The 144,179-nt window shown below is 38.5% G+C and overlaps 1 protein-coding gene across 4 annotated transcripts; it reads left to right on the top strand.

Annotated features, from left to right (window-relative positions):
- The first annotated feature begins 26,724 nt into the window (after positions 1 to 26,724).
- ahi1 (Abelson helper integration site 1) lies at positions 26,725 to 131,246 on the top strand. Of its 4 annotated transcripts, none has more exons than XM_034919071.2 (27): positions 26,726 to 27,138; positions 29,020 to 29,092; positions 30,126 to 30,238; positions 31,809 to 32,419; positions 32,621 to 32,802; positions 32,917 to 33,115; positions 33,619 to 33,811; positions 34,697 to 34,792; positions 36,267 to 36,452; positions 36,824 to 36,979; positions 37,711 to 37,843; positions 38,281 to 38,404; positions 47,190 to 47,419; positions 48,734 to 48,840; positions 55,563 to 55,681; positions 56,045 to 56,175; positions 57,575 to 57,715; positions 67,296 to 67,498; positions 70,683 to 70,734; positions 73,200 to 73,279; positions 77,666 to 77,777; positions 99,884 to 99,942; positions 115,283 to 115,351; positions 116,554 to 116,716; positions 116,814 to 116,911; positions 128,502 to 128,581; positions 129,603 to 131,246. In XM_034919071.2, exons 2-27 carry the CDS (start codon positions 29,083 to 29,085, stop codon positions 129,799 to 129,801), a joined length of 3,846 nt encoding a protein of 1,281 aa, XP_034774962.1. In that variant the 5' UTR covers positions 26,726 to 27,138; positions 29,020 to 29,082; the 3' UTR covers positions 129,802 to 131,246. The 4 variants fall into 4 exon arrangements, with proteins under 4 accessions (XP_058880163.1, XP_034774962.1, XP_033861136.3 ...); XM_034005245.3 differs by having other exon boundaries at positions 32,911 to 33,115; XM_034005244.3 differs by having other exon boundaries at positions 32,908 to 33,115.
- Positions 131,247 to 144,179: the final 12,933 nt, after the last annotated feature.

The following is a 144,179-nucleotide window of genomic DNA, read 5'->3' as shown; positions in this document are numbered from 1 at the left end:
CTTAAAGTCATACCTTTGAAGTCATAATGCATTGCAAGTGTTATTAGGGAATGTTGTGCTGTGTTTTCAAGCGCTTCAATGTGCTGCTCTGCAAGGTTTGGAGACAGCGGGTGCGTTCACGGAGATCATGAGCAGCCGGAGATCAAGAGCAGCCGCCGCAGGGGAGGGATACCATGGTAAATAGGTTACCTATTTACCATGGTATCTCTCCCCTGGGTGCGTTGTGTTTTCGTGAGCAATAATGCAGGAAAGCAGCGGGCGGGATGGCGAGCTTGTCCTGCTGCTCCAACACAAGCTACCTTAAGAGCCGGTACGATGCGGGCAATGGGTGAAGTTCGTCAGGAGTACTGCATAAAAAAACGAGTGTGTTGTCGTGGCAGTTGGTGATCAAAGAAATAAAACAAAATAAAATCAATAAATAATAATGTCATAGACTTAAAGTCATACCTTTGAAGTCATAATGCATTGCAAGTGTTATTAGGGAATGTTGTGCTGTGTTTTCAAGCGCTTCAATGTGCTGCTCTGCAAGGTTTGGAGACAGCGGGTGCGTTCACGGAGATCATGAGCAGCCGGAGATCAAGAGCAGCCGCCGCAGGGGAGGGATACCATGGTAAAAAGGTTACCTATTTACCATGGTATCTCTCCCCTGGGTGCGTTGTGTTTTCGTGAGCAATAATGCAGGAAAGCAGCGGGCGGGATGGCGAGCTTGTCCTGCTGCTCCAACACAAGCTACCTTAAGAGCCGGTACGATGCGGGCAATGGGTGAAGTTCGTCAGGAGTACTGCATAAAAAAACGAGTGTGTTGTCGTGGCAGTTGGTGATCAAAGAAATAAAACAAAATAAAATCAATAAATAATAATGTCATAGACTTAAAGTCATACCTTTGAAGTCATAATGCATTGCAAGTGTTATTAGGGAATGTTGTGCTGTGTTTTCAAGCGCTTCAATGTGCTGCTCTGCAAGGTTTGGAGACAGCGCGTGCGTTCACGGAGATCAAGAGCAGCCGGAGATCAAGAGCAGCCGCCGCAGGGGAGGGTTACCATGGTAAATAGGTTACTTATTTACCATGGTATCTCTCCCCTGGGTGCGTTGTGTTTTGGTGAGCAATAATGCAGGAAAGCAGCGGGCGGGATGGCGAGCTTGTCCTGCTGCTCCAACACAAGCTGCCTTAAGAGCCGGTACGATGCGGGCAATGGGTGAAGTTCGTCAGGAGTACTGCATAAAAAAACGAGTGTGTTGTCGTGGCAGTTGGTGATCAAAGAAATAAAACAAAATAAAATCAATAAATAATAATGTCATAGACTTAAAGTCATACCTTTGAAGTCATAATGCATTACAAGTGTTATTAGGGAATGTTGTGCTGTGTTTTCAAGCGCTTCAATGTGCTGCTCTGCAAGGTTTGGAGACAGCGCGTGCGTTCACGGAGATCAAGAGCAGCCGGAGATCAAGAGCAGCCGCCGCAGGGGAGGGATACCATGGTAAATAGGTTACCTATTTACCATGGTATCTCTCCCCTGGGTGCGTTGTGTTTTGGTGAGCAGTAATGCAGGAAAGCAGCGGGCGGGATGGCGAGCTTGTCCTGCTGCTCCATCACAAGCTACCTTAAGAGCCGGTACGATGCGGGCAATGGGTGAAGTTCGTCAGGAGTACTGCATAAAAAAACGAGTGTGTTGTCGTGGCAGTTGGTGATCAAAGAAATAAAACAAAACAAAATAAAATCAATAAATAATAATGTCATAGACTTAAAGTCATACCTTTGAAGTCATAATGCATTATAAGTGTTATTAGGGAATGTTGTGCTGTGTTTTCAAGCGCTTCAATGTGCTGCTCTGCAAGGTTTGGAGACAGCGGGTGCGTTCACGGAGATCATGAGCAGCCGGAGATCAAGAGCAGCCGCCGCAGGGGAGGGATACCATGGTAAATAGGTTACCTATTTACCATGGTATCTCTCCCCTGGGTGCGTTGTGTTTTCGTGAGCAATAAAGCAGGAAAGCAGCGGGCGTGATGGCGAGCTTGTCCTGCTGCTCCAACACAAGCTACCTTAAGAGCCGGTACGATGCGGGCAATGGGTGAAGTTCGTCAGGAGTACTGCATAAAAAAACGAGTGTGTTGTCGTGGCAGTTGGTGATCAAAGAAATAAAACAAAATAAAATCAATAAATAATAATGTCATAGACTTAAAGTCATACCTTTGAAGTCATAATGCATTGCAAGTGTTATTAGGGAATGTTGTGCTGTGTTTTCAAGCGCTTCAATGTGCTGCTCTGCAAGGTTTGGAGACAGCGGGTGCGTTCACGGAGATCAAGAGCAGCCGGAGATCAAGAGCAGCCGCCGCAGGGGAGGGATACCATGGTAAATAGGTTACCTATTTACCATGGTATCTCTCCCCTGGGTGCGTTGTGTTTTCGTGAGCAATAATGCAGGAAAGCAGCGGGCGGGATGGCGAGCTTGTCCTGCTGCTCCAACACAAGCTACCTTAAGAGCCGGTACGATGCGGGCAATGGGTGAAGTTCGTCAGGAGTACTGCATAAAAAAAACGAGTGTGTTGTCGTGGCAGTTGGTGATCAAAGAAATAAAACAAAATAAAATCAATAAATAATAATGTCATAGACTTAAAGTCATACCTTTGAAGTCATAATGCATTGCAAGTGTTATTAGGGAATGTTGTGCTGTGTTTTCAAGCGCTTCAATGTGCTGCTCTGCAAGGTTTGGAGACAGCGGGTGCGTTCACGGAGATCATGAGCAGCCGGAGATCAAGAGCAGCCGCCGCAGGGGAGGGATACCATGGTAAATAGGTTACCTATTTACCATGGTATCTCTCCCCTGGGTGCGTTCTGTTTTCGTGAGCAATAAAGCAGGAAAGCAGCGGGCGTGATGGCGAGCTTGTCCTGCTGCTCCAACACAAGCTACCTTAAGAGCCGGTACGATGCGGGCAATGGGTGAAGTTCGTCAGGAGTACTGCATAAAAAAACGAGTGTGTTGTCGTGGCAGTTGGTGATCAAAGAAATAAAACAAAACAAAATAAAATCAATAAATAATAATGTCATAGACTTAAAGTCATACCTTTGAAGTCATAATGCATTATAAGTGTTATTAGGGAATGTTGTGCTGTGTTTTCAAGCGCTTCAATGTGCTGCTCTGCAAGGTTTGGAGACAGCGGGTGCGTTCACGGAGATCAATAGCAGCCGGAGATCAAGAGCAGCCGCCGCAGGGGAGGGATACCATGGTAAATAGGTTACCTATTTACCATGGTATCTCTCCCCTGGGTGTGTTGTGTTTTGGTGAGCAATAATGCAGGAAAGCAGCGGGCGGGATGGCGAGCTTGTCCTGCTGCTCCATCACAAGCTACCTTAAGAGCCGGTACGATGCGGGCAATGGGTGAAGTTCGTCAGGAGTACTGCATAAAAAAACGAGTGTGTTGTCGTGGCAGTTGGTGATCAAAGAAATAAAACAAAACAAAATAAAATCAATAAATAATAATGTCATAGACTTAAAGTCATACCTTTGAAGTCATAATGCATTATAAGTGTTATTAGGGAATGTTGTGCTGTGTTTTCAAGCGCTTCAATGTGCTGCTCTGCAAGGTTTGGAGACAGCGGGTGCGTTCACGGAGATCAAGAGCAGCCGGCGCAAAACACAAGGCGCCCAGGGGAGAGATACCATGGTAAATAGGTTACCTATTTAGCTATTTTTGTTTCGGCGAACGGTTTTGGTGAGCCGTAATGCAGGAAAGCAGCGGGCGGGATGGCGAGCTTGTCCTGCTGCTCCAACACAAGCTACCTTAAGAGCCGATACGATGCGGGCAATGGGTGAAGTTCGTCAGGAGTACTGCATAAAAAAACGAGTGTGTTGTCGTGGCAGTTGGTGATCAAAGAAATAAAACAAAATAAAATCAATAAATAATAATGTCATAGACTTAAAGTCATACCTTTGAAGTCATAATGCATTGCAAGTGTTATTAGGGAATGTTGTGCTGTGTTTTCAAGCGCTTCAATGTGCTGCTCTGCAAGGTTTGGAGACAGCGGGTGCGTTCACGGAGATCATGAGCAGCCGGAGATCAAGAGCAGCCGCCGCAGGGGAGGGATACCATGGTAAATAGGTTACCTATTTACCATGGTATCTCTCCCCTGGGTGCGTTGTGTTTTCGTGAGCAATAATGCAGGAAAGCAGCGGGCGGGATGGCGAGCTTGTCCTGCTGCTCCAACACAAGCTACCTTAAGAGCCGGTACGATGCGGGCAATGGGTGAAGTTCGTCAGGAGTACTGCATAAAAAAACGAGTGTGTTGTCGTGGCAGTTGGTGATCAAAGAAATAAAACAAAACAAAATAAAATCAATAAATAATAATGTCATAGACTTAAAGTCATACCTTTGAAGTCATAATGCATTATAAGTGTTATTAGGGAATGTTGTGCTGTGTTTTCAAGCGCTTCAATGTGCTGCTCTGCAAGGTTTGGAGACAGCGGGTGCGTTCACGGAGATCATGAGCAGCCGGAGATCAAGAGCAGCCGCCGCAGGGGAGGGATACCATGGTAAATAGGTTACCTATTTACCTATTTTTGTTTCGGCGAACGGTTTTGGTGAGCAGTAATGCAGGAAAGCAGCGGGCGGGATGGCGAGCTTGTCCTGCTGCTCCAACACAAGCTACCTTAAGAGCCGGTACGATGCGGGCAATGGGTGAAGTTCGTCAGGAGTACTGCATAAAAAAACGAGTGTGTTGTCGTGGCAGTTGGTGATCAAAGAAATAAAACAAAATAAAATCAATAAATAATAATGTCATAGACTTAAAGTCATACCTTTGAAGTCATAATGCATTGCAAGTGTTATTAGGGAATGTTGTGCTGTGTTTTCAAGCGCTTCAATGTGCTGCTCTGCAAGGTTTGGAGACAGCGCGTGCGTTCACGGAGATCATGAGCAGCCGGAGATCAAGAGCAGCCGCCGCAGGGGAGGGATACCATGGTAAATAGGTTACCTATTTACCATGGTATCTCTCCCCTGGGTGCGTTGTGTTTTCGTGAGCAATAATGCAGGAAAGCAGCGGGCGGGATGGCGAGCTTGTCCTGCTGCTCCAACACAAGCTACCTTAAGAGCCGGTACGATGCGGGCAATGGGTGAAGTTCGTCAGGAGTACTGCATAAAAAAAACGAGTGTGTTGTCGTGGCAGTTGGTGATCAAAGAAATAAAACAAAATAAAATCAATAAATAATAATGTCATAGACTTAAAGTCATACCTTTGAAGTCATAATGCATTGCAAGTGTTATTAGGGAATGTTGTGCTGTGTTTTCAAGCGCTTCAATGTGCTGCTCTGCAAGGTTTGGAGACAGCGGGTGCGTTCACGGAGATCATGAGCAGCCGGAGATCAAGAGCAGCCGCCGCAGGGGAGGGATACCATGGTAAATAGGTATCTCTCCCCTGGGTGCGTTGTGTTTTCGTGAGCAATAATGCAGGAAAGCAGCGGGCGGGATGGCGAGCTTGTCCTGCTGCTCCAACACAAGCTACCTTAAGAGCCGGTACGATGCGGGCAATGGGTGAAGTTCGTCAGGAGTACTGCATAAAAAAAACGAGTGTGTTGTCGTGGCAGTTGGTGATCAAAGAAATAAAACAAAATAAAATCAATAAATAATAATGTCATAGACTTAAAGTCATACCTTTGAAGTCATAATGCATTGCAAGTGTTATTAGGGAATGTTGTGCTGTGTTTTCAAGCGCTTCAATGTGCTGCTCTGCAAGGTTTGGAGACAGCGGGTGCGTTCACGGAGATCAAGAGCCGCCGCAGGGGAGGGATACCATGGTAAATAGGTTACCTATTTACCATGGTATCTCTCCCCTGGGTGCGTTGTGTTTTGGTGAGCAGTAATGCAGGAAAGCAGCGGGCGGGATGGCGAGCTTGTCCTGCTGCTCCAACACAAGCTACCTTAAGAGCCGGTATACCGCTAGCTACGATATACCGCTAGATACGAATGCATAGTAGTATACTGGCCAAGGGCGTTGATTTTGCCCAGAGCCGTAACTAAGCTTTTAGCTACCGGGGCATGCAAATATATATATTGCATGCACCTCCGGAATGAAGCAACCGGAGGTGGATGGAAAGACTCCATATCGTAGCTATCGTAGGCATGCAATTATATATATTTATATATATATTGTTATTTTTTTTTATTTTTTCTTTGGATGTTAAAAGTTAGGATGGTATTTACTCGCGCATAGGTTTGAATGTTATTTCCGAATCTCTCCTTTAACATGTCTGAAGGGGACACTGTATTACTTAAAACGTGAATTAACGTCTTAAATCGTGTTAAAAGTGAGCAGTTACCTTGGGATTACAAACCAGGTTCAGACGCAATGATTGGACTTCTGTATCCGCAGGCGACCTGAGACTCACCGTTTCAACGGTGTCAGGAGTGGTCAACAGAAAAGAATGCATAGAGGAAAATATTGTATACTGGCCAAGGGCTTTGGTTTTGCCCAGAGGCCTTTATATATGTCGCGCCCCCGAAATAAATAGCCAGACTACGCCACCTTATGTTTAAAGAAAATAAGGAATTCTGTTCTATTATAATTACCTTCTACTTTCATTGACACAGGTTCATATTATCAACAAAGGGGGACCGCAACTAGCCCACATCAAAGAACACAGAGAAGTAGCAATATGCAATTCTTTATTAAAAACAGGAAATAGTCAAAACTTGGCATTAATATAGCACACCTCGTCACTAACAAGAAAAGTCAAAGTAATACAGTAAAATGTGCATGACCAGTCCTTATTCAATATTGCACTTGCCCTGGCTGGATTGTCAGTAGGGGACGTGGTTCCAATCTCCTGCCACCCCAAATTTCAAAACTGCTCAATTATCCCTTTCCCCAACAGGGGGCGCCACTCCACCACTGAGTCCAAGCCAACAGACTAATAACACCAAGCCTTCCCCAAAGTCAATTGAGTGGAGAAAGAATGTTTCAATCTGCAACCGAGCAGGGCCTCCAGTTTCGATCTAAAATAAGATATTGCACACGACACAGGTTTCCTAATAAAAATAAAGCAAAAGATCAGTGCACTTCAAGACATTTCAATTCATCTGCTAATTTATACAACAAATTAAAATAGTATAATAAAACAGAGAGATTACTATTAAGCAAATTACTAATTAAAATTAATCACAAACACATATCTATAACCATATATCAATACACATATCTAGATCTATGTATCAATACAGTATAATCTAGTAACAGATATAACCTAGCAGCATATACAACCTAGCAGCTTTATGTAGTTTAGCAACAGATACATTCTAGCAGCGTTATATAATTTTAGCAGCAGATACAATTTAGCAGCCAAGTATAATCTACCAGCATTTGTAGCAGTAAAATACAGCCCTGCATCAGTTTAATTCTGGCTGTAATGTAAAGCAGGGAACAGGGAAAAGACTCCGCTAATAAGTTATAATAAAAAGTAACAATAGCTCAATGAGAAGGTGTGTGACTACTGCAGTTCAAGCATAATGCACCACAACAAAACACTTAACTGGTGGATGACGACCCACAACTCCCAATCCAGCGTCTCGGGCTGCTCTCGCTCTCAAAGTGCTCGTGCTTTTCACTTCTCTCCAACCAACGCCGCTCAGCTGGTCGTCTTCAACTCCTCACGTCCCGATTTCTCTTTAGTCTCGTTCCCAGTACACCAAGTGTCCCGTGCTGCTACCTGCAACACTCCGATCTACTTGCTTTTAGTCTTATATTCGTGTTGTTCTATTCTCTATCCCCGCATTCTGCTTTCTCCCTATCTTGTTTCTTCCTCTTTCTTTTCGTTCCACCTTGTTCTAACTTCGTTTATTCACTTTGTTTTCTGAACTCATTTTCTGAACTGCGTCTCCCGAACTACGTCTCTCGAACTGCGTCTCTATCCTCTTTTTTACTCCCTCTTTATAGTGAACAGCTGATTAAATTATTGCCCACACCTGCGATCCAAACAGTGATTTCAAGCTATAGACACCGATGACGTTGCCATAGGAACAGGTAACACAGCGTGTGTACGAAAACGTAAAAAACAAAATAAATCAATACATCAATAACGTGCTTAAATTAAATCATTCCAACAACACAATGTGAAAAAAGGAAAAATAAATAAAACATTCTAAAAATCACAACAATATAATTCAATAAATCACATACACTTTTGTCACCCGTGACATATATATATATATATATATATATATATATATATATATATATTGCATGCACCTCCGGAATGAAGCAACCGGAGGTGGATGGAAAGACTCCATACCGTAGCTAGCGGGGCATACAAGACTCCATATCGTAGAAACCGGGGCATGCAAATATATATATATATATATATATATATATATATATATATATATATATATATATATATATATATATATATATATATATATTTTTTTTTTTTTTTTATTGTTATTTTTTTCTTTTTTCTTTTTTTTGGATGTTAGGAGTTAGGATGGTATTTACTCGCGCATAGGTTTGAATGTTATTTCCGAATCTCTCCTTTAACATGTTTGAAGGGGACACTGTATTACTTAAAACGTGAATTAACCCAGAGCCGTAACTAAGCTTTTAGCTACCGGGGCATGCAAATATATATATATATATATATATATATATATATATATATATATATATATATATATATATATATATATATATTGCATGCACCTCCGGAATGAAGCAACCAGAGGTGGATGGAAAGACTCCAAATCGTAGCTAGCGGGGCATGCAAGACTCTTATATATATATATATATATATATATATATATATATATATATATATATATATATATATATATTATTCTTATTTTTTTCTTTTTTCTTTTTTTTTTTGGACGTTAGGAGTTAGGATGGTATTTACTCGCGCATAGGTTTGAATGTTATTTCCGAATCTCTCCTTTAACATGTTTGAAGGGGACACTGTATTACTTAAAACGTGAATTAACGTCTTAAATCGTGTTAAAAGTGAGCAGTTACCTTGGGATTACACACCAGGTTCAGACGCAATGATTGGACTTATGTATCCGCAGGCGACCTGAGACTCACCGTTTCAACGGTGTCAGGAGTGCTCAACAGAAAAGAATGCATAGAGAAAAATATTGTATACTGGCCAAGGGCGTTGGTTTTGCCCAGAGCCGTAACTAAGCTTTTAGCTACCGGGGCATGCAAATATATATATATATATATATATATAAAAATATATATATATTATGCACCTCCGGAATGAAGCAACCGGAGGTGGATGGAAAGACTCCATATCGTAGCTAGCGGGGCATGCAAGACTCCATATCGGAGCTACCGGGGCATGCAATTATATATATATATATATATATTGTAACGGGCACGGCTGGACTGACTCGCCGTTGCCACCTGTCGGCGAATAAGGCGCTGTGCCCGGAGCCAGTCCCCTACATTTGGTTAATGTGCAGCAGAGGATGCTGGGAGTACGAACTATGGTAGGGGAGAAACTGAATTATTGTTGTTGTGTTTATTTGTTGTCCCTGTAAAAGTTCCAGTATTGTTTCATGCATTTCCCTGTAATTGTTATTACCCTTCCTGTGTTATTTGTTAAATATGTGAATGTCACCCTGAGAGGCAGAGTAGTGCTCTGGGGTGGGGAAGGGCTGTGTGTGTGTGTTCGAGGAGGGCGCTGACGTGCTGTTAGCTGCTTATTAAACTGCATTACCTAAAAGACCTATTGTGTGCGTGTCTCCGTTAATCCCTGTGCTCGCTACAATATATTATTGTTAATTTTTTCTTTTTTCTTTTTTTTTTGGACGTTAGGAGTTAGGATGGTATTTACTCGCGCATAGGTTTGAATGTTATTTCCGAATCTCTCCTTTAACATGTTTGAAGGGGACACTGTATTACTTAAAACGTGAATTAACGTCTTAAATCGTGTTAAAAGTGAGCAGTTACCTTGGGATTACACACCAGGTTCAGACGCAATGATTGGACTTATGTATCCGCAGGCGACCTGAGACTCACCGTTTCAACGGTGTCAGGAGTGCTCAACAGAAAAGAATGCATACAGAAAAATATTGTATACTGGCCAAGGGCGTTGGTTTTGCCCAGAGCCGTAACTAAGCTTTTAGCTACCGGGGCATGCAAATATATATATATATATATATATATAAAAATATATATATATTATGCACCTCCGGAATGAAGCAACCGGAGGTGGATGGAAAGACTCCATATCGTAGCTAGCGGGGCATGCAAGACTCCATATCGGAGCTACCGGGGCATGCAATTATATATATATATATATATATATATATATATATATATATATATATATATATATATATATATATATATATATTATTGTTATTTTTTTCTTTTTTCTTTTTTTTTTTTGGACGTTAGGAGTTAGGATGGTATTTACTCGCGCATAGGTTTGAATGTTATTTCCGAATCTCTCCGTTAACATGTTTGAAGGGGACACTGTATTACTTAAAACGTGAATTAACGTCTTAAATCGTGTTAAAAGTGAGCAGTTACCTTGGGATTACACACCAGGTTCAGACGCAATGATTGGACTTATGTATCCGCAGGCGACCTGAGACTAACCGTTTCAACGGTGTCAGGAGTGCTCAACAGAAAAGAATGCATAGAGAAAAATATTGTATACTGGCCAAGGGCGTTGGTTTTGGCCAGAGCCGTAACTAAGCTTTTAGCTACCGGGGCATGCAAATATATATATATATATATATATATATATATATTATGCACCTCCGGAATGAAGCAACCGGAGGTGGATGGAAAGACTCCATATCGTAGCTAGCGGGGCATGCAAGACTCCATATCGGAGCTACCGGGGCATGCAATTATATATATATATATATATATATATATATATATATATATATATATATATATATATATATATATATATATAGCATGCACCTCCGGAATGAAGCAACCGGAGGTGGATGGAAAGACTCCATATCGTAGCTAGCGGGGCATGCAAGACTCCATATCGGAGCTAACGGGGCATGCAATTATATATATATATATATATATATATATATATATATATATATATATATATATATATATATATATATATTATTGTAATTTTTTTCTTTTTTCTTTTTTTTTTTTGGGATGTTAGGAGTTAGGATGGTATTTACTCGCGCATAGGTTTGAATGTTATTTCCGAATCTCTCCTTTAACATGTTTGAAGGGGACACTGTATTACTTAAAACGTGAATTAACGTCTTAAATCGTGTTAAAAGTGAGCAGTTACCTTGGGATTACACACCAGGTTCAGACGCAATGATTGGACTTATGTATCCGCAGGCGACCTGAGACTCACCGTTTCAACGGTGTCAGGAGTGCTCAACAGAAAAGAATGCATAGAGAAAAATATTGTATACTGGCCAAGGGCGTTGGTTTTGCCCAGAGCAGTAACTAAGCTTTTAGCTACCGGGGCATGCAAATATATATATATATATATATATATATATATATATATATATATATATTGCATGCACCTCCGGAATGAAGCAACCGGAGGTGGATGGAAAGACTCCATATCGTAGCTAGCGGGGCATGCAAGACTCCATATCGGAGCTACCGGGGCATGCAATTATTGGACTTATGTATCCGCACTTATGTATGTATATATATATATATATATATATATATATATATATATATATTATTGTTATTTTTTTTCTTTTTTCTTTTTTTTTGAACGTTAGGAGTTAGGATGGTATTTACTCGCGTATAGGTTTGAATGTTATTTCCGAATCTCTCCTTTAACATATTTGAAGGGGACACTGTATTACTTAAAACGTGAATTAACGTCTTAATGAACAGTTTCCAAGCAGATTATTAAAGTTTTGAACAATTTAACTGGTAGGTCAATTGGCTGGTTTCACAGGCCCTGTTTAGCACTAATCCTGGACTACCTATTGTTATCTTAGGTAAGGTAGTCCAAAATTAGTGCTAATTGTAGTTTGTGAAACCAGCCGTTTAAGATACTATTAAAAACAGTATTTTCTTGCCATTAGGTCTTAGTAGTAAAAATAAGTTATCCTAACGATGAATAATTCCAAGGTTCTGTTGCCTTTTATTTACTGAAAACATTTATTTTCTGTTATACTGTAGTACGGAACTGGATCAATCAGTCTGCTTTCTCTTGATTTTCAGTGAAATAACTGGGATTATATGATAATAATTTGGCAGAGCTTTCTCACAATGACTGTAAAGCAGCAGAAATATGTTTCCATTTAGTTCTCAAAGCCTTTTCATTGGAATTATTGATCCAATCACCATGTTTCTCCTCTGTCCAGCCACTAAACCTGAAATACAAACACATTCATTTAGATGCAGCCATTCATGCTTCAGTATTAGACAAGAATCCAAGCAGTGCCGGCTGTGCAGAGACAGGGGGCCATTGACTGATTTGGACCACCTGAAGATTGATACACTGTAGAAGTTAATGGGTTCAATATCTAAACAATTATGTTATAAAATTAGCAAGTAACAACTTTGTATGTCAGACTTAAATTTTTTGTTCCTGTTTGAACTGTGTGAGGCTCCCGAGAGGCGCATCCAGTAAAGGCGCTCCACATGGAGTGCAGGATGTGCCCTATAGTCTGGACATCGCAAGTTCATGTCCAGGCTATTCCTTTGCCGACCGAGGACAGGAGCTTCCAGGTGGCGACACTCAATTGGCCGAGCGCCGCCCGGGGGGGAGGGAGGGTTAGGTCGGCCAGGGCGTCATCGGCTCACCGCGCACCAGCGACCCCTGTAGTCTGGCTGGGTGCCTGCAGGCTTGCCTGTTAGCTGCCCAAGAGCTGCGTTGTCCTCCGACGCTGTAGCTCTTGGGTGGCTGCATGGCGAGTCCGCAGTGTGAAAAAAAGGGGTCGGCTGACGGCACACGCTTCGGCCATTCCAAATTGGGGAGAAAATAATAAAAAATAATTGGCAATGACTAAATTAAAAAAAAACTGCATTGTTTCTCAAGTGTGTATGTTTGTCTTTTTGTGTCTTTTTATGAATTTAATTTTGGCAGGCCCATACTTTATTGTTTATTTATTTATTTGTGTATTTTTTGAAAGGGGGAAAAATGCAGAGTTCCCAGGTCCTTTAACTTTGCAGTTGTTTCATCAGTGGCATTTTGTTTTCTCTGTATCTTCTGTCTTTAGGAAACTAATGAACATAGCATTTAATGATATGAATCCCTTCCCTATGAAGCTGCTGAAGAACAGACGAGAGTTTCACATGGAGAGGCTGACAGCCGAGCTGCAGGAGCTGGAGAGGATACAGGAGGAGTTTGTGAAAGAACAACAAGTGGAGCACAAAGACAAGGACCTGGACACTGCTGTCAGCGAAGACGAAGAAGTAATACAGACTGCAGTTAGCTTGCATCACACGTCCTGAAGTTATTGAAAAATTACACATCACTGATACTATTTAAACTAATTTGTTTGCCTTATTATTCCCTGCTGTGGAATATAGTGGGGCTTACATATTGTGTATGTCACACATACATCTAACTGTTATCCTTTGTCTGTTGTTGAGTATATAGGTATGTCAGACTTACATTTTTACATGTACAGTTCGGCTCTTATTTTGTAATGGCGTGTGATGTACCGACATACTTGTTTTAGAGTCAACAAATTAAGTTTACCAAACCTGTCAAAATGCAGAATATTAATGGAAATAGGTGTGTTGGTAATACACACACACTACATCTCTGAATGCTTGACTTCAAATCCAGTTTAAGTCACACATGAAAGGAGTATGGTGGTCCTAAGCCCTCGGCTTCCACATCACAAAACCAACACACAGTGCAGCACAATTGGCACAATGGATAAACCTGTTTCTTATCTCATAAAACAGCCTTTTACTATAATTATCATCTGTCAGTCTCTGAATTTCTTCAATCAGCAGTTCCATTCCACTCAGATCAGTTCAGTAAATTAATTATGTTGTAGTTTCCCAAGAAAACAAAAACTCATTGGAGATCTTGAAAATTAATGTCTTGAAATGTGATTCATTTAGGCCAGGCTAATCTGAACAAGTACAGAGATTCCAGTTACTTTTCAGACCGGCAACCAGGTTCCAGATTTTCTAAACGAGACTATCTCTGAAATAAACTTATTTTTTATGCATTGGTTGTTTGTTTATATTCCTGTAAATTGCATAGTTCAGTTATTGCTAAGTTAAGAGGAAGACGTTGCTTTGTTTAATTATGTTAAATTGTATGGCAATCCTTCATGATTTGCATGAATTCACTTAGGTTTAGAGGTACAGTTTTAATTCATGTACCTCTGATAAACCTAAACTAAGTGATGAAAGCAAAAACACAAACGTTTTTTACTTGAGCTTGAAAAGGAAAAAATAGGATGAATACAGTGCTATATATACTGTGTGTGTGTGTGTATATATATATATATATATATATATATATATATATATATATAATTGATCGCTACATATAGATTTTTCAACGCTGGTAAAATGTTTAATTCAGTAATGATTTTAAAAATGTTTACTTTTTCATTTTTTAGGGATGCAAGACATGTAACAACTTCGTGTCTAAAGTTTTTAAATGCCAACTGTTAAATAAATAGAATTATGGATATTAATGTGTTGATAGTAGGGATAGCTTTTGTGACTGGAGCATGGCTGCATTGTCTATTGCGCTGAATTTTAACCAATTTTAACAAATTGTTCCCATTATTCTTATTTTTTATTTTAGCTTTTCTCTTCAAATATTTTTTAGAAAACAAAAAAGCACAAACAAAATCTCAGCGTGTTTCGTCTTACTCATGAGTAGACTTAATTTGATACAGAGGAACACCCCTTTTTTATACACTCAATTTTCCACAGGTGATTAATCACCTTTTAAGAGATGGCTCAGCTGACAAACAACTCTTGAGAAGGGAAACTTTTGTGATATATTTTTTAATTCTGTTCCACCACATGGCCTTAATGAAGACTTTAAATATGGGTATTTTTTGTGGAATGTATGTTTGTATGTATACAGTATATACCTCTGTTCATTATTCAAGTTGCAGAGTAAAAAGAAAAAAGTAACTTAGTAAAAGAATATTTAGTGGTATGAAAAGTTTTGTGTTGACGTACAGATTGAGTGTTTAAAATAATATAAAAAGTATGGTCTTCTGCCTTCTGTTGTCTTTTCTGTACCTAATTACTTATTAATTTTGGTTGTTTTTGATTGTTCTGATTGTCAATTGAAGGTTTGTGACGTAAAGGTGATTAATCGCCTGTGGAGAATTGAGTGTAAAAAAAAAAAGGGGTGTTACTCTGTATCAAATTAAGTTTACTCATGATTAAGACTCTGTCGAAACACGTTGAGATTTTGTTTGTGCTTTTTTTGTTTACTAAAAAATGTGAAGAGAAAAGCTAAAATAAAAAATAAGAATAATGGAAAAATGTGTTAAAATAAATTATTTTTGTGAAGAATGGGTTGTCTTTTTCACTCGAATCACTGTATAAGGGCCTGTTGGCAACCAATACAAGCTGCCTTTATTTTCTCAGGTGTTGCCAGGTTGATTACCTGGTCAAAGACTAAACACATACATGTAAAACATTTAGAACATATTTGTATTCTGTATTTGTATATTATGATATTTGATTGGATTTTTTATGTACGTATTATTGCACAATAGGGAGAATTAACAAGAACATTTCTAATATTTAGGAGTTCATTTTTGTATTGCTGTTTTATAATGTGATGGCAATCTGAACTATAGTCAAAGTCTCTCAAAGTGAATTATTATTTTAGGAAAGTATTACGGCACAAGCACTTATATATTACCAGTGTCACTCTCCTCACAAGGTTAAACTGTGAAACCCAGAACATACTTTAACTGGCTGAGATGAGCCCTTTTCAAGGCATTTTCTCTGCTGTATAATATAACAGAACTTGTTTTTTGATGAAATGGTGTGCATTTTTTGCATCCTTTGTGTAAGGTATTTGAACTGAAAAACATCAAATACTGGTATTATCATTGTGTTGTTTTAGATTTGTTGAACAAAATCTTATTCTACTGAAAATATTTCTCTTTTGTTTCTATAAAGGTTTATATAAATACAGTAATAACATTTGCTGACACTGCAGTGGAGAAACACTTCATTTATTAATTTGTCTCACAGCAAATTCAGAAAAGATTGTTCTACAACAGTGTTAATACCTCCCTTTAGTTTACTGATAATAAATGTTAATAAAAAACATTAACTAATATTAAACTGCTGAAACGTCTGTATTTCTTTTCCCCAATATATTTCTGTTTTACTCCATGACATTCCAGTTAATTATTCAACAGCCAAGCTTTTATGTTGTGTATCCTGATGCAGTCAACATTTTAAAATCATAATTTTTTCATCTATGTTTGGAAAAGGAGACCATATAGAAAAAAAGGTAGTCGAGGATCAAATGATGATATATGAGCCTCTAATACAATCACTAATAATATATATTGTAACAAAAGGCTGTCACTGGGACTTTGTGCATGCGTCAGTGCTTGAAGTGCTTTGCAGAGCAAAGTTGCATGGTCTGCGACCGTGCTTCCCATGCGTAGGACCGCTTACCCTGCTGCAGACACTGTTCCCCTATATTGGATTATTGGTGCAACCTTGCAGGATCATTATATGTACCTTGCAGGAGCCAGAGGGAGTGGGGCTGATAGTGGCCACTGATTGGTCGTGGTTAACCTGCAATGTTGTATGGGTTGTGGGCTGTAAGAGGCAGCTTGCATGCTAGACAGGAGTGGAGAGTTGGAGAAGTAACCTGTCTTGCTAAGAAGTATGTAGCCTGTTCTTTAATGCAAAATAAAAGTGATTGCTGCTTTTGAAGAACGCCTGTTTCACACTTCCATTCTTATCAAGTCATTACTATATATATATATATATATATATATATATATATATATATATATATATACAGACGTGCTCAAATTTGTTGGTACCCCTCCACAAAAAACGAAGAATGCACAATTTTCTCTGAAATAACTTGAAACTGACAAAAGTAATTGGCATCCACCATTGTTTATTCCATATTTAATAGAAATCAGACTTTGCTTTTGATTTTTTATTCAACATAATATTGTAAATAATAAAATAAATGAAAATGGCATGGACAAAAATGATGGGACCGCTAACCTAATATTTTGTTGCACAACCTTTAGAGGCAATCACTGCAATCAAACGTTTTCTGTAGCTCTCAATGAGACTTCTGCACCTGTTAACAGGTAGTTTGGCCCACTCTTCTTGAGCAAACTGCTCCAGCTGTCTCAGGTTTGATGGGTGCCTTCTCCAGACTGCAAGTTTCAGCTCTTTCCATAGATGTTCGATAGGATTCAGATCAGGACCCATAGAAGGCCACTTCAGAATAGTCCAATGTTTTGTTCTTATCCATTCTTGGGTGCTTTTAGCTGTGTGTTTTGGGTCATTATCCTGTTGGAGGACCCATGACCTGCGACTGAGACAGAGCTTTCTGACACTGGGCAGTACGTTTCGCTCCAGAATGCCTTGATAGTCTTGAGATTTAATTGTGCCCTGCACAGATTCAAGGCACCCTGTGCCAGGTGCAGCAAAGCAGCCCCAAAACATAACCGAGCCTCCTCCATGTTTCACTGTAGGTATGGTGTTCTTTTCTTTGAAAGCTTCATTTTTTCATCTGTGAACATACAGCTGATGTGACTTGCCAAAAAGCTCCAATTTTGACTCATCTGTCCAAAGGACATTCTCCCAGAAGGATTGTGGCTTGTCAATATGCATTTTAGCAAATTCCAGTCTGGCTTTTTTATGTTTTTCTTTCAAAAGTGGTGTCCTCCTGGGTCTTCTTCCATGGAGCCCACTTTCTCTCAAAAAGCGACGGATGGTGCGATCAGAAACTGACGTACCTTCACCTTGGAGTTCAGCTTGTATCTCTTTGGCAGTTATCCTTGGTTCTTTTTCTACCATTCGCACTATCCTTCTGTTCAATCTGGGGTCGATTTTCCTCTTGCGGCCGCGCCCAGGGAGGTTGGCTACAGTTCCATGGACCTTAAACTTCTTAATAATATTTGCAACTGTTGTCACAGGAACATCAAGCTGCTTGGAGATGGTCTTGTAGCCTTTACCTTTACCATGCTTGTCTATTATTTTCTTTCTGATCTCCTCAGACAACTCTGTCCTTTGCTTTCTCTGGTCCATGTTCAGTGTGGTGCACACAATGATACCAAACAGCACAGTGACTACTTTTCTCCATTTAAATAGGCTGAATGACTGATTACAAGATTGGAGACATGTGTGATACTAATTAAAGAAACTAATTAGTTTGAAATATCACTATAATCCAACTATTTATTATCTTTTCTAAGGGGTACCAACAAATGAGTCCAGGCCATTTTAGAATATCTTTGTAGAATAAGCAATAATTCATCTCTTTTCACAGCTTCTTTGCTTTATTCTATGACATACCAAAGGCATGCAAGTATACATGATAAAATAGCTTTTAATTTCATCACTTTTCAGGAGGAATGAAGCATTATTTCAAAGAGCTGTAAGGGTACCAACAAATTTGAGCACGTCTGTATATATATATATATATATATATATATATATATATATATATATATATATATATATGTGTGTGTGTGTGTGTTCTAGTGCACTGATGGTGAATTAGGATCACTAACCACATTGTCAAACAGGTTATACAGCAATAACGATCCATGATGTGGTACGGAACAGAAAAGCCAACGCTCTTCCTGCAGTGATTTAGAGGACAGATCTCAAACCCCAGTGCACAAGAGTGGCCATTTATAAAAATGCTTTGAAACAGACTTTAAAGTTATAAGTGTAAAAAGTTGTCAGGATGTTAACAATGAAAACAAAAATTAGAGGTACCTTATTTAAACAGTTGTAGCAACAAGTGGGGACATATTTTTTCGGAATACAGTTACTCTTTAAGATTGAGCTTTATGTTAATTAGCCATGAGGTTTTTGAATGCTCTGTACTCCCAACACAGAAGCACATGTGTGTGCAAATATATTTTTCTTATGTGTTTACTTTTCTACCGTAATAGAAAAGTGTGTAATGTATAAATGTGAAATGATCTTAAATGACCAATTGAAAGGTATTGTTTTTTCTGATATTCATTTATTATACCAGTATTTTTTTTTCTTTACATGGCCTCAGACATCGTTTAAATGGTGCAGTTGAGTTTACCGCAGGTTATATGCACCTTTACAAAAGAAAATGTAAAAGTAGCAGCCTTAATATAGAGATGAGTGTTCTCATTAATGGTTTAAGATTGAGTACTTAGTTTTGGTTTGTATAAACAGGGTGCACAACGTACAAAAAGATCTGAGATCTGGGTACCGATTTTGATACTTGTGAGGGAGATGGTATTCAGTTCTGGGCACATATTGTATCAAAGATCCCTTCTATGGGCCGTTTCTATTTTTATTCTCCACCCCCCCCCCTTGAGTCAACCAAGGTTCATCTAATTGGTACATGAACAAAGCACAATCTCGTTGGAGATAATTGCTTCAAATTACAGTCACAGAATCTAATAAGTAAATCACTCCCTACCCTAGTCTTAAACATTTGGTATAAAGAAAAGCTTCAAAATGAAATATGAATGCCTCACAGCCAAGGGCACTGTATATTGGTCCTAATTCAAATTCCTTTTGCCTCTCTTACTAAATGACATTCTTCATCACATGTGACATCTTGGCCACTCATTAATGAGGGCATTTAACAGCTCTTTCAAGAGAAGAATGGCCGAAGGGTTACCTACATAGTTTCAGAAACAAAGGTCAAACAAGGGTTAAAGGATTTTGCATTATAGCAAGGAAGTGGACCAATCTTACTTTCTAATAAGGAGATTTATTTTACTATACATTTTCCCAACATACAATTCCACTTCATAAACAGTGCTAATGTGGCACTTCTTTTCTTTCATAGCTTTCAAACAGGATGCAACTAATTGCAGAGTACCAAAATGTAAGGAGCCTCCACCCATGCCAGGTTTCTGTCTCCAGTGAATTGAGTATTGAAAAATTATGCAGTAGGTCTAAAGTATTATTCATTTCTGCCAAGGCCCCACCATATAGACTGCAGATCTCCCTAAAGTTTTTATTTTTTTATTTTGACTACAGCTACAGATTACAACTGCATCTACTTGTCCCGTTATGAAAAGATTCTTTAAGTATTTCAGTGAGTGACATCAAAATAGAGGCATCTCATATTACAATACTACATTTATAATTCTAAGTTCATTATGCAAAGCGCCATGATCAATGGGTAGGTATTCTATTGAAATGGACGGGTAGCTGGGAAAGTGTAGGGCATCAACAAATCTTCTTCACAGGCACCCGGAGAGCAATCGTGAATATGAATTACAGAATATGAATATGAATTACAGATTTTAATACTTCATTAATACTTAGAAACAACAGCCATCATAGAATCAATAAGGGACAGGGCCGCCATGGGCAGCCAGGATGACACTGGACCATCCACAATGATTAGTTGAAGTTCTTGAGGAAAGCTGGCGATGAAAATCTGCTGGTCCTGAATGACTCATCTTTTTTTTTTTTTTTTTTTCAGTTTAGTAGTCACCAATTGTTTTTATTATTTTCTCCCCAATTTGGAATAGCCAATTATTTTTAGGCTCAGCCCACCGCTACCTCCGCCGCGCTGACTCGGGAGCGGCGAAGACGAACACACGCTGTTCTCCGAAGCGTGTGCCATCAGCCGACCGCTTCTTTTACACACTGCAGGCCCACCATGCAGCCACCTCAGAACTACAGCGTCGGAGGACAATGCGGCTCTGGGCAGCTTACTGGCAAGCCCGCAGGCGCCCGGCCAGACCCATATATATAATTGCATGCCCCGGTACCTACGATATGGAGTCTTGCATGCCCCGGTAGCTACGATATGGAGTCTTTCCATCCACCTCCGGTTGCTTCAACCGGAGGTGCATGCAATTTATATATATATATATATATATATATATATATATATATATATATATATATATATATGCATGCCCCGGTACCGCGTCACCAAATTGATTCATTCAATCTACTTATTAGCTAATTAAGATTGTTAGCACTACAAATACCCTCTGCACTTACCTCTCATTTGTATTTTGATTTCATCGTACCTACACGCACCATGGAGAATATTCTTGACTATTCCGTCTCGTCGGATGATGACCTGTTTGCCGTTTCTCCCGATCCCTCGTCTTTCCTCCATCGCCCAGAACAACAACCGGCTCGCTCTCCTGCCCGCCACAGCTCCTGCTTGGCCACTCGTTCCTGGACAACTCCTGACATCAGAGATAACAATATCCCCTTCAGATCTGCAGCACGTAAGGAGAATTTGTTCAATATATTCCCTCCTCTCTGCAGCATCCTTCCCGTCACAGGCGATATGACGACAGCACAGATCGTCGCTTTCCAGCTTACCCGGCACCCACTGGCCCATCTCTACAAAGCTCAGCCCCTGCATCTGGGAAATGTCGGAGGTGGGACCTTCATAACACCAATCAATCCAAGGCTCATTCAGCAATTCCCAAGCATTGGGATCCAGAGACTGTTTCACAGTCAGGAGTGGCTGCTCTCACGGGGTTTCAGCACCAGTCACAGTCGTCCAACAAGCCCCCCCCGTACCTCCAACTATAACCTTTCAGGTTACCTCCCCCTAGGCCAGCAGGCCCCTGCAGTGACCTCTCTGGTCACTATGGGCATCCAGCAGGCCCCCATAGTTGTCTCTTCTCTGTCGAATGCTTTTAATCCTTCTGGCTTTTCAGCTGCAGGTTTTCAATAGGGTCCCGCAGCTCTTTCTATTCTATATCTCAAACGGCGGCCCAGCAGTCAACTCTTCCCTCCTTTCCAGCAGTTCAGCAAGTCCCTGCTTCCTGTTCTTTTCCAAACTTGCAGCAAACACCTGCTTTTCTTACCTCCGCTTTGGGTTCCCAGCAAGCCCCCTCAGTAGGTTCCATGTTCCCTCCTCAGCCGGGCCCAGCTCTCTTTTCATCTTCTTTCCCCATGGCCATAAGAACATAAGAAGAACATAAGAATATAAAAAAGTTTACAAACGAAGAGGCCATTCAGCCCATCTTGCTCGTTTGGTTGTTAGTAGCTTATTGATCCCAGAATCTCATCAAGCAGCTTCTTGAAGGATCACAGGGTGTCAGCTTCAACAACATTACTGGGGAGTTGGTTCCAGACCCTCACAATTCTCTGTGTAAAAAAGTGCCTCCTATTTTCTCTTCTGAATGCCCCTTTATCTAATCTCCATTTGTGACCCCTGGCCCTTGTTTCTTTTTTCAGGTCAAAAAAGTCCCCTGGGTCGACATTGTCTATACCTTTTAGGATTTTGAATGTTTGAATCAGTTCGCCGCATAGTCTTCTTTGTTCAAGACTGAATAGATTTAATTATTTTAGCCTGTGTGCATACGACATGCCTTTAAACCCAGGGTAATTCTGGTTGCTCTTCTTTGCACTCTTTCTAGAGCAGCAATATCCTTCTTGTAACGAGGTGACCAGAACTGAACACAATATTCTAGGTGAGGTCTTACTAATGCATTGTAAAATTTTAACATTACGTCCCTTGATTTAAATACAACACTTCTCACAATATATCCGAGCATCTTGTTGGCCTTTTTTATAGCTTCCCCACATTGTCTAGATGAAGACATTTCTGAGTCAACATAAACTCCTAGGTCTTTTTCATAGTTCCCTTCTTCAATTTCAGTATCGCCCATATGATATTTATAATGCACATTTTTATTGCCTGCATTCAATACTTTACACTTTTCTCTATTAAATGTCATTTGCCATGTGTCTGCCCAGTTCTGAATGCTGTCTAGATCATTTTGAATGACCTTTACTGCTGCAACAGTGTTTGCCACTCCTCCTATTTTGTGTCATCTGCAAATTTAACAAGTTTGCTTACTATAGCAGAATCTGAATCATTAATGTAGATTAGGAATAGCAGAGGACTTAATACTGATCCCTGTGGTACACCACTGGTTACCTCACTCCATCGCTCCATTTTGAGGTTTCTCCTCTAATCAGTACTTTCTGTTTTCTACATGTTAACCATTCCCTAATCCATGTGCATGCATTTCCTTGAATCCCTACTGCGTTCAGTTTGAGAATTAATCTTTTATGCGGGACTTTGTCAAAAGCTTTCTGGAAATCTAAATAAACCATGTCGTATGCTTAGCAATTATCCATTGTTGAAGTTGCATACCCTTTCCTTCCTTCTCAAAAGAAGAAAAACTGACCAGGAAGGAAATGATTCCCTAATCTATTTGTTTAAATTAAACTCCTATATTAGCCCCTACGAACCCCTTCTCTCTTTTCTCCATCTCAGGGCGCATCACCCTCAGACCCACTGTTTTATTAATGAAAACGGAGCAATCGTCACTTGCCATTGGTTCCTCTTTCACCTTCGCCAGATTCTTTCCAGGTCCGGATTCGCAGCTGAGCAGTTCTCCGGTCATTCCTTCAGGATCGAAGCAGCCTCTTCAGCTTCTCGCCACAGAGTTCCAGATTCCCTCATCAAACAGTTAGGTTGTTGGTCCTCCAGTGCTTACCAAGTTTACATCAGAACACATATTACAGATCTTAAAAATGCTTTTACTAAAATGTGCTCTTAAGTTAGTAGCCTGTCCGGAGGAAGGGCAATCAGATCAGCCATGGATTCCCAGTGGTTTTTATTCCCAACTGGAGTTTTCTTTTCCTCTCCTGCGCGCTGACAATCTTCGTTAAAGGTTGGCTAAACCTTCAAGTTGGCTTGTGGTAATGTGCCCCGCTCCTGTGTGCGTTTGTGTGTTATATGTTGTATGTTTCGTGTGCGTGCATTTAAAGTATTTAATATGTGAGCACGAGGTTGCACATAATTAATTCACATGCTGGGATTCAAGTGAATAATTAATTGGTAAATTGAATCCCTGCACAACAGTATATATAGATGCATGTTTTACTCACTCGGGGTTGGGTGTTCGGTGAGTAGTGAACTGGAGAGAGGAGGAGAAAGATAAAGTGAAATAACAATAACAATAACAACAACAACTGCTATTGCGTGCAAGAGGCACGATACTTGTTTGTTTATTCTTACTCACCGTGTTTGTGTGTCTGTCCGTCCACCGTTTGTTTAAGTGTTAATCCGTTTTGTTTGTCTATTTATTTTGGCGCAAGTGCCGTGTCCTGTCTTCTGTTTTGTTTAAACCTTTTTTATTTTGTTCAATTAAAACACTGATCGCTGCCGCGACTCAGTTTCAACACACTCCACTACTGTCTCTGTGTATTCCTTTCTGGTGACAGGGCTATATCCAGTACTACTGGCGGCATTGAGACCTGCTTGTTCTTTTGGGGGTTTCCGTCTTGTCCAGTCGGCCAGGCAGCGAGCCCTCAAACCAAGTTAGGTCTGATGCCAAATGAATGTGTATATATAACATACTTCTGTGTATTCTTGCATACTCCGCATTCTCCTCAATAAATATTTGTACCAAAACACGCTGTAATTGGTGTTTGTCCCGAACTACTGAAGTGTTGAATGCAATCAGATACATAATGCAAAACTTCAAGTTAGATAATATCTCCAGCGCTTGTGCGTGAGATTAAACTCAAATACTCAGATTTTTTATAAATGAGAAAACAGTTAACATTTTCTGTTAAAATAATGTTATATATTCAAAGCATATTTAGTGTTTCAATCAAATACTACTGTATTGAAAATGAAAACATTCATTTGAAACTAAACGTTTGTTGAAAAGGGGACTTTCTTTTGCTATGTTTCCCCTTGAGTTGAACATTCAGGGCCAAAGTGTTTACTCCAATGTTAAAATTATTAAACAACCAAGTAACTGTTACAAAAATCAATTAAAAAATAAATAAAAAAATTAACAGACATTTTACCTCTTTCAAAAAATATGAGTTAATTAAAGACTGGACCTTGATAACTCTACCGTTGGGTTGTAATATGATATGTACAACAACACATTTTAGTTTTTTTTATAATTAATGTTATATAAATACTCATACTGCAAATAATCCATAAGTTCATATTATTATTATCATTTTTGGACAGACGGAACATATAAAAGTACATCAGCAACATATAAACATATATAAAATGAAAATACAGCAAACGTTTTATCACATTTTCTTCTACTATGGGCACATTATTACTATATTGTAGATTAGTTTAACAGTGTCCCTTTACCACCATCAAGTGGTTACAAGTAAAATTGCAGTTTTTGTGAACTTGTTAAACTCAGTGGTAGGCTGTACCAGTTGCCCTCTGAACAGTAATCACTACACAAATTGCCCATCCTTGATTGAACGCATTCACACTGTGATTTCTGAAATCAGAACGTATTTTTTATCAGAGAATTGTTAGCAACAAATAATGAAAGTTGTACTTTGACACAAAGTGTTGTTAGAAATGTGTATCAATTATTTTTTCAACCCTTTTCTGTTAGAAATACTAAAAGATACTAAATTATTTTGTTCAAATGTATTACGTTTCTTTACTGTATTTCTAACATTTCTAACTATTGAATGTTTATTAATTGAGAGAGAGAGAGTGTGTGTGTGTGTGTGTGTGTGTGTGTGTGTGTGTGTGTGTGTGTGTGTGTGTGTGTGTGTGTGTGTGTGTGTGTGTGTGTGTGTGTGTGTGTGTGTGTGTGTGTGTGTGTGTGTGTGTGTGTGTGTGTGTGTGTGTGATATATATATTGTGTGGAGTAGTGGTTAGGGCTCTGGACTCTTGACAGGAGGGTTGTGGGTTCAATCCCCAGTGGGGGACACTGCTGTTGTACCCTTGAGCAAGGTACTTTACCTACATTGCTCCAGTAATAACCCAACTGTATAAATGGGTAATTGTATGTAAAAATAATGTGATCTCTGTAAAATGTGAAATAATGTGATATGTTGTAACAATTGTAAGTCGCCCTGGATAAGGGCGTCTGCTAAGAAATAAATAATAATAATTATATATATATATTTACTGATCTATTTATTGAATAATAACATGCGGAATGCTGGGCAACATGAGCAAACTAGCAGACTGTAAGGCTATGTAATAAGCAGTTGCATTTGGACGTTATTAATAATGTGCTATTTTATAAATCACATTAAGGTCAAAATATGTTTAAACAGAAATAAATGATTTTAAAAAAATTATATATAAGGGGGTATATTGAATTGATTGAAAAAGGTTTGGTCATAATTTAATATTTAAACAGGGGCAGTATTTAGATTAGACACTGTTTATATCAATTGAATAGACTCCACGGTTTCATTACATGACTGCCATCGGGTGCTCTACAAACAATGTATGAGCTGCAATTCTATCATGTTTTGTAATTAAGAAATACGAAAATAAGTTTTTTTACTGCCTTCAATAAAAAATGACTTAATATCAAAATGTCTGTCATTCAACTGAGTGTTTTACAGATATTGTGACGATCGCAGGGAGGGTGGGTGTCTGGGAAGGTGGTTGTCCCTCAGGGGTTAACTTGTGTGAGTGGTTGAGGGGCTGGGGAAACGCGGTTTGGGGTGAACGTGACTGTGAGTGCATGCTAGAAGCGGGAGGCGGGGTGTAGGGAAGAAGGGATGCGAAGTGATTGGAGGAGAACAGAGTCGAGCGAGGGCATAAATATGGTGCGCATGCCGCACCATAGCACATAATCTTGCACTGAGATGGCCTAATTATGTATTAATCCATTCATAATTTTGATTACAATTATTAACGTTAGATGGGCTATGTATACATGTCCCGGTAAGAACTTAACTCGGTAACAACAATTGCGCACGCAACACTACCCTGCCTGTGCTGCCTGTGGGAGCCTGCGTTCTGCAGCAATACCCCTCTCGACAGCAGAGCTTTTGATTTGAAACTGCGTCACTTGCTTGCTGGAGCTGAAAGCTTAATTCTGATTGGCGAATCCTAGGCGGATATACATTACGTACATGTAGGCCGGGTCAACCAATATTGTTGTTTGGGAAACCATCGTAACGGCTTGCCTCCATTGATAGACCTTCACTCACTGAAGTGAACATTTAATGTATTGTAGTTTTAAATAAATAATTATATCGAAAACACTGGGACTTGACCTTCTACGCAGGTATGTTCAGATAGAATACAAAAAAGAGACGTTTTTGTTCTATTTAACTGCCACTTGTTTCTATTTTCTGCTCTGCATCTTTTCTTTGATAGCTACTGTGGTGTCTAAATCACAGAAGAGTCTGGGAGGAGACGTATTTTATGCTACTCGTTTGTGTTTTTAGCAAATGTTAGTATTTAAGTCATTATCCCGGCTGTCACAAATAACATTTAGAGAGGATACCGTATGAATATAGAACAAAATCTAGGTCCTGTCAGCAGAAGGACACATTAATCACTGCGTGACAACTGAACAACCTAAAGAAACGAGTACGTGACCAAATGGCAAACGTGTAACCATTTAAAAAATGCCATTGAGTTTGTGCTACAACCAAGTACTTAACAGCAACAGTAGCCCACTATTTAATATTTTTTAGACGTATTGTTACTGTTGTTGCCAGTAATACTCCCGCATCTTTTGGACGTGAGGAAGCTGCGTTAATTATAAATGTTAAATCCAATAGGCTAGCTGCGCAGACTCGGAGCACTCCTCACCACAGTCCCATGCCACACAGAAGCGGGCATGTCAGCACTTTGCAGTGACAATTATTTAATTTTATTAAGGTATGCCCCCAACTTAATTACATTTTAAACTTTACAGCCCAGCAAGTTATGCAGGAAAGACACCCATAGATCCCAGAACAATTTGAACATCCCGGTTTATTATTATTATTATTATTATTATTATTATTATTATTATTATTATTATTATTTATTTCTTAGCAGACGCCCTTATCCAGGGCAACTTACAGTCGTAAACAAATACATTTCAAGAATCACAGTACAAGTAATAATACAATTAAGAGCAAGATAAATACAATGACTTTGGTTCTAGCAAGTTTAACGCTTATACACTTAGATTGTTAGTGATGTAACGTAAATGTACTCCGCATAAAAGACCAGTTAACCAGGCATGTTCTTGGGTATGCCCATATTTATTATTATTATTATTATTATTATTATTATTATTATTATTATTATTATTATTATTATTATTATTATTATTATATCTTTTTATTTTTATTCTACCAATATTACTTTGTATGGGGTTGCTGCTCTGTCCTTGTCTCTAGTGCTCAAAGATGTGTGGGCATGGAATCCTCCATTCCACCAAAACATTTTGTTTTTTAAACAACTTGCTATGCCACATTCTTTAAAAACTTATCATACTATTCTACCAATATATAGAACACCTCTGATGCTAGAGCTATTAATACATTCCTACTAGCAGGGGTGTCAAACTCAGTTTAAAGAATTAGACTAATTACTTAATTGGTCTAATTATTTGATTAATTGGACAAATGTAATACTTCTTTCCAGGCCTCAAAATGTTTTATAGGTAGTGGACCACGAATCAAGTGCATTTTTGAAATCGTCAACTGTAAAAGACCTTGAAATAATATTAAATATGTCAATTTGAACAAGTAATTGGATGAATTTAGTTAATTGAGAGCTTACGTAGGTTTGAAAACCAGAAGACCCTGCGACCTTCGAGGACTGGAGTTCGACACCCCTGCTCTAGAACAATCCATAGACTCTTAGGACCTACACAAGAACTTGAGGAAGCAATTAGGATCTCTGAACAGTTCAAATATGCATCAGAAAAACTGACTGTTGTTGACTACCATTGGGCCTAGCTATTGGACCTTGGCATTTGATTCCCTGACTGGTGAGGTTTAATGTATTTCTAATCTTCTCTAAATGAGGAAGGAGATTAACCATGTCTAATTCCTCCCAAGTAGTCACATGGTGTTGTTTATAAATAATTGCTTCAGACCTTCCTATAGAAAACCATATGCTGTATACTGAGATCTAACATTACATTTTTTATTTTGCTTTCCAGTTTGTTTGACACCAGAAGAACGTAGCACTGTTGTACACTCAGCATGAACTTTAAGACTTGAAAATGCCAGCAGGTGAGGATATGAGAAAGAAACATTGTTTTTCCCAGAAGGCGAAAATCTTCATAGTTTCGGTGTATCTAACAAAGATTATAGAGAACTGATGCAAGACAGCTATAGTACACAATACCTTGCTTTCATTAAAAATCTAATTTGACAAAAATCTCTTATGTTGAAAATACTTGCATAGGAAAGGTCCACTGAGATACTGATCTCGTTCACTTGGTGTTCCTCTTGGAAAGATCATTCTAAACTTTCTGCAGAGGGTATAATTAATAACACTTGTGGTCTGCAAGTCACAGACAATAGGATCACAAGAGATGTACATTTTTTTTTATTTATATCAATCAGAGCTCTTTGCTCCCACCACAAAGTAGTTTGTTGTTCAACTGATTATATTAAACAATTAATACTGTACTTTAGATATATAGGTATAATTGTGCTTCTGGACTTCGGAGGACTGAAAAACATTGTAATGTCACACATCAGCTTTTACCCTGTATTCGATGGATGGAAAGATTAGCGTATGGAGACAAACGCAGGAAACACTTCACTTTGACTTTTTTGCTAACCCTGTATCAGTAGCCCACGAACGATTTGTTGCTGCTATCTGGGACTGAGCATTTTAGCTGATCTTGTACCTGACACAATGCTTCTCTTTAATCGTGATGGATAAGATTTGTTTTTAAGAATATATTTCATCCATAACTATAAAACACCCATTGGTGGTATACCATACACACACACAAAAAAAAACCTTACACAATTATTTAAGAAACATTTCAACTAGAAGACCTTGAGGAAGACTTCTTGTCTAAACTTTTGTTAAATAATTTAATACATTTATTTTAGAATTACTACACAAGAAGACAAGGAAACAAAATTGTACAATACAATAATGGAATGGCATGCATCACCAAGCTGTTGTTCATTGGGACTAACAAAGTACAGAGGGGTGTTCATAGAAGTGCCTGATCCCTGAATGTGATAATGTTATTTCTGTACTTTTTTTTAACCCTTTAATGTAGTCAAAATATTTGTCTTCTAGGGGAGAGTGAAGCAAAAGCAAAGACCAAGGCTCGATTTGAAGAAGTTTTTAAAAGCTATGCAGGTCCATCTACTGATAAAAAGAAAAGCACCCTGTCTCAGGAAAGTTTTGCGGTGAGTAAAGAGATTTTCTCAAAATCAACTTCATCTTATGCGTGTCACTTTAACTGTGAGTAATAAGCAGAGGCTGGGGTTATCTGATACAATTTTATTTGTGTCATAAGCATTAATAAAACTACCAGTATTGATGAGGTGAAGTGTCAGCTGAATTTTAATGAGCTCATGTTAAAACAGGAAGATGTTTTTACTAAATAGATAACAATCCAGATTCCTTTGGAACATGTTATTTTTAGTGTTGCCCAGTAGGTGGCACATATATACATAATTAAGGTTTTGGATCCCCATTAGGTTTAATACTTGTTTGGTTTTGTTAATTTCGTTTCTTTATTATTATTATTTATTTCTTAGCAGACGCCCTTATCCAGGGCGACTTACAATTGTTACAAGATATCACATTATACATTATTTCACATTATACAGATATCACATTATTTTTATATACAATTACCCATTTAAACAGTTGGGTTTTTACTGGAGCAATCTAGGTAAAGTACCTTGCTCAAGGGTACAACAGCAGTGTCCCTCACCGGGGATTGAACTCACGACCCTCCGGTCAAGAGTCCAGAGCCCTAACCACTACTCCACACTGCTGCTCCACTCAATTACCCCATTATCTATTTATTTCAAAACTTCAATAAAGATTTATTTTCAGTGTTCTGCTGTGTGATGAGTAAAAAAGATTTTAAAAGTACATATTGAATACAGACATTGCATGATAAATGAGTTCCCTTGTTTCTTAATGTGTGTGTGTGTGTGTGTTTTTGTTAAAATTAGATTATTTTAATGTATTTCAAATAATTCTAGCCTTAAATTTGTAGTAATATATATATATATATATATATATATATATATATATATATATATATATATATATATATATAGGTGCATTGTGATAATAATTATATTATCCTTCTCAGGCCCTTTTATTTTAGACATTAGATGAGGCATGTTTGTGATTTTTGTCTAGTTTAAAGCTCAGTTACAGCTTAGCTTTTTGTATTCTGCAATCAGTTTTTGAAAACACTAACTTTTTAACTTTCTCTATTTGTTTCCAGTAAGGTTTCCATTGTGTGGGCTATATTTAAATAGTTTCCACTTGTTTTATACATCTAATTTACATTAATGTGTCTCCTACCATCCATTGCCTTATCTTCACAACTATGCTTATCTTTTAAAGAAACCACATCCTTTTTGCCTGGAAACCTTTGTACGAAACGGATGTGCTTGGTCTACCCAGACAGGAAAGGGTTAAACACTGATGGTTGAATTTGTCTGTGTTTAATTCCTATTGCAAATACATGTCAGTCTCGCAGTGCTATATTTTTTATAAATGTTCATCTCTAAAATAATGCATTTACAATCAGGTGACTATCTAAAGTACTAAGTTGGTTTTCTAAAAGTTTCATTACAGGTGGTGTCCAGCAAAAATTAACCCTTTCACTGCCACTGTTTTTAATTTATGGACATGTCAATGATACAGATCCTTTTTTTTTTTTTTTTTTCCTTCACATTTCCATAGTACTTAATGGTTACACACCAATCAAATGCATTTCTCTCTTCGCAGCTTGAAACCTTGAAAAACAGCCTTGACCTGAAAAAAGGGGATGACAAGACCATCCTCAACAACACCTACAATCAAGAGGAGGGGAGCCCCCGGTTTACAAAGAACAAGTTAAGAGAGAAAACCTTAACAACAGAGAAAGTCAACAACAATGCCCTGACTGAGGAGGAAAGACAACCAGCAAAGACCAAGAAGAAGAAGAAGAAGAAGAAGGATGTTACTGAGGACCAAGGCCAGTATGAAGATCCCCAATATATCATCAGCACTTCTGCTGAGAGAGATGACACACACACTACCAAGGTTGCAAAATCTAAAACTAATTTGGAGGCTGATGAAACCAGACAGAAGCCTGAAAGAAGAAAGGCAAAAAATGCCTCCAGAGTGCCACCAGAGTTATCAAAGGATGAGGAGGAGGAGGATGAGCAACTCTTCCAGAGGTATCAGCAACAAATTGCTGAAGAGGAAGCCAAGGAAATTAAAAAGAAACTAAGAAAGAAGATTGCTGAAACAATGTCAGATTATACTGTGAACACAACAAATCAAGTTTTAAACAATGAGGTGGAGAAGAAGAAAAAGAAAAAAACGGTGCCAGTTACCACTGAAGGAGAAATAAGGTAAAATGGGTTGTATTTTAAAGCACAAGGTTCATCATTTAGTGCACCCCCATAATGGCAATCTCATCTGCTGTTGTGTGCCACTTCCTGTGCACGTTTTACATTATCACACAAGTAGTAAACAGTATTTGTAGTGGGAATGAAATAGCCCAGTACAAGATATGAACTAATAAGTATAATAAGGATGTGCTTTCCTTTCAGTGCAATGTCCTTATCTGAGCTGCAGGACAGCCAGACAGAGGAGCTCATCAGAAAGAAAAAGAAACACAGGATAACTACCTCTGATACAGAGAGAGTAGAAGAAGATGGGGAGCAGATACTTAAAGAGGAGGAGGCACAGCAGAAAGCAGAAGCAAAGAAAAGAAAAAAGAAAAGAAAAAAAGGTACTGTGAACTATTGTTACAGAATGTGGATGTGCTGTAGTGGTTTTATTTTCTTTTAACCTTTTTGTTTTTATGGCTGCATTTACTTTGTTATTTTGTCTTCAGCAGAACAAGAAGTTAATGAAGAGCTGAATGACAATGCCACCGCTGCTGAAGCTCAGCCGAGCAGGCATTTGTTTGATGACAACCTTGTGCTGGGGGTTTATGTCCATCGAACAGACAGACTAAAGACAGATCTCATGGTGTCGCATCCTATGGTGAAAGTCCATGTGATAGATGAAATGACTGGGCAGTATGTAAGGAAGGAAAAAAGGTAAACAAAATATAGAAGCAATTGTATGTGGAAAGTTTGACTGTTGGTAGAATTAACCACACAGATTTATTTTTACAGATGAAGTGATTATAAAAGGTATTTCACCAATGAAATGGTGTGTTATTTCCTGTGCTCAACAGTAAATTCAAGCTTTAAGTGCAGTAAGGGGTGTAATATTTTATCCTGATATAGACTGTTCATATTTAAAAAATCTTTGTCCATGTCTTCAAACTAGGTTTGCAGCAATACACACGTTTTACATTATCATCACAATACTGCGTATCACTTGTCTCGTATGAATTGTCCTTATACATGCTTTGCTTCCTTTTATTAGTGGTGTATTTTTTGGCAGACTTGATTCTTCACCGCACATACACCTGTATAGTAAATGTAGCTAGTCTACCCATCATGAGGTTGCATCATATATTCATAATTCAAGTGTCAAATCTAGTGTCAGTTTACATTGTAGCATAATATTTAGTCTGGATACTTTTCATTAACAGTGGTCGTCCGGTTTCTTCGTTTTATGAGCAAGAGACAGTGGATCACATTCTACCTATCATGACACAGCCTTATGATTTCAAGAAAAATAAGTCGACGGTCCCAGAATGGGACGAACAGATTATCTTCAATGAGAGATTTGGATATTTTGTGCAGGAAACCGAAGAAAGTCCAAAAGTAATGCTGTTTTTTGAGGTACAGACATTCTTGCATTTATTGTGATACTGAACATACAGCAATGCAAGGTTGCAGTATATCTGTTTAAAGTACAGTAATCCGTCACGTATCTGACTGTGGTGGGACCAGAGTAAGGGCGGATATGTAAAAAGTCTGATAAATGAATCCTGTTTTAAATACTGTTATACACACTATTCACTATATTCACACAATTATTGTTTTGAGATTCAGCTTTTATTAGGGCGCTCCCCTAAATCCCTTGTTTAGAAAGATGCAGGGTAGCCGTCTGCTGTGTGGGTGCGTGCATTCGCTGCTGAGTGACAGGCAGTAGATCGAAATGGAGGTTGAAGTTGATACGTCCTGCAGGCGAACAGGATGTATTTACATATCAACACACTGAACAGCTTACGTGACACTACTAGTAATGGTAGCGCATGGAGCACATACAACACGGTGTACATAAACGATCTACAATCTCTGAACTAATCTTCTCTGTTCAATAATGACGTTGCTGAAGAGCTTGATCATAGCGGATAAACAGTTAGGGTGGATATGTGACGGGCGGATACACGACGGATTACTGTACTGATTAATAATGACATGGAATAATGTTGCTCTAATTCTAATAGATTTAAAGCTGAAGCTTCAAAACACAATATACCTCCTGGTATATAAGCTCCAAAAAATAGTAGTAGTATTATGACTGACCATGACTGTAACTGCACTGCCGATTTAAAGTGGGACAACTTTTGACTTCTGCCATTTTTTTTTATTGTGGTCTATGTGAGGGGATGGTTTTCTGCCAGAGAGGTTATAAAGAAACATAGATATACAGACACATGCACACAAAAAAAACTTACATTGTTCTTTGTCTATTTCAATAATTCTGTTTTATGAATTAAGGTTCTTGATTTTATGAGTATGGATGAAGCACGGGCCAACTTTGAGATACAGAGACATGAAAGTGGTTTTCGAAAAATAGCCTGGGCATTTTTAAAGGTATGTTAAATCAATTTACGGACATTTATATTTAACTAAAACAGACCTTGGGACAGAACCATGCTTGTTTAATGGCAGGCAAAGGTGAAGATTTTTCAGCTGATTTCTCAACCGGTTTTGTTGATGATTTAACATTAGAAGGACTGGAGATATACTCATACCAATAAGCCCCGCAGCAGTCTTTCTGACGGCTGTATTCAAAACACTGTAAATAGTATAACGAAAGGAGAAACAGTTGGATGTAATTAGTTTTTTTTTTTTTTGATTGAGTACATCACATAAACATCTGAACAACCAAAGCATGCATATATATATATATATACACACAATGCCTTGCAAAAGTATTCAGACCCCTGACCAATTCTCTCATATTACTGAATTACAAATGGTACATTGAAATTTCGTTCTGTTTGATATTTTATTTTAAAACACTGAAACTCAAAATCAATTATTGTAAGGTGACATTGGTTTTATGTTGGGAAATATTTTTTTTTAAAAAGTGTCTGAATACAGGGGTCTGAATACTTTTGCAAGGCACTATATATATATATATATATATATATATATATATATATATATTAAAAAAATATGAACATTTATTTTACAAATCAAAACAAGAAAATGTAAATAAATAAACATCTGAACAGACATTGGTCGAAGGCTGTTCACAATCAACACAGATAATGCACTTCTCCACGCCGCCTTTCTGCACAGGGAACAGCTGTCCAAAGTTTTATTTTTATTGCACTTGCAACATGGCATTGGTGTCTCTTGCGGCTCTCAGCGGGGTTGCCAGCTTCAGCTGTGGGTACACGCTTGACAGTCTCCCTCTGTTCCAAATGCTTCTTGCGAAGTTGCTGTGCTAACTGTAAAATATATTCTCTCCTTGGTAAATTCTTCTTCGTGCATTCTTTGTAAAGTACCCAGGAGTTGATGGCTGCTAGGTCCAATACATTGTAAAACACCTGGTCTCTGGTATTTATTTTCACTAGTCCCCGATGCTAATTGACTGACCAAAGCAGCGCAGCTGGCAGGCAGGTGCCAGCTTTTAAATGGCTGATTGAAAACAATAGACTGTCAGTCATTCACTCAGGCAGAGAGTATAGACTAATCTGATTACAGCTAAACACACTGCAGACCTGGTAAATAAAAGTAATAAAGTAGAACACCTTTCTGTATAATCAAAATACAATTGTTTTCTGTGTGGCCGTCATTGTGACTGCTACTGGGGCTTTTAGGTATAATGTAGTATATCTCCTTTTTTCTGCACTCCCGCGTTTCATGTTTTGTGAGAATATTTAATACATATGGACAGAAAGGTACACAAATACGAAAATATGTGTTACACGACTGGAGACAATTACATTTTAAAACCAAAAACCACCAAAATGACTGTCACAGGGCTTCTAGTGTTAACATCTTTCCTGAACACTTTTAAGGGTTCTGTATTTCACACCATTTTTTCCTTTTTCAGATTGTAGGGACTAACGGTGTCCTGAATGTGGAAGGAAAACTCAGACTACAACTCTTTTGCCCACCTCCCAGAGGAAGGACGCAGCCCAACACTGTGGAGGTGTTTGAGTGGTGGAAGAAGTACCCAAGGAATCGATACTCATCAACACTTTATGTTACAGTCAAAGGCTTAAAATTGCCAGATCATGTAAGTTTTTTAATATGTAGTTTGTGCTTAATGTATCAGTGATATCTTATTTTGGTCAACAAAATATCTAAACTGCAGCATTGCTGAATTAAACAATTTCATATTCCCAAGGGTGTCACACACAAACATCTGAATCTAACTTCTAAGGTAATAAATACTACAAAACACATGTTCTTCTTAGCTTGTTCATAATAATTTACTGAAATGAATTGGTCAATCATAATTGTTAAAATCGTTTGCAGTCTTTCCTGGGAGGGATATAATTCAGAAAAGACATGCGCATCCTTATTTCCCTGTAAAACTAAGTGTCAGTGTGCAAAGGTATAGTGCCGCCACACTAGTAATTGGCAATGGTTCGGGTATTTTTTCAGGTTGATCCTTGTGTTCGCTCGATGATGGCTCTGCAACAGGAGATGGGTAGTACCTCATACAGCGAACTTCAAAATGAAGTCACAAGAAAGGGTGATAACCTCCCTCAGGAGGAAAAGATGATTGAGTTTCTGAAGTGGAGCAGGCTGCCTGGGCAGGTCAGATCCTAAATATTGTTCTTTTATGTTTAGTAGAAAACAGCTTAGCTGTCTGAGAACAGAACAGTTTGCATGTTGAAAATAGCTGTGTGGGGAAAACCTGCATGCAGTGATCAAAGGAAAATTATTTGCTTTACATCTTGCATTATTTTATGGCCATATCTATTTCAGAGCATTTGTAAATGCATACACATCCGCTTTAAAGTGAAAACTGAAGTGTACTAGAATGTTGTAGAATAATTTGTGTATTACTGTTTATACAGTAATTGCGTATTTATGTATACCTTCATTCAATTAACTTAAGTCGCCATGCTGCTGTATTTAGCTGAATATAGAATTTAAATGAATATAGAATTTTGGTTTGTTGTCTACCAATTTTGCTAAAATACATTTTTCAGCATTTCAGGGTGCAGTTACCCATTATATATATATATATATATATATATATATATATATATATATATATATATATATATATATATATATAATGAGAGAGAGATCATTTCTGTTGAAATAAAAGCAGGTGAATCACATGTGAAGAGAGATTGAAAAAGCAAGAAATTAAATATTGATGACTTCTACAGGGTAAAAAGAATCCATACAAACAGCATTAAATTATCCCTTAAAACAAGGGGATTATAAAACTAGCTAACAAACCACACTTCCTTACTGCTTGTCATATTTCAAGCAAGATTGTTTAACTATTAATGTAATTTATTTATTTTATACAGGTTTGCCGTATTCCAAACAAGCCTTTGCTATCCTTTCGAGGGGGTCAGATGGGCTGTTTCTGTGTTCGTTTCTCCAATGATGGAAAAACATTGGCATGTGCTTGTGCTGACAAGGATGGTTATCCTATAGTAGGTACGTACTTTCTTATGCTTCATGGGACTCTGAAGTGAGTTATGTTTATGTTTATCTTTATTGTTTTGTATACTATTTAAAAATCATCAGTGGATGCATATCTATAAGGTGGAAAACTGGCCCAGTAAAATGTTTGGCAAAATTGGTAGGCAACATAAAATTAGTTTTATGGTAAATCGCTATTAATACTGGTATAAAATGTGTGCTTTTTCATAAAAATGAAATTTGGTATGTTTACCAGTTTTGCTGAAATACATTTGTCAGCATTTCTGGGTGCGGTTTCTCCACTTGTTAATGTCTGTTTTCTGCAGTAAGTACTGATAACTGAAACTTAGCATTGATGTACTGCTAGTCGTCACCACTAGATGGCAGTAGGTCATTGCAGTAATTTTAACTTAAATTATTATTATTATTATTTTTCTTTTCTTGTTGAGTAGTGTATGAAATTCCATCAGGCAAAGTCCTTGGAACATTTAATGGTCACCTTAGTATTGTGTATGACCTTTGCTGGTCCAGAGATGACAAGAACCTCCTTTCAGCATCCTCAGATGGGACTGTAAGGTAAATATGTTCAATGCAGATTAAACTTACAAGAATTGTGTTGTATTAAGATTGTTTTTTGTTTCATATGATTTTGATTGTTGGCCCAGAGCAGTAGCAAATGTCTGATCTTGTTTTTTTTTTTTTTTAATTCCCATTGGAAATTAAGTTATCAATTACACGGACTGCTTTCTAGTGAAGTAGGGAATTTCAAATATTACATATAGCTTTAACTGTCATAACCAGTCATCCGTAATCTATATATATTTTTTTCATCTATGCCCCTAAACAGTTTTTATTTAATTAAGCTGCAATGATCTTACTGGTTCAGTCCTACACTGTCATCTATGCCAAGAGAAGTTGAAGGGCTCCAAACTGCCTAGACATTTTACAAGTTCTAAAACAATCCCGATGTGATGTCCTATATTATACAGTCAGCACTCGCATATCCGACCCTATAAAATTTTGACTTCAGTGACGGTTAAAAGCGTGTGACACACATGTGATTATTTCATTTTGGCCCGATCTAACCCTTGTCCGTTTTTCAGGGAACACAAAAAACATACAATAGCAACAATACATAACTGAAAGGACTGTGTTTTAAAATAAGTAGGCTTCCATTTAGATATACTGTATTGGTTTTGTTGGTACAGTACTATATTTTCAACAGAAGTAATATTTTAATTCAGAACGATATGATTCTGAAAATATCACTTGCCAAAACTAGAGAGACAACATGTACATACTTTTAAATCCGGTACATATTGTAACGTTATGTAACATTTCCCATTAACGACCTAACAGCAAATTAACATCTAAATGTTATCCATGCACAGAACTGCGTAAAACATAAAAGGCAATGCAATTTAGCAAAACCAAAAGATTAAAAAAACAACAACGGTTTCCACAATTAAAACAGTATCCCAAGTCGGTATTCAGAATTGCAGAATATAGTGCTCGATAAGGCTCTAATGTCACAGTTCACTTGCAAATGAAAATGCACAAAAGCAACAAAAGATTGCGGATTAAAAAAATAAAAATAGTAGTATTTAAAACTGTTTAATGATTAACTGTTACATTACCGCAGCTTGTCTCGTTCGCTTTGTTTTTGCTGCATTTTCGTCAGGTAAAACTGGAGGAAGCGCTGTGTAACTGACAATAAAGACAGACTGATTTGGCATTAGAATTAAAAAAAAAAAAAAAAAAAAAAACATGAAAAAAAACATGGGCTGTGACGGATATTCAGATAAATTGTAACTGAAGAGATGGGCTTTGCATCAGAAAACTGGTGACAGAGTCGGAAATCGCGAGTGATGGGCAAGTGCATTCATTTGTAACATGTATATAATGGGGATTGATTTTATTCTTAATAAAAGGGCGGTAAAACGCAACTGAAGTGTGTCTGGGTAATGGATATCCGAGTGCTGACTGTACTTATTATATATGTTCAAACAAATAACCAAAATAATACAGTGATCCATTGTCATTGGTCAATATGGTTTAACTATGAATTAAATTTGTCATGAAATTAACAAAGAGATCTATATTATGCCACCTTGTTTTTGAAGAGCATTGAAAATAATTGTTTTTTAGAATCCACTAGAGGGCCTTCGTGTGTTACATAGTCACTGAAGTTATGCTTGAAACAAAAACCTTGTTTTGATATTGTGGGGAATCCCAGTGTATAATACATCCAAATATGGTTTTAGATTTTCCTGTGGTATTACCAAACTGTAAATCTTTAACAGTAAAGGGAGCACTTTTTGTCTGTTGTTTTTGTAAAAGCAGAAATGTGGTCATGTTACAGAAATACTGAGAAACCAATTATCTAAACTATTTGATATATAGTATTTATAACTTTAGTTTTACTTTTAGAAAAAGGCATGGTAAACTAATCATTTAAGTAACTGCTTTTTATAAGTCATATTCAGTAAGAAGATTTGTACCAGGTTTAGGTACCAAGACATTTAGGTAATAGATATATACAGTAAGTTGTCTCTTTGTATATTTATTCTTTTCCATGTTCCTTCTGGTTACCCTTTTGTACCGTACATTGTAGAGCACCAAATATTGGTCTAAATATTTAATTACAGCAGAAGGTGAAACTGTTTTTTTTTTTTAATTTATTTATTTATTTTTTATTTTTTTTAGGGCCAGTTAACGCACAAGACTGTAACTAGTGTAGGATAGATGATTGGTACCACCATATTAAGTAACAAAATTTAAAAAACACTACAAATAAAATTGAAATGTTGTATTTTACACATACATGCTACATTCGACTATTGAACAAAGTGGATAACTTTTTTTCATCATAGAATTTACTAAAATATATATTTTTTAAATAAAATAAATACATTGTGCTAACCTCTGTTAATTGTTTTCTCCACATTGTCAGCTTAACTGTATCCCTCACAAGCTGTTTATTTATTGTGTGCAGTAGCTTTTCTGTGATACCGTTTGCTCTTTGAAAAGTCCTGCTTTGAGGAGGTTTGGATCGCAAAGGCAAACCTTTGCCTTGTGTTCAAAATTGCTTAGATGAAAATGGTAATGCGGCCACTCCTCAAGGTTTTAGCAGGCGTGGCACCAAAATCGCATCGCAGGCAGGCAAAGTCTGATTGTGTGTGTTGGCGCTCGCCTAGTGCGCCCAGTATGTCACTTATGGTTCCAAAAAAATAACACGCTGGAAAGAAGAAATACTGTACGGTGTGAAGTACAGTTGTTATTTCAAAGTCTTGTGTACTGGCCCTTTAAAATACAGTTCAACACAGCTGTCATTTTAGCCAGAAAAACGTAAACTCAGAAGTGATTCCACCTTATTTTTCTGCAGGGTCCTATTGAGAGTGCCATATTTGGTAGTAATGTTTGCATTGCACTGTGATTTTAGCCCATTGGGTTCTATTAAAATGATCTATAAATCAATAGATCTAAATATCACTGTTGTTTGAATAATTAAAACAAGACCTATTGTGCTTTTTTATAGGAAGAAATACACTAAGTAGACTTTATTTTGCTGTTAAAGGTTTGATTTTCTTAACATTCATATTCAAAAGCTTGAATTCTTAGTATTTTGATCTGGCACTAAGAATAGGCCACCCCCTTTACTGATAGACACTTAAATAAATATGAATTTTTTATTAAATGCATGTGGTTTACTTTGTTTATATGATAATTAAGAATATAATTTCTTTTGAATTTTTTTTTTTTTATCAACCTCTAGGCAGTGGATATTTTAAGTTTTTTAACCTGTCCTCGTTTCAGTTGTTTTGGGCTTGTTTTTGATCATATATATATATATATATATATATATATATATACAGTGCCTTGCGAAAGTATTCGGCCCTGTGGCAAAGTGCCCCGCCCCTGTGTGCATTTGTGTGATCTATGTGTATGTATGCGTGCGTATGTTAATGTTGGTGTATAGATTGGTACACGGGATATAAACGGGTCTGTGTTTCACGTGTGTTTAAATAGTGTATATTTGTATTTAGGCACGGGATTGCACATCACGCACGTGCATTTAAAATATAATATGTGAACACGGGGTTTCACGTAATGAATTCACGTGCTGGGATTCAAGTGAGTAATTAATTAGTAATTGAATCCCAGCACAACAGTATATATAGAGACACATTTTCTTGCACTAGGGGTTGGGTGTTCGGAAGAGGAGAACGGGTGAGAGAGAGAGAGGAGTAATTAAAAGCGAAAGATCGTAAATATAAGTGTTTGTTCTCACCGTGTTTGTTTGTCTCCGTGCACCGTTTGTTAAGTGTCAGTCGTTTTGTCTGTGTGTTTATTTTGGCGTCAAGTGCCGTGTCCTGTTTTGTATTCCGTTGTTTAAACCTTTTATTTTGTTATTAAACGCTGAGTGCAGCCATTGCACTCAGCTCATCACAACCACCGTCTCTTTGTTTGAATTCCTGTCTGGTCTGACGCCACCCACTCTGGCCGTCTTTGTGACACGTGGTGTCATCGTGGGATAGCCGCGCCTCCAAGCGTCAGACCAGGAGGGGTTTTGTTAAAAAAAAAAAAAAAAAAAAAATTATATATATATATAATGGCAGAAGACGCCACAAAATGGCGGGACTGGTTCCTGGAGAATGCTGGGCTGGAGGCCCAGGCTCTGCCCATAGTCGTTCGGGCCCTGTGGATGATGGACAGTGAGAGATGGGAGGCTTATCAGCAGGAACACACCCCAAACACCTTGGAGGAAGGTGTGGAGTTTCTCCTCAGCTACCTGGAGGCAATGATAAACGGAACAGCAGCCCAGGTAGCAGGACCACCAGCAGAGGAGTACCTGCTGTCCCCATCTCCACCAGCAGAGGGTGAATGCCTGCTGGTTTTGCCTCCACAGCCCAAGCGGGAGACAGATAAAGAGGTGAAGGACAGGGAGGAGGAGTGCCGCCTAAGGGCCAGGCATCCACGGCGATGTAACAAGCCATCGTCGGGGTGCCTCCTCTGCGACCAGGATCACCTGTTCGCCCACTGTCCCTTCCGCAGTTATGGGGAGGAGCCTGAGCGTCCACAGCCCAAGCGGGAGGAGCCTGAGCGTCCACAGCCCAAGCGGGAGGAGCCTGAGCGTCCACAGCCCAAGCGGGAGGAGCCTGAGCGTCCACAGCCCAAACGGGAGGAGCCTGAGCGTCCACAGCCCAAATGGGAGGAGCCTGAGCGTCCACAGCCCAAATGGGAGGAGCCTGAGCGTCCACAGCCCAAATGGGAGGAGCCTGAGCGTCCACAGCCCAAGCGGGAGGAGCCCGAACGTCCTACGCCTGAGTGGGAGGAGCCCGAACGTCCTACGCCTGAGTGGGAGGAGCCCGAACGTCCTACGCCTGAGTGGGAGGAGCCCGAACGTCCTACGCCTGAGTGGGAGGAGCCCGAACGTCCTACGCCTGAGTGGGAGGAGCCCGAACGTCCTACGCCTGAGTGGGAGGAGCCCGAACGTCCTACGCCTGAGTGGGAGGAGCCCGAACGTCCACAGCCCAAAAGGGAGGAGTCGGTGCGTCCACAGCCCAAAAGGGAGGAGTCGGTGCGTCCACAGCCCAAAAGGGAGGAGTCGGTGCGTCCACAGCCCAAAAGGGAGGAGTCTGTGCGTCCACAGCCCAAAAAGAGGGAAGTCGGGGCTTCCACAGCCGTAGGACCCAAGCTGCCAGCAGAGGGAGAATGCCTGCTGGTCCCACCTCCACCAGCAGAGGGTGAATACCTGCTGGTGCCGTCCCAAGAGCCAGAAGGGGAGGAGTTACAGGCTCAACCCCCTGAAAATTTTTGGGGGGGAGAAGGGCAGGATGCTGGTGTCCCCCAGCAGCCTCTCGCTATGCTGCTGAAGGCAGCACGGCGTGCACATGCCCAGCCGACACAGCAGAGGGAGCCAGCACCGCCAGGAGCAGAGGAGCAGGAGCTGCCTCTGCCTCCACCACCTCCAGGAGCAGAGGAGCAGGAGCTGCCTCTGTCTCCACCACCTCCAGGAGCAGAGGAGCAGGAGCTGCCTCTGCCTCCGCTACCACCACCGCAAGGAGCAGAGGAGCAGGAGCTGCCTCTGCCTCCGCCACCACCACCGCAAGGAGCAGAGGAGCTGGAGCTGCCTCTGCCTCCACCGCCGCCAGGAGCAGAGGAGCTGGAGCTGCCTCTGCCTCCACCGCCGCCAGGAGCAGAGGAGCTGGAGCTGCCTCTGCCTCCGCCACCGCCCGGAGCAGAGGAGCAGGAGCTGCCTCTGCTGCCCGTACCTCCGCAGGGAGTACGGTGGCCGGAGCCCCAGAAAGGGGAGCTGCCGGCCACGAAGAAGGGGGAGGAGGTCTGGAGACCACTTTCCCCAGCAGCAGTTTCGCTGCAGGAGTTCTTGTGGCCGGAGCCCCACAGGAGGGAGCTGCCGGCTACGAAGAAGGGGGAGGTCGGGGGACCACCTGCCCCCGCAGCTTTTTCGCTGCAGGATGGGACCAACAGGCTGTCAGCCGTGCCACTACCGGCAGGGGTGCTGACAGCATTGCCAGCCAAGGGCCCACTGAAGCCTCCCTTCCCAGCCCGAGACTTTGTTCTGGACTGCTGGGTTTTTAAGGGGGGAGGTGGCCGTTGAGGCCATGTGTGCTGCGCACAAGGGGGGGTATATGTGGCAAAGTGCCCCGCCCCTGTGTGCATTTGTGTGATCTATGTGTATGTATGCGTGCGTATGTTAATGTTGGTGTATAGATTGGTACACGGGATATAAACGGGTCTGTGTTTCACGTGTGTTTAAATAGTGTATATTTGTATTTAGGCACGGGATTGCACATCACGCACGTGCATTTAAAATATAATATGTGAACACGGGGTTTCACGTAATGAATTCACGTGCTGGGATTCAAGTGAGTAATTAATTAGTAATTGAATCCCAGCACAACAGTATATATAGAGACACATTTTCTTGCACTAGGGGTTGGGTGTTCGGAAGAGGAGAACGGGTGAGAGAGAGAGAGGAGTAATTAAAAGCGAAAGATCGTAAATATAAGTGTTTGTTCTCACCGTGTTTGTTTGTCTCCGTGCACCGTTTGTTAAGTGTCAGTCGTTTTGTCTGTGTGTTTATTTTGGCGTCAAGTGCCGTGTCCTGTTTTGTATTCCGTTGTTTAAACCTTTTATTTTGTTATTAAACGCTGAGTGCAGCCATTGCACTCAGCTCATCACAACCACCGTCTCTTTGTTTGAATTCCTGTCTGGTCTGACGCCACCCACTCTGGCCGTCTTTGTGACAGGCCCCCTTGAACTTTGCGACCTTTTGCCACATTTCAGGCTTCAAACATAAAGATATGAAACTGTAATTTTTTGTGAAGAATCAACAACAAGTGGGACACAATCATGAAGTGGAACGAAATTTATTGGATATTTCAAACTTTTTTAACAAATAAAAAACTGAAAAATTGGGCGTGCAAAATTATTCAGCCCCTTTACTTTCAGTGCAGCAAACTCTCTCCAGAAGTTCAGTGAGGATCTCTGAATGATCCAATGTTGACCTAAATGACTAATGATGATAAATAGAATCCACCTGTGTGTAATCAAGTCTCCGTATAAATGCACCTGCACTGTGATAGTCTCAGAGGTCCGTTTAAAGCGCAGAGAGCATCATGAAGAACAAGGAACACACCAGGCAGGTCCGAGATACTGTTGTGGAGAAGTTTAAAGCCGGATTTGGATACAAAAAGATTTCCCAAGCTTTAAACATCCCAAGGAGCACTGTGCAAGCGATAATATTGAAATGGAAGGAGTATCAGACTACTGCAAATCTACCAAGACCTGGCCGTCCCTCTAAACTTTCAGCTCATACAAGGAGAAGACTGATCAGAGATGCAGCCAAGAGGCCCATGATCACTCTGGATGAACTGCAGAGATCTACAGCTGAGGTGGGAGACTCTGTCCATAGGACAACAATCAGTCGTATACTGCACAAATCTGGCCTTTATGGAAGAGTGGCAAGAAGAAAGCCATTTCTTAAAGATATCCATAAAAAGTGTCGTTTACAGTTTGCCACAAGCCACCTGGGAGACACACCAAACATGTGGAAGAAGGTGCTCTGGTCAGATGAAACCAAAATCGAACTTTTTGGCAACAATGCAAAACGTCATGTTTGGCGTAAAAGCAACACAGCTCATCACCCTGAACACACCATCCCCACTGTCAAACATTGTGGTGGCAGCATCATGGTTTGGGCCTGCTTTTCTTCAGCAGGGACAGGGAAGATGGTTAAAATTGATGGGAAGATGGATGGAGCCAAATACAGGACCATTCTGGAAGAAAACCTGATGGAGTCTGCAAAAGACCTGAGACTGGGACGGAGATTTGTCTTCCAACAAGACAATGATCCAAAACATAAAGCAAAATCTACAATGGAATGGTTCACAAATAAACATATCCAGGTGTTAGAATGGCCAAGTCAAAGTCCAGACCTGAATCCAATCGAGAATCTGTGGAAAGAACTGAAAACTGCTGTTCACAAATGCTCTCCATCCAACCTCACTGAGCTCGAGCTGTTTTGCAAGGAGGAATGGGCAAAAATGTCAGTCTCTCGATGTGCAAAACTGATAGAGACATACCCCAAGCGACTTACAGCTGTAATCGCAGCAAAAGGTGGCGCTACAAAGTATTAACTTAAGGGGGCTGAATAATTTTGCACGCCCAATTTTTCAGTTTTTTATTTGTTAAAAAAGTTTGAAATATCCAATAAATTTCATTCCACTTCATGATTGTGTCCCACTTGTTGTTGATTCTTCACAAAAAATTACAGTTTCATATCTTTATGTTTGAAGCCTGAAATGTGGCAAAAGATCGCAAAGTTCAAGGGGGCCGAATACTTTCGCAAGGCACTGTATATATATATATATATAAAATAACAAGTAGCTTTCGAGTTAAGGTGAGTGAAAGCAATAAATTCAAAAACAAAATTGCTTTCACTCACCTTAACTCAAAAGCTACTTGTTTTTACTTACTCTCCTGAGACTTTCTGAAGTCAAAATACAGTTGCGCTGTACTGATGAGCCCCAAAACATGTATGCAGCTACTGTATTTTGACTTAAAACGCTGTGAATGTAGAAGCCGTTAGGCCACTTTCACGCGATTTAATTGGCTTTTGTAATGCTTTATTTGCATATCTCCCTACAACCTATATATATATATATATATATATATATATATATATATATATATATATATATATATATATATATATCCTGAATAAGTTTTTATAACTTTTATATTTTAATACTGGTGAAATTACATTTTATATGTGATAGATATGTGGCTATGGTCCATATGGTTTAGTTTGTTAATATTTTTTTTCCTCTTTTAGAATATGGAATGTTGAGACATTTCAAGGCCTTGCTGAAAAGGTTCTCCCACACCCTGCATTTATCTATGCTGCACAGTATCACCCCTTTGCACAGTATTTGGCAGTGACAGGAGGCTATGATTGTGTGATTCGCGTGTGGAACGTGAAAGTGAAAGATGTTAATGGCCAGTTGCTCCAAGAATTTGATGGACACAAGAGCTTCATAAACACGCTGTGTTTTGATAAAGAAGGTACGTAAAGGTGCAATTCCTCTTAGATTTTTGGATATTAATCAATTTTATTTACAAATTAAGCAATAGAACCCAAAGAACAGGGCTTTACTGTCCTCAGGCCTCTACATTGGGTAAAAAAAAAGGCAAGGTCAAATGGCCTTCAGTTAAATTAATTTGTAGAGGGCACCAAGGCCACTAAACTTAAGTCAAGACCAAAGTGTAGGATGTTGTATTATTTTTCATATAGAAAGGTAATTTAGACATAGAAACAAGAGTTTAACATAATAACTTTATTTGTTCAGAAAATGCAGGTTACTGACTTGCTGGCATGAGGGTCACTTGTGCCCACAGGGTCAGAAAACATATTTTTTGGCAAACAGCTTCACTGTTCAGAGGAACACAGCTGCCATCACCAAGACTGCAAAGAGAGCAATTCAGCGTTGTTCAATTTTAATAGCATGTATTTTACACAATTTAACATTAACAAAACTCAGAAATATAGTTCATGGCAACTGAGCCATAATCAAGTGGATTATAGTAAATCCACTATTATTCATAATTATTTTTTATTTGGCAGAAAATAATTTGCAAGCAACATTTCTAAACTACTGACCTACTCTTTTCTGAGATGGCATTAATATGCACAGTAAAAATCCATGTTCTTGAAAGGGTAACGTTCGTTGTTTGTTTAGTTTTTTTTTCCTGCCTGTGCGACTTAACCACGCGAATCATGTAATCATGTTATTGTTTGGATCCAAACACTTCCTAATTTGATATGTTCAGGCGTCGCTAGTTGCTGTAGTGAATAGGAAACTGTAGCCGTAATTACCATGAATAGACATACATTTTGCTGGGCATTGCGGTAATTGAGAAGGGCACCCACAGGAATTGCTGCATTGCTGTCATTAATTTCGAGTCCTGCTCATGCTGTTAAATGTCCCGAGCCGAAGGCATATACGGCAGGTGGCAGGTGGCTGTGTTCTTCCGTATGGAAGACTTCAAAAATCAGTGATGGTTGAATGGGAAGTTTCAAAGTGGATGACCCATCTGAGGAAGTACAATAAAACGTTAACAAGGGGGATCAGCATTTTTCATTCATTCAGTGAACTGTGAAAGGTGTATTTTGTGATAACACATTTATTTTGTCGCATTTTTTAAAATGTCTAATGAAAAAAATAAAACAAGGGATTTTTACTTTAATGGCCCAGATAAAGGGTTGCTTTAACAAGCATAAGTAGATCTTACTTGCACAACCCATGTGTTTTGTATAGTACCTGTTGTTGTTGTAAACCTCTTCTATACTAAACTGAAATAAAATGTTTAATGTTTCAGGGCTACGAATGTTTTCAGGGGACAGCTCAGGTTTGATAATCGTGTGGAACTCCTTTGTGAATGAACGCTCACGGCGCCACCCAGCTCAGCAGTGGTCTATTGAAAAGGTACTAGGAATAACACTGACTTTTCTAAGAAAGGCATTTCTTTGCAATTTGAAACATGCTTGTCTAGCAGTTTGTGCCTTTGTGGTTGGAAATGCAAGTTCCCTATTTGAGTATATTGATCAGTTTCCAATAAGGCAAACCGCGGTAAGGTTGTAGTGTTATTAACTGTCGGGGGATATACCTAGTGCATTGCAATTGTTTAGGAAATAAACTCAAGTTTTTATTCACCATTACCACAAACAATTCTCAGTACATTGTTTCATCTCCAGATAGTGTTTAGTTTTGCATGTCTTTTCATCTTGTACAGTACAAAACACGTGTTGGACAATATAACAATCTAACCCTTTTTAGGGCCTTTCACATTTAATGGTGTTTGTTTCAAAATTAACCCTTTGCAGTTAGTTTGAAAACTAACAGAAAAAAACAGAAAAGATCTGAGTTACTTTTTTAATTTCACATCGCACTTCAAAGCAAAATAAAAAAAAAAACTGTTCACCTGAAAGTTTTTCTGTTGCTTCCAAGTTTTTCTGAACTGATTTTGCTTTCACATTGCAGTGAAACAAACAAACCAAACATACAGGTTAGGTATACTGTATTGTGCTACTTTCATATTTCAGAACATTTCATGTCTTGTAAGAACATTAAACAGCAGCTTATTTACATAAAAGTATACATATCCAACTGTATACTTTTATCCTCAAAACGATATCAGGTGGGGTGAATGAACGTTTTAGATACAATTTTTATATATATACAGTGTACATATATATATATATATATTATATAATGTGTGTGTGTGTATATATATATATATATATATATATATATATATATATATATATATATATATATATATATAATATATATACACACAGTGCCGTGAAAAAGTATTTGCCCCCTGTCTGATTTTCTGCATTTTTGCACATTTTTCACATTGTATTTGGTCAGATTTTTTTGTGGATTGTAGTAGTATATAGAGGGAGTCTGAAAGAAAAAAAGACACCAAAGTTTGGTGCTTCTTTCATTTGTTTGGTGTACAAGGTAATTGTGGCAATGTACCCCGCCCCTGTGTGTATTTTTGTGTTTTATGTTGTATGTTGCGTGTGTTAATGTTGGTGTATTGTAGTTGCTGCACGGGATATAAATGGCTGCATGTAGCATGAGTTATTTAAAATGTATAATTGTATTTAGGCACAGGGATTGCACTTCACTTCACGTGCATTTAAAGTAGTTAATAATATGTGAGCACGGGGTTGCACAGATTTAGTTCACGTGCTGGGATTCAAGTGAATAATTAATTGATAATTGAATCCCAGCACAATTGTATATATAGATGCACATTTCACTCACTAGGAGTTGTGTGTTCAGGGCGAAGGAACGGGAAAGTGTGAGGAGAGCGAGATTAATAATCATTTGCTACGTCGTGCTGGAGGACCAGCACGGTACTTGTTTGTTTAGTGTTCGTCCCTGTGTTTTAGTGTCTGTTCGTTTTGTTTGTCTATTTATTTTGGCCACAAGCGTCGTATTCTGTTTGTTCAGCATTTTATTTTCTCTGCTATTAAAACACTGAGCGCAACAGCGTCTAAGATTCACTCACCACTATTGTCTGTCTGTGTACTCCTTTCTGGTCTGATATCATCACTAGAGCTAGCCTGTCACAGTAATCAAACATGCAATCTTCAGGTGTGAAAAAGTTATTGCCCCCCCTAGTTAACTCAACCCAATTAAAGGGATAATTAGGGTCAGCTGTTTGAGTACTTTGGTTAACAACCAGGCCTGATTTGGGCTAGCCCTGCCCAATATAAATCTGACTAACTTTGGCACTTACCATCAGAGTGAAGTTGTCAGCACACAGGTTCTAGAGGCACATCATGCCACGAACAAAATAAATTCCTAAAGACCTCCAGAAAAAAAGTTGTTGATGCCTATCAGTCTGGAAAGGGTTACATAGTCATAGTCAGAGCCATATTGTCCAAATGGAGAAAGTTTGGGACAGAAGTGAATCTTCCCAGGAGTGGCCATTCTGCAAAAATCTCTCCAAGAGCAAGGAGTAAAATCGTCCAGGAAGTCACAAAGAACCCTAGAACAACATCCAGGGATCTGCAGGCCTCTCTCGCCTCGGCTAAGGTCAGTGTTCATGACTCCACCATCAGAAAGACACTGGGCAAAAATGGGATTCATGGCAGAGCAGCAAGGCGGAAACCATTGCTCACTTAGAAGAACATGAATGCTTGTCTCAAGTTTGACAAAAAGCACCTGGATGATCCTCAAGAGTTCTGGAACAATGTTCTTTGGACAGATGAGTCAAAAGTGGAACTTTTTGGCCGACATGGGCCCCGTTATGTCTGGCGAAAACCAAACATTGCATTCCACAGTAAGAACCTCATACCAACGGTCAAGCATGGTGGTGGTAGTGTCATGGTTTGGGGATGCTTTGCTGCATCAGGACCTGGACGCCTTGCCATCATTGAAGGAACCATGAATTCTGCTCTGTATCAGAGAATTCTACAGAAGAATGTCAGGCCATCCGTCCGTGAGCTGAAGCTGAAGCGCAGCTGGGTCATGCAGCAAGACAATGATCCAAAACACACAAGCAAGTCAGAATGGTTGAAGAACAAGATATTTAAAGTTTTGGAATGACCTAGTCGAAGTCCAGACCTAAACCCCATTGAGATGTTGTGGCAGGACCTGAAACGAGCAGTTCATGCTCGAAAACCCACAACTGTCACTGTGAAGCAGTTCTGCATGCAGGAGTGGGCCAAAATTCCTCCACGGCGCTGTGAGAGACTAATCAATAACTACAGGAAGCGTTTGGTTGCAGTTATTGCTGCTAAAGGTGGCGTAACCAGTTATTGAGTCTAAGGGGGCAATTTAGTTTTTCACACGGGGGCATTGGGTGTTGCATAACTTTCTTTAATAAATAAATGAAATATGTATCAAATTATTGTGTTATTTGTTCACTCAGGGTCCTATTTACCTAATATTAGGTTTAGGTTGAAGATCTGATAATTCAGTGTCAAAAAATATGCAAAAATGCAGAAAATCAGACAGGGGGCAAATACTTTTTCACGTCACTGTGTATTTACAGTGCCTTGCAAAAGTATTCAGACCCCTGACCAATTCTCTCATATTACTGAATTACAAATGCTACATTGAAATTTCGTTCTGTTTGATATTTTATTTTAAAACACTGAAACTCAAAATCAATTATTGTAAGGTGACATTGGTTTTATGTTGGGAAATATTTTTAAGAAAAATAAAAAACTGAAATATCTTGCTTGCATAAGTATTCAACCCCCACACATTAATATTTGGTAGCGCCACCTTTCGCTGCAATAACAGCTTTAAGTCTTTTGGGGTAAGTATGTACCAGCTTTGCACACATTGTCGGAGTGATTTTGGCCCATTCTTCTTGGCAGATTTGCTCCAGGTTGTTCAGGTTGGTTGGACGACGCTTGTGGACCGCAATTTTCAAATAGTGCCACAGATTCTCAATGGGATTGAGATCAGGACTTTGACTGGGCCGCTATAGGATTCACCTTTTTGTTTTTGAGCCACTCCAATGTTGCTTTGGCCTTGTGCTTGGGATCATTGTCCTGCTGAAAGGTGAATTTCCTCCCAAGCTTCAGTTTTTTAGCGGACTGAAGCAGGTTCTCTTGCAGTATTTCCCTGGCAAACTCTAGACGTGCTTTCAGATGGTACTTTTTGAATAACGGCTTCTTTCTTGCCACCCTCCCATACAAGCCAGTGTTACGCAGAGCTCTTGATATGGTTGGCTGGTGCACCATTACTCCACTCCCAGCCACTGAACTCTGTAGCATCTTCAAAGTGATTGTTGGCCTCTCTGTGGCTTCTCTCACAAGTCTCCTTCTTGTTTGAGCGCTGAGTTTTGAGGGACGGCCTTTTCTTGGCAGTGCCTGGGTGGTGTGATGCAGCTTCCACTTCCTGATTATTGATCCAACTGTGCTCACTGGGATATCCAAACACTTGAATATTATTTTGTACCTTTTCCCTAATCTATGCATTTGTATTACTTTATCTCTAACTTCTGTAGAATGCTCTTTGGTCTTCATTTTCCTTCAGAGTCACAGCCTGACCAATGATCCTTCAACAGTGGGGTTTTATCCAGAAAATGTGAGAGCAACTTTAATGGTTCACAGGTGGAGGCCATTGGTAACGAATTGTGTCCTCGTTAGGGCAATTTCTTTCATCGGTATAAACTGGGAGCTTCCACAGCACAGGGGTTGAATACTTATGCAAGCAAGATATTTCGTTTTTTTATTTTATTGCTTATTCTACAAAGATATTCTAAAATGGCCTGGACACATTTGTTCGTACCCCTTAGAAAAGATAATAAATAATTGGATTATAGTGATATTTCAAACTAATTAGTTTCTTTAATTAGTATCACACATGTCTCCAATCTTGTAATCAGTTGTTCAGCCTATTTAAATGGAGAAAAGTAGTCACTGTGCTGTTTGGTATCATTGTGTGCAACACACTGAACATGGACCAGAGAAAGCAAAGGAGAGAGTTGTCTGAGGAGATCAGAAAGAAAATTAGACAAGCATGGTAAAGGTAAAGGCTACAAGACCATCTCCAAGCACCTTGATGTTCCTGTGACAACAGTTGCAAATATTATTAAGAAGTTTAAGATCCATGGAACTGTAGCCAACCTCCCTGGGCGCGGCCGCAAGAGAAAAATCGACCCCAGATTGAACAGAAGGATAGTGCTAAAATGCATATTGACAAGCCACAATCCTTCTGGGAGAATGTCCTTTGGACAGATGAGTCAAAACTGGAGCTTTTTGGCAAGTCACATCATCTCTATGTTCACAGACGAAAAAATTAAGCTTTAAAAGAAAAGAACACCATACCTACAGTGAAACATGGAGGAGGCTCGGTTATGTTTTGGGGCTGCTTTGCTGCGCCTGGCACAGGGTGCCTTGAATCTGTGCAGGGCACAATGAAATCTCAAGACTATCAAGGCATTCTGGAGCGAAACGTACTGCCCAGTGTCAGAAAGCTCTGTCTCAGTCGCAGGTCATGGGTCCTCCAACAGGATAATGACCCAAAACACACAGCTAAAAGCACCCAAGAATGGATAAGAACAAAACATTGGACTATTCTGAAGTGGTCTTCTATGAGTCCTGATCTGAATCCTATCGAACATCTATGGAAAGAGCTGAAACTTGCAGTCTGGAGAAGGCACCCATCAAACCTGAGACAGCTGGAGCAGTTTGCTCAAGAAGAGTGGGCCAAACTACCTGTTAACAGGTGCAGAAGTCTCATTGAGAGCTACAGAAAATGTTTGATTGCAGTGACAGCCTCTTAAGGTTGTGCAACAAAATATTAGGTTAGCAGTCCCATCATTTTTGTCCATGCCATTTTCATTCGTTTTATTATTTACAATATTATGTTGAATAAAAAATCAAAAGCAAAGTCTGATTTCTATTAAATATGGAATAAACAATGGTGGATGCCAATTACTTTTGTCAGTTTCAAGTTATTTCAGAGAAAATTGTGCATTCTTCGTTTTTTGTGGAGGGGTACCAACAAATTTGAGCACGTCTGTATATGGCGGCCCTTTATACTGTGGAACAGGTTATAAGGCGGTACGGTCATGGCTCCCATTTGCCCCATAATGCCATTACACTAACACTAGTATTCTCATTATAAAGTGGAACACAAACAGCACTCTTAACTATGGCTCCTGACTACAGCGTTATAAAGGGGAAGCACTGTTTGTGTGTCTGTTTATATATACAGTATATCTATATCTATCTATATATATATCTATATATATATATAGATATATATATATTATCTATCTATCTATCTCTCTATATATATATATAATATATATATATATATATATATATATATATATATATATATATATATATACATGAGCTTTTCTGAAGTCAAAGTACAGTTGTGCTGCACTGATGAGCCCCAAACAGGGCAAAACTGATGGTATAGACAATGTCGAGCGGACGGGTGGCGGACGCAGGGAGGCCAGCCAGGAGGGAGTTGCAGTAGTCTAGGCGGGAGAGTACCAGGGCCTGGACCAGGAGCTGGGTAGCATAGTTGGTGAGGAAGGGTCGGATTCTTCGGATGTTGCTCAGGAAGAATCGGCAAGTGCGTGCCAGAGTGGAGATGTGCTGGGAATAAGAGAGGCAGGGGTCCAGGGTGACTCCAAGGTTCTTAGCGGAGGAAGAGGGAGAGAGTGTGGTAGATTCCAGAGGAACAGAGATAGAGAGATCAGAGGAGGGGGAGGAGGAGGTAAAGAAAAGGAGGTCAGATTTAGAGAGGTTGAGTTTGAGGTGATGCGAGTGCATCCAGGAGGAAATAGCAGACAGACAGGTAGAGATATGGGAGGAGATGGTGGAGTCAGAGGTGGGGAAGGAGAGGAAAATCTGAGCATCATCAGCATAGAAATGGTATGAGAAACCATAGGTGCGATGAGGGGGCCCAGGGAGCGGGTGTAGAGAGAGAACAGGAGAGGACCCAAGACTGACCCTTGGGGGACTCCAGTTAAGAGTGGGTTTCTTGCTTTGCTGTTGTTGGGTGCTGCATGCCTAGCTGCCTACCTTTGCCTAGCCATTGCAAAAAGGTAGTAAATCTGGGAACCGGAACAAACAAACCCCTGGCTGAGGTTTAGATTTCATGTGAATTCATCAAATGTCCTGTTTATCGCAAATGTATTTCTCTTTCCATAGGAGATACAGGAGATTGACTTAAAAGGAGTTCCTGTGAATCACTTGGAGGTGCATCCAAATGGTCGCCGTTTGCTCATCCATGCCAAGGACAGTATTCTTAGAGTAATGGACCTGAGAATGTAAATGCACTTATATTTTAAATCATGTTTCTTTATAACCAGTCATAGTTGTAAGTATTATTCTAGGGGCAGAGCAGTAGGTATGACATTGTGTAATTCATTATAAATACCCATTCCACTGAAGTGTTGTGTTGTATTGTATTTTTGAGCCCAGTTCGACCTGCAAAATTGGTAAGATTCTAGATTAAATAATGGTACATGTGAGGAAACTTGTTGCTATTTCAGGGTTAGTGGAAGTTTCTGTACAAGGGGTGTTAATAAAGATAATGAACAGTGAATGTAGTTTTAAAACTCTTAATCAAAAAAACGTTGACAAGACTTTATTCAGTATTGTACAACTGAGGGTTTTATTGTCTCTTCTAGACTGACTACAAAGAAATACACAGGTGCTACTAACTACAGAGAGAAAATCCACAGTACTTTTACTCCATGTGGAAGCTTCCTTTTTTCAGGAAGTGAAGATGGGATGGCCTATGTTTGGAATGCTAATACAGGCAAGTCGTTTGTATACTGGTTTAATTGTTGCATATTTGTTGCCCTCATAATTCTCCCTCCTAATATAATTCTTTAAATAAAATAAGTGGAGCGTTGCCATGAACCAATAAACAAAAGTTCAAGGCAGTCTAGTTCTTATTAAGTAGCCTATTAAGAAACTCATTTCTCACACTGTCAAAGTTTGCTGGTGGCATTTTCCGACTAGTGCTGGCTTTTCTTTTTACAAAGTCCATGCGGATCAGCAATGATTTAGCCCAGGTCGGTGTAACAATAAGTGGACTGCCATTCTCAGACAGCAGGAGACGATCGTGCGACATTACAATTCCTTTTCCTGCAGCAACGGTAACCACAGTATTGACAACTCCTCCAGATTCATGTAAGGTTTTAAGTAGAGCCTGACTTTATCATCTAGTTCCCCAAGTAAGAGAGGCCTGCCATGTTTTATTTGTGGGAGAGACTGAAGCTGAACAATCTCTGTGCTGTTTTTCATTTCAGCAGCCTTAGACTTCAGTTTGTTCTCGTATAATGTTTTAAGACGCCGAGCTGTTGTCTCAGGGACACCAAATTTTATGAACTGCTTCAGCAATCTTGTGCTCACTTGCATATTTACCGATTTCAAGATGCTGCTCAGCTGTATAATTTGAATACGACCCTCGAGGGCCAGTGCCTGGTTCTTTTTCTACTTACAACTTGTGAGTCTTCAAAAACTTGAATCATGAACATATTTGTAGTATTCACTTCATGTTCAGAAAGCCCTGGAACAGTCAGGTATGGCAGGTAATCCATCTAACTGCTTAAAGTACTTTAAAATAGACATTTCCCTTGCTCCAACTTACAATATACCAGTAATTTAAATTGCATTAAGAACGTTCTCTTTTCCTCTGCGCTACAGCCAGTGGGTGGGATCGCTCTGTTAGGAGCACTGTATGCAACACTTATTGGTGGAAGTATTATTGGCGATCCAATCAAAACTGCCAATAAAGCCAAAATAAATTTCTCGCCAATCTCTGCAGTAAACATCTCCTACTCTTTTATAACATCTGGGAGTAAGTGAAAGATGGAGTGCAGATCATTAGCATAAGAATGTATTGCCATTCCACTTATATTATGCCACAGGATGTTTAGTTTACACGTGAATTAAGCATTATTAAAAAAAAAAAGGCTGGTACATTACTAGTAGGTTTTCTGTACAGTTAGTGCAAAACACTTCCTAACACAGCATGCCACAGATTAATACTTTTTTTTTTAATTAACAAATTCTGAAATGTTAATTTTAGTAAATTAATGAATTCATTTTTTTGTATAGAAATAAAATGTATCTTGGTTTATTCATGCGGCAACATGAAGTAGTAACCAATACAATTGTTAGTTAAAATGTATATTTTTGGTTTAATGCAGGGGACCAAGTTGCTGTGTATTCTGAGCTCTGTTATTCATCCCCTCTTCGTGACGTAGCCTTTCATCCTCATGAACACATGGTAGCATTATGTGCCTTTGGACCAAACCTGCCTGTCCATGTATATCTGTATGATCGTAAAAGTAAGTAAATGTCTTTTATATAAATTATATATAAATACATGGATACAATGATAAGCGCAAGAGGTGTGTTTTTTGGTTTTTTGTTTTTTTTAACCACTAACGCCTTATTCAAAGTTTTAAATACCGTTAAGTTTATTGTGGTATGTAGCAGGGTAGCGTTGCTGTCAAGGCTGGCAGCAGCAGGAAAGCAAACCCAGTGATACTGCAGTTTTATGTACAATGCACACTTTAATTAACAAACAAAGCAAGGCACAAGGGCCAAAATAAAAGGTTTAAACTAACACAAACTCATTTTGTAACATTTACATGCTTTTTTTTCTTCTTTTCATTTTTTTATTTTTAATTAAAAACTGGAGGTAAAGCTTTGAACACTTTTTCTTTAAATACCTCAATGGCTCATCTTTTTAAATATTACAAATGTTGGTTTTAATGGTTTAGTTCATTGCCTATATTTTGATAGTGGCATCGTCATGGTGGAACCTTTAGCAGTCACTGCCAGTATTTTACTAAATGTAGCACCTGGGGGTAAGTGAAAGATGTCATGCATATCGCCAGTGTAAGAATGTATTGGCATTCCCCTTATATTGGGTATGAAGTAAAACAAAATTGCTTGTATGCTTAACCCATGTATTACCAATGCACAAAGACCACACTATTTGCATTATGTATGAGTGTGTCCAACTTGGTTTTGTTTAAAAACTAAGCTGTAGCTTTCAGTAGACAGTTAAGTTGTGTCTGGCTTCGAAAGGGTTAATCATACAGTACTTCTATATTTAGTCATGAGTAATGCCACAATTAGGACCTTTGCTTTCTGGTTCTCATGTACATGTAGTTTTCACTATGTGCTAAAATAGTTGACTTTGCATTAAATACATCTTGAATTCAGTCAGTAATACAAAATAAAAAAGTGACTCATCACTGTCAAGTGTGTAGTCCTACATAGCATATGGGAATGGTGTGAAACAAAACTTAGCTTTTATTATTTTAGAAAATCACTGTTACAGGAAATTGGTTAGGTATGCGTGTCAGAACTTTGTTTTATTCGTTAAATCAACTGCACATTGAAGCTAGGATTTAACTTGAATAGAAGTTATTATTATTTATTTCTTAGCAGACGCCCTTATCCAGGGCGACTTACAGTCGTAAACAAAAATACATTTGAAGAATCACAGTACAAGTACAATACAATTAAGAGCAAGATAAAATACAATCACTTCGGTTCTAGCAAGTACAAGTATATGACAAAATACAATTCAATAACGGAGCAGATAACAGTGTCAGTTATAGTTACATCAGGATATAATTAAATACAAAATACTACAGATTAAATGACACTTGTACAGATTACAGTACTCTAAAGTACAGGATTAAATGCAGTAAAATAGGGAGCAGATAAGAGCAAGTAAAGTGCATTTAAGGTTTTAATTCTACATATTCATCTGTTGTACATATTACATTTCCTGTTGAATGTTTTAGGTGAGAATCTGCCATTTCTTCTCTTAACTAGGCTCATCTCAGCCTTTCCCTACATATTCTATGAGACCCTTTCTATTCATCAGTTTTTCAAAACAAAAAACACACCTGTGTTTAACAGTAACTACAACAATCTAATTCAATCAAGGAGTCGGAATATGAATAAAAAAAACTTTATTGCAGAAAGTAAAGGTGTCTTTCTGAAGGAGGACAGTAAAAGTTTGTATATTAAAATAAACCAGAAGCTTAAATTATATTAATGGCAAAGGAAGGTAGGCCTGGGCTTGGTGGATATTGATCAATTGAAGCCCTTTTCTGCATGCACAAAAATTATTGAAAACTGATTTAATTGTTAAATAACTTTTTTTTTTTACCTGGTGCGCCGCCCTAGAATGAATGTGGAGCAAACTTATTTTTACTGTCCTGTTTAAAATGACAATGGCATATGCGGCAGTGTACAGTGATATGTGGCAGTAGCAGGTTCTGCTGGTTACAGTCCTTAGCAGGTCTTTGGAAGCATTTGCTCCATCTGGTAGAATCAATGTTAACAACAAAGTAGAGAAACACATTTTTAAACATGTCGAATCTCATTTGTGCTAGCTGGCCTTGGGTGGAGAGAATTGTTTCTCGAAGCAGTAGAAAGTGTGTTGAACAAAATAAACATGTGTAGGCGCACCAGCTTTATAGCTTGATGAAACTTCAAAATCATCTTTTTAATGTGCTTTACTTACATACCAGGACTTCTGGCTTGTGTGCTCTTTCAATAAGATGTCTCTATGAATGGGCAAAGAAACAAAATAGTGCCGTGGTTTTTTGTATATATTTTAGTTTTATGTATATTAGCAACTCTGTTATCGGTTCTTCACACTACATTTCTCTGCATGCTTCACGTATCAACATGCAGTATACAGTAGGCTACCACTGTAACTGCCTCAGTGCAAGAAAAAGCAGATCAAGTTCAAAGTCTTCAGCACACTATGGAGCACTTTTTAGATTCTTATATCAATGAAAAATGTTGGACAAATAGAGATTAGTCATGACAAATTGAAGGAGGCGTCGCATTGAAATTAAATCTAGCCTTACTATTAATTTCAAATATGATGTTTTTAAATTAATAAAGAGATTTTTTTGAAGAAAATAAATGGCAGGAGTTGGACAGAGAGCACAACTTGCTGCTCTCTGACCTCCTAAACTAACTTTTCCTAAACAAAGGATCTGGCTCCTTTTAAACCATGTGACTGGGCTTAATTGATAGTCAGTTACTCAATTAAGACCCAGCCATATTCTATACGTGGGTTTGGCAGGGATGGGATTTTAACCTGATCCCTGCTAAACTTGCATGAAAAATATATCGAACATTATTTCATACAGTATATATACACTGAGTGTACAAAACATTAGGAACACCTGCTCTTTCCATGAAATAGACTGACGAGGTGAATCCAGGTGAAAGCTATGATCCCTTATTGATGTAACCTGTTAAATCCACTTCAATCAGTGTAGATGAAGGGGAGACAGGTTAAAGAAGGATTTTTAAGCCTTGACACAATTGAGACATGGATTGTGTATGTGTGCCATTCAGAGGGTAAATGGGCAAGACAAAAGATTTACAGTAAGTGCCTTTGAATGGGGTATGGTAGTAGGTGCTAGGCGCGCCATTTTGAGTGTGTGAAGAACTGCAACGCTGCTGGGTTTTTCACACTCAACAGTTTTCTGTGGGTATCAAGGATGGTCCACCACCCAAAGGACATCCAGCCAACGACAGGCCAGTGGTCGAAAACGGCTCATTGATGAAAGAGGCCAAAGGAGGCTGACATGAATGGTGCAGAGCAACAGACGGGCTACAGTTAGTCAACTGACAGTCCAGTACAACACTGCTGCCGAAAGACCCATAAAAGAATGCACAACTCGTCGTACCTTGACACGAATGGGGTATGGCAGCCGACGACCTAACAGAGTTCCACTTCTTTCAGCAAAACACAAGAAGGGCTAAGGAACGAAAACACATTGGAAAAACATTGCCTGGTCTAATGAATCCCGGTTTCTGCTGTTTCATGCTGATGGGAGGACTAGGGTATGGAGAAAACCACATGAGTACATGCAAACATCATGCCAGGTATCAACATTGCAGGCTGGTGGTGGTGGTGTGGGGTGTGTTTTCATGGCACACATTGGGCCCCTTGATAAAAGTGGAGCTACATTTGAATGTCACAGGATATCTGAACATCATTGCCAATCAGGTGCATCCCTTCATGGCAGCAGTGTATCCATCTGCTAATGGATTTTTTCAGCAGGATAATGCCCCATGCCACAAGGCTAGGATTGTCCAGGAATGGTTCCACGAACATGACAGTGAATTCAGCTTACTGCAGTGGCCTGCCCAGTCTCCTAATGTTTTGTACACTCAGTGTGTATATATATATATATATATATATATATACAGTATATATATATATTGTGTGTATATATATATATATATATATATATATATATATATATATATATATATATATATATATATATATATATATATATATATATATATATATACACACATGCAGGGCCTCAGCCATGCCACACACTCACTATGTAGCTTCTAACATTTGCAAAGTTTAAGACTGCATCATGTTTTGTTTTTTTTTAAACAAAAATAAATCCAAACATATGCATGTTCAGTGTTGCTGTTTTATTTGTACCGTAATGAAAACATGAATGCAATTTCCTGTCTAATGTACAGTACCTAGTCATCATTATTATAGCATATAGGCTTGCTACTATTCAATTTTTTATTTTTTGCCAAATCGACGATTTAATAGTGACATTTATTTTTTCTAAAGAATTGATCGTTTTTTTCGATCTTTATTTTTCAATTCAAGCAGAGCATGGGTGAAATTGCCCTTTATGCTTAAAAAAACCAGACTTTTTATGCCATTGAGAAACGTCTCATTTAGAGAAACCCCTTATCATGCAACAAAACCATGGTTACCAATATTCTAATTGAAATAATGTTTGGTCACAGCGAAGCTATACCTTGTATACATATAGATCCAAATTTAAAAAAATGTCTCAAATAAACCGTAGAAAACACAGCATATAAAAGTGTATTACAAACCTTTTTTATAGCATACATTTACAACTAAAAACAATATGCACAGAAAAAAACATTAGAGAGTTTAACAGAACTAACTTGCACTTATTCCGAGCTCCGCCTCTCTTCTTAAGCACAGCTGGACTCACTGGAGGCAAGGCAGACTGGCCCGCTTCGTCCTGCCGCGGAGACTTCTGCCGTCAATCAGGGTATTGTGCACAATTGTGTTTTCCTCATTCACCCCATTTTCAAATTAAACTAATAACTGTCACTGTATATACCTATAATAGCAAACGCTTACTTACATCTTAACCCGCTAATTTCAAAGTAGGCGCTTCGAATGACAGGCACTGCTTCAGCCAACGAGATCTCAGTACAGGATGAAATGACTGACGGTGAAACTACACTAGCCTATTAAGGAACCACTGATTTGACTGACACCAGAATACCAAATGGGGGACTGTGCACCTAAGTGGAAAGAAGTAGAGCAAGCTGTGAAAAAAGCAAGGGCTTCATCATCGCAAGGGCCTAATGGAGTTCCGTACAGAGTGTACAAGAGTGCTTCAAGAGTTTTATGAATTCTGTGGAAATTGATGAAAGTGGCATGGGAAAAACAGGTTGTACCAAGAGCATGGCGCCGAGCAGGTGGAGTCTTTATACCTAAAGAAAAAGATTCTACAAGCATCAGTCAGTTTTGTCCTTTTTCCCTATTAAACGTAGAAGGCAAGATTTTCTTCAGCATTATTGCTCAGAGATTGTCAACTTACCTATTAAAGAACTGCTTCATTGACACTTCAATACAAAAAGCGGGCATTCCAGGTGTCCCAGGATGCTTACAACACATCAGTGTGATCTGGCAACAAATTCAATCAGCTAAAAAGGAGAGGAAGGAGCTCCATGTGATGTTCCTGGATTTGGCTAATGCATATGGTTCAGTGCCACATTAACTACTTTGGGCAGCATTTGATTTTTCCAGTGTACCGATGACAATAACAAATTTAGTGAAAGCCTACTTTGGAGATTTGCAATTTAGTTTTTCAACTTCAGAATTCAGCACTACATGGCAATGCCTAGAGGTTGGAATAATGGCAGGATGCACCATTTCTCCACTGGCTTTTACCATGGCAATGGAAATAATCATTAGGGCATCAAAATGGGTAGTAGGAGGAGAGCGCTTGGCTTCTGGAATGCGACTACCACCAATTCGAGCATACATGGATGACATGACAACCATGACTACAACAGTAGCCTGCACTAATCGGTTATTGGGCAAATTAACCAATAACATTAAATGGGCACGAATGCAATTCAAGCTCTCTAAATCAAGGAGCATCTCTATAATTAAAGGTAAAGTAGTAGATAAAACATTCTTCATTAATGGTGAGGCAATACCAACAGTGTCTGAGCAGCCAGTGAAGAGTCTTGGGAGATGGTACGACGGGGATCTAAAGGACACAGTTCGTGTGGGAGAAGTTAGACAACAAGCAGTGGAAGGGTTGAAGACCATAGACAGCAGCGCTCTACCAGGCAAACTAAAACTCTGGTGCTTTCAGTTTGGTCTACTGCCGAGGTTGCTGTGGCCACTGACTGTGTACGAGGTTTCTTTGACAATAGTAGAGAAGCTGGAAGCTTTAATCAGTTCATACATCAGGAAATGATTGGGAGTTCCACGCTGCCTCAGCAGAGTGGGACTTTATGATAAAGGAATACTGCAGCTACCAGTCTCCGCTCTAACCGAGGAGTTTAAGTGCGCCAAGGTCAGACTGGAAATGACATATGTAGAGTCATGCGACAAATGCGTAAGGGATGCAGCACCTGTGTTGAAAACTGGAAGAAAGTGGGCGGCAAAGAAAGCTGTGGAAGACGCAAAGGCTGCCCTTCGAATTGATATCATGGGGCAAGTTCAGCATGGAAGAGGGGGTCTAGGTCTCAGTTCAGCTCCTCCTACATGGCACAAGGCAGCCCCAGCTCAAAGGAGGAAGCTGGTAGTCAACGAGGTGCAAAAGCAGGAGGAGAGGATGAGGTGTATAAAGGCCATTTCCCAGGCCAAGCAGGGAGAATGTGGAACAACGCAAGATTGGCTGGCAAGACCTATGGTCAATGGAACAGAGCAGGATCAGTTTCCTCATCAGGTCAACATATGATGTTCTCCCATCACCACAGAACCTAAACCTTTGGGTAGGAGAGGATCCCTCATGTCCTTTGTGTTCATCACCTGCAACATTAAGGCACATTTTGACAGGATGTAAGGTGGCTCTTAGCCAAGGATGGTTTACTTGGCGCCATGACCAGGTGCTGCGATGTTTGGCCTTAGCATTGGAAGACAAGCGTAACATGACCAGTAAGTTGCCACCTGTTCCATCAAAACATTACACACAAAAGACAACATTCCTCCGCCCAGGAGAGCAACCACCAAGAAAAGGTGTTAAAACCAATCCTCGCCCAGGACAACTGGAAGCTGCTAGAGACTGGAAAATGCTGGCAGATGTTGGTCAACGGCTTATTTTTCCACTTGAGATTGCCACCACTAACCTTCGACCAGATATTGTCTTGTGGTCTGGATCAGCACGCCTTGTTCACCAGTTAACAGTGCCATGGGAGGATGAGGAATAGATGAGGCGTATGAGAGGAAGAAACTGCGGTATGCTCAACTAGCCACTGAAGCAGAACAGCGAGGATGGAGAGTCCGGGTTTACCCAGTGGAAGTGGGTTGTCGAGGATTTGTGGCACACTCTACAACCCGGTTTCTCCGAGACGTCGGATTCAGTGGCCAAGAGTTGTGTCGCACAGTGAAGAACTTATCTGAAGCAGCAGAGAGGAGCAGCAACTGGCTGTGTTTGAGACGGAAAGATTCTGGCTGGGGATCTCAAGCACAATAGAAAGAAAGAGACGCTGATGTACTGGTAAGTAAGCTGGGCTGAGTTGAGTGGGGGACGGAGGGGGGTGATGCTGGGACGCCAGAATCACCGTCGAGCCCTCTTGAGGTGTTGTGGGGTAGTCGACGAAACACTGAGGATGGAAGTTGCCCACTTGAAGACCCCAGAGATGTACCCTACTTAGCTCAATCCAGACGGTTGTCATGCTGATGCGCTGGGGAGACCGCACTGTGGTTTGATCCCCGGAGCCAGCATCGCAGCCGTTGTGTGTGCTGATGCGCCAGGGAGGCAAAATAAGCTGATCCCTGGAGCCAGCATTACACTTCAGCCATTAACACCAGACAGAAGGATATCTACATCATCATATGGAAGGAAACGTAAATGGATGGAGACACATATGGATCACATTAGTTTACTATAAAGCTACATCTTAGTTGGTGCTTATCTTGGTGAGAGCCGAGTTCAAATCAGCATGAAGTTTTAACATCTACTCTCGTTTAATGGAAATAACTTGTTACATTATGCATTTTATTTACAGCTAACTTACCACTGTATACACTTCCATACTTTGAAATATATTTTGATGTATTTTGAATTTAACATACCTTGTTTTATGTAAAATAATATATTGAAACCATATCTGCTAGTGTTACTACTGTGATGCACAGGACAACAATTGTAAATATGTTAATAGCAAAAATAAAACATCACACAAATACATTGGTTTATTTTATGTCATTGGTTACAGTACTTTGTTCCACTACCAGCAGCTCTCGCATGCTTTTCAGGAAGCCTGTGTGTTTCAATATAATTTAAGTTTTAGTGGCGTCTCTTCATGCTTTCATCTCTGCTGTGCTCTGGTAACATATACATGGGCACTATGTGCTCCCATGTTTGTTACATGTTCATGGGAAGCACAGCAAATTTGTAAAACAAATCATAGATAACATGCTTCGATGCATTCCGCGCCCCCCTCTTCACCATCCTCAATAATATGTATACTCTGAAAACTTTATTATTATTTATTTCTTAGCAGACACCCTTATCGTGTAACAATTGTAAGTCGCCCTGGATATCACATTATTTTTACATACAATTACATTATTTTTTACATATAGTTACCCATTTATACAGTTGGGTTTTTAGTGGAGCAATCTAGATAAAGTACCTTGCTCAAGTGTACAGCAGCAGTGTCCCCCACCTGGGATTGAACCCACTACCCTCCGGTCAGGAGTCCAGAGCCCTAACCACTACTCCACACTGCTGCCCCAAACTATGATAATTGGTGGAATTAAACCATCAATGAATACTGGCAAGGCCAATACTGGTAAACTGAAATTTAAGGCTTGTCATTTATTGGGACGTGTACAGCCTTTAAGAGTTACACCAATGTCCTTTTGGTAAAAACATAACTGAAGAAACCCTGAAGAATTTTCAATATGACATTCTCTCTCTTTTTATTTTTTTTTGTAAAGACTACTCGTGTGGGACTGTTTTGTCATTCTTGTATAAAGGGACTTTAAAACATAATGGAGCTGGGGTTTAGTGCTGAATTCTCTCATGCTGGATCCTATGAGACTGAAATAGGTAGTTTCCACATCAAGTTTTGAAATTACATCATATGTGCTATGGGGAGTTAAGAGGTTAATGCTTTTTGCATTATTGAGATTTCTAATATAAATAAGTTACTTATAACCAAAGTTAATCATATATTAGTTTAGTTAAGGTGATTCTCAACAGAAAATGACACACTAGTATTTCCAAATGCAAATCTTGAACTCTCCCTTTTGGGTTTTAAGACATGGAAAGTAAAAACCGTATAGTAAAAAAGAACAGAATCATGCAATGAAATACAAGCACTTTTCATATTACAGCAACTGATGTTTTGTTTAAGGATGCTTGATTTGAAAGTTCTTGTGTTTTAAAATACATTTTTAATATATAATAAAACGCACTGCAGCAAAGGTTTTTTCTCTTGCCTTGTAATGTAAGACTTCGTAGTTGGTACACTGCTGTATTCTATGATTTTTCCAGTACCAATATTGTGCAGTGAAATATACTTTGCTTAAGCCTCATACCATTTCGAAGATGTAGACTACACAGCTACATTCTACGATCTATTGTATTTATTATCTTGTTTCAGTTGCACTGATGGAAGCTGAATCTATGAAAGAACTAAGTGGGTCTCGGGTTACAACAGTTCCAAAAGGGCCTAGGATTCTAAGCAGCACTTCAGATGATCCCACATTGCAGGATTCAACAATGTCTTCCATGGATCGTTTTGCAAGTGCTGCAAGGATTTCATTGAATCTGCAGCGAGTAAAACAAAAACTAGATTCTGTTCTGGTATGTATCATCATTAACACACCTTCAAAGGGACATCTATACATTAATCCACTGTTTTTGTAGTTTTTACCCTTTGTTATGTACAGTGGTTACTAAGAATTTTAGGTTTTTGTACCGGTCTTCATAAAAAAAAAAAAAAAAAAAAAAGCTACGCTAATATGGTGTTCTAGGCTGAAAAACACTGTGTATATAAATTACCACAGACTATGTAATGGGAACCAAAGTCAGCTTAAAGTATCCAAACAAATGGGAGTTCCCCTGTCTGTTTCAAAGAAGTGAAAAGAGAAGTGTTGCCATCCATCCAGACAGTCCAGGATCCACATAGTAAATCTCTCAGAAGGCTTGGATAATCAATTGAGGGAAATGCACAACTGTTTTAAGAAGTGTTAATTAAAATATCATAAAACATTACAAACTTAACATTCCTTGCTACAAGTTATTTTAACTTTGGCCATAATCTAGTTTTGTCCTGGATTTGGTTAGGTTGTTTTAAGAACTTTTATTCAGCTTTGCAAGGATATGTTTAACAAAATAAGTTAACGTACAACACAAAGGAGTTTTCCTTTCAAAATAAGCAAAAGAATGTTTACGTGTGAACCATTAACATCAGGTTCTTTCCCTGCTTCAAATACAGTCAGATATTTGTACACTGCTGTCATTCTGCATCAGAAAAGATATTTGAGTACTATGAACACACATTGAGAGATGAAGGGGGTATCCAGATCATGACTGTACACAACTGGGCACTTACTTTCCGCAGTGAAGAAGTCAGACATAACCTTAAAGGCTGCAAACTGCAGATCTTTCTCTGGGAACCATGTGACTCACTTCTAACCTGCTGTGTAAGAAAACACTTGGTGTGTGTGTGTGTGTGTGTGTGTGTGTATATGTGTATACTGTGGCCTACCCTAAAAATGTAAAAACATTTACTGTTTTGTGGAGATTGGGGCATGTCTGCTTAATGTACCCCACTCAGACCTGTTCCTTTATTAGGTATCCCTGAATAAATATTTGTCCTCTATTCAAATATATGCGTTGGTATTATTAATCAAGCTATTTCTAAAGAGCGAAGGTAGTCTAAAATGTGTCTTGAAATACAAGATACAAAGCTATTGACATTTAATCATGTATTTAAGTTGTTTCATCAAAGGAAATAGCACTAAAAATAGTAAATAACAAGAATGTGTTGCAGGGTCTAAAATTGATAGAAAAAAAAATATATATCTGTTTGACCATCCAATACTTTTTTGATATGTCAACTAGAAGTACTTCTGTAATTAGTGCTTCAGCTAATTATTTACTAAACATTTATATTCTAAAAGACAATGCTCCATTGTTTATTTAGAAATTGTTTTTAAAAAGCACAAAAAAAATTATAATAAAATAAAACAGGTGTTCTTGATTTGTACAGTCTTTGCACAGCTGCATCCACAATGTGGTTGTAATCAAGGGAAGCCTGCCAAGTGAAGCCATTGGCATACAAATTAATAAATATTTTCATTAAACAAATGTACAATAGAAAAAATGCTTTGCAAGGCTACCAGGGTAACAACAGGAGTGGATAGTAACACTTTAATACAGAAATTGCTGGAGTGCATAGATTAGCCTTTTGTCACTTACCACATGTACTGGACAATATGAATGAAAGCAAGTTTAAATGGATATACGAGTTGGTACAGTATATTAAAGAAGATATATTAAAGAAACCCTAATTGGTTGTATTATTCAAATATAATTTTTACTGGCCATGATGTATTTGTATACAGTAAATCAATGAAAACATATCTACACCCATGGATGAGTCATTCTGGTTTTATATGCACATTTATCTAGTAAGAGTTATGTTGTCAGCAGAGGCCATGGAGTGCTAAATGGGTTTAGGGAGAGTTTGATAATAGGAAATAAGTGAGGTTTCTAAGCTCCAGTCCTACACAATAAGGTTACATTTTACAGGTATAAAAGGTTTCTATTTATAACACCTTGCTAACGATCCACTTTGCTTGCCTTGATTAAAGGCATGGACACAAATGAGCAGAGCTGTACCGCACAGTACCGGATGCCTTTTAGCCCTGCATATTGCTTTGCTGCTGCTAAATTTTTCCACTGTGGTACACCTTATACTTGCAGACATTAATATTTAAAGGTATGCCGTTCATGTATGTCCACCAGAGGAGCTGTTCGGCACCGTGCCACTAGAAGCCACCGGGTACCGGTATGCTCATGCGTGTCCAAGACTTAAATCTGTACAGTAAATCAGATCAATTGGTAACACAAAATAGTGTCGGATTATACAGTATGCTGGTTTACAGGTATAGTGTAAAATCTAATACTATACCCAAAATAAAATGTAGGTATAAATGACAATCTACTGTATATACAGTAGAAGTACTGTCCTGTAACTCTAGTATTGTATTCATTTAAATGTTACTTCTCCATTATGTAAACAATGATGTTACTGTACCTGTGGAACATACTTTATATTGATCTTAGGCCGACAAGCCTTACAAATCCTGCCAGATTAATTTCAATAGGGATTTGGTCGAATTGTACAGAATGACGGTTTGTAGAGCGACTGGGTTAAGCAGGTTTTACTGGGTAATACAATATGGAACCTATGCTTTCCTTTTTGTGTCACTCACATAATCACGCAGCAGAAGGAGTTTTAAACAACATATTCAAGCTATGGCAGAGCTCAGGATGTAAATATAAACAATATTTAATATTATCCCTTTAAAGGGTGCTACACGTTTAACACAAGTTTGTGCTGTCAAAGATAATCAAAAGGTACCATCCTACTTTTCTAATGTATTACTATGTTGGTATAGTCATTCCAAATGCTGTAAACGGGCATCTCCTGGAGAGAATCCATGTTTAGGTAGTGTAAACAAAGCTGCCTCAGTATCACTGTCAGGAGAGGTCCAAATTAAACTTGTAAGATATGCAGAAAATTACTCCACTGTGGAAAGATAACTCCACTCAAAATCACTTGCCCACAAACTAATCTAATATATTAATATGTATATCTATGCTTATTTACTGTTAGTTTTATTGATTTAATGAGTGTTTTTACATTGAACACGTTTGTTAGCTGTCCCAGGGCAGTCTTTGATTTTGGCCAAATCATTTAGTGCTGAAATAGTTGGAGAAGAATTGACAACATTCTGATTTGTTGTTTTTGTTTTAGGTACCGATGCATAAAAACCAATCAACGATGGAGTACCTTTATGAGCAACCAGGTATTTCTAAAAGCATTTTTCTTTTTTTTTTTACCATTAAGAAATTATAGTGCACTATTTTCCATTATTTGTTTTAAAAAATATTTATTTACAATAAAAAAAATGTCTTCTAACCTTACCATAAATTTGTGATTAATTGTACAAATAATAACCCTGGTTGCCTGAAATTTGAAATGTAACCATTACCTAATGGGTGTTTACCTCCTAAAGACCCCGAAACCTGAATATTATATGCCAAAGCTGTTCTTCCGAGCCTGTGACGCAGTCATGCCCGCCCCAAGGTTATAAAAGGACTGCGCCATCAGATCGCGGCGTCATTTTTCTTTCAAGCCTGCTGCAATAATGGATGCAGCGACCTTGACCTTTTATTTGAGGGAACCAGTATTATAATAATAACATAACATTCCCTTTCAAGTACGAAATGTAACCATAACCTAATGGGTGAGTATACCCAAGCCGTCGCAAGGGCAACATTGCAGAATGACTGGAATGCTGCAAGGCTAAGCCAAGAGGCTGTCTTGTGCATTACCATACGGAACACCAGTAACAAGTGACTAGGGCTAAAACATTGAGGGAGAAACACCTCCTATGTTTGTGTTGTAAGGGTCGACTCGGAAGGTGTCCTTAACACTCTAGTTCCAAAGCCAGGGTTTTGAGGATCCCTGACATTTAGTCTGTAGAACCTAGTGAAGGTATGGGGAATAGCCCATGCTGCTGCATTGCATATGTCTTTGACAGGTGCACCCTGGAATAAAGCCCACAAAGTTGCCATGCTCCTGGTGTAATGTGCAGTGAGCTTCTCTGGAGGGGGCAAGTTGGCTTGCTCATAGGCAGTCCTGACTGTATCAGCTATCCATTTGGACAGCCTCTGTTTAGACGGGGCTTGACCATGGGACTTTGTCCTATAGCAGACAAAAAATTGCTGTCAACATAGTACGCCAGAGCCTACACTGGGCAGAGCGTATGGAGCTGTAGCTCCCTGTCAGACTGACGTATGCTCTGGTTTAATACGGGCATCCAACAGTGGTGCTTTGTCCCAGTCAGGCACACGTGCCTGGGAAAGCCAAAGCTGCCTAAGTGTAGCTATCAGCGCAGCCAGATTCCTGCCTACAGCCTGCCCATTAAGCTTTGACACACAGAGCAGATTCTTATTAACCAGACGCAGCTCATCCAGCTGTTGTGGTGAGGGCCTGTGACTGTCAGAAAGGGACCTAAGCAAATAGGACTGGTAGGCTACCAGAATACTATTATAATTGCCTAGCTGTGCGGCAAACAAGGATCACGTCCGAGACCTGGCACTGCTTGTCAGAGCAGGTAGCGTCCTTGGACAGGAGCTCTAAATTAGGCACCTGTACCAAGGCGGCAACTGAAGCCTCCACCAGCGGAAATAGGGCCAGGTCCAGCTTCTTCGCTTAATGCACCCTATATAGGATGTCCGTCAAGCGGGAAAGGAGCTGTAGCCGGGTGACCCCTTGACAACTGGATCTCAAAAAGAAAATCTGGGTGTACTGGGGGGACAGGACACGGAAGAGGTGGTAGGCTCATTCTCAAAGATGGACTGCCTTGTCTCACCTTGTGTTGGCCAGGGCACTTGCAAGACTTCAATCAGCGGTAGAAGCTCTGCCGATAGGGAGAGCTTAAGTGCAGGGGATGTGCTGTCTGACTCCACGACTTCAGACGGGAACACCAGCTCCTGTTCGCCCGTCTCCCGTTGCCAATCTGCGCTTGTGACCTCAAGGTGACAGGTGGGCAGGCGGCCCCGAACATTCACGCAGTAACTCTGTGAGCACTGTTTCTTGGTGGGAAACAGATGCCCAGAGCTTCTTCATCTGCTCTGAGTCCGATGATTGCTTGGAACGGCGACTCTTCTTCTTTGAGCGCTGTGCAGGTGTACGGGACGCAGCGTGCGCTTGGAGAAAGATGCACAAAACTCACAGAAACTGCGGTTAGTCAGTGCCTCCTTGGGATGCTCTGGCCCCAGGTGAAAATCGCAGCGAGATACTGTGGAATGAGACTGCAAGCAATCTCAATCCAAAGCGCATATCTCGGTTATAAAAAAAAAAACTAAAAAAAACACAGAAAATACAACAAGAAATATTTCTCCACAGAAAACAGTAATAACACAATTACAGTTCAGAAAATAAACGTCTCGTAACTTAAAATGAGAATTTTAATTTAACTCTAGCCGGAGCTAAGCAGCCTATGAGGAGAGCACAAGTCAGCCGACTTATGTTGCTTGATCCCTGGGAAGCCGCTGGCTTCACGCAGTGCAGAAGGCCGCTGCGGAACATAACAAACAGGCTGTAGTGCGCAACATAAAACTTTTACAGCATAAATAAAATCGAATACATTTGTAAAACACAATAAAGTATACAGTCATAAGCAACAGATGTGGTAATCTGCTCTGTGACTCCTAAACTAACACCTCCTTTAATATAGTATGTTCTTCTTATTTATTTACATAGGAATAGTTCCTTCTATGACAAAGAATTTGACTCAGGAGGCCAGTGTCATAAGTCCAGGGAGCAGTAATTATCTGCACACTGTAAGTATTGTGAACAGTTTCACACAGAAAATCTCAATTGTTTTTATAATATGTTAATGTAACTAGTGAAAAATAACAGATCTGGCCATCATGTATATAACAAACAACCAATACTGAAACATCTTAGATCTTATATTTCCTTCAAATTGCAATATATCAGCCAGGAATGTATTTGATTAAACCATGCAAAATGTTATATGTATATGGTATGGTCCCCTTTGCGTGCGGTGCAAAAATCAGGCCAGTGTTGTACACAGAATACAGTGAATAAGTCATCCTGATACAAAAACTACATGAGGTACATGAATCTCTGAAAATGTGTTTGACGAACGTAAGAGAGAGTCCAGTTTGTATGCATGAGTTAATATTCTTTCTTTGGAAAGGTGTATAAAAAACATTTTACTGAGAAAAGAAAACTGCTATAAGTACTGGAATGTAATTTTAAAAGGGGTCATTTGAATGGAGAATAACTTGATGCCAGACAGCCCAAGGCAGAAAATGAACTATGATGGTCTGATAAGTAGTGGAAAATGGTGAGCTTATTTGACTTGCAAATGTATTTATGCAAATGACTGCTGTACTATAGGATGCTGGAGACATGGCTTGCGTTTGAATGAGGGCACTGTTGATCCCACCTTGTTTAATCATGTTAAATTTCACTTTTTTTTCTTTTAGACTTTAATAAATGTTTTGGTATGAAAATTTTGTATCTAAGAAATTGCTGAATATTTACATAATTTGCATAGAGTTTGCAGGGGATAAGAAAAGTAATGCAAAGTAGCACTTGGCACGGATTAGTTGGTTTGTTCCCTTTTTTTCAAGCTTTATTGTATTGTTGCCTAACTCCGGAGCTTTAGTAAACAGGAAGATCTGTGGTCTTCTTTTTTTTTTTGCTTTGAGCGCACGTGTTGTGAAACTGCAAGGCCCCATATTGACTCTCTTGGTGCAATATCTTTCCACAACCTGTATTTTTGAAACCGAGATTGCTTCATTTTATTCATCATAGTGAATGAATCAAGGATATATTTTTTCAGGAAGTATTAGTAAGATTTGAGGGCTAGCATGCCCAGAGTAAAGTGCAATAACAATGCTGGTTATGTTTTACATTTTTAAAGTCATGAATTTATTTATAAAACTTTAATGTATGTATTTATTTATTTATTTATTTATTTATTTAGAAAAAACCAATAAAATAAATGAAAGCAATAATGAACTATTTTGATAAATGTCATTTTAAAACATTACGTTCAGTGTGTTTGTACAATAGGAACAAAAATAGGCACTCAAGGTAATCTTCCTTTGAAAAGGTTTAGTTTCCTCTCTTGTATTATGGTGTGTTTGCCTTCTGCTCTAGGACAAACACTGATTAGAAATAGCTTACTTTTTAAAGAAGCTCTCCTTTTATTTTAGGAGAAATTGCTCTTTTAGCATGTTTACATTCACTTTTTCAGATGTCAGAGTCATGCTTAACAGGTTGACGGAGGATTAGGAAATCTGACCCAGAAGAATTATATATATATATAATTCTTTGAGCTAATATATATATATATATATATATATATATATATATATATATATATATATATATATATATATATATATATATTATAATCTGTGTGTTAAAGTTGGAGCAGTACTGTAATTATTCAGTGGTTTCTTCAAACTCGGAGTAAAATAAACAAGAAGACTGAATTATCTACTTAGCCCAGTAGAGGGTGGTCCCAGTTCTCTTTAGATGTATGCCCTGTCAAAGCTATAATATCATATTGCAGCATGCTGCGTGAACCCATGAGGAAGAAGACGGTCTTGCATGCTTGCCAGAAACGTTGTTAAATCTCCTGTGGAATTGTATGTAGGTGGTTATTGTTGTCCCTGTGCTGTTCATGCAGCTCAATATTGCAGAGTGTGAATTTGACTGTTTTAGTATCTACATTGGTAAAATTCCGTTTGGTATTGGCTTGCTTATTGATATTAACCACAGCGGTTTAAGTGTAAATAATGATACCATGACTGCCGACAATACTGTATTGTATGATATATAGATTTTTTGTAAAATCTCTAATTTGTGGTCTCTTGTATTAATTGAATTGAATAATTAAATATGGTTTTATAAGTGCAATGGTGCATTCCAACCACCTGGCTTACTAGTAGTTACAATATTGGTATCACTCTGCACTTTATTTAAGAACACCTGTTTAGTTTTTTTTTTTTTTATCTGTCAGGAGCTTGAGTGATTTAGAGCCATAGAAATGGTTTATTTAATATTTATTAATACTAATAATTTCGGTTGCAGCAGCAGGCTAAGCATGTTTAATGGGTCTGTTCAGACAATTTGTATTTGTTAATCATTTAGAAAATTACTAAAATGGGATAATCTATCTTGTATTGCAACAATTTTTTAATCAATTATTAAAATAAACAAGTCCCTAGTCTTAAGCCAACTTCAAGTAAAGTTATTCCCACTTTTAAAAGCCCAGAAGTTGGCATAAATTTGCTAACTGTTTTGATATTAGAGCTCTACATTGGTTAAAATCCCTTCGGACTGAGTCCTCATTAATCTTGAAATATCATCTCACTTGCTGGTAGAGATCATTGATGCACAGGTAAGCTATTGGATATTGCACTGCTCAAATCACACAAGTAGTAAATGAGCATTAGTTAACCATTGGTCATTTAGTCATATCTAAGAATTTAGGTCATTTAGGTAGTTTAGATAGATATTAAAAGTCCTGTATTTGCATTGCTCCTCCTTTTAGCTGCCTTGTAAACCCCCCTTATTATGGTAAAATAAAGCAGCTCACTGTCAGTCAACAACATAGTTGGTCATACTGTTCATTTAATGTCAGCAATAGCTTCATTTGATTTCCTTCCTGCAGTGATCCAGTCCAACAGGGATTATTAGATTGTACAGTATTGTTAACATTTAAAAATATTAAGGTAACTGGTCAGTAGTAGTTTTCTACTGTACTGTGGAATGTCCAAAATCGATACGAGAGGTAGTTTTATCACATCAAGATTTAGACTGTCTCTACTGACAGCATTGTATAATGTAGTAATTAAGTACTGTATATACACAAAAGGGGTACTTTAATATTTTTTGTAATTTCTACTGTAGATAAGACCTGACTGACGAGATTGATAATGTGATACAAAAGCTTGTATTGGTTACATTGGTTAACTAAATGTTTGTAATGCTGAGTGTATACAATAATTTAAACCAATCTCCTCAAACGAATCAGCAATAGCCCAAGTACTGAAAAGGTAACACAAATCTCCAGTCCTGGGATTTTTCATTATGATCTTAGCCTTTTAACTAGTAGATACACAAGAGTATATTTATAATACTTGTAAAAAGTAGTAACTATGGAACTACATGTCTTTTAGCTTGTTTTATTTTTTATATGTTTTGCTATTGCATTGTGGAATTTAACTAGTCCATGCGAATTACACATATGCAAACAATCGCCTAGTAACGCAAACCGTAGCAACCTTATCTATGCATATATGAAAATTACTGAACATGAATGTATCCTGGTGAGGGGGTATTAAAAAATAAAACATTCTGCAGTTTTTCAGTGCATGATTCAGCTGCACTAGATTCTTAACCCTTTATTGAGATTGAGATTGTATTGTTTTCCACTATCAAGAAAGGGGAAGTGGAAGTGTATGTTGAATTGATCCCATGCAATGTAACTTATGATATTAAGATTGACTGTCTATCTGCTTTGGTACCTAAGTCACAAAGGCTTACAGTAACTTCAACAAAGCAGCCTTTTACTTCGTCTGACAAGACACTTAGCAAATTATCAGAGAGGAATGAAATTATTTTTACGGTATAATACTACACTACACAGAACAGTTATTTGAACACTCTTTCCTTTTAAATATGTTGTTTCTTGCTAGTTTTATACAAGTATACTTTTATTCTACTGAGGAAATATTCTTTTCCTTTGCATTTTCATTCATCAAACATGGTTCTCTGTGTAGTTCAGCATTCACATGATTTTATTTATCATGATTTCTTGACATACATACATACATACATAAACTTATGTTGCTAAACAAATATTTTGTGGTTATACCCACAATATTTAGATGATGGGAATAATATTAAACGTTAAATAAAAACCTAGTAATTAAAAAAATAAGTACATAAATAAATCCTGAAAGCAAGAGAGAAATGATGGATTAAGAAGGTTTAAATCTACTGCTGATTTTTATTAAAGGAACATGCAATTGCATTTCTATTCTTGTATTTGGAAACTTTAATTTATTATTATTATTTTATTTTAACTGTATGCAGATGTTGCTTTTTTCCCAGGCTTGATATTGGTACGTAACCCAGGAAATTACACTTCGCTTTCTTATTTGCCTTCCCTATTGCAGGTCGGGTCAAATCTCTCGCTTCCTGCTCCATCACTGCTGTCACCACACTCCAAACTAAGGCTCCCCAGCACACTGGGTGCTCAGCTGATTCCACAGCAGTCCTCACACAACGGTAAGTACTTTTCCTCATTTGGTTACAGATTCATGCTGCCATTAGCCTTGTCAGCTGAAGTCATAATATTTTGTCGTCGGATCATACTGAAATTCACATACTGGTAAGAGTAATGATTTTTACTTCCAGGTTCCTATATTTTGTGTATGTGTGTACACTTATATATCTTTATTAAATGCTGACATAGTGCCCTAAGTTGAGTCATTTTGATTTAAAAAAAATGCCTTTCTTAACACTTGCTTCAAAATAGGTCCCATTGTTTGATAGATATATTCTACAATAAATAAATTAGTTTGAAATGTGGTTTATTTGCATTGTAGATTAAAATAACATACCACATAGAGAAAGGGGATATGAAAATACAAGATACGTTAGCCAGTTAAACACATTTTCTTAGTAAAGTAGGTAAAAGAGAACCACATATGAAGATTCTCTTTTTAAGCTTTAAAGCATATTTGTGATTTTGTACTTTTAAATTTGGCTCAGCTTTTGATTAGATCAGGATAAACTTCTACTGTATGTGGATGTTCCTTTCGGCACCACGTAATGTATATGACTAATGGTGGTCAGTTTGTTAAATAGGAATATAGCAAAAATGAAAATATAAATACATCTTTTTTCTACAGTATTAATGGGCAGATTACTTTACATGTTATTGTGTTTTAGTTGTATTTCTTTAAAACTGTAATGACATTAATAACGGTTAGTTGGGTAGTTTTATTACTAGTGTTTCTAAAGTTTGTATAGAACACCAGTGGGATCTGGAGTAAAAACAAAATAAATGTGCTTAATAATATATCATGTCAGATTTTTAAATGGTTAAGCAGAAGGAAGCGAGAGCATAGTATCACCTGATGCAATGTGGCAAATGTATTTATGTATATCAGCTGTGAGGTAGAGGTTTAAGAAAATTGCATGAACTGAACAGATTAGTGCATATGTTTGCTTTGCAAAACATGCAATTTTTTTACATTTAATACATTTTTTAATTAACATGCAAACATGTCTGTAGTTTTTTTGTTTACGTTCGTGAGACAAATACTAATCCCTTTATGTAGTGCAGAAACTCTACATAATAGCTAGAAAACTGCTAATCCACTTGTGATGAAACTTGCTATGGACATTACCAAGCCTGACAGAATCTGCGGGTGAATGGAAGCTCCCAGTCTGTCCGTTTTAAATCAAGGACATTATTATTATCCACCACTGGGGAGTAATTTTTCCAGCAACAGAGATATAGTGGAGACACCTGTACACATGTCACACTTAAATCTTTACATAATTATATCCAACGTGAGTAAATCGCCTTAGAAATCTAGGCATGTATGGAAATAAGAAAACATTTGACAATGTGAGTACACTTCGAGGAATCATGATTGTTTTGGCCTACCATTTTCAAAGGGGGTGTGGGCTGAAATATGGTAGAGATTCCAACTCGTCATGCAATAAATTTGAGTTTCACCATTCTTTACATTCATGTGTTGTACATCACAGCAGATTTTACCTTGGCTATTGGGAAGTTTGGCAGTAACAAACCAAAATCTATTTCAGTACCAGCAGTAGGAAGTGAAACTGTACCTTAAGTACACACCATTACAATTTTAAAATGATTTTGTGAGTGTGTGTTATAGATCTTTTATTGAGGCAAAATCACCTGGATCCTTTAAGACCCAACTTGACAAAGTTAGATGGGCCAAATGACCTCCTTTCATTTATACATTTTCTTATGTTCTTATTTTCTGTTGTATTGTATGTTGTTTTTCTTGCTTATGAAGAGAAATTACAGAATTGGCAGTAGTTACTGGCAGCAGGGTATTGCATATGATTAACTTCTATGACAGCTTAAAGTTAGTAATAGCATTGAAAATTTTACAAAACGGAACTTACCTTTTGTTGTTTGTATATTCCTCTTTTAATTGGATACATGGTTTTTTTTTAGGCATGTATATTCAATTTGGGCATTAAAACAATGAAGCATCTCTCCTCCTAAAATGTTAACAGTCTCTCTGTATAAGCATGGTGGTGTAATTTTTCTTATTGTGATGTAATGTCTTACCTACCGCAAGTGATTATGTGCAAATGGTCCCCTTAGTGATCAAGTGGTCAAGCACAAGAAGTATAGATCAGGGGTGTCAAACTCCAGTCCTCGAGGGCCGCAGGGTCTTCTGGTTTTCATTCCAACTTATGCTCTCAATTAATATAATTTATCTAATTATTTGTTGAATTTGACATTTAATATTTTTCAAGGTCTTTTACAGTTGATGGTTTTGCCATCAACTGCAAAATGCACTTGATTCAAGGTACACTACCTATGAAACATTTTGAGGCCTGAAGAGAAGTGTTAAATGTGTCCAGAATCAAATAATTAGACCAATTAAGTAATTGAGAGCTCGGGTGGAACTGAGTTTACACCCCTGGTATAGATCATTGATGCACAGGTAAGCTATTGGATATTGCACTGCTCAAATCACACAATTAGTAAATAGCTCCGGTATCTGATATAAATGGACTGGATGTTTTGGGGAATAATGTACATGATATATACTAGTGTAGCCTTCATGTCTGAACTGTCAGATGAATATCACTAGAATAAATAAACATTCACCTTAACCGCTTATTTGGGGAAGTTGAGTATAAATGTGTCCATTAGACCTTGTTACTATACGTTTTGGCCAGGTGTTTTATATGTAATATCTCCCATCAGAAACGGTATTGGAGGCAGTTCATACATAAATACTAATGTCATATTACTATTTTGATTCAATTATTGATTTGACATTCAAATGCAAGATATTTGCTTTCTTGTATGTGAACAACAGTGCGTGCACATCTGTATATTTTACTCTTGAAAACTGTTCTGCATTCCAAATTCAGTTCATTATAGGAAAGATCATTTTGTAGACTGTAGAATACTATAGTACCGGTTTTAAAGCATAGTAAGGAATATAAATTGTGTAAAAACAAAAATAAACTATTTTCTGCTTTTTACTTTTGTTCCTTGTTAGTTTCATAAAGATGTGTTTCTTTTTTCTTTTTGAGAAAAAATGTGACTAATTATTTTGAAATGAAATCTTAAGTATTGTCATTACAAAACCAGAGGGTTTTTTTTTTTTTTTTTAATGGTTAGCTAAACTTATTTGCAATCACAGTACAGAACTGACACCCAGAGTTTGTGTTTGTTTATTAATATACTAAATAGAATATATATATATATATATATATATATATATATATATATATATATATATATATATATATATATATAGCACTTCAAATAAGAATTCCCCTTTTATGTAGGTGTGAAGAAAGTTTGATTTTATAAAATGCAAAAATGTAATGGTAAGTATATTGCACTTAAAATACAACATTTTAAAAAGAACACTAATTTTCTCTGCATTTGTCTTATTCATCAGGTAGCACTGCTAAATTTGCAGTAGGATTTTCATCTTGGCTTCTGTTTGTTGACTGGAATACTATAGCAACCAGTGGTAACTCTAGTCACAGCCTGGTTTTCATTCAGTAGGTCTGTTTCCTGTCAAGAGTGTGCTTAGCTACAGAGTGCTGATTAATTCTGTAACATGCTGCTACATAACCTGAAATCTCAAATATATGAATGCGTCAAAGTCCCAGTTACTTCAATTTGAATCTGAGTTCATGTAGGTCAGCTAAGCCTTTCAGAAAAGAAAGCATAATTTAACATAACCTCAATTAAACACCACCAATGTAATAAAGACAATCTCTATATTGAACCACATGTCTACTCCCAAACACAATCCAAATTCTGTCCAAAGACCAATTTCATCATGTAAGGTATACTGTACTGAACATAAGTTTCCTGGTTGTAGTCTGATGAACAGGTAAGTGGACGTCCTACGAGTAGTTCATTAGGAGGCTGTGTGGTCCAGTGGTTAAAGAAAAGGGCTTGTAACCAGGAGGTCCCCGGTTCAAATCCCACCTCAGCCACTGACTCATTGTGTGACCCTGAGCAAGTCACTTAACCTCCTTGTGCTCCGTCTTTCAGGTGAGACGTAATTGTAAGTGACTCTGCAGCTGATGCATAGTTCACACACCCTAGTCTCTGTAAGTCGCCTTGGATAAAGGCGTCTGCTAAATAAACAAATAATTATACAGATATACCAGAAGAGTAATGCAAATTTAAATATTACTAAATAGCAGTTTGTGGTTTAGGGTAGTCAACCTCTATATTTTACCTAATTTATTAAAAACAAATTACAATTATATTCTGGCTTTCAAAAAGCTTCAGTTTACTCGGAAAGATTTATGTTTTTGTTAAGACAAAATACAGAAGAGTCGCTATTCCTTAAGGATTAAATTGTTATATACTATGTACCAAAGCATTATGAGTATATAGGACTTTGCAAACACATTCACATAAAGGCAGAGGAAAATGCAAGGATATTCTTCAAAATTATTCCAACTTCAAAACTAGAATAAATAAACCTGGTGAACTCATGAGGCGTATTTTGTGCCACTTTCTGGATTGCCAATGGTGTGCGTAGGTCAGTGATTCCATACCACTCAGTGTAACATGATGTGATTCCATCTTACCGGTCATAAACTTCCACCTGCTATATAAATTTATTTATTTATGTATGTATTTATTAATTGCATTTATATAGCGCTTTTTATACAAAAGTATCGCAAAGCACTGTACAGTACATAGCAGACAAAAAGAACAAACCACAATACATTTGTTTAGCATGTCACTCATACAACTGCCACAATCAGACCATTTCAATAACAGATTTAAATAACAATTATAAATAAGATTATTATTAATAATAATAATAATAATAATAATAATAATAATAATAATAATAATAATACAAAAGCAGCAATTTTAAAGCTAAAACCCAGTAAGATGAGAGGTCATTTTATAAAAGAGCATTTTTAGTCTTGACTTGAAAACTGTAACAGTCCCAGCTTCCCTGATATAGGTCTCAAACACATATTTTCATTAAAAAAATTATATCTGAGGTAAAACAGACTGAGTAAAACAGACAGATAGTATCAGATATCTTGTTTTAACTGTAAATAAATGTTTGCTTAACATCTGCTTAATTCAAAATTGCACATTTGAGACTTACAGTATATAGCTAATGGAAATGTGCAACCTTTTTATAACATAAATTAAAGTATCTTGTTTGCACAATCACTAAGTTAATGTTTTTACATGTTTAGAAATAAACAGAAACATTTGTCATTTTTACAGTGAGTGTTAAAGTGGGCCACGGTGTCTAATGGAGTTAATGGAGTAAAGTCTAAACATGCCAGTTACAGTTTCCAGTTGTATGGGATTCTAGACAGATTATAATACAAGGAGTTTATTCAGAACAAGTGGGGAAAGATAGTACCAAGTCATATAGATCATGCCTGTCTCAGCATGCTGCTAGCTGTCTGCTCATTGTAAAAAACAGATAAAAATTGACAGATGTTATATTTCTCACTCACGAGTCCTGCCTGTACATTAAAGTGCACATTAATTGTTTTCATGAGGACATAAGGTATGTTTCTCAATAATGAACATGTTAAAACGTGTAATATGCACAGCAATTTATAGTATTACATAAGGAATGAACATGTGAACAACCTGAAAGTCAAGATTCCTACTTGAAAGAACCTTACTGTGAAACCTTAGGGGTACTTTCCCACGAGAAAAACTTTGGCAGAGTTTGAATGATTACATATTTGGAACTATGATTAGAAAAAAAAGCTAGGAGTGCTGCAGGTCTTTACTATATTGTCATGTTTTGACAGCACAGCTTGTCTTATGCTGGTACATTTATTTATAATGGTAATGATGTTGATCTCCTTTCACCCAAAAATGTTTACATGCACAATATGAAACCTTTTAAAGCTGATTAGTTTTTTTTTTTTTTTGGGGGGGGGGGGGGGGGACTTATTTTAACTTCATTTTTAACCACAAATATAACACATCTAGGCACAACAAAATGTTCCTCTTTTAGTAATATTTATGCATATTTAGAAAACCACATATGGGAACATTGAGTTTTAAACACACAACTTTCACTAGAAAATAAAATGAACAAAGCTTGTGTAGATGAACTATTAACTTCCTGAATCTGTAAATGTAAGGAAAAGCTAGTGTAGTGATGGCAGATGTTGCCATGGTTTAAGGCAAAGGGAAGCACCATCTGTCAACCTACACAAGGGTGTGGATTAAATGATGCATTACCTTAATTCCACTTGGCAGTCATATCAGATATCCCTCATAAAAGTTGCTTAAGCAGAGTATGATGTAACTTTCTTGTTGTCACCTGCTGCTGTTATTTGTGTGATACAATCTATTTTCCTTAACTGGTTAAAGGTCATGTCTCAGTTAGGTTTTATATACATATAAAAACATCCAAACTGTTTTAGTTATCTGGTTGTTACGTAGTTATTAAAACACTGATCTTGCCTGACAGCTGAAAGGAGCAATTTAAATATAAAGATACACAAATAAAGACAAATTTGGCGACATTGCATATTTAGATTTTGTAATGCATATGGGCAGGATCTGTTTCTTCTTCCGCAAGAACTACGGGTCTGACTATTAATCTTAATCTTATGTATTCGTCAGACATTTGGAAAGCAGTCAGCTTTCTAAAGTACACATTTCATTAACTAAAAATGGAATGCAGTATCCCCACTGTAATTCAGTGTGCCTGGCCACAAATGGTTCAGCTGTCTGTCACTAGTTGTTTTGTAGCTCAGGGGGACCACACAGTGCATAATATTAGCAACATTTTCTTTCATAATCACCACTATCCAAAAATAGTGCACAAAATGTCATCGTATGGGCCCTACTCATCTCAATACAAGAAATCAGGAATTACCGTATTCCTTCGAGCTTTAAGACACATTTTGTAAACCCAATTTTTTCTTCGCAAAAATGGCCTGCATCTTAAGTTGGAGTATAGTGATGCATATATTAAAATCAACAACAAAAGACATGACTACCTGTATACAAAACAGCAACGTGACTGACTGCCGAATAGACAAACAAAAACATCACTGCCCGAATACACAAACAGCAACGTGGATTACTGCCGAGAAAAGACAAACAAACAAAGCCCGTCACTGCACAGGCTCAGTTCTAACAAACAGTACTAGCTTGGACAGATCGGAAATGCTGATCAGACCCCCGTATTTTTTGACATGCCAATACCACTGTTCACAAAAAGGAAGAAAAACAGGTGTGACTAATCACGACGGGAAATGAAGCAGGGCATAACTGTATGCTTTGTGTGACAGCATCTTTATTTTATGTTATTTTTTACGGAAATTGAGGGTCTTAAATTTGAAGGGATATGGTCATTTTTAAAAATATATCTGTGGCTTAACAGGGAAAAGTAAAAACAACCTGACCATGCTTTAGACAAATAAATACAGGCAAAGCCATATGGGTTAGAGTGTTTGGTTTGAGGCTTAGAGCTCTGATGCATGTGTTCATGAAAATCTCCTTCTCATTTCTCAGGGATGGTAAGACACCATAGTTTTTATTTTAATGTCAGGTGCAATTTCCTACATGATAGCTGCCTTCACTACAAGTGTTACAGGTCTATGGACCTCACCCCTACATGTTCTGTCTGGCAAAAGTTTCCAAGAAACTGCAGAACCAGTTTTATCTCCTCTTCACATAATGTCATGCAATACAATGTGGTTCAATAAATAACATCATGGACAAGACTCAACATGTCCCACTTTCTCCATTTGATGTGGCAGTAAGGCTTCATAATAAGTTTATTTTCACGTTTATCATTTATATTTGTTTGCTGGCTTTGTCTTTTTCTTGCAAGTTAATGTTAATTGTCTTTAACCCTTCTGTAGTTAACTTTTGAAAAAGGTTCCACCTCCACTACAAACAAATCCTTTATCAAACCTTTTTTTTCTTAGATACTAAAATGCAACAGGCACAGTGGTGAAACCAGATGCAATCTGCAACTTCATAAGCAATGATACCAAACACAGAGAATTAGCCACAGTACTGTAATGAGTGTTTTATTTAATGGTCCATTATCTCTGGTAATTCCCCATTTTTAATTATAATGTTATTTATATATTAAAAATATGTACATGTTTATATTGGAATACAATGCTGTTCAACCATTCTAACTGGTATGTTTTTTTTTATATATATATATATATTTTTTTTAAATACGATCTATAGTTGTATAGGAAAACTCGAAGTAACCTGACAGACGAGTTTATCCAAGTAATGCAGAGTGGATTAAAATATTAGCTTTTTGGCCATAGCATCTCCACTGATCACCGTTATGTCATCGACTTCTTATATTTGGGACTAGTATTACATTATAAATAGGTCTTCTGTTTTTTGGTTTTTATTAATTTCATTTTTCTGTGTGTATTTGAGTTTTACGTAAATTGTTTTTGTTCTGGGCTTTCGCTTTTTAAATACTGTATAAAAATTATTGTTTACGGTTACTTTCCAAAATGTTTGAGTGTCAAAATATGTACAGTAGTAACTCGACAGTACTTGCACACTTAAGTTGTACCTTCTTTCCTTTGCTGTCTTACATAACGAAATCCTTATGATCACAGGCACATTCTTCTGGGGTTTTTGTGTGTAAGCATTTTTTTACATTTCACTACAATTGCAATTCTGTTTTAAATCCTTTGTATCTTAACTGTAATACAGCTTTAAATCCTGCAAACAAGTATCATTTCCTAATTGCAATCTCGTTTCTCAAACAGAGTCTCCAGTAGAATTGTAAGAATGTGCTGCCACTCAGTAGTTGGGGTGGGTTTATTTATGTATGTATTTATTTATTTTATTTAATGGGAAAGGGGTGGTCAACATGAATTGAGTAACCATTTCCACTGTTTTCCTGTGTTTATTGGTTATACACCGGTTTTGTATCGGGTGTTTCACTGGTTTTTATCGGTTAAAACCGAAAATCAAAAGCCATAATTATAAATTATCCCTTTTAAGAGCAATTTGTTATTTTTATGTTTCTGAAGTCAATTTAGATAATTTATCGCAAAGCTATAATTGTATAGTAGTTATTCACAAGTCAAATAATAAGGTTAGCTTAAAAGTCTATCAACCATTTAACCTCCCTCCCCTCTTATTTAAGAGATATTTAATACAAAAATAAAAGCCACTGTTATACCATTTTCCATTAATTTTAAATACAGGTTTTGGTAGAACCTTATTTTATTATTTTTATTTTTTATTAATAAGTTTGTTATTTTGTGAACTCAAACTTGTGTTACAGCCAAGTACTGTCACTTGATAGGAATAGAATTTCCTTTATTTGCTAAACCTGCTAGCTTAACACTGAAACTAGGCCAGAATAGCAGGCAGCAGCTATTGTGGTTGGCTAGTGTCTCAAGTTGAAGTTGATTTATATTTTCCAGAAGATTGTGTGGGTTTGCAGAAACTCTTGCCTTTAAAACATCAAGTGAGAGTGAGTAAAGTACGTATAGGCTGTGGTGTTTTAAATGTTTGGGTTTTCAGTCAGTAAATACATTTTTTATGGTTTCAGTTGGCAGATGATGTTACTGATCAGGGTTGATGACAAATATTAGACATGAAAGACATAGGCAGTGGATAGCAATTTGCTTATCCTCAGTACTTTTGCATATCAAATTAAGTGGGCCTGCCTAAAGCAGGTGGAACTGCAGCTCTGGCTTGCCATATGGCTTTTGTCTTCTTCATCAAGCAGTTTAAGTTGAAGTCGTTTTAAGTTTACTATTTTAGTTTTAGGACATGTTAAGTCTTGTGAAGAATATGCCTGGGGACAGCAATACCACCTCTATCTACCGCCGGTCTCCACATCTATTAGGGCCTATATAATGTCTGGGACAGCATGGAAAGAAGTTGCCAGCATTGCAAAATCATTCAATTTTCTAGGGTGTGCAGTATTTTGACTTATTGATTGGTTGCAAAGTCATTTAATGTATATCAATTAGGCTGCTTCCTTCATCACTGCACCCTCCATTTTTGTGCTGGTAAAGTATTTGTAAATGACGCTGATTGTGAACAAGGAATTTTTTTTTCATTAGCAAGGGTAATCGCCAGCAATTTAAATTGGGGTTATATACAGAAAACAAGTCATATGCAGTTGCCTCTTTAAATCTGTAGTCAGTAAAACATCTTTGAAAGCAGGAAACTACAGTTTTTTATATTAGTTTTGGTGGCATAACAAAATGCATCATATCCGTTCATTCATTTATTCATTCATTCATTCATACATGCATACATATATTTATAAAATTGATATTTTAAATACTCTATCTTGATTGGTCAAAACAGGTCATATCGGGGTATTGCTATTACAGGATATCACTATGGGTCAGCTCTTTTCAAAAAAGAGGCAAATCACTGGTCGATATCCATACGGTGCTAGAATTACAAACAAACAAACAAAAAAAAGCAGACATATTGGAATTAATCGCAATACACTGACGAGATTTATGTAAATGTTGACTTTTTGGGAAACCGAAGTGTACATGAGATATTGAATGAGTCTGAATCGAACACCAGTGAATAAAGTAGTGGGGGAAAAAAAGCAAAAGTAAGTATTCAAATCAATTTAAAACTGAACATTCTGATCGATCTCTGCTCCTTCTCCATGAACTACAGTGTTTCCTTTTCCCATTCTGAAAATAAATACCGTATTACTTCAATTTGGCCCTTAAACGAGGGCGGCCTTTATTAATAGTACTATGATTTACAAATGCTGCAATATTTTATTACATGATTTAAGGCATTTTAGAAGCGGCTCCATGAGAGGCTCCGATCTGCAGCAATATACTCTTGTGTGTTTTTGGGGCTTGAATACAGTACATTTACTGACAGTTAACAAGAGCCTATTAGGTCAGGGGAGTACTGTACCAGCGAATCAGGAGTGTGTATTGGTTGCTATGGGGTGGAGTTGTTTTTCATAACAAAAAATATTACCTCTGAATATCGGTTTGATTGCTGTTAAAACTAAAATATATCCTACTCGGTTATTTTTTTTTCTCATTGTAATTTACCTGCTTGTTTGTAATTTCTCTGTAAGAGAAACCGAAACTAAATCTTGTCATTGATAGTAAGCAAGTTTTTATATATATATATATTTGTACAGGCCTGAGTAAAGTTCCAATTTAACAAAGATATCTTCGACAGATTTTGGATAGCGGTTAGAGTGACTGGCAGAGCTTTAAGTTCCACTGAGTTTAAGTTTTCACCATCCAAGCTGAGGGCGAGGTAAACAGACAGCCTTTGTTTTATCCCCTGCTGTGTTGGCACTGAACTCTGCTGGGGGGGGAAAAAAAAAGAAAGAAAGACTTGAAGGACTGCTGTGCTGTAAGTAGTTCATCTTGGGTTGTCTTTTGGGACTGTACCATGAAATATAAATTTGCTTACTAAGGTTTGTGTACATTAGTTTGTATTACATGTTGGATTGAGGCTGCAGTCTCTTCGGGGGCATCACATGTACATAGCAAGAGTTGCATGTTTCTTTATTTATTTTTTGAGCAGGGGTAGAAAAAAATAACTTTACATTTCTTTATTGAGAGCGGTGTTTATTCAAGTGCTGCGTTAATTCGAAGTAATACGGTAGTAATGTTTTGTTGCCATTGCTCCTGGTTGTCCGTTCTTCGTCTGCCTGCCTCTGATCCCATCCCCTGCACAGCTGTGTGATCTGTTGCAGAATATTTATCAATGCATCTTGACAATTCCTGACGTACCTTTCTCTCCAAATGAATTCGTCCAGGTACGATGGTATCGTCTCTTCTGCTGTACCTTGCATTCTTTTAAAACAGGCTGTGTAGTTCACCACGTTGTCCAGCCATGAAGTGCAAAGTCAGTTTGATAAGTAACCGGGTATTCCATAATGCAAATAACGTCTTTCTCGCCACTGTGAAGCAGTAGCACAAATCTGGTATGGATACCTCACTACCTCAGATACCAAAGGACGATTGAAAAAACAGAATAAAGCACTGTCACCTGATACTGTTGCAGGTCTTGTGAGGAAGGGTCTCCATGATTTAGATTAGGCAGACTAATTTGTGCTGTGTCATGATGAAAAGTTACATGGAACTATATATTTTTTTCTTAGGTCAGTTTTAGGTGAAATGATATTTAATAAAAATTACTTTTTTGTTTTATTAATAAATGTTTTTTTTTACTTTTTTTCCAATTTAGTTAGTTGACCCATTTTATAAGAGCAATAAGGCACATCATGGTGTGTGATATACTCCAATATCACCACGCCCCGACTTATTGCATACATACATACATTTTGATCTGATGGTTAACCTTTGGGAGGCTAATACCCTGTTTACACTAGCCATTTTTTCACCAGCTTTGAGGCACCTTATTTTTATTTATTTTTTTTGTAGTGTAAACGCAGCCGTCATAAAAGTGGCCTCCTCCGGGGGTGGGGGTGGGGAGGCTTGTTCTAACACCCCCATTGTCTGTCAAACAGGCACACGGAACAGGATGTTGGAATTTTTACTCTGACAACAGAATCCTAAAATATATTTGACAGAACGATGAGAGGGACAGGGGCAGAGGATTCCAAAATGCAAACAGGCTTTTTATATGTGTGTTTATAATGTAAAAGGATGTTTAAACATGGTAATTTATGTAGGATACTGGTTGCCACAAAACTAGTCATAAATGTTATTTTTCACACACATCTACAAACGTAACCTGTGATCAGATTTTGATATGTGTCATTTATGAGTAAATGTTCGGTTTTGAAATAAAAAAAAAATCATTACAGTAAAGTCGGTAAGAAAACAAGTTTTTAGAAGTAACATGCTTTCAGACCTGAATATAGATAGCGTTTGGTTAATTATATGCATCACGGCACTAACAATTATACAATCTGAAAAATAAAGCCGCAAGCTTGTGGAAGTTTGAAAAATAAAGTATATACATTGTGAATGAGATGCGGGCACACGGGTTCGTGCCCCTTTAAAAATACGACCCAGTACACACAGGAATGGATTTTTCTGCGCTGACGCTATTTTTTTAATTAAACGCAAAATAAAAAAAACACAACAAAACAGAAAATAAACACCTAACTCCGTTTGGGAGCGCTAACTAAACAGGTTATTCCCTGACTAACTTGCAGGACGGCTAAGCCGTTTACCTGACACCACAACACAAAACTACACGGGCTTAACACAGCACTTACTTTTCTCAGGACTGCTCAGAAGCAGAGCACCACATCTGCCTCCTTCTACTCGGCAGCCAAGAGCAGACTAGGTGCCTCTCTTAAATACCCTGCACCTGGTCCCAATTCCCAATTACCGCCCAGGTGCAGGGGATAATTAAACAATAAACCAAAACAATTAAACTCAAACAAAGGTGCATTTTCACATGCTTTTTCTTCAGGGAGGCTTTAACCCCCTCCCTGCTGTCTCACAACATTTAAATTGATTAAGGAGTATCATCGTAAGTGCCGTGATGCAAATGTATCATATTTAGAAGCACTAGCTTTAGGTCCAAAAGCACATTACTTTTAAATAAAAGAGTATGTTCACCCCTAGAAGGAAATCTTTTGATTTATGAAAGGCTTTATTTTTTTTTAAATTGTATCCTCGATAGTACCGTGATGCGTTGTTAGTATATGATAAATAAACTTGAGTTCTGGGAGGAGAATGTACACAATTGAAAGTTGCAGATGTTTCCCTATCAAGTACGAAATGTAACCATTACCTAATGGGTATTTAACCTAAAGACTGTCATAACCTGGATAAGATACATATCAAAGCTGCACAAAGTGCCAGTGATGCAGTCGTGCCCATCCCAAAGGGCATAAAAGGACTGCTGACACAAACATCGTCATCATTTTATCTTTCACCAGCCTGAAAGTGGGAGAGATCTACGAACAGATAAGTATCATCACTTATATATAGGCTTGCTACTTTTTGATATTAATCGGTAAAGCTTGTTAAACATCTAATTCCCAAAAAATGAGTTTGCCTGAAATAGATTTAAATAGGATAAACGTTGGTAAAACCACACGCTTTATTTTTTATTTTCTTCCCAAAATAATCATTTACAAATCATCTCTAATTTGTGAAGTTTTTATACTTACTGTCTGTCCTGTCTCCATTCCGCGCTGAATGACTAGGCGTTGCTGTCAGTCAACTCAGTGGTCTGTTGTGGTTTCACTGTCAATGTCATTTCACGCTCTTCCGACAGATCTCATTGCCTAAACAGTGCTAGAATGCTCTCATTTGTTTAAATGCCTGTCAATCATCAGACCGGCACCAACTGTGTACTTTCATTTGCCAGCTACAGTGTCTGTCATTCAATGCACCTACTTTGAAATTAGCGTGTAAGGTGTAGGTAAGCTTTTGTTATATATACGGTGACAGTTACTTGTTAGATTTAAAAATGTGCAAGAGGAAAACACTAAATGAGTATTGTGCAGAATACTTTGAAGTGAAAACTGTAAAGAAACGTGGGACAGGAGATGACAATCTCCTGGTATGTAAACTGGTATAAGAACAACATAAGAAAGTTTACAGATGAGAGGCCATTTGGCCCATCTTGCTCGTTTGGTTGTTAGTAGCTTATTGATCCCAGAATCTCACACTGTAAGTGTCACATTCATCCTGAAACGTAGCTGCAGTTTACTTCAGTATCCAGTGCATTGTTATGACTGAATGAGCTACTTAAACGTGCAGAAAACAATACAAAATCAAAATCACCCCCAAGGAGTTTGGCAATAGCCATGCAAATAACAAAGACTAACTCGGAGATAAACTGGTATGAATACTATTTATAGTGTTTTTTTATTATTATTATTATACAGAAGTATTTGTAATGTTTTAAAGTAAAATGCTAAGTTTGTTTATATTAGTGATTGCGCTGGTGAGCGTGTAACTTCCTAAGAATTTAAGAGAGTACCAATAAATGCTTCCTGTGTTAACTGTTATTCAGTAGAACTGTTTGTTTATCATATAATGTGATGGTGGGGGCTCAATTTTAGCCTTTTATTTTAATTGCGGAATAACGCAGATTTTTATAGTTTTTTCTTTTTTTTTATCAGAGATAAAGGTGTTTCGAGCAAACCATTTTTCAGCCAAGGAAAGGGAGGGAAAACAAAAAACATTTCACGCTTATGGTATGATTTGAATGCAAAAAAACCTTGGTGTAGAATAAGAAAATATTTCCAGGACTTAAGGAGATGTGTTTTTGGCAATACAATTAAAACAATAAATAAAGCTCAGGCCCGAGACAACTGTCAGTGTTGGCCCCCCCTGATGGCGGCCCTGCATACTGTTCCCTGTGTACCGGTTACTGTGCAATGGGTACCGTGTTGTGTGCACTGTGCTGTGTGCATTGCACCGTGTATGCCATACCATGTGCGCCGTAAAAGTGTACTGCACCGTTAACACCGCACCATACCGTGTGTACAGTGCTGTGTATACCATACAAATTCTACCATACCGTACAGTACTGTACTAGTGCTTAGTAAGAGTAACCAAAGCTAAACAGTGCCATCCTTGGTCCAGTACCAGCGGATTTGGTAAGGGTGACCCGTCCCATTTAACTTATTACAGTGCTATTGCCTGTTACATAAGCTGCATTGCTGCATGCGCTGACCAAACAGCAGTACTGTATACTGTACTGGAAAGCAGTACAGCTTCATGTAGGAGATCACCTTCGCGGTCTTCCTCATCTTCTAGTTCTCTCTCTCCTCCTTCTGCTTCCCATAAGAAGAGGAGAAGAAAGAGCCACCGATCTCATAGATTGGTTAGTTCTGAGCAGCTGAAGCTCTGGGCAGCAGTCTCCCAGCAGGGCACCGTGTTAGCCGAGCTACTGCGTGAGTGCAGTGCTCCAACTACTCGCTCTGTGCCTTTTAGAGCAGCAGGGAGTAACAGACGCAGAATGGCAGCAAGAACTCTATCAAGAGTTCCCCCGAGGAGGTAGACTCGGATAGCACAATACCAATAGAGCATCTTTCCTTGTCAGCCGAGCTTATGCTGCTGATGAAGAGGGCCACTAGTGCCTTACAGGTTCCATGCCTTTTAGATGAGATGCGGAAACAGTCAATCTTTGAGGATGATCTCAATCCTGCTCCCTCTCAGGTGTCTCCCCCAGTGCACCCAGACTTTCTTTTTGAGGTCCACTCATCCTGGGGTCTCCCAGCTACAGCGGTTGCCGTTTCACGTTCTCTTCTGGTAGATGCCGCTATTGTCTCACTGGCGCAAGCACCAAAACTAGCGCTTTTGAATAAAGACGCTACCTGCCCAAGTAAACAGTGCAGGGTTTCAGAGACCATTCTCAAGAGGGCTTACTCAGCCGGTGCATTATCCGCATGGCTGGGTAACTACAACAGCATCTTGGTAGCCTTCCAGAACTGTTTGTTAAATTTCCTCTCCCAGAGCCACAGACCCAAACCACAACAGCTCGAGGAGCTGCAGTTGGTTAATAAGAACATGCTCCCTTTCTCTAAGTTGAACGGGCAGGTGGTGGGCAGGAACCTTGCTGCGTTAGTAGCCGCAAGGCTGTCTCAAGCAAGAGTGGCTGATTGGGGTAAGGCATCATTGCTAGATGCTTCCATTACTCCGGGACACACTTTTGGTCCTGCAGTGGAGGACATGCTGCAGCGCTCTCACTTTGCACGAGAGTTTACGAAAGAGCTGGTGTGCCTGCTTCCTAAGCGGCCTCCTCCAGTACGCAGACCAGCAGCAAACTGGCGGCCAAGGTTCCAGCAGCCTCAGAGACCGGCCCACTGGCTCCTGCTAAATCCAGAGGGGTTTTTCACATCCGACCCGCGGCTGCGCAAAGGGGAAACTTTAAATTCTGCCACCAAACTCTTTTTAATCTGATCGACCCTAAGCCAGCTCAGGTCCAAGTTGTAAATGTAATGCACCATAAATGACATGCACACGATCACAAATTTGTTTCTCAGCTTCAATGAAAGTTTAAGATCTCCTGCTAGACTCCTTGGCTCAATGCACTTCCGCCTCCTCTACCAGTAAAATATTCTTGCAATGGGGTTGGGTTCCTGTGTATTCATGTCTGGCAAATACATCTGATATATTTCTAAGCTGTAGAAATATCTTGCCAATGTTACAGATAACAGGATTATCTTATCCACTGATTTTACCTATGTTTTCAACACCTTTTTATAGAAAAGATATCAGTAAAATATCAGTAAAACTTTATTAATTGATTACCATACCACCTGCTACAGACTCAGAAGGACCTTCTTGTGCCTTAAAGACTGAAAACTACTGTCCTATTATCAGAGGTGACTCACTCATAGTGGGGCTGTCCAGTGTGGGATGTGCACAGGCCACATCCGTTTGTGTCTTGCATAACAAGGTCCTGCAGCTGCATGCTTATTGTGAGAACACTTTCATGTACAAAAAAAATGCAATTCATGAAGTATATTAGATTGCACATAGGTACATAATATAAAACAAATAACCTCATAAATGGTATTTGGAAATCTCTATAAATTCCACACTAGTGAGCATTAAGGTCTGTGACATTTTAGACAATTGTCTCTAACAATTTTAGTTTGTATAAGAAAGAAACATAAAAATGTGTAAAAGCAGTACTTGATTAATTGAGTGTTATTTTATTGTGCTGCTTTTCTAATTCACAATTTAACCTCTATGTCCAACTCTGATAACTGATCAAAAACAGAAAGTACACCAAAGAGCACAATACACAAAAAAAACTTTCTATCATGTTAAAAATTCTGAAGTTTTATTTTTTAAATTCATTCAGTTACATATTTAGAGTTGGAACAAACATAATTGTGCAATATTATAAGACAGATTTGAACAGTGTGGTTTGTCGTGGCAATGTGCGTGCAAAAAACAGCTTTTTGGTTTAGGTACTGAAAATATGCTGTTGTTGTTGTTAGGTGAATTCAAAGGAATCTTTTACCTCAAAGTTTGTTTTATATTTTTTTCTTAAGAATTTGCACCATAGCTATGGGAAAGCTTCAATACAATTCAATAACCAGGCAACAAACTATTAGGTACTGCACTTTCATTGATCATGTTTAGGACTAGGAGTTTGTCACAGAAAATGTGGTTATACGAGAAAATGACAGCAGGAGAACGAAGTCACAGGGATAAAAAAAAAATTAACTGTCGTTAATAAAAGCATATTGTGGCACCTGGTTCAGCAAAGAAGGACAAGACAAGCAAATGGAGCTTCAATGTGTTGCTTTTTTATTTGCTCTGTAACAGTGACTACTAACTAACAGTAGCATTTATAAGCGCTGAACTAAGCAGAGAGTAAAAATGTAAATGGGAAAGGGTAAGCAGACGGGAAGCGTAACACACTTTGGGGGCGAGAAATACACACATGTGGATAACAAAGATGGTCTGGGACAGACAAGAAACATGTACACTAAATTAAGTGCAACCATACAACAATTAAACAACAAGTGGAACAATAATTTAAATTAAAAAGAGAAAACTGTTCAATGTATGTCCCACAGCGAATGCTGGCAGTTAGTATAGTAGACACACACACACACACACACACACACACACACACTGAATTTACGAACGGTTAACATAACTTTCAAGAAGTATTTAGCTTAGTTTGATTCAGATTTTTTTTTTTTTTCTTCTCCAAAAAAAAAGGACAGCAAAAATTCAATTATAAAAAGAAGACTTGCAGTCACCAATTTCATCTATTGTGGTACAAGTTCATTGTTCTTTTCACATTTTATTCTGGTACAGCATCTTGTACATTGAGAGGTTTGATGGCTTAATGGAATATTGTGGTAGAGAGAAAAAGTTCTCATTTTTGTCAGTGTCAAGGGCTGCAACGGCTCCTGAGCAAAGTACGATGCGGAGCTAGTTCAAAATATATTTATTCAAATTAATAAACGATAAAAACTTTTTTTTTTTTTTAAATACAAAATTTAATGTTAATGAGAAACACTTTCCAATAAAATCACATACAGATGGAACACAATTTACTGACATCTCCACAAGTCACGCACATCAGCAAAAATCACGGACACTAGCAAAAGTCCCAGAATCCGTGACACCCGCGACCACTGTGACTAAATCCCAGCCCTAATCATGTTTGATTAAAAGCTTTCAGTACTAGTAAATGCCTGTTATTTCCAAAGTGTGAAAACAGTTGGCATGTGGTTAGAACATTTTGTAAGTAAAGTTACAAAAAAAGGTTTATAAAATATGTTGTAATGTAAAAGTAGAATGGAAAGACTACTCATCATTAAATAAACAATGGCCACCCAAGAACATGTGTTTTATTTTTTATTTTAAAAAAGCATATTTAATAAATCTGCTTAATAAAAAAAGATGTTGATCAGATTTAAGTGAGGAAGATAATTAACTTGTAACTGAAGTAATGGAGACCTCTAAGCCTTGTCAAGGGTCATGTGGCCAAGATATTGGAGAAAGCTAATTGAATTGTCTTTTAATGTGGTTTTGTGCCCCTTTTTGTTTGAGTTGATATTAAAAAAATAAGTCCTGTGCCTTCCCTTCATCCTCATCCAAATACCTCATCATGTGTGGATCAGATTCCTGTTTGTGCTTCTAATCACATAATGTGTACATTTAATAATGGTTTGAAAATGGAACACAAGCATTCTAGCTGGTTCTTGAATAAACATGTTGCCATTGTGTTCCTCTAGAGAAGGGGCCCGACTTGCCAAGCATATAATATAGCAGCTGTATTTACGAGACAGATTTTCTTGACGTTGACTTTAATCACCAGCCACTTCATCTACTTCTAGGTCATTCCCGATCAAGTCAAGTGGACTAAAGGGGTAGCTCAACCTCTTATGTCAATGATTTGTATCAATTAATTATTATTTTTATTGGAATTCCCTTGAAACAAGCTTTATAAAAGACACACATTCTTTTTCTAGGTCATCACCATTTATAAATGTTAGGTAATCAAAATGGGCATTTTTTTGGTTTTCAAACCTAAGACACATTTTCACGATTTTAATGCAGTGAGTTACACAGCTAATGTTTTGCATGAACACCAACCCAATGTTGTGGTCAATTTGCTTTATGGTTCTTTAGCCTTGCGATGTACTGTTATTGCTATGTCAATGTGAGGTGCTGTGTTTGGTGTGTAGTACCAAAGATGGCAAAAATGCCAAATAACAAATGCCTTCTGTGATGGATTGGAAAGTGAAGATGCATGATAATCTTCTACTTAGGGCTTCAAATGATATAACCTCAAAAAGAAAGCACTGGGTGTATGATTCCCTCCAAAGAGCAATTTATTTGAACAGACACACAGGTAAGGAACCATAAAAAGAAGTTAGAATAAGCCACCCACCAAGCCCAATGTGTACTAAAGTATGATTTGCACGGGACTAAAAATCAGGTGTCCTCAGAGTGGATGTATGTAGAAGTTTTTTAACTTGCTGTCTTTAATAATACATATTATACTATTATATTTTTGCATTCCATAGTTTTTTGTGTTTTTTTTTTAAATATGATTTTAATACAGTACATGGACTTTCACATTTCATTGAGTCACAGTTCTTTCACTTTCTGGGATTTTAAATCTTACTTTGGTACTGTATACTGCCATTTTTTTAAATTTATTTTTAAGCTCTGGACTGTGACTGCCATTGTGCTGTGACTGAGGTTGGCTGATAGCACAAGAAAATAACTTGTGTTGATCGCTTCTTTGTAATTCGTGGTAGTTTACTACAAAATTGATATTTTGCATTTGATACGGAGGTCAAATAAGTTTTACATAGCCACGGTGCCAGTTGATAACACCCTGAGATAGTTCAAGAAGCTGCTTGATGCGATTCTAACAACCAAACGAGCAAGATGGGCCGAATGGCCTCCTTCTTATGTTCTTAAACTTATTTTTTTAATTTTTTTTTTACTGAAATAGTATATTTACAGTGGTTTTAATGTGTAACCATACACGCTGTGTCCAACTGAAAACAGTGTAAATTAGGGATTTTATAAAAAATAATGTCTGCTTGTTTTTGTAACCTTTAAGAAATGTAATTTCAATTTGATTAGTCCTTCTCTAGCACTAAAAATGTAATTGTGAGCTATGTACAGATGCACCATTATATACCCCAGATTCTCTTTGTATTTAAGAATATCCAAAGCAACTTTAATCTCAACCTGATAAGCGGCTTTCTAACTATATGTACAACTACTGTATAAAGTGTGACTACAGTAGAAGCTGTCCACAACTTCCCCAGCCAGGGATAATAAAGCACCTAAAAGGCTTGATTCAAGAGAGCATTAATGTGTGATGAAGCAACTATCTGAAACTGAAATTGTCAAGAGGTAACACCTTACCCCTCCTTTAAGAAAACAATACTTTATGGCTTCCTGTACTTGTACTTATCCAACCTCAATTTGGTTATTCATGGTAAAAAAATAAATAATAATAATCACTGGACCACCGAATATGAAAACGGGTTGTTGCTCAATCTCAATCTTTGTTGTATAAAACAATTTATCCATATGTTATTCTTTAACAAAGACTCTGCCTTGGTAACTACCATCAGAAGCAGCCATATTTAATTTTTCTGCCAGATTAGGAGAACAAACACAAGTAACTTCATGTTCTTACTAGAAAGAAAAAATCTCACCTTTTAGGTCTAAAATGATCATCTCGTAGAACATGTACTTTTTAAATTAAGCTTTTGATTACAGACAAGAAGATATTTTGTGGTAGGAAGTCAGATGATCACACGGATATATCATTAACTGTTAATGTTTCAGACAAATAAATAAGGAAGTAATTTCTAATACGTGTATTTTCATTTATTTTATTTCTGCTTGAAGAATAAAACTGTGGCCACTAAAGTAGAGTTTTTTTCATTCTCAAGCAAGATTAATTATGGAAAATAGTTGTAATCCGTTACCTTCCGTTTGTGCCAAGGATTAGTTCACCTAGCGACAGACTTTCATCAAATGCTCAGACCCCTTACAGTATTTTACAAACTACAAGATGTACAGCATTAACCGTGACAAAGATGGTCCTCTCATGGTCTTTACCAGCATTCTTCCACAAAGAGGTTTGCTTGGCTTTCAGAGTGAACTCACTTGATATATGTGTAGTATCCCTTGGCAACATCTTCATTTTATTATGTATTTTTTTGCAGGTGGATTCAGCCCAGTAGGACAACGCTTTAGCCATGCACCATCACTCAGACTGCAGACGGTAAGAAATGTAGTTGTTTTTTTTGTTGGTGTGTGTGTGTGTGTGGTTTGTTAATTTTTATTTTTTTTATATACAGGTTTACAGGTTATTATATACCCCCAAACAAACCTCTTCTGAGAAACTAGCTGATAAAAGGAGACCTGGATTCAGTAAAGCTAACATTCCTTTTAGATTCCTACAATTTGCGTAACCTGGCATTTTTAATATACTGTACTACTATGCATTATGAAGTGGCAGGGGGGGATCTTGCATACCGAGGAGTATCATGCACAGATTCACAAATCAACTGGTTTAAGCTGACTTTAAAAATAGGAAAGCAGACTTTTTTTTTTTTAGGGCCAAATGAGAAGTGAAATGTAAGCCTACTACAGTAATACTTATGCTTATTAGGTCTGTGCTGAGCAATGAGCACAAACAAATATCTGTAATGATTATGGTCATTTTTTCCTGTGAACGCTTTCGGAAGAGAGCTGTTGTCACTTTGTCAGAACTTCTACATACATCCACTTTTTAAATCGTACTTTTTAAGGATGTACTCTACAAAAATGATTTGTATTGTTCATATTTGGTTTATTTGGGGGTTTTAGACTTTTTGAAAGGTTCTTAATTATGTCCATACTAGGGCTGGGTATCGTCAATGTCTTCATGATACAATACATATCGCTATACGGGGGTCACGATACAATATGTATCACGATACAGTAAATTCAGCACAAAACATAAAAATCACAGTTGTTTCATTTGCTTGTGCAAGTGTTTGCAATAACACTGGTAAAGCACTTTTGGTCAAGTGAGCTTCATGACCTACTTTCGTTTTTTTTTCCTGTTTATTCTTAAAATACATTTCTTTAAAACAAAATTACAAATCAAGGCTCTAAACACAGTTGTTGCCTCAGTTTAATAAATGCGTGTTTTCCCCTTACAGACCGACGTCATAGCTCATTCATAAATATTGACACGTGCTTTTAAAGGGAGGCAGCTTTTTTGTTTTGCAGGCGCCAAATCCGCCTAACGCCTAAAAAAACTTTACTACTTTGCATTTGCAACCATTTTAGCCCCAGTCTTGAGCTCTTCAAATTTGATCCTTACACATTTTATACAAAGCATGACTCTTATCAAGAACGTGAGGCGAATTCACACTGTATTTTAAACCGACCAGAGCAGGTCGAATTTCACCGTCGCCCTTCCGTTTCGCTCTGCTGCCGGGGGAATTGTCAAAAGCACCCTATAACACAGTGATTGGTAGGTGAGGCTGCTAAAGTACATATAGAATAATAGATGGGCTTCAGTGAGTTACAGGAAAATAATTCCATCTAGGGTTTATGTGATGTCATAAACTAAGAGACCATATAAACTGCTTGGTTTATTTGATCTCCAGTGTATTATAATTAAGGCCCTGTGAAAATTATGGATTGTATTTTTTTTTTTTTTTTTTTAAACTCACAGCAGTGTCATGGGTTAAGTATCATATTTCACGAAATGTGCATGAAACTATTTTATACATTGTGTATTATTATTATTAACAACAAATAGAGAGAGAAATGCACTGACATGATCAAAATTAACGTCAAAGTTATTCAAGCACTTTACAATAGCTTGTGAAATGGTGTTGTAATTAACAGCCTGTAGGCAGTGATGTAGTCGAGGGTATACGCAGGTAAACAGCATTTACCTACTTCTAATTTGGGCGATATAGCGTTTACCCACTTCTCATATAAGGGGCAGACATAGGACCTATACTTTTGCTGGGACCAGCGACGTGTCTGTTATGTTGCTGCGCGCTCACTTCATAAAATCACACGCACAGCACTCATCTAGCTCTGGACCCTGGATATTAATGCTGCATATTAATGCTGCACCACCGCAGAGTCACCTGCTTTGCGTATATCAGTTTGGACGGCAGGGAAATCCTACTGGTTAAGAGAAGCAAAGAGCAATTAGCATAGCCAATCTAGTGACACATTAGGATTTTAAAATTCATGTTAAATAAACATTAAACAACTGTCTAGTCACTTTCTGGATGAAAATCAGTGCCAGAGGTGCATATTAACAGCTCTTCCGATTTTAGCCCTGCCCACTTCAGATGATGCCATACAAGTATGAGTATCCGCACAAGTATTGGTTTCTGAGTATGATTACGAGTAATGGGTTCTCTGCACACCCCTAGTATTTATCCCGGGTTTAAAAGGCATGTCGTATGAAGACAGGCTAAAATAATTGAATCTCTTGAACAAAGAAGACTACATGGTGATCTGATTCAGGCATTCAAAATTCTAAAAGGTATTGACAATGTCGACCCAGGGGACTTTTTCGACCTGAAAAAAGAAACAAGGACCAGGGGTCACAAATGGAAATTAGATAAAGGGGCATTCGGAACAGAAAATAGGAGTCACTTTTTTACACAGAGAATTGTGAGGGTCTGGAACCAACTACCCAGTAATGTTGTTGAAGCTGACACCCTGGGATCCTTCAAGAAGCTGCTTGATGAGATTCTGGGATCAATAAGCTACTAACAACCAAACAAGCAAGATGGGTCGAATGGCCTCCTCTCGTTTGTAAACTTTCTTATGTTCTTATAGTACCGGTATGTATTAACATAATTTGCCACATCCGCATGGGTATTTTTGCTGCAACTAACTTTAATATAAATTAAGAAAGCAATAAGATATGATGGGATGTTCAGATACAGTCCAAACCCTGTATGCCAAGGGGGGTGATGGTAAATAGCCTAGGAGTGCGTTATGGTTTACACCCATGTGTTATGGTGTAAATCCTATCTCACCCAATCTGTTTCTAAATTTAGATAATTTAGATATGTTACTGGAAAAACACAAAAAGATTCAGTAAAACCACAATTCCTAGATTCCCCTAATGCTTGAAACTGTTTCATTGGTCTGCTGTCAGAACGCCTCAACACACTTACTGAGCTGTGACGATAAAAAGGCCGCCACACACCAGCCACGATGCAGTTTTTCACTGGGAGACCAGATATTTTCGCAGCAATGATGTATGACCATACATAACAAAACAACACAGAGGCAATGCGACAGATTTGAAAACTGGCAGATCTATAAAACTATTAAACATTGCTATTGACAAAACTGTGGTCAAGACTGGTACATATTCGTCAACATGATGTAGTAATAATGTGTGTCTTCTCTGACGGTATTTCAACATATTATTATTATTATTTATTTCTCAGCAGACGCCCTTATCCAGGGCGACTTACAATTGTTACAAGATATCACATTATACATTATTTCACATTATACAGATATCATATTATTTTTACATACAATTGCCCATTTATACAGTTGGGTTTTTACTGGAACAATCTAGGTAAAGTACCTTGCTCAAGGGTACAACAGCAGTGTCCCCCACTGGGGATTGAACCCACAACCCTCCGAGCAAGAGTCCAAAGCCCTAACCACTACTCCACCACTGCTCCACACATATATGGCAATATATCATACATACCAGGCTTATCCACTTCCTTTGAAATGTACTCCCATATATTACCTTTCAAATCTGTATCTTTTTATAATTGCAATGATCTTTGTCTTAAAGCTCTGGGTATTTTTTCCTCCGTCATTCTGGATACTGCTTTACCCTGCTGGACCATGGGCATTGAAGCTGTTCTCTGATTGGTCAACTCCTCATTGTTGCACAACAAATAGAAAGAAAATAGGATTCAATCCTATTTATTTTGCGTCACTTGTCGTGTGAAAGATACTTATCCAAAGTATAGGTTCTATTCATTTTGCAGACGTGCTAACCTCTACGCATTTTGCGTATCCGCTACTTTTTCGCTCATCGTCTATGATGTTGCCTGTAGTTAGAGAAAGTGTTGCATCTAACGTCAGGGCCGGCTTTAGGGCAAGGCAAGCAAGATAGATTAACCATTTAGGTTTTGAGTTTAATTACGTGATAGAATAACCAATCTGCTTTTGAGTTTAGTTGATGATCCAACCAACGTTTTTTTTTTTTTTTTTTTTTTAAAGTTATCGTGGGTTGACTGACAAATTCCTACCACCCAGTTTCTTTGTATAACACTACTGTAGCCTATCAGGCTTTGTTGAGCTGACTCGCATGTGTTTCAACTGCCAGTTTCGGACACACTGGAAGGAGTGTGAAGTACTGGGACTTGTGAGGAAATTATTTCAAACTGGCTACGGTACCTTTGTTTTTTTTAATTATTATTAATGCATTCGTTATGCATTCATTTTTGTCTGGGGGAAAAAAAAAAACACTTGCTTGGTTTAGATAACTGCATTGCATGAAAAGAAAATACAGCTGAATGAGGATTTTACGAGAATGGCGAGGGAGTAAGTACAAACGTTTATTATAAAAATATAGTACAATATTTAAGTTTAATGTTCTGTTTTTGGCTCGTTGTCCTGTTTTTCACAAACACCTGTTACCATACAGGGATGTCTGTAAAATTCAATTTTATAAAATAAGCAAAGCATTAACATTGTTAATGTGGTTAAGGTACGTAAGGCTTCTGTTCACTTTGCAAGTAGCGTACAATTACATTGTAGATACATGCCATTTCATTGTGCTTTAAACAAGTCAAACGGCTGGTTTATGATTTTATATTGAAGTTCAGTAAGATCATTAATGTAGCATTATGAATGTTAACAGTAAAATATTTTATGTAAGGACTGGCAATCACTGACCCGCATAAGTGTAATCGTGTTTAACTGTATAGCTAAATATTTATGAAAAAAAAAAACGGCCATACAAGTAAGCGTGTTAAAGTGGGACTTAATACTACTACTACTACTACTAATAATAACGTCATATCAGAACTACCAATATGTGCTTACTGATAGTAACTTTTTATGAAGCGCTCACTACAAACGAATGGTTTCAGTCTTTTTCGTTTTTTTTTATTCTCTTTTTAATCGCTGAAATCCATTTTACCCTCCTGTCTGGATCAGCAGGTATCCTGTAGAAGGAAACTATATTTCTGTCCAGAACAAAAAAATCGGGCATTACTGTAATGTTACCGCGCTAGGCATTTTGGACATCTTCCACAGTAATGCTGACTGTGAAAGAGTGTTCAGCTTGGTGACCAAAAACAAAACCCAACACAGAGCCAGCCTGAGCACAGACATGCTAATTTCACTGGTAACGCACAAAGTCATGATGTCAGCGAAGCAGCAAGCGTGTCACACACAAACCTTTAGTGACACCTTGCTCAGGAAAGCCAAGTCAGCCACCTATGAAGCTAAACATTCAAGATCTGAAAGTGCAGTTTGACCTGTTGGATTCCTTTCTGTTCCAAACAACTCTCTTTGTGGATAGCTATTACATTTGGTGCTGACTCAGTGACTATTTACAAGTTTTTCTTTTTTTTTTTCCTTTTTTGAAAGTGCTTTGTTTCTCTGTTTTAGAAGCTTATACATTTCAATTTATGTTTTGACAGTAAATAAAATACAAACATACTACAAAAATGGCTATTTTCTGTACTTGAAATAATTTTCAGTTGGTATAAATTAAAAAGGTTTCATCTATACTAAGGTAAACCAATTAAATTTAAACTGAAACAATCATAGCTAATCATTTATTTATTTATTTTTTACTGAAAAATTCATACTCAAACTCACCAGAGTGTAGCATTTAGCTGTTTTATACCCTGAAACAGTTCTGGGAGGAAGCCCCCTGGACCCCTCGAGATGTCCGCGTGAAAGAGTGCTTCTCAAAAAAAAAAAATGTCAAGGTTGGCAGGTCTGATTTTTTTTCTTTCTTTTTTTTTTAAAAATGTAGTCGTTGCCAATTATTATTTATTATTTTCTCCCCAATTTGAAATGCCCAATTATTTTTAGGCTCAGCTCGCCACTACCACACCTGTGCTGACTCGGGAGGGGCGAAGATGAACACACGCTGTCCTCCGAAGCGTGTGCCGTCAGCCGCCCGCTTCTTTACACTCTGCAGACTCACCGTGCAGCCACCCAAGAGCTACAGCGTCGGAGGACATCGCAGCTCTGGGCAGATTACAGGCAAGCCCGCAGGTGCCCGGCCAGACTAAAGGGGTCGCTGGTGCGCGGTGAGCCGAGAACCCTGGCCGACCTAACCCTCCCTCCCCCCGGGCGACGCTTGGCCAATTGGGAAACAAGCTCGCTGTTACTGCATCAGCGCTCCAGAGAATATCACAGACATTTGCAGAGCTTTTTTGAGATGTTATAGTAATAAAATAATGACTTGGATCGCATTATTGAGGCGTTTGGTGATAAAACGAGTGATCAGGAGATGATTGATCGGTATGTACGACTATTATTATTATTATTATTATTATTATTATTTATTATTTATTTCTTGGAATATGTGAAGCTATGGCGAACGAAAGGGTGGGGCGGGGCTGGAGATGCCTAGTGAGTGCTTTGTTGACATGCAGGGCCTTTTAAACCCGTTTGACTGTGGAAAAAAAATACTTTTAAACAGCGCGTCTAAAATTAACTGCGCGTGTGAAAATAAATTGGACCTGACGCGCCTGACATGCACTTAATAAATGGACTGCAAAGGGTTAATCCCATAGAACACCTCTGAGACCTTCTAGGACATTGTGTTTTTCAGCATTGTAACCATATATATATATATATATATATATATATATATACAGTCACCTCCAAAATTATTGGCACCCTGGATAAAAATGAGCAAAAAAGACTGTATAAAATAAATAATACCAGTACTGAGCTATATTGTAATTTTCCAACATGTGGGATATATTTGACTTTATTAATGATTCAATGGAATCAACCAAAATTACACATTTCTCAAATTATAAATTTATTTTCAAAGAAGTGTCACAATTATTGGCACCCTTGTTTTCAGTACTTTGTGCACCCTCCCCTTGCAAGGATAACGGCACTGAGTCTTTTTCTATAATGTTTAATGAGATTGGAGAACACATTGGGAGGGATCTTGGACCATTCCTTCATACAGAAACTTTCCAGATCCTTGATATCCTTCGGTCTGCACTTATGGACTGTCCTCTTCATTTGAAACCGCAGCTTTTCAATGGGGTACAAGTCTGGAGACTAAGATGGCCATTGCAAAATGTTGATTTTGTGGTCAATTAACCATTTCTTTGTGGATTTTGATGTGTGCTTGGGGTCATTGTCTTGCTGGAAGATCCACTTGCAGCCAAGTTTCAGCCTCCTGGCAGAGGCAACCAGGTTTCTGGCTAAAATGTCCTGGTACTGGGTAGAGCTCATGATGCCGTTGACCTTAACAAGGGCCCCAGGATCAGTGGAAGCATCCTTCTTTCGACACCAAACCCACCGCTGGTGTGCATGGCAAAGAGCTCTATTTTCGTCTCATCTGACCATAGCATCCGGTTCCAATCGAAGTGCCAGCCGTTTAGCAAACTCCAGGCGCTTACGTTTGTTGGTTGCTCTCAATAAAGGCTTTTTTTATGGCAACCCTTCCAAATAGCCTATTGGCATGGAGGTGGCGTCTAATTGTAGATTTGGAGACTTGGTGACCCCAAGATGCAACCAAGTTCTGTAATTCTCCAACTGTGGCCCTTGGATTTCCCTTTGCCTCACGAACCATCTGCCTCACTGTGCGTGGGGGCAAAATACACTTGCGTCCTCTACCAGGCAAGTTTACCACTGTTCCAGTGGTTTTGAACTTCTTAATTATTGCCCTAATAGTGGTAAGTGGTATATTTAGTTTTTTTAGCTATTGTTTTGTACCCATTGCCTGATTTATGAAGGTCAACAACCATTTGTCTCTTTTCATTTGTGAGTTTTTTGTCTTTTCCCATGGTGATGGATGACAAATGGATTTCATATGCGTGTTACCTCATTTTTATACCCCAGTGAAACAGTAAGCCATGGAAGGCCACAATACAGTTCCTTAAGACTGAGATGAACTTAAAGAAGTAGAATGTTAATGCAGATTAAATTTTTTTTTATTTTATTTATAGGAATCTTTAGGGGTGCCAATAATTCTGACACCTATCTTTTTGAGAATTTTTTTTTTTATTACTTGTTAATAAAAAAACTTTTTCTCTGAGCAATTGTATTAGAATAAAATAATATGGTTTTCCCATATATTTGAGCATAAAATATAGCTTATTAAAAAGTCTTTTTTGCTCATCTTTATCAAGGGTGCCAATAATTTTGGAGGTGACTGTGTGTATGTGTGTGTATATGTATATATATATATATATATATATATATATATATATATATATATATATATATATATATTTTTTTTTTTTTTTTGTGAGATTGCAGGGAGGGGGTTAAAACCTCTCTGCAGGAAAAACATGTGCGGAAGGCACACTTTTGTTTTGTTTAATTGTTTTATTATTAATCATTACCTGCACCTGGCTACTATTGAAAATTGGAGCCAGGTGCAGGGTTTAAAAGGAGAGCAGTCAGTCTGCTCTGGGCGGCTGCTGAAGAGGGTAGAAGCCCAACTGTGCTGGTGTGTGGGTACAGCTGTAATTTAAAAAAAATGAAAAAGGTAGAGTGAAGCCTTTTTGTTGTGTGTGTGCTGTTTTGTTTGTTTTTGATGCAGGTAAACAGCTTAGCTGTCCTGTTTAGTTTAGGTTCCTGTTTTGTTTTAGTTAGTGCTCAAAGAGAGCTAGGTGTTTGTTTTGTTTATTTTGTTTTTGTGTTCATTAAAAATAGCGCAACCGCGCTTAAAAAAATCAATTTCTGTGTGTTGGGTCAGTGTTTTTAAAGGGGCAACGAACCGCGGTGAGTGCGATTCTTTCACATATGGTGGTCGCGAGTGTGGGCACCCCTGGAGACCCAAAAATGGATTTTAAAGATTTAATAGAGAGGCTTAATAAGAACACCGCTGCTCAGGAGGAGCAGACAAGGAAGATGGACAGGCAGAGACAGGAGCTGGGCGTGGCCCCGTTGATAATACAAGAGCGGGAGCCAACGGAACTGGAGCTGCTGCTACAAAAGTGGGAGCTGCCGTCCCGAGAGCCAGAGGGGGTGGAGCTGCCGTCCCGAGAGCCAGAGGGGGTGGAGCTGCCGTCCCGAGAGCCCAGAGGGGAGGAGCCGCCTCTCCCAGAACCATCATCCATGCAAGTGAGTCCGGCATTGTAGAGGGATGTCCCCAGTCCCGTCATCGTGGACACCTGGCCGGAATGCCCAGACCTCCCTGCGCTGGACCTTGCTCCCAGGTCGCAGCACTGCCAGGCACAGTCGCTTACCTGGTCCCTTACTCCACTCCCCCTGGAATCCCAGACGTCACTGCGCAAGAGGCAGACGTCGCTACGCAAGGGGCAGAGGTCACTAGCGTTCCCCCTGCTGATTGCTCCGCTCCCCTTGCATCGTGCTGCGCTCCACCTGGAATTCCAGAGGTCGCTGCGCAGGTCCACAGGCGCACGCCTCTGCCTGTCAGTCCTGGCTCCCGGTCACCGGTCCGCGCTATGGTCGCCCTGGACAAGCTGTCTGGGTCCCTCCTCACCGGTCCTGGGTCCCTCCCTGGAAACGCCGGAGGGACCAACCCACCCTCAAGCCCGCCCGTGGAAGAGGGCGAAAATTGACATTTGTGGACTTGAGGGTGGGTGGTCTTTTAAGGGTGGAGGGAGGTGGCCGTTGTATGGCCGGTGTCTTGAAAAGACATGGGGGGGGGGATGTGTGAGATGGCAGGGAGGGGGTTAAAACCTCTCTGCAGGAAAAACATGTGTGGAAGGCACACTTTTGTTTTGTTTAATTGTTTTATTATTAATCATTACCTGCACCTGGCTACTATTGATAATTGGAGCCAGGTGCAGGGTTTAAAAGGAGAGCAGTCAGTCTGCTCTGGGCGGCTGCTGAAGAGGGTAGAAGCCCAACTGTGCTGGTGTGTGGGTACAGCTGTAATTTAAAAAAAAAATGAAAAAGGTAGAGTGAAGCCTTTTTGTTGTGTGTGTGCTGTTTTGTTTGTTTTTGATGCAGGTAAACAGCTTAGCTGTCCTGTTTAGTTTAGGTTCCTGTTTTGTTTTAGTTAGTGCTCAAAGAGAGCTAGGTGTTTGTTTTGTTTATTTTGTTTTTGTGTTTATTAAAAATTGCGCAACCGCGCTTCAAAAATCAATTTCTGTGTTGGGTCAGTGTTTTTTAAAGGGGCAACGAACCGCGGTGAGGGCGATTCTTTTACTATATATATATATATATATATATATATATATATATTAGTGGCAGGGCAACTATCCCTGCGCAGGAAGAATGTGTGTTTGTGGCAGGGAGAGAGTTAAAATCTCCCTGCCAAACTAAATTGTTAATTATTTTTATTGTTTAATTATCACCCGCACCTGGTAAGTATTGTAAATTGATGCCAGGTGCAGGGCTTAAAAGGGGTGCAGCCAGTTTATTCTGGGCTGCTGTGTGTGAAGAACCCCGCTTGATAGTGTGCTCAAGTGTATATAAAGAAAGAGGAAAAAAAGGTACTGAGTAAAATCTTTTGTGTGTCTAACAGTGTTTTGTGTGTGTTTTAAAAAAAATTGTTTTGGACTGATAAACGGCTTAGCCATCTAGTGTTTAGTAAGGGAATCTTCCAAATGTTTAGTTAGCACTCCAACAAGGAGTTAGGTTTTTGTTTTGGTTTGTTTATTAAAAATTAACACATAAGCGCTTTAAAACCTCCAGTTTGTGTGTTCTGGGTCTGTTTGAAAGGGGCAACGAACCAGAGAGAGTTGCAGCTTGTTTACAGTACATACATACATACATAATTACAGTCGGTACTTGTATATACGATACCCAGATACACGTTTGTCGCATTTTACTGTCCTTTTATTAAGAATAAAATCAATTGCCATGTTTTAAATATATATATATATATATGATATAATGTGTGTGTGTGTGTAATAAATTAATGTACTTACTTGTCACACACGGTTTCCAACAGTTTTGATATAAAATTTTATAGGGTCGGATATGGGAGTACTGACTGTGTGCATTATATATATATATATATATATATATATATATATATATATATATATATATATATATATATATACTATATGTTAAGGGCATTTCAGAATGACACGCTTGCCTTTCTGTCCCATGAGATTCTGACTCACAGCGCGGATGGCCTTCCATAGCGATCACTATGCGTGCATGTGCATAATCTGGTGTTGATCCTGTGTTTGAGCTTTTTATATACTGTTGTTTTTGTGTATTCGATTATCCAAACTCTGGTCCCTTACATTACTAAGAATAAAAGGCAAATGCGTGTACAAGCAGACAGCATAACAGTGTAAGCCGGTAAAGTTTAGCCAGGTTCACAAAATGTACAATGTCCAAGACGAGATTTCTTCGTTCAATACCCTATTTCCTTAGGCACAAGTTTTTCCTTTTGTTCACTGAATTAAAATACATAACTCCAATGAGCAGCAAAGGTCACAGCATGTAGCTCTTCCAATTAAAGCAACAGTAGCATAATATTGCGCAAACCACCAAATAATCATTTTTGCTGTAGTGTATTCAGAATAAAATAAAATCTTTTAGCAACCTAAATATTCTACATCTGTTTAATTCTAACAAGTAATATTTATAAAATAATCTTAATAGTGTAAATATTGTAACCTGAGACAAAACAATAGAAAATACATTCCAACATTACAATACTTTAACATTACTAATTACAGTACTGACATCAAAGTACTGATGAATCTAAGTCACGTTACTTTGTTTCTTCAATAACCTGTAAATAATTCAAAACAAAGATAACTGGTTGTAGATGTTTTATATTGATATTGCAGTCCAGAGTTAAAAAAGAACTCCTTTCCAACTCCAAGTATCTTGCCTTTTCTTATTAGTCACTGTGTTGTTCTGCTTAACATTTAGTGTACAGTCTTTATATTCATCATAATGTTAAATTACCTTTCTAATTTCGATGTTACCCAAGTTTGGTTTACTTCTTTTAGCACTTGCTATATAATTTATTTTATTTCAGTTCACACATTCATAGTTCACCGGTGAAGCTGTTTCACGACTGGCTAGCAATAGCTGCAGAAGCTGCTGTGTACAGTCTTTACAGCGGAACTCAACATTAGCAGGGATCTTAACATTAGCTGAAAACAAGGCAATAAAATTGGCAACATTTTTAAACAGAATATGATTACTGTAGAATGTTGCTATTACAAGCATTACATAATTAATTAGGGTCCTTACGTATAATATGCAAATAACAACAGGTTTAAGACTGACAAAACACGTGTTAAGCGTCAGCATTAAAAAAATAAAAGAAAGACGTGTTTGCTTCTACTACTTTTTTTTATTTTTTATTTTCGTGTAATTGTGTATTTGACTACACTGACCCTAAACCATCCATATGGTAACAGCTTGGTTGCAGGTTTGCTTGTGAAAAAATGAGTATCATTTGTACACATACATTTCAAATCTTCTTTTTTTTTTTTTTTTTTTTATAAATTTAGTCGTCGCCAATTTTTTACCCCGGTTTTCTCCCCAATTTAGTATGCCCAATTATTAACTGTATCCTCGGCTCACCACTCGCAACCCCTCCGCCGACTTGGGAAACGGCGGCTGGAACACGCGTCCTCCGAAACGTGCTGCCAAGCCGTCATTTTTCGCACAGCAGATCCACAGCAATGCCACCAGACCTATAGTGCCGGAGGACAACACAGATCTGGCGGCTCCACTGCAGAACCACAGGCGCCCTATCGGCCACAGGGGTCGCTGATGGGCGGTGAGCCGTGGATTCCCCTGCCGACCTAAGCCCTCCCTACCCGGGCAGCGCTCAGCCAATTGTGCGCCGCCCTCTAGGAACTCCCGGTCACGATCGGCTGTGACATGGCCTGGATTCGAACCTGCGATCTCCAGGCTATAGGGCACATCCTGCACTCCGCGCGGAGCGCCTTTACTGGATGCGCCACTTGGGAGCCCCACACATTTCAAATCTTGAATACAGTATTTTCATTTTCCAACAAGCACACAAATGTATGCATGTTAAATGGCTGAAGTAACATATATTGAAAGGCTTCGTTAGCCACATTCTTTTGAGACGTGGGCTCTCTTTGGTTACCGTACACAGTTAGAAACATACTGAAAATAAAAACCATCATGAAAAAATATATAAATACATTGGGCCAGATCAAATTGCCTCCAGGCCAGTAAAAACACTAGCGCCGTGGCCCAAGGGGCCAGTAGTTAAAAATCTAAACATCTCACTGAAGAGGTCCATCCATTAAATTTTATAATACATGGATACCCTTGTGATGCTAATATTAAAGAAGACGAGGTTCAGCAGTACAGTTTTTTAAACATAGTGTTTCAGTGCTGTACAGCTGTTCTATGTCGTTATCTGTTAGTGCTTCAGCTTTATTTGCATGATTGCCCTTTAACCTTGTTTTAATTTCCCGTTCCTCCCCAGTTTCTCTCAGATACGACTGTACCAGCTTTACATCATTTTTTTTTTTTTTTAACGTAGTCTAATTTTGTTGATCATTAATGAACATTTCTGTACTGTGGGTGTTGTCATGTGAATGAAAACGAGACATTTTGTGTTTGAATTGAAAGTGATGGTCTCGAGGAGTCGAATGGGTCAAAGTTCAAGTATATTTTCCTCTAGAGGAATTATCACTTTTTGACGTCACTACTGTGGTGTTATGCCTTTTTTTTCAAATGGCTCAGGATGCAAATATAGCCTTCATCCATGTATTATATATACATACATACATACATACAAAAAATAAATGAAAAAGTGGCAATTTAAAAAATGTATAAGCGTACTATACTGATTCTAGTATGTCTTATTAAAAAGTAGAAGAAAGCAAATATTTTTTTGTTTGAATTGCTATAGGGTCGGAAGCAGTTCAAGCAGTGTTACAAATTATATACAATTCATGTTGGTTTGCTATGATTTCAATCAATATTCATCACATTGTTCTCACCCTCTTTAAACAAAACAGCTGTATTTACATTTAAGCCTATGCCATTTTTGTTGATCTGACCAAAACAGGCCAGTTTTTCTTTTTTAAAGACTTACCCAATGAGATCACCTACTCCTGTTTTCTTCTTTTATTTTAACTATTAAACAAATCACCAATTGCCTTGTTCTAAGCAAATGTAATTTTACCAGATGTTACTGTAACGTAAGTATACACCATTGTAAGTACTACATCAGTCTAAATATTCATCATATAGAGTTTCAGTTGTGTACTGTTTTTATTGTTGAGTCCAGGCAAAGCATTGTCAACAGGATATCATCCCTTGGTTTATTCATTTTGGAAGCTTGCGAAAGGGTGCCAACTCTTGTTGATTAGAAATGCCAACTCTTGTTGATTAGAAATCCATATTGTTTAGTGCATTTAGAAGCAAGGACCCCTCCTATAATTTATACTGACACCTGACTGATGTGTTAATTAAATCCTTGGCGAGGGATATGTACTGTCTGATCCTGACATACAAGCTTGAATCATGGTAAATGTCTGCAGTATGGCTGAGAATTTGTAAAGCTTTACAGTAATAAATATATTATAGGAACGGGGTTCTTCTGGAAGTTTTTTTTTTTTTTTAAATTGTGGTTTTAGTCAGAATTATTTTCCCCTTTTTGCCTTTTTACAGGTCTCTTAAATTTGTATGATATTTGCGGTTATTTTGCTGATGTAGCTGATGCCTTTGTTAAATATGGTGAAACTGAATGTGATCATTAAAGCTGGAGAGCTGTTTCTGAATTGAGGTCAAATACCTTAACACATGTGAAAAAATTAATTAAACACAATATTTGACTAATTAGAACCACTCAGAATGATGGCAAACATCACAAACATGTAAGACGGTAAAAAGACATCCCTAGGTATAATCAACCATTTTGCTTCTATATCAAATCTGTTTAGTATCAAATATTGGGTTTATCTTTATTTCATTGCAAGGGGCCTGTCCACTTCAATTACACCCTCTCTTGGTGAAGAGGTAGGAAAGGCTTTTTGTTTAAACAGGCCTATTGTGTTTCTTTTGTTTGATACAATAAGGTACTTTCCCTTACCCCCACCCCCTCTCGCCCTCATTTGTTTACTTTGTTCTCTCCAGTAATTGATACTGAGGCTGAAGTTTCATAACAGATTGCTCTAAAAACAAGGAACCCTACCATACCTGAATTTTACAAATTAATATTGGATTGACTTTCACCATGTGGTGGCTTTCTTTTTCAATGTTTTAAAGCAGTGGTTTAGTATTATGAACATCAATTAAGGGAGGAATGCCATCTGCATTGTCATGACATTAGTATATCGTTACACCCCTAACATCAGCTGCTTAAAATGTCAACTGGTGATATTATCTGTGTTTTATATGGCATATGTACAAACACTCATGTCCTTTGTATAATTTTTATACTTTCCTTTTTTCTTCTTCTTAAGAGCATTGCTAATCCCTCAGCTTCGTTCCTTAGAGTTGAGGCAGACACCTTTATACCAGTCCAACAAACAGTAAGTACAAGCTCATACTGGTGATACGTTTAAAGCTTTTCTGTTGTAAACAGAGTTCTTGTTACTTTTTCAATTGAAATTGATTTAGTTTTTATTGCGCTTTTCTGTCTGAATTTGTGGCAAAAGGCCAGACATGTACTAGGATTTGCTACCAAAATGAGGACAGGTGTAAGAGGATTGTCAGGTGAGTTGAGAAGTAACTGGGAAGTAAACTGCAGTATTCCTATTCTCAAAACCATAAAATGTTTCACAGTTTTATTTAATCTTGCTGCCAAAAGTAGCCATAAGACAAATTTTAAAATATGTTGAAACTTTTGTTTTTGCTGTTGTCACATGCTCTGTAAAATCTAGCTTCTTGTTTGGATTTTTTGTAAACTGTGAAACACCATGACTCAGATTTCCCTGCTTTGATTACAGGAGGCGTTTAGAAAAATGTTAACAACCCATAACAAAAACAGAAAACCAAGAAAGACTTTTTAATAACTGTGCATACATTCAAGACTTCTTTTAGCCTGTGTTATCCAGAAAAAGGATTACATTAAGTAATAATATTCAACTTGGAAAATCTCCATCAATTGGCAGTCTCAGAGGAAGGACTAAGATTTTAATAGGATGATGGTTAAACAGTTGTCTCACTCCTTGTAAGGCAGGGAAAGTGGCAACATGAGAAAGCATGCACAGCTTACTCCTCAAACAAATCTGCTTTTGCTATAGTTTTACATTCAGATTTTGTACAAATTGTAAACATCATGCTGGAAAATAGAAACAAAATGTTTACTGCTTTCCAAAAAATTTTCAGCACTGTGTGCCAGTAAAGGGTTAACTGCACTAGTAAATTGAAAACAACACATTTGGCACAGAAGGTAGTGTCAGAATTCTAAGAACGTGTGTGTGCTGAGAGCTTTTTAATCTTACTTTCACAAGTGTAATCACTCATAGAACGCATTGCAGCTGTTTGAATGCTAATCTTAGCATTGTGGAAGGTTGTTAACTATTTCTGCAATCCCGCAGTCCTTTATCTCACTGATCCTGCTGTGCTCCCACCACCCCGAATCCCATTCGCACAACCCTAGACAGCCTCAGCTATTACCAGAAGAGCAGCTTTGGTTTCAGCTGCTTTACTGCAGGAGGAAGTGAATGTTGGGGGTTTCTCTCTGTGGCACTGTTCTGATAAAGCTGTTGTTCTCTTATCTCTCCCCTAGGTTGTGGCACTCTATGACTACACAGCGAATCGATCTGATGAGCTAACCATACATCGCGGTGAAATTATCCAAGTGTTGTACAAAGATAATGATAACTGGTGGTTTGGTCGCCTGGCAAATGGACAGCAAGGCTATTTCCCAGCTAATTATGTGGCTGATGAAAGTAAGTAATTCAAAAGTTTCATATTAGCGAATGCACCCTCTGCAGACAGAGTGGTTTTGTGTCATTTGTAAAACCATATTTGCATGGTTTGTTTTAGGAGGGTTTGAAGAGGAGCTGTCTCACACACTAGAATCAAATCCTGCTCTGTCCGACAAACAACATGAGACTGAAGAGAGATCCCCAACCCCAACTAAGGTAACCAAAGGAATCAAATAAATTCTTCATATTAACCCTTTATGGTCCATTGTCGGACCAGGTCCCACATTGCAATTATTCCTATCAGGTCCATTGTCGGACCCTGTCCGACATCATTATAGAAACGCAAAAAATGGGTTTTAGTCGTTTTTTCTCCAGAAAAAGTCGAGAAAACCATTCAATGGCCGAGTGGGAACGACAGGAGCCGAGACAAGTCGAAAAAAAATAATAAAATAAAAAAAGGCGTATCTCATGAATAGTCATACATGGCCCTGGTATCGGATAACGGGGCGGTCGTAAGTAAACAAGCTGGCTGCCTGTGAATCAGTGCACAGAGAACACAGACATTTGCAGAGCTTTTTTGAGATGTTATAGTAATAAAATAATGACTTGGATCGCATTATTGAGGAGTTTGGTGATAAAACGAGTGATCAGGAGATGATTGATCGGTATGTACGACTTATTATTATTATTATTATTATTATTATTATTATTATTATTATTATTATTATTATTATTATTATTATTATTATTATTATTTATTTCTTGCATAGGTGAAAGTTATAGCGAACGAAAGGGTGGGGCAGGGCTGGAGATGCCTAGTGAGTGCTTTGTTGATATGCAGGGCCATTTAAACCTGTTTGACTGTGAAAAAAAAATACTTTTAAACAGTGCGTCTAAAATTAACTGCGCGTGTGAAAATAAATTAGACCTGGCGTGCCTGACGTGCATTTAATAAATGGACCGCAAAGGGTTAATGCACAAGTGTCCTGACTCCTGACCCTATTGGAATTGAAGACTTGGATTTTCACCCATGTACAATTCAGCCCTAAGTTACTAAAACTGGGTGGGTGGTGAACAGAAGGGTATTATTAAGTGTTAGCAGATGCCACTGTATTGACATAGTAGACACTAATTGTGTTTTGAGGGACATTTCTAGGGCTACAACAGGTTCCTTATTTAGTTATTTATTTTTTACTATGCCCATTCTGAGCAACAAGTACAAACAAAGTTCTGTAACGACTATGACAAATGTTCCTAGTAATTTTGCTATTACTCGTATTCAGGGGAAAAAAATGTACATTGAATCAGCGCTTGGTTCCAGTAGAGTAGTAACAATTGTAAATCTCAAGTCTAGATATAAAGAGCCAATCCAGGGGGGAAGGAAGTGGAACCATCGGCACAGCAAAACATTTATGCTCCATTATTGTTTCAGAGCAGAGCTGCAATCATAGAATTCTTACATACATCCACTTTGAAAAAGGGATTTCCCAATGACATACGTTCAAAAAACACACATTTATTTAAAAATATTTTCTTTTGGTTCATATTAGGTTTATTTGGGGATTTTGTCTCTGATGTACTGGATGCGGCCAAAATCAATGTTGTGGGTCTCGTAAACATGTTAGTCTGGTGTTTTTTGTTTTTTGTTTTTGCATGCTGTAGAAAAGAACAAAAGTAAGATATATTTTATATAGTTGCCTGTGATGTTAAAAAAAAAAAATATATATATATATATATATATATTGTAAAAGAATCGCCCTCACCGCGGTTCGTTGCCCCTTTAAAAACACCGACCCAACACACAGAAATGGATTTTTGAAAGCGCGGTTGCGCAATTTTTAATAAACACAAAAACAAAATAAACAAAACCAACACCTAGCTCTTCTTTGAGCAATAACTAAAACAAAACAGGAACCTAAAACTAAAAGACAGGACAGCTAAGCTGTTTACCTGTAACAAAAACAAAACAAACAGAACAGCACACACAGAAAAGGATTCACTCTACCTTTTCCCTTTGAAATTACGGCTGTACCCCCACACCAGCACAGTCGGGCTTCTACCCTCTTCAGCAGCCGCCCTGAGCAGACTACCTGCTCCCCTTATAAACCCTGCACCTGGCTCTAATTTTCAATCATAGCCAGGTGCAGGTAATGATTAACAATAAAACAATTAACAAAACAATTCAACAGTTAAACAAAACAAACCCAAAATGTGCCTATGCACATGTTTTCCTGCAGGGGGAATTTAACCCCCTCCCTGCTGTGTTACAATATATAAAATAACCTTGCGTCGCAGTGTCTTTTTAAATGCAGTCTTCCTTTCCTTGTAGTTAAATTACAACAAGGTGTTTTTTTCGTGGGGTTCTCTTTCAAATACAAAATGTTAGCATTACCAAATGGGTATCTACCTCTTAAAGACCCGAAAGCTGAACAAGATATATCAAAGCCGCTCAACAAGCCTGTGACAGTCATGGCCCGCCCCCGAGGACATAAAAACACTGCGGTCCCAGACCTCAACACCACTTTTCCTTTCAAAAACTGGCCTGACAGGAGGAGCCTATCAGATAAGTACTACCTGTATAATTTTCGCTAATTGTTAATTAATTATAGCAGTGCTATGCAGGACCAAGAGGCTGCTTCGATTGTGGATGCTTGCAATCCCTCCCACAGCATCGATGCCATTTTGGTGGCAGCTCTGCATCACCATTACAAGGGCTGTTAGTTAATTCTAACAAGCAGGCTTCCCTCAGTCTCGTGTGAGTACTGACCGAGTGGTTTTGCCAGTAGCTTGCACAGGTGGGCATCCCAGTACAGTGCTACCTGCGGTAACTGCGTATCGAGGTCACCAACTCGCTCCATTCCTGTGTCCGGTACCAGTTCGGTATTGTTTGGGTCTTGAACAGCCCTGTTGCAGTCTTCAAACAGACTGAGGTAGCACCTGTACAGTGTTAATGTACACTGCAGTGTTAATGTACACTGCACAAAGGAGCTGGTGCACTTTCTTCCCAAGCGACCACCCCCAGTGCACAAACCAGCGGCACACTGGCACCCTAGTCCCTAGCAGCCTCCAATGCCAGGGGTGGTGTTCAGAATCGGCTTGCGGCTGCTCGCCATGGAGGCTGCAATAAGTTCCACCCAGGGGATGCAGAGGTAAAAGCCTCAGGTCAAGTCACAAGCTGGGCAGCAGCCCTAGGGGTTTGATGCGACAGGGAGCATCTTGAGTATTGGCGTCCGTGAACCACGGTCATCTGGGTGCTTACTACTTGTTCAGACTGGCTACTCACTGCAGTTCAAGCACAGTCGTCCTCCCTTTCGGGGTGTGATTGTAACTTCAGTCACGGACCAACAGGGCGCCACGGTGGTGTCTCAGGAGGTAGCAGCTCTGCTGCAAAACCAGATTATTTGCATGATAGACCCCCTCCAGTTGGGGGAAGGGTTTTACTCCAGGTACTTCCTAGTGTCCAAGCGAGATGGTGGCCTCAGACCGATCCTCGACCTCAGACAGGTCAACCTGTGTCTGAGCCAAAGGAGGTTCAAAGTGTTGACAATGCAACAGCTGTTGCAGTTAGGCCAGGCAACTGGTTCATCATGGTGGACCTCAAAGACGCCTGTGCCACATCCCATTAAAACCAGCGCACAGGAAGTACCTGTGGTTCCCCTTTCAAAGAACAGTGTACGAGTTCCAGGTCTTGCCATTTGGCCTCTCTCTAGCTCCCCGTGCCTTTTCGGTGCATGGAAGCTTATCATGGCCCCATTGAGACTCAAGGCTTCAGAGTACTCAATTAGTTGGACATCTGACTCATTTGTGCCCAGTCTCCAGCACAGGAAAACGCCCACACGGAACTTCAACAGTTGGGCCTTACAGTGAATCATGTGAAGAGCCAGCTCACGACTTCTCAGACAGCCTCCTATCTAGGAGTGTGCTTGGACTCCAGGTCCATGCTGTCTACTCTGTCGGATAGCAGAATGCAAAGAATAATCGTGAAGTTCCTGAAACTTCTGGGCTTGATGGCAGCAGCTTCATAGACCCTACCTTTGGGTCTCCTGCTCATGCGCCCTCTGCAGGCATGGTTTAACAGCAGGGTTTTTCAGCCCGCGTTGAACCGAGACCACCTATTGACTCATCACTGTTTAAAAGGCAGACTCTTGCTGGAAACAGCCGGCCCATCTACTCCTCCTGGGGCGCAGGGGGTGTGGAACCCTCCTTGGCAGGGTCTCCAGCATTTATTTGCAGAAGTTTCAAGGGAGGCATGTGCTTGTCCATACAGACAGCACAACAGTGGTGGCTTACATCAACCACCAGGATGGCCTCGGGTCGCCCACTCTTCATCTGCCCGGGGTGATAAACTGCGACCTGCTCAGTCAGGCACGGGGGACCTTATGGCATCCTGACCCATCAAGCTTGCAGCTCTGTCTAGTCCCTGAAAGGCTGCATTTGAGCAGTCTCAGCCTGTCCAATAGGGTTATTGACACCCTACAAAATGCCAGAGCAGTGTCCACCCAGTACAAGTACAAGTGGAGCGTCTTTCAGATGTGGTGTGTGCCTGGTGGGTTCGACCCCACGACTTGTCCCATGGCCCATTATAATTTCAGACACATTTGTCCGATGACACAATTGCACACAACGTTGTGACAAGTATGTTATTTTTGTTTTCAAATTAGCATAAACACCTTTGTCAGACTTCATACAATCAACCAAAACAGCAGTTTGTCCGGTCTGTAGTTTTTTTTTTTGTTTTGTTTTTTGTTTTTTTTCCAGCGACCAGAATGCATTCAGCAACTATGAAGAATTACCTCATAGCGTACTAAATCACCCAAACAAACCAAACATTTACTTTAGTGAAATATCTGTGTGACAGTCTCAGGCATGACAAACCGATCAAAATGTATTTCACTTAAGTCCCTAACCAATAGAGTTGAGTTTTTGGATGCGGTGCAGCATTTCAGTATCTATGGTTGCAGTGTTTACTCGAGATTACCGTAGACAAGGGCTTCTCAAACTCGGTCCTGGGGACCCCCTGTGGCTGTTGGTTTTCATTCCAACCGAGCTCTCAATTACTTAACTAGACCCTTAATTGAACTGTTAATTTGCTTAATTAGACCTTTTTTCTTGTTTTCAGCTCTTGAACAGTTGCATATTGTTGAAAAAAGAGCTGAAAAAAAGTAAAAAGGAAGGTCTAATTAAGCAAATTATTAGTTAAGTTAAGGGTCTAGTTAAGTAATTGAGAGCTCTGTTGGAATGAAAACCAGCAGCCACAGGGGGTCCCCAGAACCGGGTTTGAGAAGCCCTGCCGTAGACCATGACATCAAAGCGCAATGCTTTACCGGAGAGCTTTCTAAATCGTTTTGCAAGACCCAGAAAGCTTACTGATCCATAAGAAATTTAATATTTCTTTTATAGAAGATGTTGATGGAATGAATGCCAGAAGGAGAAGAATATCTCCTGGATTATGAACTTCTTCACACAGATAGTGAAGATTCTGAAGTAGATTAGCCTGGGAACATTCAAGTTTTGCTTGTTTATTTTTCAATACATGTTCGTTATGTGAAATAAGCCCTGGTTATAAATATACTAATGTGTATATAGATAGTAACTTGTACAATTGTTTAGTGTAGACTAGTGTGTTACACTTAGAATAATTCATTAGTTAACGTTGCTGTTGTTAGTGTTACGCATTTACTTATTTATTTTTTTACATTATTGGTTCCTTTTTTCATTTTGTCATTTTATGAATTTGGTCCACTGTAGTATATTACTTGTATAGCTATTAATTGGTTATTATAATGTAGTATTTATTTATTTATTTATTTATATTGAAAAGATGCTGTTTAAACATTTGATGGGCAAAGTGCACTTTTTAAGCATTGTTCTGAAAAAAAAGTTTTGAATTATTTTATTTTTTTATTTTTTTTAAATGTTTGCTGTTGCTCAGACATTCATATTTTTAAGCAAAGCTACCTGTAAAAAAAATGGCGCTACAGTTATGTATTTCTTACAAAATGATCAGACTACTCATGTCTTCCTCCAGACATGTCCGGTTTAGCAAGGGACTACTGATTTATGAAAACCTTTTTGAGAGAAAAATATTTGTCACTTCTGCACGGTTCTCCTAATGTCGGCATTAAACAAAGTAATTTGAGAAAAGACTGAATATGGGGCAGCAGTGTGGAGTAGCGGTTAGGGCTCTGGACTCTTGTGGGTTCAATCGCAGGTGGGGGACACTGCTGCTGTACCCTTGAGCAAGGTCATTTAACTAGATTGCTCCAGTAAAAAAAAAAAAAACTGTATAAATGGGTAATTGTATGTAAAAAAAATGTGATATCTTGTAACAATTGTGAGTCTGCCAAGAAATAAATAATGATAATAATAATATAGTTTACTATTTTTGTGTTTTGTCCAGTTCAGTAAGATTTTGGTGTCCTGACTAAACTGACTAAATTTTCTACCAGTTTCTCGCACTGTCCATGTAGTTTAGGATTACGAGATTTCCACAGTGAAAAACTGGGAGTTTTTTTTTGTTTCTTTAATTTACTGACACCATAGCAACTCTGAAGCCAAGAGTAACAGTATATACAATAACACAATAATAGTTTAAAAATGAAACATCGGGTGAATGTATTGCATATGATAACAACTCATTATTTTCTTTTATATTGTCATATAGTCAAAACATGTTAAATGTATAAAAAAAATAGATCAGCTTTTACCATTTAAACATATGGTATACACATAAATAAGAATGATTAAACAAATCCATAAGATTGTTTGTTTATTTTTGAATGGCGCTAACACACAACCTAATGCATTACTCTGCTATTAACTTGCTGAGCACACTGATACAGTTTTGTACTAAAGAAAAAAAAAATACATTTTACAATTTTACTCTTTCTGACCGGGACCAAAAATGAAGGCTGAAAACTGTGACTATCTCAATTTTCCCAAGAAGCCTGGTAACCTTAATGTAGTTCCCCCAAGACATTGTTTGTTTATGTCCGAGTCAGGTTACCTTGTATAGTTTATTTCCCATGTGCAGAAGTCCAGAGTCCAGCTGTTTTTCACATTGAGGTTTAGCAAGCGAACCAGACTCGGTGCGTTTGCCAAACGGACCAGGTCCACCTCTTTAGGTGGACCCGGTACAGTTTGTTTCCCAAGCAGATTTTGTTGTTCACACTTAACACCAAACGTACCAAACCGTACCGAGTGCAGATCAAACCCTCTAAATGGACCCAGTGTGAACACAGCCTAAGAAAGCTGCATGATAGCTGTAGTTGTGCAAGGCCAAAGTGGAACTCAGACAGAAACATTTCAATGTACCCTCCCATATTTTAATAATAATTAGGTTATTTCCATTTGGAAGGAGAATTCCTCTGGCTAAAAGAAAACTACATGGAAACCCACACTACCCAAAAGGTACTACCAAAATAGTGTGAGAAAAAGGTGAGACTTATTTTTCTTTTTCCATGGAAAACTGGCCATGCAAAGCCACACATTCAGATAAATGCTTTGAATAAATGATTGAAAGAAATAAAGAACTGACAGAGAAAGAATGAATCTTGGTTATAAATCTCCCTCCCGACCTGTGAGGGCATTGTGTAAAGGGAACAGAGTGCTCTGGACTGGATAGCCTGACAATTAATTCCCAAGGTTAGGTGGAAGTTGGCCATCTAGAAAGGGGGTGGAGCTACTGTACACGAGAAAGGAAGAGATGTGGCAACCTTGGATTGGAGAGAAACGGTTGCACTTGTTAACTAGGGGGGCGTGACTGACGGTATATAAGGGGACATAGCAAGGTGATCTGTTCCTTTGTTTATAGTTAAGCTGAACTGGAAGGAGTACTGTGAATTACCATGAGTGTTTTGTTTGTTTTTGTCATGTCTAAAATCTACTTGTTTGTTATTATTAGACGGCTAACACGATCCGGAGCTGTCGCTTAAGGCCAGCACTAAACCCGGACAACATTGCACCATTGTACACGGATAAATTGTATTACACCACAAGCACTACAGCACTGACTCTGGTTTTGTGAACAGTGCAATATTCTTTGTGGTCACCAGACCAGGATTATAAAAATAAAACCTGTTTAGATTGTGAACTTTGTTGTCTGTCTTCTGTTTCATAATCACATCACCACTACACCTGCGCACTGCAAACCACTTTGCCATAAGAACATATTCAGCAAAGCACCTGAAATCATTCACTGAAATCACAGTAATAATAATAATAACTAGAGCTGCCAGACGGTTTTACGGTTTCCAAGCTCAGTACCAGTTGGAAATTTTGGCAAGCTGTAGCATTGCAGCACAAGTGTCAGCAACAGATTTAGTTTTATGGAGCAGTTTCAATTCAGAATACTGCATTAGTTCATTATTTCACGATGCTTTATAACTTTAAACACCATAGTAACCATGACCCTATCTACACACTGTAAGGAGTTATAAGCTAGTTTTACATTTTAACTTGAGAGGTCAAAGGTCGCAGACAAGGTCATTTTTGGATAGAGCACATATATTTTCCTGTATGTGTTCCATAGTAACCATTAACCTAGCTTCACTTTGTAAGGAGTTATAAGCTAGTTTTACATTTAACCAAAGATTTTGAAAGGTTTTTAAATAAATGCGTCAGGCGACCATCTTGGTTTACGCACAAACACCATTTTTGAAAAAGTAAATTTTATTGACACAGGGATGATGCTTGTCAACTTTGGAGTTAATCAACTAAACCGTGTTCAACTGAAGCGGTTTTAAATTTAAGAACAAAACGTAGGTCTGGCGGCCATCTTGTTTTGCAAAAGAACACCATTTTGCCATATTTTAATTCCATTGCCCCCAGGATGATGCCTACCAAGTTAAGAGTTAATTGGTTAAACGGTTTGCAAACAGAAGCAGTTTGATGTTTCGGCACATTTTGGCGAATTTGGTGGCAGCCATTCTGATAGTAAAATTTATCGCAGCAACTTCTCTTTGCAAACTTGAAGCAGGTTTGGTTCCTGATGAACTGTAAAGTTTCAGATCAATCGGTTCACTGGTTCCCAAGAAGAAGATTTTGAAAGGTTTTCCCAAAAAATGCATCTTGGTTGATGCAGGAGCACAGTTTTTTTTTTTTTTTGCATCTAAACTGTAATCTACACGAGATGATACCTGCCAGGTTTCATGTTGATTGGTTACACCGCGAACGAACAGGAGCAGTTTAAAGTTTTGGGAGGAAAAACGACAATAATATAAATAAATAAATCTTTACAATAACAATAGTAATTGTATACTATTGACAATAGTAGACCAAAGTGAAATAGAAGTGTTATTTTGTATTTTACACTGGGAGTAAATACTGTTCTATAAATGGTGGTGTGATATTATAATTTACTGCCCTGTAACAGTTGTAGCGCTGTTACTCTGTTTGATTTTGGTGATTTAAAAGTGGCCTAACTAACCCCATTTTTATTTTGTTATGGGTAAATTATTTTGAATTCATTTCTTCTGTGTTTTGGTTGAGAAAGTCACACCACTCCTGCTGCGTATTCAAGTGACATGTTAAACCTTACATTCAGCCTTGATCTGCATGTGCTGTTCCTATATTTGTGTAGTAAAGCTTCCCTTGACAAGACAGGAACCCCTATTTCTCTGTTTTTTTGGGAATACAAGCCCACATCAGCTGAAGATGATTATGCGCAGATGGTTACCAGTATGTTTATTCAGTCATGTTATCACAATTATTAGCATCAAATTGCAATCTTTTTGTAAATTGGGTTTTTGCAATAATTCAGTTTAACTTGGTGAGAGAGTAGAAACTGTGCAGAACATATTGCTTACTAGCCTTTACTGGTTTCCTTTTCAACTGATATTGTGGATGAATGGGGGGTATTTCAGCATTTCAGTATTACAAGTATAATAAGTAATGGTTATTGAGGCTCCTTAGTGAATTGGGGGATATATGTAAGAGTTAGTTAGTCCACATTAGATTTTAAGATTGGTGTTTTCTATAGTAGGAGTATAACGACTGTAAAAGTTGACCAAAGCCCTGCCTGGAGAGCATAAGAAAAAGGAAGTGTGGAAGTAAAAAAAAAGACATTGATATGGTCTTGGATATATACTGTATTTGTTAAGTATTATTATTGCTAATTATTATTAATAATTCATTTGTTTTCTTTTTTCATTTGTCTAGCTTACTTTATTGCAGTGGCAAACAATGTGATCAAGTGCATTTTATTGTGGCATTTCAAGCCTTTTATTTACACTATAATGAGAACATTTTTTTAAAAGTGTTATCACACAAGCTTTTTCCTATCCATGTGGTATAATCAGTCTTTGCACCTCTGTCATTCCTTTGCTTCATATTACTTAACCATAAACCCACAACACTAGTTCATCTTGTCTACTAATTTCAAAATACCCCATATACCACCCACGTGACAACATCTGTAAATGCAGCAGATTGGTTTTAAACACAGTTCGAAGTCATTTTGTTTGGTGAGTGCACACACTGTTACAAATGCTAAGTTACTAATCCTAAAGTTTTGCTTCTTATTAAGGATTGTGAAATGAAAAGATGGATTTTTTATTATATGAATATGTTACCAGTGCATGCTGTTCTGCTATTTCCAGTTTATAAATTGTTTTCCTTATAAGAATTTGTAAATGAAACCACCTTGATCAACTGTGTTTAATGCTCAGAAATGAGTTAACACTTCTTATTTTAAGACAAGGGGATGTGTAAGAAGTTTCTGCAAAGGTGTTGCACATGCTTTACCAAAGCTTGTTACACCATGAGAGCTGAATTGTTTGTTTCTGACATTTTGCTTTAACATACTACTACACTTAATAATTTTTAAGCATCCCTGTCACTGCAATTGCTAACATCTCAGACTGTAAATCTCACAGCACCCGTCTTCTGCAGAGACTAAGCACTTTGAGTTATTGTATTAATGTTTAGCAGATCATCATCTGTGTTGCCAATAATATAAATGTTAAATACCAATACTGGCCCTATAAACGTCTTTATAGTTGGTACACTGCTGTATTCTTTTTCTCTTAATACATTTCCATTGCAGGTTGTGTCCAATATAAATTAAGCATTTCACTGCCACAGTTTCAATCTCTAGACTTTCTTTCACATATGCATTTTACTTCCATGTTTACAAACCATTCAATATGATATGATTTGCCCCTTTGATTGATTCAGATTTTATTTATAAGAACTCTCATTTCTATTTTCTCTTTTTTATAAACTGTTCCAAACTCAACTTGTCACTTGTTTTAGTCACAGTGATTCATGTTAATTTGTGTTATGTAAATCTGTGTTAATACAGTGTAGTATAGGTGCATCAGATTCAGAACATCACTGCTTTGGTGATAAATGCTATCAGGAAAGAAAAAGGACTGCTTAAATGAATAGATTTTCTCAACTTATTCTGTTTACTGAGTCTAAAAATTGATCATATGTATGAAATTGGATAGCAATTTAGGATAGCATAGTAAGCAGAATCAGATTTAGGCTAAATAAACAGGTTTCACTCAAGGGAGTTTTAGGTTGTTGCTGATACATTATTACTGAATTACTCATTTCACTGCTGTTTGCTGTTTTTTATTTTTTTCTGTTTTTAACAGATAGTTTTTTTTGTTTTGTTTTGTTTTTTAAATGTGACCACACTAGAACAGACACTTCATAGCCAACAGACACAGCTTTTTTAAAAGGGTGGATGAGCTCTTTATACAGGAAGCCAGTGGGTTTTTACATACCTGAACACAGAGAAAGTGCTAGCCCCATTGTCTTCCTTTTCACTAAATATTATACTGCCTTTGTTATTCTGCAGATGTCAGCCGTCATCAGCAAGTCAGGGAAATTCAAAATCATCTCGGAGAATGACACAGATACAGAGTCCCCTGTGATCCTGTAAGTAACAGTGAAAACTTGTATTCAAAATTTTCCACTTTTAGAGTTTGTAGTCTATGACATGATATGTTAATTTTCATTGAGGAGAAATATACTTTTATAACCTTTTTATACCCATCAGGGATATAAAATATTATGGGCTATTCACCAAAGAGATAAGAATTCTTATCTCAGAATATGCAGGTGTTTTGTTATCTGTTCCTAGTAAAATGTATATCTACATATTTTTTGTTGTCACAATAAGTATTTCCTCCCCTGCATGAATATGTATTTATGTAAAGCAGGGTTTGTAGTATTGAAAATGTGACAATTTTTACAACTTACATTGTGCCACACCTGTAGAAAGCATGAGTTGCTGGTCAGCCTCCACCTGCAGCAACAACTGCTGGTAGTTCCCCTCCCCCCCCCCATCTCTTTTGATTAAAACAACAAAAACTCAATCCATCGCCAGGAACCCCACAGTTCATCCAGATGTAAGCCACATCAGACCTTACTCTTAACTGCCTCATATAATGTTTTTTTTTTTCTATGTTAATATAGCCAGTTTCCTACACACACACACACACACACACAAAATATAGTAGTTGCTAAATTTGAAAAACATGATTGTGATTTTAAAGTCACATTCCAGGACACATAGAAGTTTTTAAATTGACACATCTCTCATGATGTATGGCAATTGTCTTACTTATCATCAGGGACATCATGTGTCCCCTCAAATCCAGCCAACGCTAGTGGGTGTAGTTTTATAGGATTGGTTTCTGATTTGTTTTATTTGCTTTTGTTAATGTGGTCTGTTATCTATGTGAAAAAGTAAACAAAACAAGTGGCATTGATTTTATTTTTGTGTATATTTTGTTTAAATTATATAGCTGTTTCTAGTAAAGTATACAGTACTTAAAAATAAAAATATTTACCGTCTTCCCTCAGCCTTCATTAAATCTACATGTTTTATATCAAACACTGGAATAAAAAAAAGTGATGTTAAAAATATATGAAGTACATCACATTTCTTTTGTAGCATCCAGAAAAAGAAGAAGAAGAAAAAGGCAGTGGGAAGTGGATCTGAAGCTCCTGTCCTAGCTCCTGAACCGTTACAGCCTACAGATGTAGTGGAACAATCTTCCACAGAAGTTGTGAGAAAGAAGAAACTTAAGGCACCTCACAAACACTCTGATGCAAGCGGGGAAACCAATGTTGCCTTCGAACCCGATTTTTAGCAAAAAAATAGCCATTGCCCTCCAGTTTAAATAACTTTTTGTTTTGCAATTAATTATGTTTTGTTTGTATAGCAGTATCAGCAACATACGCTACACACACCTGTGGTATTTGAGCAGGAATAATTTCAATGTTTCTGTAGCATGTCAAACATGGTAAAGTGTGCTAATGGATACCTGTAGGAACTGGCTTTTGTTAGTGTTACAGCATTCAAAGATTAGGTTGAACCTATTTGAGAAACCTCCTTAGAAAAACACTAGTTTATTTATGTAGGGATGATTGTTTTTTATGTCTGTTGTCTTGCCAAAAGCCTACCTGCAGTTCCTTTGTTCATTAACATGTGCAGAGAAAAGTTCACAAAAAAGCAGTTCTCATTACCAAACGCATGGCATTGTTTGGGGTACATGTGGAATTTATTTTAATTTGACTTAATATCGCTTTTTTAAAGTGGCTATTAATATATGTAAATTGTTGTTTTCTGTAGAGTGTTTATTTTGTTGGATTTGCATTTAAAACTTAATTCAGTGTATTTTATATAATTTGTATAATGTATTTTATTTACAAGATTTATTGAAGGATACCTGGATGATCATTTTGTACACTTGAGTGTTTTATAAGTATTCATGAAGAAATTACCCCTGCCTAATACATTATGTTGTATTAGATGCCAGTTAACTACATGCCACATGCTTCATTTTGGCATCTTGCACATTTTATGTAAAACAGTTTGTATAAAAAAGTGCAAAGAAAAAAGAATTTGACTTGTCACATCATTTAACTATAGGTATAAATAATTACAGAGAGAATAATTATTGTGGCCTTTGTTAATATGAAATAACTTTCTTAACTGGAACTAGTACATCAGTGAGAGAACCCATGTTCATCATGCTCATCTGAACATCTAAGACCTTGTTCCAGTTTAGCAAGTAAGCAAAGACACCCAGGAGGGGCCTTTCTGTATTGAGCACTATAGCTAAAGTAGAGCTGGCCCTTTAAACAACTCTATTCATTTGTATAGCACATACTGTACAAACATGAACGCACTCTTCTCTAGGCAACAGAACATGAAAAAATGCTTTTTATTGTTATATCCTACATGGTTACAAATAATAGTTTTGTATTATAAGGCCTGTGTTGATCCTTTAAAATGTATTTTTCAAAAATGGTATAATGAAAGTTTCTAGCAAAAAAAAAAAAAAAAAAAATTCTTAGAGCACTGAAAAGTGTATTTGTATGTACGTATTACAGTATTAAACTTCAAGGGAGATGTGGAAGTGTTTTTTAATCTATTGAAATTTATATATGTGTAAGAATGGCTTAAGATTACTACTTACTGATAGAAATCGGAAAAAGGCTAATCTATCAGTGAGACAGTAAGAAACCTTAAGCGAATAAGCTTGTGTTAAAGAAAATATATGATCACTGTTGATTAAAAGGTATAAAATCATCCTGTTGTAATTCTTCATGACGTTCACATTCCTTGGTTTGCCTGCACTTCATGTTAAAAGAAAATCTAATGCCCAACAATTTTTTTCATGGCTATAACAGTCATTGTTGTCATTTATGTACCATAAAATGAGGTAATATTGGACAATTTTGACACATTTTTTGTAATGATATTTTGGAACTAAGTGTGTGATATATTTACAGATGTACCTGGGGGCTACATGAGAGTGTATAAGCATAAATCCTATCGCGTGACTAAAGGTCTTTTTTTGATTGAAAATCTGTCCAGTGTTCCAGGGCTTAGTGAAGACATCGGACATACTTTCAAAAACTTGAAATAAATTATTTATTCTTTAGTAGACAACTGAAGAAGTTACAAACAAATAAATAAATAATTACCTAGTGAAGTTTAACGCCACAGAAAAATAACAAAACTTTCAGTTTTTGCTCAAAAATGTTTGTTTTGCGAGGACTTTCAACTCCTGCACTACCTTTTTAATGCTTGTTTCCCCTTTTTGAACAGTCATTGAACATTGAGCCTTACGGGCCTTCATCAAACTGAACACCTTCTTTTTTTGTAGAGGAACAGGAAGTTTCTTTTCAACTCTCCATTTCAATGTCATCAATGTCCTCCTGACATGTTAAGGACTCTTCCCACAAAGTGTTTCTGGCTCTTCTCTGTGTATTTCACTACCAGCCTGTCACCTTTTCTTCTGTCTAAAGCAGTGGTTTTCAAACTTTTTAGGCCCTGTACCCCCATCTGAGATAGGGTCATAATATACTATAAAACTGGATTTCTTTTTGCGGCAACTTAATTTCGCTAATGGCCCTCAAGGAACATTTTTGGCCTGCTAGATTGCATAACTCAAAATCACAATCCTAGTGTTTAAAAATCCATAAATACTTTTATTGGCATATCAAAATAAAGTACAGTACCTTCTATTTTGGCTCATGTTGAAGGGTCATACACATTATAATGTCCTTTTTTACATGGTTCAGTGACCTCAATAACTTCTTCAGATGCCTTTTCTTCTGCATTTGAGGCAGGAGTTCCTGGGTTGTTTTTAAATTCCTGAGTTCCTGGGTTGTTTTTAAATTCCTGAGTTCCTGGGTTGTTTTAATACAGTACTGTATTAAAAAAAAAATTAACGGTTCTGTACCCAGTAATCTTTGGGACCAGCACCATGGCAACTGAGAGCGTGCACGTGACCAGAAATAATGTATGTAGCGTTTTCAGTCCTAGGGAGAATCAAGCAAAGGGACAATAATCAGTTTTCGGGGCGGGTCAAGACCTGTATTTATTTAAAAGTAAATAAGGTGACAGTAAAGTGGTAAGGGAGGTTGGAGAACACACACACACAGACACAAGACTGAGGCCAGTTCCTCTCAGTCTACTCTGATTCCTCTCTAGCCTCCAGCCTATTTCGCCTCTCTCTCTCTCTTTCTGGTCTTCCCCGGCAGTGGTCTCGCTGCCCCGCTCACTCTTTTCCGCCAGTCGCCTCCCGTCCCTATTCTTCCCTCTCGTCCGTTTCCCCTACAATTAATGATCTTTTAATGTTTGTTTATTTTTGGTCGTGTTGCTTCTTTCTACTGTTGTCCAACTGCCACACCCGCAACGATGCAGAGCCCCCTTTTATCACCTCGTAGGCCCCGCCCCCAGTGGTACCCTTCGCCAATAGGGGCGCTCTCCTGGTGTCCCCCCACTACTGGAACGTCTGTTCCTCGCAGTGTCCGCGAGCCCCCTCAAGACGTTACAGTACTGTAGAACTGCTGTTGCAATTACCCATCACGTTTTACAGTGTTGTTATACAGTGCCTATGAAAACAGGAAAACATATGGTCTTTTCTAATTACTAGAAGTACTGTAAATGGAAAACTGCTGTTAAAAATGAACAAAATAAAATACAATTAGTTACCCACGGTGCAAATGCACCAACTAAAAATGCCATGTAAAATTATTTCAAAATACAGACTCCAATAAGTATGCCGAAACGAGTCCAAATTAAGAGTCTAAAAACAGGTTATGCTTCTGAAAAACAAAACTAAGGTTCCAGTTTAAAACAAAATCAAAAAGCAATTCTCAACAAGACATGCCTTTCTTACAACAAATGCAGAAGTGTAGACAGAAAAATGATTTTTTTTTAATTGAACTCTAAACTTTATCGCTGAACAGTTGAGCTGGGACAATGTAAAATGCCATATGTGTCATTGTGACAGAAATACAGTGATTCTTGGTTGTAAATCTCCCTCCTGACCTGTGAGGGTGCTAAGCAGCGAGAACAGAGTTCTTTGGACGGGCTGGTCTGACAGTTCTTTCCCAGGGTCTGGAAGTCGGCCAGTCTGGATGAAGGCGAGAACGCATTGACCCGGAAGGGAAACGAGGCAGCCGCAGATTGGAGAGGCGGTTGCACTCGTTTACCAAGTTGGTCATGTGAGACGGCATAAAAGAGGACGGAGAATCACAATCTGTTCCTTCGTTTTGGTTTGTGTTTGTGAACCGAGAAGGACCTTGAGAGACCCCGTAACAACTGTTTCAGTATTGTGAGTGTTTTGTTTGTTTGTCTTTGTATAATTTGTCTTGTTTGTAAATCACTAGACGGCTAACACGATTCCGGAGCTGTCACCAAGGGCCAGCACAAAGCCAGAACAACACTGCACTACTGTCACAAAATAAACTGTATCACCCACCACGAGCACTACTGCACACACCCTGGACTGGTGACAGTGTCGGTATTATTGTGGGGCAGTATTGTTTAGGGTCTAGAAGCCCATTATTGTCTACCCCATGCAGTACACATTGCTGTGTATTGCCAGGGGATTATTGTTTATTGGTCTCCAGACCTAGATAAAAATAAAGTGCAATTTCCAAACTGGATTACAGTAGTCTATTCGTGTTATAGACAATTAGAGCTTGTTGATGGGCACTCACTGTATGATATGAACACACTCAGTAGGTCTGGAGTAGGGAATCCAATTCTGAACACTTTTCCCAATCCCTGGTTTTAGTGAATGATTTTCTTTTTTTTTCTAATTGTGCGATTCCATTTTTGTAATAATAATAATATTGTGCTTTTGTTTTTATTAATAATTACTGGCATAGGCTTATGAACCTATTGGCTTAGTCGGGCTGTAGCCCGACTAAATATTTTGACTTTTTTTTCAAGTGCACGCTTTTGTATGCTGTTTACAGTCTTTTAGAAAAACGTGCATTTCAAAACTCTCCTATACGAAAGAAATGTCCCTCCCCACAACACACAGGCAGTGTCAGCCTGTGTAGAGAGACACAAAGTGTTATCTTTCAGGGTTCCCACAGAGCCTTAAAGTCTTATATTTGTTTTTCCATTTTAAAGGCCTTGAAGGGTTTAAATATGACAGATTTGCAGCTGAAGGTGTTAAATGTCTTAAATTTGTTTTTTTCTATTTAACACTTTGGATACCAACTGTTATAAGACTGTGCCTTTAAATGGGGGAATTCTGGGTACAGTGAGGGAGGGGTGTCTGTGTTGTCAGGGAAGTGCTCTGAGTTCTCTCTCTCCTGGCCATGCTGTGAGTAAGACATGTGTTGAGCTTGTATTCTCTGGTAATAAACCGCAGATATTTTGTTCTAATTACTACAGTGGTCATTGTTTGTTGTTATAAGGTGCATCGCTATCATCATTATGCAACTGTTTAGGGGTTTACCCCAGAGCTATATAAGTATATAAACTTGGAGTTTATTCTGCTCTGGCCCTTGGGGCTTGTTAGTTTTGCAGGTCCCTAAAGCTGATTATAAGAAGATAATCAGAAAGGTAACACTGGGGGCTCGGTCCGGGATAATAGCATGCATGTTTAAATTGTGTTTGTGTATATTTTTGCACTGCAGGTTTATTATTTGTTGAGTTATTGTGCAGTAAGTTGTTTACTGTTTGTTAAGCATGGATGGAAATTTTGTAGAGAGAGACAATGTGCTGTTTCCAGCATTTTGGGCTCAGAATGGTTCTTTGCAGTATGTGGGTGCAAATATGAATGTGAATACGAACCCTTTTCTTTCTCCAAATGCTGAAGTTGTATCTGTGTGTCCTGAGTTGTTTACTGCGGACAGTGTGAGACCAGTTAGTAGTGAACTTACAGTACTGAGTGCTGATTCTGGCATTGCATGAGGAATTAACTCCTCGATGTCAGGTGAGGAAAATACTGCTGTAAATAATGAATACACTGCTAGTGCAAGTACTTTGAATCCATTCAGTGGTTATTCTGTACCACAGCAGCAAAGTCAAGTGTGTACGAATCCATTTATAGCAAACAATCCTTTTGTAAATGATCAAACTGATACAAATCAAGTGTCGGGCTTAAAGAGCAGGCACACTGCTAACCCTCCGGTGAGTGTGGCCTACAGTCACCGCCAATCAACACCATTGCAGGACGGCAAATCATTTTTTGTGCCATACACACCAATAATGCCAGGTCGCCAGCACCATGCTGATTTTGTAGCTAGCAATAGCCATGGTCTGATGTATTCACAGCCAGCTGGGAGAGAGCAGGGTGCAGGCCGGTGTTATTTTGAGGGGCCTTTTTGTGATAATCAGAGGAAGCAATCACGCAATAGGCTACGCAGACAGGTGCATTTTGAGACATCGCCCAGCAGTAGCGATAGTGAATGCTCGACCCACAAGGAAAGAATTTCTACTCTGCGGCCTGGACAGTTTGATGGCTCGGGATCGTGGAGAGATTTTCTCCGCCGCTTTGAAAATTGTGCAAAGGCCAATCACTGGTCAGAAAGAACCATGTCTGTACAGCTTAAGAAATGTTTGGTTGGGGCAGCGGGTTGCATCGTGCACAAAAACTCCAGATCTGATCAGTGGGATTACAAGCGAATGGTTTCAGAGCTGGAAGCTGCTTATGGTCCTCTTTCTGATCATGCTGCTGCTCTTGGGATAGAATTACGGCAAAGAATCCGGCAACCTGGGGAACCACTACATGTTCTCAGAGATTATATTTATGAGAAACTGTCCATTGTGTATGCTGATCGTTCTGAAATTGACCAAGATGCTATTGGTGTTGAGGTTTTCACTAATGCTCTAGGTGATGCAGGACTTGTACAAAAGTTGTTAGAAAAACGACCACACAATCTGGCAAAGGCTTATGAAATAGCTCACAGGTTCGAAACAACCAGAAAGGCTGCTAAGAGTGTTACTCAACTAATGCAGTTAGGTGAGAGGGGCAAATCTGAGCGCAGAGCAAGGACTGTGGCTTTGAAAGATTTCTCTGAAGAGGAAACAATAGACAGTGAACAAAGTGAACCTAACTCGAGGGCCTTGCACCATGGTCAACCACCAAAACCTTTGCCTAGGAAACCTGAGATTAGCAATGCAGAATATAAAAAGAAAAATTCCACTCTAAAGAAAAAGAACTGGACTGAGATCATTTGCCACAATTGTTCAGGGGTGTGGGGCACATGTATCGGGAATGCCCTTCATCGAGGAGAACTGGTAAGCAGCAAACAGCAAGGAAGGTGCCAGGTAGCTCAAAACAACATCCTAGGCCAAGTGGTAATGTCCTCATAGTTAAGGGACAGGGGCCAGAAATGTGTATTCATGTTCTGATTTACGACATGGAAGTTCATGCTCTTTTAGACAGTGGTGCACAGAGAAACATTCTGCCTCTCCAGTACTACCACACCATACCCAGTGATTTACAGCCTCCCCTTCAATAGTCAAGAGTGAAATCCCTGCAAGGCATCAGTCATGCCCAGGTGTTAGTGTTGGGGGAAGTAAACCTGTCTATTCAGGTTGGAGCTCAGTCAGTAAGTGTCAATTTCTTGGTTGCCAATGTTGCGGAGAGTACTGAAGCAATATTAGAACACCCATTTTTGGAGCAGTCTAAGGCACGTTTGGATTTTGGCGAGCAGAGAATCATCTTGTTTGGTGAAATGGTGTCTTATTTTGACCCCGAGAGCACACAAAGCAGCCGCCTTTTGCAGCCGGAAAGGTCTCTTCGAATGGAATGTAATGCCATTCGGCCTATGTAACACGCCGGCGACGTTTCAGCGTCTTATGGACCGGGTTTTGTCTGGCATGCAATGGGAGACATGTTTGGTGTACTTAGACGACGTCATTGTGCTGGGGAGCAGTGTTAAGGAGATGTTAACTAGGCTGCATCAAGTGTTTGATCGGCTGCGCAGTTCTAATTTAAAACTCAAGCCTGCAAAATGCTGCCTGTTTCGCCGGCAGGTGGAATACTTAAGACATATTGTCTCCGAGATGGGAATTGCTACTGATCCCCAGAAGGTTCAGAAAGTTCAAGAATGGCCTACCCCAAAAGATGTTTCAGAAGTTCGTCAATTTGTTCGTCTTGCATCATACTACAGACGATTTGTGAAGGATTGTGCTACTATTCCATGCCTTGACAAAGAAATATGCCCGTTTTTCTTGGACTTCAGTCCAGGAGGCATTTGATGAACTCAAGAGCCGGCTGGTTTCTGCCCCTATCCTTGGTTACCCACTAGATGGTGAAGGTCTGATTTTGGACACCGATGCCAGTAATTATGGAATCAGAGCCATTCTCTCCCAGGTCCAGGAAGGGGAGGAACGTGTGTTGGCGTATGGCAGTAGAAGATTGTCCCCCACTGAGCAGAATTACTGTACAACGTGAAGAGAGCTTCTTGCAGTTGTGGCATTTACATCTCACTTTAGACAATACCTACTGGGAAGGTTTTTCACAGTGAGGACTGACCATAGCAACTTGCTCTGGTTAATGCGCATGAAGGAACCTGAAGGCCAGCTTGCTCGCTGGCTTGAGAAGCTTGCGGAGTACAACTACAAAATAGTTCACCGCCCAGAACGGCATCATGTAAATGCTGACAGCATGTCTCGTAGACCTTGCCCAAAGTCCTGTCCCTGTACTATGCCAAACACTGTGCCAGAAAACAAGCAGTGCCATCACCAAGAGGTTCAGTGTGACCTGGGTTCCTCAGAAAACTGTATACCTGAAGAATGTGGGAGCTCCAGGTTGCCAATGCCATGTCTAGTGGGGGTAGAAGGACCAGATGAAGATGCTGCTGAAGATGTGAGCTCCGACCAACCTTCGAATTGGCCGGTAATGGATTCTTGTGACCACAGTTTGGAGCCAAGCATGCAACCAACATGCACAGCCAAAGTCTCTAACACAGTAGTGAACCCTTCAGACCTATTTACTGGATGGACCATGGAGCATTTAAGAGAAGCACAAATAACTGACCCAGATATTGGACAGGTGCTAAAGTTGAAAGCGCAAGGAGGGGTCCAACCTAAATGGCCTACAATATCTCCTTTCAGCTCAGCCACTAAGGCGTACTGGACTCAATGGAAAAGACTGCAACTGAGAGATGGCATCTTGGTTCGTCTTTTCTACTCCCAAGATGGTTCCCAATTTCAGCCGCAAATCATTTTGCCCAGAGAATTCCATACAGGTGTCATGAAGCAGATGCATGAGGGGTCTGTTGGGGGACATTTTGGGGTGGAACGAACTTTGTCTCGCATACAGACCCGATACTACTGGTACAAGATGCGTGAAGACATCACATTCTGGTGTCAGAACTGTACTAGCTGTGCAGCCAAAGCAAAGCCTCCTAAAACTCCACAAGCTCTGATGGGAACTGTTCGTGTTGGAGCTCCAATGGAAAGGATTGCCATGGACTTAATGGGCCCACTTAATGAGACTGATAGGTAATCGCTACATATTGGTGGTGCAAGATTATTTTACAAAGTGGGTGGAAGCCTATCCTCTTCCTGATGACAAGGTGGTGACAGTAGCTGACACTCTGACCTCCGAGTGGGTATGCAGGTATGGCGCACCTTATGCCCTGCACAGTGATCAAGGCTCCAATTTTGAGTCAGACATTTTCCAGAGAATGTGTGAACTACTGGGAATCGAAAAGACAAGGACCACACCCTTCCGACCCCAATCTGACGGTCAAGTGGAAAGATTTAATGCCACTCTACAGAAGATCTTGGCCACCACAGCTGAACGGTGCCACTGGGACTGGGATATCATGATTCCTTTTGCTCTTATGGCCTATCGTGCCACCAAGCACAGCTCTACGGGAATTACACCTAACATGATGTTCTTAGGGCGTGAGATCACAGAGCCCATTGATCTGGTTGCAGGCCGCCCACCAGATGACGAGTCCTACCTGACCCAGCCTGAGTATGTTGTTATAAAGCTACGAGAGCAAATGGAGCAAGCTCACCGGATAGCTCGAGATGTCCTTGGTCAAGCTTCAGAGCAAGCAAAGAAGCTATATGACAAGAGAGCCCAGCAGTTTCAGTACCAGATTGGTGACGCTGTCTGGTATTTGGTAAAAAGCACAAGGCGTGTGAAGAATCGAGTTCGCAAATTCCTGCCAGCTTACGATGGGCCATATTTTGTACTGGGTCAGTTGGACGACCTTGTGTACCGCATTAAAAAGACTCCCAAAACTAAAGCAAAGGTTGTGCAACATGACAAGCTCAAACCTTACAAGGCCCGAACACCACTAGACAATGCCTGGGTGTTTAGAGAGGCTGGGGTGTGGAGCCCAGTAGAGGTTCCACCACCAATACTTGATCCAGACCCATTAGACACTGACCTGAATCTCTCAAACCTGTTTGACCCACCCGAGGTCTCACGTGATAGTCCGCCAGCTAGCCCCCACAGAGATCAGGCTAGTGGGGGTAGTATTGTGTCTTCTAGTAGTACTTCAAAGAAACCCAAGGGGTCAGTTAACAAAGATAAAACAAGTGCGAGCCCACCATTTGTTCAAAATAGATCCCAAAGAAGCAGAAAACCACCTAATAGATATGGTGATTGGGTAACTAACTAAGGTAAAGTGTCAAGTGTGAATGACAAACTGAATTTGTTTTGTTTTCTTTGATAAAATGCTTCAATGTGATACCATTTGTAATATGTTAAAATTACAGTTCAGCTAGAGTATTTTAAAAACTGAAAAGAGGATATGAATGTTATTACTGCAGACATATAGCATGTTCAATATAATGGTTTCCCCCTTTATTTCTGTGTTACAAGTGTTGTATCTAGAAAAAAAATGTGCAAATGTATTGATTTGAGTAACTGCAGATGTGTTCTTTAAATGCATGTTTACAATCTTGCCATTTTTATGCATGGTTCTGTATACTGTGTTCTAATGGTGTTATTTGAAAAAAAAGATTATAAATCTGTTATTTGTACTAATAAAAATAGTATTGCTATCTTGAAATTGCATAAACAATGCTGGAACTAATGGAAATGATTAGGTACAACTAAGTTATGAAGTATACTGACTAACTACATAACGTGTTGTATAATAATGTAACCTTGTTTCCAAAAGCCTAAAAGCTTTCAATAGGCACAACCTTCTGTGTCACTATGGACCAGTGATGCATCCTACTACGGGACAGCAGAAGGATCTGCTGTTGAACATTGGATATTTGTTGATTTTTGTAACATAGACTGAGCATGTTTTCTTTCAAGGATATGGATTTTGCCACAAACTTTTGGACTTGTTCTAAGGACTTTATCAGTTTGTATCTGGTATGCCCTGGATGTGCAAGCTGGCACCTTTTTGATGGACTGTGGACATTGTTACTAAATATCGAAACATTCTTACAAACTGTTGCAAAGCTTTTTACCAGCTTATACTTTTGCATTTATGACCACTACTGTTAATTCAAGAAACTGATGGGGAAAGACCTCTTTGGACTGTGCTATGTATTGCCAATGTTGTGAAATGATTGTTTACACATGTTCATCAAAAGTTATGTATTACTGTTATAAGACTGTGCCTTTAAATGGGGGAATTCTGGGTACAGTGAGGGAGGGGTGTCTGTGTTGTCAGGGAAGTGCTTTGAGTTCTCTCTCTCCTGGCCTTGCTGTGAGTAAGACACGTGTTGAGCTTGTATTCTCTGGTAATAAACCGCAGATATTTTGTTCTAATTACTACAGTGGTCATTGTTTGTTGTTATAAGGTGCATCGCTATTATCATTATGCAACTGTTTAGGGGTTTACCCCAGAGCTATATAAGTATATAAACTTGGAGTTTATTCTGCTCTGGCCCTTGGGGCTTGTTAGTTTTGCAGGTCCCTAAAGCTGATTATAAGAAGATAATCAGAAAGTTAACACAACGTCGCCATTTGGCGCCCAGTGGGTCCGTACCAGTGGTGTGAATCGGCGACAGGCAGCTGTACCTTGTTGACTGAAACAACAAGCAACTTGAAAAAAGTCACCACAATAAGCAGCACAACTGCTGCTTTCGATTGGTCTATTAAATATATGCTGTCATTCAAGTTTGTTTTTAGCAAATCACATTTGAAAGTTTGCTAACAGCCAAACAAAACAGAGAAGGAGGCAGTGCTTGCGCTGTGAAGTGCTCAGTGCAGTCTGTTAATATCTCTCATTAAGAATTAAGGTTAGTTTCTGATATTTAACTAAATATAAAATGATTTTTTATAAACAACTTCTGTCAGTAAGATAGGATTGCTGAATACTTGGTAAATATTTTAGTTTTTGTTTTTGAGATTGTTTCAAACATAAACATGTATTGATAGTATTTAGTAATTAGGAAATGATGTTTCTTATTTATTTTATTTCACGTTTACCTATATTGTCCAATTGTTTAACCATATTTTAAATTGGATAATAAACATGTCTGTTTACAACTAACCATTTCATCGCTTGCAAAAAAGGAACATATTTTACGTATTTTCCCTTTGTACTTTTGTTTACTACTATTACGTCATAAAATGTATTAGCACAAGTAATATAATTGATAATATCTGGTACAGCCAACGTGTTGTTGCTAATCGTGCTTTTTTCAGTTACTTCAGTGTGTTCATAAAGTTTATTCAAAGTCTGCTGTGATGAGCTACTGATATCAAGTTGTTTTATTTTTACAATTTATCATTAAAACCATAGAGTAGCTGCTATTGCTGCTATTGCCACTAATTGCAAACATTATTTAATAGACATTTCCCTTTGACGCATCGCGATATCAATAATATTATAGAAACAATAAAATTCAGTGCTGTTCTGTGTTGTCGATATAATCACTGGACAACGGTAAACTATCAATCAAAATAAATGAATGCAGCCAATGCCATGAGACTCTGAAATATCCTATTTCCTTTTTTCTTCTAAAGAAATAAAACTTTCTTCAGAAGCTGAAGCCACAAGCAAGTCCAGGTGAAAGTGCACTTTAAATTTTAAGAATAATTTAAGTGTTATAAAAGCTTTATAGTTAATTAAATAATTCCCAAATAATTTTAAATCCATAGGTTAAAGATCACTTGGATTACTTTCAGGGAGTCTGTTAGACTTTGTGATGGGGTCATCCCTGCCCTTGGGTGTATTTTGGTTTATTGTATATAGTGTGGGTTATGTAGCATGGGTGATTTAAAATGTATGTTGGTATGTGGGCACAGGAAAGTCACAATTAGTTCAGATGCAGACTGTGCTGGGGCCAGATTGAATGATTAGCAAATGAGTCCTGGCACAGCTGTGTATATAGAGGCACGAATCATTCACTCGGGTTTGGTGTACAGAGAGGAAGTACGGGAGAAATAAAAAGAGAGCTTTAAAATAACAATTGCTGCTCGTGCTGGCTTTAAACCAGCACCATACTTGTTCTAATTATTGCCTGTTTTGTTTTGACCATCGTGCCGTTTTTGTTTTGCAAAGTGTTTTGTTTGTTAAACCTTTTTATTTATAATAAACTCGTGCATCAGCGCTTCACTCACCCTACTGTGTCCTCTACTTCCTGGTCTGACATCACCACACCAGCTATCCTGGTGACAGACTTGCACTTACAAGCTCATTTCAGCCCAGCAATGTCTTTGGGATGAAAACATATCACTAGCTGCCAATGGCAGACCTACACGCAATAGCTAATGGAAATGCACAACAGATAGAAAAATGTATTTTGTTCTAACTAATTTAGCTCGAACAGAAATAGGAAATATAGTTAAGGATTTTGTATTTATCTATTGCATACATCTTCCATTAATTTAGATTTCATTAGGAGGGAAGGGTGGGGCACCACACCCACAACACACATGGACTGATGTCCTTACCAATTCTTCTGAAATGTACTTCTGATCCATTTGAGGTGCTACAATGCATTTAAAAAAAAAATTGAAACAGAAGATTATTTATTCATTTGCTACTCAATTCAAAGAGGTGTTTTGTTATTTAAGCAAGATGTATCTATTTAAATTATAACAAGGAAGTGTATGTAATAAAACTCTTAAATGCAGCAAAATATCGGTCACCTGAACTAAGACATCGCCACTTCTTACCAGCAAGTAAAAAACAGATTTTTTTTTCAGTGGATGACAGATGCACCTTGCAGTGACATGTCTTCAGCACAAAAGTGCAGTCCTATTGATGAGCAGTTAGTTCAGGTTTTACAGTATATTGTTTATGTATACAGAATGGTATATTGGTTGCTTTGGGAGGTGGGTGAAAGGGGTTAATTAACAAGATTTTTGTTTGATTTCAGCAGGACTGGGTCTATTTGTAGCCTATGAACATGCCTTTGACACTGTTGATCACTCTATTCTACTATCATCTCTTGCTGACCTGGGGATCTCTGGTAATGCTCTGGCCTGGTTCTCCTCCTACCGCTCTGTCACAAAGACGGCCGGAGTGGGTGGCGTCAGACCAGCAGCAGGAAATAAACAGACACAGATGTGGTTTGGTGAAGCTGGGCGCGTGATCGCGCTCAGGATTTAATCAACAGAACAGAAAATAAAAGGGTTTTAAACACAAAAACACTGGACACGGCACTACACGCCAAAATAAATAGACAAACAAAACGGACTACACAGACAAACGGTGCACGGAGACAAACAATCACGGTGAGTACAAACACTTATATTTACGATCTTATTTTACGTTTCTCCTTCTCTCTCTCACCCGTTCTCCACTCTCGAACACCCAACCCTGA

The sequence above is a fragment of the Acipenser ruthenus genome, chromosome 5 (genome assembly GCF_902713425.1).
Source record: "Acipenser ruthenus chromosome 5, fAciRut3.2 maternal haplotype, whole genome shotgun sequence".
Classification (NCBI taxonomy): domain Eukaryota; kingdom Metazoa; phylum Chordata; class Actinopteri; order Acipenseriformes; family Acipenseridae; genus Acipenser; species Acipenser ruthenus.
Note: the sequence above shows the minus strand (reverse complement) of the source record. Positions and strands in the feature narration are given on the sequence as shown.

Coding starts and splice junctions, on each gene's coding strand:
- ahi1 (XM_034005244.3), top strand. Junction 55,682..56,044: donor AGAGTAATGGACCTGAGAAT/GTAAATGCACTT, acceptor TGTCTCTTCTAG/ACTGACTACAAAGAAATACA. Junction 56,176..57,574: donor TGTTTGGAATGCTAATACAG/GCAAGTCGTTTG, acceptor GGTTTAATGCAG/GGGACCAAGTTGCTGTGTAT.